We start from the raw sequence: 144,179 nt of genomic DNA, 5'->3' as shown, positions 1-144,179 counted from the left end.
TCAAACTTTCTCTACTTATCAAATACTACTTCTCCACTCAAAGCCCCTTCTTCCAGTCCTGGACCTTTCCACCCTAGGCTTCTGATCATCCTTCCCCAACCCTTCAGATCCCTCAGAGTCTCCCTTCAACCCTTCTGATCACTCGATTCTCCATTCCCCTCCAGGTCCCCAGAACCCATCTCCTTATGTCCCTCCTCCGACTGCTCCGCTGATTCACACTCAACCTCCAGCCCCCATCCTTGCCCTCTCAGAGATGGCCAGGATACACATCTCATTTCCCATGTCCGGCCTCGCACAGATTGAGAGGCGTCTCAGGTCTTTTTCCACCGACCCGACCCCCTTTACTAAGGAATTTGATTACCTGCCCTGGGAAGGGACTATCAGGTCAATTCTCCAGGGCACGGGCTCCAGAGCCATATGATCATCTGTCTTATTGCTGGACTTTAAAAGGCTGCCCATAAGGCAGTCGACGATGACAAACTTAATGAAATCACTCAGGGCCCTGATGAAAACCCAGCTCTCTTCCTCTCCCTCCTCATGGAGGCCTTACAGAAATTTACCACCTTGGACCCCACCTCCCCAGAGGTAACCCTTCTTCTGAAGACCTATTTTATATCCCAGTCAGCCCCCGACATACACAGCAAACTTTGAAAATTAGACACAGATCCACAAACCCCTCAAAAACACCTCGTTAACCTGACCTTTGAGGTCTTTAGTAATAGAGACCAGGAGACCCAAATCCAAAAACAAAGGCGAGATCAGGCCAAGGCTAAAGCCCAAACGGAGGCCTTCCAGCTCCTAGCCCCCACTCTCACGGACCCCAAACAGAGTGCCTGTCCTCCAACCAAGGGTAAGTCAGGGGCTCAGCCTCCTCCGGGCCCTGCTTCAAATGCAGCAAGGAAAGACACTGAGCCAAGTCCTGCCCAAACCCGAGACCCCGCCTGGGCTCTGCCCCCGGTGTGGAAGGAAGGCCACTGGAAATCAGACTGCAGTCTGGCCCTCCAGTTCAGACCTCAGCCAGTCCAGCATGGCCGCCTTTAGATCTGGTTTGGAGCTCCCAGACCCCCTGGGACTGGCCACCAAAGACTGAAGCTGCCCAGGCCCTGACAGGGCCCCACAGACTTACATCACCAGGACAGAGCCTCAGGTAACGATTGTGGTGGCAGGTAAGCCGATCTCCTTTTTAATTGACACTGGGGCCACTTATTCTGCACTCCCCAAATTCGCTGGGACCCTTGATCCCTCCTCAGTCTCTATTATGGGGGTTGACAGACTAGTCTCACAGCCATTAGCCACCTCATCTCTCCACTGCTTTTTAAAAAAAAAATTTCTTTATTGATTAAGGTGTTACATATGTGTCCTTATTCCCCCATTACCCCCTTTATCTACCCCCAACTCATGCCTCACCCCCCTTTTGTCTGTGTCCATTGGTTAGGTTTATATGCATGCATACACGTCCTTTGGTTGATCTCTCCCTTACCCCCACCCTCCCCCACCTTCCCTCTGAGGTTTGATGGTCTGACTGATGTTTCTCTGTCTCTGGATCTGTTTCTGGCCCCAGTGTCGATTAAAAAGGAGATCGGCTTACCTGCCACCACAATCGTTACCTGAGGCTCTGTCCTGGTGATGTAAGTCTGTGGGGCCTTGTCAGGGCCTGGGCAGCTTCAGTCTTTGGTGGCCAGTCCCAGGGGGTCTGGGAGCTCCAAATCAGATCCAGAGGCGGCCATGCTGGACTGGCTGAGGTCTGAACTGGAGGGCCAGACTGCAGTCTGATTTCCAGTGGCCTTCCTTCCACAGTTTATATTGTTCATTATATTCCATAAATGAGTGAGATCATGTGATATTTATCTTTCTCTGACTGGCTTATTTCGCTTAGCATAATGCTCTCCAGTTCCATCCATGATATTGCAAATGGTAAGAATTCCTTCTTTTTTTACCGCAGCATAGTATTCCATTGTGTAGATGTACCACAGTTTTTTAATCCACTCATCTGCTGATGGGCACTTAGGCTGTTTCCAAATCTTAGCTATGGAGAATTGTGCTGCTATGAACATAGGGGTGCATACATCCTTTCTGATTGGTGTTTCTAGTTTCTTGGGCTATATTTCTAGAAGTGGGATCACTGGGTCAAATGGGAGTTCCATTTTTAGTTTTTTGAGGAAACTCCATACTGTTCTCCACAGTGGCTGCACCAGTCTGCATTCCCACCAGCAGTGCACGAGGGTTCCTTTTTCTCTGCATCCTCGCCAGCACTTGTCGTTTGTTGATCTCCACCGCTTCTTACTAGACACCCCTTAATCCACTCTTTTCTCTTTCTACCTCGGGGCCTGACTGGACCTACTGCCCATCCTCTCATAAAGCCCAGTTGTCGTGAACCACAGTCACCTACTTTAGTTTCACTCTCACCCCACAGAGCCGAGCCATTACCTGTACTATAAATGCCTTCTCTCCTCCATGACTGTCCTCTCCTCTAGACAAGAAATATTCACCTTTCTCAGGCTCACTGGGTACTTTTGCCTCTGGGTTCCCAACTTTAGTCTTCTCACAAAGCACCTCTATGACACGGCAAAGGGAGCCCGCACTGAGACTTTAGATTCCAAGGCCAGCATTTTCACTCCTTTAACGCTATGAAAACTGCTCTCACCTCAACACCTTCTCACCCCCTCACCACCCGCCCCCAAGAGAACAGCTTCCTTTACTGTAAAACTGCAAATGTTTTCTTAATAGTCCTGCTACTATCAGAAGCTGAACTCATTATCACCCAAACCTTAGCATGTTATATCTAATGAGAAATGTGGCAGTTTTAAAGTCAAGCAGCTGGAGGCCTAGAAACTGCAGTCCTAGAACAGGCTGTAGGGCTTCCCTACCCCACCCTCTACCCCCCTCCCTCGCCCTCTGCTCCCCTTTCAGCCTTTTCTCCAGCCTCATATGCCTATACATAATTTTCCAAAATCTTCTTTGGCAACTTAAAAGCTTTGGAGCATTGCTGGGTTAAATAACAAACATCTAAATATTTCAATAAGTGTTAAGTTCATTTGATTTTAGCTTTTGTTACAGAAAATCTATAAAGTAGATTTTGAACTGTTAATGTAATAAAATGTCTTTGTTGAAGATGTGTTTCTTAAAAGTAAGAGTGTTCAGAAATGTCAATCTAAGAAATGCTGGCTGTTTACTTTTTGGTTATCATTGAAAAATTAAGGTTTCTAAGAGTTAAGAATTCTAATTAAATTGGAAAGAAATTGTATGGTTTTGATAACAGAAGGCATGAAGCATGGACATGCATTTTGAAAGGAAAAGAAAGTGAGTTAAAGTTGTAAGAATGTTTGTGAAAGTTGTAAGAAGGTTTGTGAAAGTTATAGAAGGTCTGTAGGGAGAAATGTTAAAAGGAAGTTATATAAATGACAAAGGCCAGTAAGCCAGGACAAGCAGAATAAGGATACTGAGATCGTTAAACAGCAGTTTGCAACCATTTGGGAAACCCTATCTTCCCTAAACCAAGGACACTTAAGAGTAAATGATTTTAGAATAAACCTTTTTTTTTTTTTTTGGTACATGAGACAACAACCCTCCAAACTAATGTCTCTTTCCCTCCACCATATCATTTTGTCATAATTCGTGCTGTTCTAGCTTTTGCCCCAATAATACTAAAATGTATAAAACAGTTTATCTCTACCAGGTGACAAGCCCTACTTGTACATGGGAAATACCACCCCTAGACACGACACCATCACAACCTCCTTTTGTGCCCAGACCTCATTGTCCCTCTGGCCCTCAGAGCAAGGAGATGGTCCAGGTACAGGTATAGAAACTCACTGGGCCAGAAAGCTCTGGATGCTAGCAAGGGGCAAAACTGGGAAAACAAGAACCATGCCCCCAGGGTAACCTACTCTCCCCTTCATATCACTAGTTAGGCAGTTTAGACCCCTGATCTTTTCCTCCCTAAACATAACATCTAGGCCTCAGTTGTATTTCAGCTCCAGGCCCAGAAAAGCAGCAAAACCAGACAAGTGACACCATGGCAGCCTCAGGACCAGTTTTTACCACGCAAGTCACTTAACAGGACTGCTTTCAAGTCTTCACCAACCAGTCTTTTGGGGAAATCATACTGCTGTGACCCCTTATCCAGCCCACTACTATCAAAGTCCATCCCCCTGTGATCTTGACATCCCCCCTCAGCAGGAAGCAAATACAGGCTGCATGACCTTCATCCCTATTCCAGAAAACAAAAAGGCTGGAATGTTAGGTCTGATCAAATAATTGAATGGACACCCCCTCCCCTGGGAACTGACCTTTAGACCACTTTACATCAGACATTCCTTTTGCTTAGCACTTGCTAAGACCATTATCTTTCCCCTCAGGACCTGCCCAGAGAATTATTCATATAGAGAAAGCCCACCTAGAGTCCTTTAAAATCTCTGACTCTCTGTCCGAGGGTGCTGGCGCCATTTTAGGGCTCAGCCCATCTGGGTTTAGATGACCTAATAAATTCATAATTCTTTACCCCTTTTGGCCTTGTGCATTCCTCCTTCGGTGACCCTAACACACACTTTACCCCTTCAAATGAAGGCTCATGGAGCTGCCTGCTGACATCACTTTTTCATTATGTAAAAGGCCCGGTGCACGAATTCATGCATGGGTGAGGTCCCTCGGCCTGGCCAGCAATCGAGGTCTATCAGGGGGCCAGCTGGCCGGGGGAGCGACCTGAGAGGTTGGCTGGCTGGTTGCAGGGAGGAGCCTGGGGGAGGGGCCATGGGAGGTTGGCGGCCTGTGCAAAACCTTTTTAGTTCTATATAGTCCCATTTGTTTATTTTTTCTTTTGTTTCTTTTGCCCAAGGAGATATATCAGAAAAAATATTGCCATTAGAAATGTCCAAGATTTTATTGCCTATGTTTTTCTTCTAGGATTTTTATGGTTTTTAGTATAACATTTAAGCCTTTAATCCATTTTGAGTTTATCCTCTCTAATAAAATGGTAATATGCAAATTAACCATCACTCTGCTACATAAGCCACACCCACCAGCCAATCAGGGCGAGTATGCAAATTAACCCCATCCAAGATGGCTACAGCCACAGAGAGCAAGGTTTCCCAGGTAACAGAGGAAGCCAAGCTTTCCAATAGCCGTTGCAGGCCTAAGCCTCCACTCAAGCTACAAAGTTTCAATTATAGAAGGTAAACAAATTCAAACAAATGGCGGCAGAATGGAGCTTGAGAGAGCAGGCCAGGGTTGCCAGCGGCAACAGGGGAAGCAAAGCTTTCCGTACACCCTGGCCGGGCTCACCCGCTTAAGGCTACAAAGTTTCAATTATAACCCCAACACAAATGGCTTCGGGCCTCGGAGGGAGCCCTAGGCTTGGCTCCGCTCCAGGCTACAAAGTTTCAATTGTAGAAGGAAAATAAATTCCAGATACTAGGGCCTCCGCTTGGGTTGCCAGGGGGCGTGGCCGGCCTGCAAACCACCACAGGCCCCTCGCTCAGGCTGCCCCACACCCCAAAGGAACCCCCACCTGATCCGGGACATCCTTCAGGGCAAACCAGCTGGCCCCCAACCCTGTACCAGGCCTCTATCCTATCTAATAAAAGAGTAATATGCAGATTGATCATCACTGCAACACACAATATAGCTGCCCCCATGTGGTCAAAGATCCTGCCCCCATGTGAACACAAGATGGCCACTACAAGATGGCCAGCAGGAGAGGGCAGTTGGGAGGCACCCGGCCTGCAAGGGAGGGCAGTTGTGAGGGACCAGGCCTGCAAGGGAGGGCAGTTGAGAGGGACCAGGCTTGCAAGGGAGGGCAGTTGGAAGTGATCTACCCTGCATGCGAGGGCATTTAGGGGTGACCAGGCCAGCAGAGGAGGGAAGTTGGGGGCAAACAGGCTGGCAGCAGAGTGGTTAGGGGGTGATCAGGCTGGCAGGCAGAAGTGGTTAGGGGCAATCAGGAAGGCAGGCAGGCAAGCAGTTGGGAGCCAGAAGTCCTGGATTGTGAGAGGGCAGTCGGACATCCCTCCAGGAGTCCCAGATTGGAGAGGGTACAGGCTGGGCTGAGGGACAACCCCCTGCCGTGCACAAATTTTGTGCACTGGGCTTCTAGTTCTTGTATAAGATATAAGGAGGTGGTCTACTGTATATAAAGAACCCTAAGGACTCCACCAAAATACTACTAGAACTGATAAATGAATTCAGTAAAGTAGCAGGATACAAAATTAATATTCAGAAATCAGTTGCATTTTTATATACCAATATTGAAATACCAGAAAGGGAAAGTAAGAAAACAATCCCATCTACAATTGTGCCATGCACCCTCCCCTCCCCCCACAAAACAAACAATCACCTAAGAATAAACTTAACCAAGGAGGTAAAAGAACTGTACTTGGGAAACTATAAGGCACTAAAGAAAGAAATCAAAGAAGATACAAATAAATAGAAACATATACTGTGTTCATGGGTAGGAAGAATTAACATCATTAAAATATCTATACTACCTAAAGCAATGTAGATTCAACACAATTCCTGTCAAAATACCAATGGTGTATTTCACAGAACTAGAACAAATAATGCAAAAATTTACAAGGAGCCACAAAAAAAACCCAAAAAAACAAAACAAAAAACAAAACAACTAACAAAAAACAAATAGCCTCAGCAATATTGAGAAAGAAGAACAAAGTTGGGGGTATCACACTACCTGATATCAAACTATACTACAAGGCCATGGTAATTAAAACAGTGTGATACTGACATAAAAACAGACATATAGATCAATGGAACAGAATAGAGAGCCCAGAAATAAACCCATGTCTATATGGTCAATTAATATTTAACAAAGGAAACAAAAACATACAATCAGGTAAAGACAGTCTATGCAATAAATGGAGCTGGGAAAATCGGACAGATAACGTGCAAACAAATGACATCACTTTTTCTATCCTCATCTTGTGGGGAGAAGTGGGACTGACCAAGCAGCGACGTGTGCGGTAATGTCAGCGGTAATGGTGAAGCACAGGGCCACCTTCTAGCGAAGGGAGGGCCTAGCCCAGGTGCCAGGCGGGGTTTGGGAGTCAGCAGTAGGATACAACCACTTGGTTTCTACACAGTGAGGAGCAGAAGCCTTTAAGGAGCAAACACAACACCCAGTTTCTCAAGGCAGCCTGGGCACCTTCCCTGCAGCACCAGTGACCCACAGCCCTCCCTGCGCAGAATGGAAAAGCGCTGGCAGAGCTCATGGGGTTTCTGACAACACTCGCCATGACCTGGTGTGTCAGGTGCCTGCTAATTGCTTTAAAAGACTACCAGGCATTGGAGGGCAGAGAAGCAGGCTAGGCCACATGGAAAGAGGAATGTTTGGCTAGTGGATAGAGTGTTGGCCTGCGGACTAAAGGGTTCGATTCCGATCAAGGGCACGTGCCCGGGTTACAGGCTTGATCCCCAGTAGGGGGCGTGCAGGACGCAGCTGATCAATGATTCTCTCTCATCATTGATGTTTTTATCTCTCTCTCCCTCTCCCTTCCTCTCTGAAATCAATAAAAAATATATATATTTTTAAAAAAGACATCAGGTCAGAGCAAACCCATGACATGGCCATAACATCTTTCCTTCAGCCTGTAACTACTCACTAGTGGTTTGTCAGTGTTGGGCTTAAAGGACCCCTAACATAACAGGCGCACAGCTCAAGCACAGTCTTCCCGCGAATGGGGGCTGCTCCTCTGCTCCTCCACTCTCTGCCCACCAGACCACTGGAGCTGAACGAAGCCCAGAAGATTACGTTTTAATATCGTTTTGTGTGCTAAAAAACACTTTGTTTTAAAAGTGTTATACATCTGCTTAATTATAAACTTAGCCAAAGCCTCTTAGAAGACTGTTTCAGCCATAGCCCAGGATTTGAAAACCAGCAAAATTGGTAAGTGGAACAGTTTATATTTATTAGTATTTCATTTTAAGTATCTGATGAGAGAAAGAAATTTAAGATAATTCGATAGAAAGTGACTATTGTAAAAAGTCATTGTCGCCAAGTGTTTCTTTTTTGCTCATTCATTTAAAGCGTAACTTAATGAATACCACCCCTGTGCCAGTCATTGCGTTGTGTTGCCAACAAGGACGGGAGATAAAGGGAGTTGTGGGTAGGGCCGCCTGGTCACTAATGACCTGTCCTAGTTGGTTACCGCTGAGATGCGCATCGCCGAGGACAGCGGGCCGGCCAGGCCTCGGCAGTGCTGGGTCCAGCTGGGGAACGCCCTCTTCCTGAGAGTGCTTGGGCCTCTGGCATTTCCCCTCAGGGGGCGGCCACCGCCCAGCAGCACTACTCCTGCTCCCCCTCTTCCCAGCCGGAGGGACTCTTTCTCTAGTCCAGGGAGCAAGGAAAGCCCAGTCCTCACTACATTCCAACTCCCACAAAGATCTTTTTATTCCCAAATCCTCTCCCCATTATAAATATGCAACATATATGCTTCTGACTATAACATTTTATCTCTGTATAGACTCTTCTAAAGGGTTTCAATGCACTAAGCTTTTGCAATACGAAGCCAAGAGACTGTGTCTATCTCTGCCTTCTGTCCTGTTGAGGCAGATGCTCTTAGCTGGCTCACCAAACACCCATTCCACCTCCTTCTCACAGGGCTCTGCTGTCAGAACACAATGGGAAGCCACTCAACTGCTTTTATGTGCCTGTGACGCGATCACCTGTGTATTTCCAGATGGTCATTTTGGCTAACAGTGTGATCACCTAGTCAGGAAGTTACCGTGAGCGGGGGACAAGCAATGGCCTCTGGGAGATTCTAGGTGAGCCAGAAAGGTGAGTTCTATTCACCCATCCGGGGGAAACCAGGTCTAGGCAAAGAAAATACAGATCGTAGTTGAAATATATGTCAAATTATTTGTGAGTGTTTTGTTCTATTAACTCAAAGTAAAAAATAGCTTTAAGGGACGTATAAAAATACCGATGATTGACCACAGATGACGTTGTTTGTCTGAAAAAGTGACTTCAGATAGAAAGGATGCCCCTCCTTTGGCTCTTGGTCACCAAGGCTGACTGAGGCCACCCTGGCCGGGCAGCGTCTTAGCTGCCATTTCCCTGGCCTTACTTACCATTTACTCAAAGGACTAGTTTAGGGGGATGCCAGGGAAGTGAGTAGTAGAGTCAAAACTCAGATCTCTACATTGATGGCCAATACTAGGCCCCTCTCCGCATTTTATCTCCCGGGTAACGCCGGGCAGGTGGGTGCTCCTCTCTGGCACTACCTGAGCCTAAGCCTTGTCCCTGAATGGCGCCCTTCCAGAAGCAGTGGAGACAGATACACGTGGCTGTGGAATGAAATCTCAAAGTGGCGCAAGTGGCATCCCATTTGAACTATTTAAAGAATTCCTTGTTGCTACGGCAACACTTTTAAACATCCTGCAGAGAGAAGAAGAGACAAAATGGAAAGAAATTTTATGATGAACGAGAACTGAATTGCAAGATCACGTAGCAATAATTCTCACCGTCAAATCAGCCACTCCACCCGAGATTTTTCTTTAACAAAATTATTTCCCTTTTTACCACTCCAGGTTGTCATTTGCCATTAAACACAGGCTGGGCAGGAGGTTCTGTCTTTTACCATTTATCACTCACATCAAGCTGCATTTCACAGTGTCTTTTGGAGGTTTGCATGATGACATGATAACACCAATTTAGGACAAGTCTCCAAGCCAATTTTGGGCTAAAGATACTGTTTATCTTTGATAATTTAAACAAATGAACTTTTTAGAGCAGTTATAAGTTCACAGCAAAGTTGAGCAGGAAGTACACAGAATTCCCATAAGCTCCCTGCCCCCGACACACACAGCCTCCCACTATCAATGTCCTGCACAGACTGGTGCTTTTGTGACAACTGGTGAACCTACATTTACAGGGTTGTTATCAACCAAAGCCCATACTTTACATTAGGGTTCACTCTTGCTGTTGTACATTCTATGGGACTTAAATGTTTAATGACATATATCCAGTATCATAGTATCATACACTGAAAAGGGGTGGCTCCTTAATATAAAAAATATCTCATGAAGAGGCCAAAATTTCTGAAGACTGACTCCAAACCATAGGACCCATCTCACCACTTAATCAGCATTCACTATTTTCAATTATTTTCGTTATTAAAAATGTCAAAAGTACAGCATATTTGTTCTTCCTCTATCTAGATTCAACTGTTGTTAGCTTTTTGTTATATTTGCTTTATCTTTCTTTCTTAAAAAAATGTATTTTATTGATTTCAGAGAGGAAGGGAGAGAGGAGAGAGAGAGGAACATCAATGATGAGAGAGAATCATCGACCGGCTGCCTCCTGCACACCCCCTAGTAGGAATTGAGCCTGCAACCCAGGCATGTGCCCTGATCAGGAATCGAGCCGTGACCTCCTGGTTCATAGGTCGATGCTCAACCACTGAGCCACGCCAGACAAGCTGCTTTATCTTTCTCCATATTCATAGTTTTTTTTTTTCAAGGCAGAGAAGTTATTTTAATAAGTTCATATATATATATATGCTTACATGTACATTAGTGCTTATATATATTTAAAACAATGTTACCTATTGGGAAAAGGGGGAACAGAGTATAGGAATTAAGTTACAGACATCATGACACTTCCCTCTCAAATATTTCAGCAGGCATCTTCTTACAATAAGAACATTATCCTACATAACCATAAGAAAAACTTAAAAATTCCTCAATATGATCTAATATCCAGTCCATGTTTAAATTCTCCCAGTTATCCCCAAGATGCCTTTTTTATTTTTTAAATACATTTTATTGATTTTTTTACAGAGAGGAAGGGAGAGGGATAGAGAGTTAGAAACATTGATGAGAGAGAAACATCGATCAGCTGCCTCCTGCACACCCCCCACTGGGGATGTGCCCACAACCAAGGTACATGCCCTTGACCAGAATCGAACCTGGGACCCTTCAGTCAGCAGGCTGACACTCTATCCACTGAGCCAAACCGGTTTGGGCAAGAGGTCTTTTTTTTTTTTTTTTTTTTTTTTTTAATATATTTTATTGATTTTTTACAGAGAGGAAGAGAGAGGGATAGAGAGTTAGAAACATCGATGAGAGAGAAACATCGATTCAGCTGCCTCTTGCACACCCCCCACTGGGGGTGTGCCCGCAACCAAGGTACATGCCCTTGACCGGAATCGAACCTGGGACCCTTCAGTCCGCAGGCCGACGCTCTATCCACTGAGCCAAACCGGTTTGGGCAAGATGTCTTTTTTAGTTGATCATTTTTTTCAAGCCCAGATCTCACCAAGTTTCTCTCATTACATCTGGTTATAATAGCTCTTTAGTCTATTTAAATATGAACCAGTTGAGTGTGTGTGTGACACTTTTTTGTGTGACACTGGTATTTTGTTTTAAAAATCAACCGTATTGAGATGTAATTTAAATATATTAAAATGTAGTCATTTTAACTGTACTGTTCACAAGTTTTGATGAATATATATACCTATGTAACCATCGCCCCAATCTAGATAAACATTTCTGTCACCCTGAAAGCTTCTTTGTGCCCCTCTGCAGTCACCCCCTCTGCTCCTGGCCAGGCTGCCCTTGATCTGCTTTCCATTATTGTGTTGATTTTCTGAAGAGACGAGGCTAGTTTGTTCTGTAGAATGTCCAGCATGTCTGACTGTTTCCTTGTAGTGTCACTGCCGTGATACCATGCCTATTGGATGTCCTGTGCACTAAAAGCTGGGTGTAAAGCAGGGTGGGGAACGTCTGGCTCATATAAGGCCCAAGAAATCACTTGGTCTGGCCCTGCCAAGGCATTAGGGGTGAGTTAATTAAATGTTTGACCAAATATAGTAGGCTAATTTTTAAGTGGATAATTTTGTATGGCCTGAGAATCCTACCTAATAATAGAGTAATATGCAAATTGACCATACCTTCGCTACACCCACAAGCCACGCCCACCAGGAAACCTTTGCAGGGACGCTGGGGTGCGGCCGAGCCGGAGGCTTTCTGGGCCTTGGGCACCAGCGGGGAGCCTGCACGGATCGCAGGCAACCACTGGGGGTCGGCTCCTGCGGTCGGTAGCAGGGACGCTGGGTGTGGCCGAGCCCAAGGCCGCCGCCCAGGGCCAAGCCCCGACCCTGAAAGAAGGCAGAAGGCGGTGGCCACAGCCAAGGCCTGGGTCCCTGATGCTGGCAGAAAACTGGTGCAGGCAGCCAGGTGAATGAAGGTCTATTGCACGAATCTTTGTGCAATGGGCTTCTAGTGATGTTATAAATATCCAAATGGCCCTTAGCAGAAAAATGGTTCCCCACCCCTGGTCTAAAGGCTTGGTTAAATACAGGATGAACTTATCAGGAAAAAATATTTGGTGATACTGAATGCTTCCTGTTGGATGACATCAGGAAGTCTACCCCCAGGGTGTGCCATTGTTAGGGCTACTAAGTCTACTCCTTTGTTGCTCTGTTGACCACCTGGGCTCCCTTTGTAAAAGCAGAGCCTTCTCTTAAAACGGGCAAATCACTTGTGGGGCGAGACTTTGGTAGTGACTACGAGATCCTATCGTCCCACAGTTTTGTACTTGGTGGTGGTAGCATTCATCGACGATTCTTGCTTGAATTAGCTATTTCACAGGGAGTTGAAAAGCCAGAGAAGGAGAGCAGTGGAGGGAGAGAAAGGAGGGGCGGGCGGCCGTACACAGACAGTGGCTTCTAGAAAGACAGCCCCTGAAAGAAGCAGGGAGGGAAAGCAAAGACTTGTGCTTAACACAAACTTCTATGCAAGAAACCATACTAACCATGAATGAAATATCAAATAAATGAATAAAGTGGGGCATATGTGCATGAGTTAATGTAGTTTTTCTCCCAAATACTGGGATTTAAAACCATTATTTCTCTTTGTTTGGAATTGTAAGCTCCCAACATGTATGTACTCCTAAATGATGTAAAGGTGATTACTCCTCCAAATAATTGGGGAATTTTTTGATTTAAAAATACATAATTTCAAAAATATATATATATAGTATCACTTGTTTTAGAGGTTTAGTAAGTGATACAAAATCTGTTGTGATGCTATGGCCTGACTATTTTTAAGAAAGCAACAGCATCCTAAAATTTGAAAATTGAATAATTGTTGCTAATGTCCTGGAACAATTAAAGACACAGGTACACCTGAGAATATTTTTTCCATTGATTTTTTTTTTTTTTTTTTTAGAGAGAGAGTGGAAGGAAGGGGGAGAGACAGAGAGAGAGGAACATCGATGTGAGAGAGTCACATAGATTGGTTGCCTCCTGCACGCACCTCGACCAGGGCTGGGGATCGATTGAGCCTGCTATGGAGGTACATGCCCTTGACCAGAATTGAACCCACGACCCTTCAGTCTGTGGGCTGATGCTCTAACTACTTAGCAAACTGGCTAGGGCTTACAGATTATTTTTATTTTTGTATTTATTTATTTTTTATTTAAAAATATTTTTTATTGATTTTTTACAGAGAGGAAGGGAGAGGGATAGAGAGTTAGAAACATCGATGAGAGAGAAACATCGATCAGCTGCCTCCTGAACACCCCCTACTGGGGATGTGCCCGCAACCAAGGTACATGCCCTTGACCGGAATCGAACCCGGGACCCTTCAGTCCACAGGCCAACGCTCTATCCACTGAGCCAAACCAGTCAGGGCTACAGATTATTTTTAAAGCAACTTATTAATAATTACAGAGATCTTTATTATGAAACTAGAGGCCCAGTGCACGAAATTTGTGCATGGGAAGGGTCCCTATGCCTGGCCAGTGATCAGGGCTGATCAGGTTCCTCACCTCTCCAACTCCCACCTCTTCCTTCCCTCACCACCTGCGCACCACCACCACATGGTTCCCCGCCTCCCGGCCTCCCCATCTCCTCCTTCCCTCACTCCCTCAGCACACCACCGCCACTGGTCACCCGCCATGTTCACGCCGCCCCCTGGTGGTCAGTGCATGTCATAGCAAGCAATCGAACTTCTGGTCTCCCAGTCGAACTCCCGAGGGGACAATTTGCATATTAGCCTTTTATTATATAGGATTATAATTTACTCATACAATAGATATTCTGCCTCTGAAATCTTGTCATCAAGAAATTGACAGCTAGACTATTACGATAACCACATGGGCTGCTCAGAGGGCCACATCAAGCATTGGTAATTTCAGCTTTGCTGCCCAATAAAAATGGACCCTCTGCCCTCAGCATTTCAAATTTTCAAAGTTCTCTTTTCATGAGGGGTTGTTAATGAGTTCCAAAGAAAGGCCAGTTTCTATTGAAAAAATCCTCAGGGTGGCCTTCTGCTCAGCAGTGATTGAGAAATTCATTTTACAGTCTTCGTGTGAACATCAACAAGGGCACAACTGGTTGAGGGATTTCACTTTCCTCAACACTAAAAAATTCTCGGGGGTAGAGGACGAACTCAGTGTGTGTGTGTGTGTGTGTGTGTGTGTGTACCCAAAAAGATGCATGTCCAAGAGTCAACTGGCCCTAAAGACATCAGCAGGAGGTGATACTGTCTGTTGGGTACTGTGAATCTGTGTACTTTTTTGGACAGTTCTAACACATTCAATTTCTGCGGTTTTTCCTCCCTCTGTATAGAAGAAAGGTTAAAACATGGAATCATTTGGGAGTCTGGAATGAATTAATTCAATTTACATTATTTATAATGGGAAAAACTGATTCAGTTTTTGAACAAATCACTTCTCGAACAGCCTCCTGGAACAAATTAAGTTCGAGAAACGAGGTTTCACTGTATTAACGAAAGTCACTAATTTAAGATCTTTGAGGGCAAAAAGACAAACCAGACACAGACCTTACCATGGAGGGGGTTAGAGACTAGAGCAGTGGTCCTTGATATTGCGGGAGCCAGCCTCCCCGAAGAGATCTGACTTCCCTGGTCCCACACGTGGCCGCGGCATTGAAATGTGAGAGTTCCCCAGCGAGTCTAATGTGCATCCCAGGTTGAGAACATTGCAGCGAGGGAAGACAAGCCTTCTGGAGTCCATAAGCTAAAGAGGAAGAGCCATTCTCAGCCTCTCTGAGTGAGACTACTACCATACGAGCTTTCTGGAAGAGATATACAATTTGGAATTAATCTTCTCTTTTATATACATACTTATTCACTTGTGGATGTATGTGTACACATATGTCTTACAAAGTAACACAGTTTTGTAATAGATCCAGAAACATAGAAGTAATCAAAGTGGAACTGACTGTCCTTCATTCCTCCTCCCTGTACCAGCTACACCACTGTCAGCGGCTCCCCATGCCAGGCCTCATCCTCTTCCCATGCATTTTACGGTAAATACACGTACATATACACGGACCTATCTATACTAATAATAGCCTAGGGCCATCACGACCGTTCAGACGACCCAACAGTGGGCCCCGGGCGCTGGGGCATGGTGGTAAGAACGACCACTCCACCTCTCGGTCCCTTCCCTAGCCGGCAGCTCCCATCCCCAATGGCGAATGGGGAACCATGGGTGGGTGGCAGGGGACCCGGGCCATGCCAGGCCAAGGCCTCCGCCCTGCCAGTCCCCCCACACACAGAGGGGACCCTCGGTTGGGGTGGGCTGGGGAGTGGGTGGGAACGGCGGACCCCTCGGACCTCTCAGTCCCTCCCCGATGGCGAATGGGGAACTGGAGGAACCAGGGTGGGTGGTGGGGCATGCAACGGCACCAGGCCAAGGTCCCACCCTGCATCACCCCACACACAGCGCCAAGGGCAAGGCCGGCGAGTGGGAGATGGGGGGAGGGAATGGCCGACCTCTTGGTCCCTCCCTTCCTCCTCCCGCACCACCCCCAAGCTCTGATCACCTATGGCATACCAGGTTCCATTAGTGGGAAGAAGATGCAATAGAACAGCCTGTATCGGCAAGTCTTTTCCCTTATTGATTCTTTGTCGCTGGGCTCTAGAGAAATAACCGCCAGGTCCCCTGCTGGGTCCCTCGGAGCCCCATCTCTCCTCTGCTCAGCCCTGCTGATCATCGGGTGTCCCAGAGCAAGAGGGAGAGAAAAGCTGGACTTAGCAACGCCACCCACCCGAGGGTTGGGGGTAGCAGAGGGACGTGGTGACTTTGGAGTCACACAGACTCTGCCAGTTAGACCTGTGTAACCTCTCTGAGCCTCGGTTTCTTCACCTATAAAATGGGTATGATAATAGTACCAGCCTCAATGGAATGTTACAGAGTGTGCAGAAGATCATGCACTAAGGCTCTCAGCCCGGTGCTCGACAGGTACTCAGCGCTCACTGTGGCCACTGTGAAGATCTGCCCTCTGCCCTCACTGGGCTTACGACCCCAGTGTTTAACTGGCAACTGGGCAGGTGTGGAAATTGCCTGCTCCGTGCCCTGGGGGCCCCTGGGAGAACGCGGATTCCTGATTCCGGGTTCCTGAGCAAGATGGCTCTGCATTATGAAACCCCTGAGGATCAGGAGTCCAGCCGGGTCCCAGCATGTGCTCCCTGTGTCTCCGGGGCAATACCCGCTGCCTTCCCTCTCTTCCCGGCACTGTCCTGTCCTGCCTCAGTTGTCACTCAAGCCGGGAATCTCTGCGTCATCTGTGTGCACATCTGTCCCCCAGCAGCCCCCACTCCGTGTGCCTCCCAGCTCTGCCCTGCGCTTGGGCAAATCACTTAACCACTCTGCGCCTTTGTTTTCTCATCTGAAAGCTGGGAATAATGGTGCCGGCCTCCTGGGGTTGTTGATCAAACCAGGTCACCAGGTGAAGCTTGGAAGAGTGCTGGGCCTGTTTTAAGTGGCCGTTCAGTGTCAGCTGTTCTGTATTACTGTTGAAAGGAGAGTCTGCTAGGAGTAGGGGTTCTGCGAGGTGCCCCTGTCCTGTGAAAACCCTGAATGAGAATCTTCAGCCTCTTTCAGAAACTATGAGCTCATTAGCATAATAAACCACTTGTGAAGGACCTTTTGACTCCTATAAGCATTAACAACAGAGTGAAAAGCCTGAGGCCTGGGCCTGGATGTCTGTCCTGTATACCAATAGGTTGCTGGTCAGGGCACATGCCCCGATTGTGGGCTCAATGTTTCTCTCTTTCTTCTCTCTCTCTCTCAAATAAATGAAAACATATTTAAAAAAATAAAGTTAGAGGTGAAGCCATTATGGTCCCATGGCTGCAAACTAGAAGAAAATCTAGCTCAATAAGAATAAGAGACTCTTAAAAAAAAAGAAATTATAACAATACAAATAACATAGAATTCCAATGAGGAAGAAAACGGGCATCTAAAGGAATCCACGTGGCTACAGGGGAAATCGCTAATGAGCCTAGATTTTAAAAGTCAAACTGGGAAAAATGTATTTGCAGCAAATATTCGATAAATACTTAGTATCTTTAACATATAAGAGCTTACACAAATCCTATATAATAAAAGCCTAATATGCAAATCAACCGAACTGCGGAAGGACCAGCAGAACGACTGGTCGCTATGACGCGTACTGACCACCGAGGGGCAGACGCTCAACACAAGAGCTGTCTCCTGGTGGTCAGTGCGCTCCCACAGGGGGGAGCGCTGCTCAGCCAGGAGCCGGGCTCACAGCTGGCTAGCGCAGCGGCGGTGGCAGGAGCCTCTCCCGCCGCTGTGGCAGGGCTAAGGAGCAGTGAGCTGAGAGGTAAGGAGCAGCAAGCAGGCGGGTGGTAAGGAGCGAGGGGTCCTGGACTGCAAGAGGGATCCCGGACTGCGAGAGGGCACAGGCCAGGCTGAGGGACTCTCCCTCACCCCACCCCCACCCCCAGTGCACGAATTTCGTGCACGGGGCCTCTAGTATACCTATAAAAGCGAGAGCAGGTTACCTAGATTGATTTTTTTTTTTTTTTTAATTAACAATGTCCATGGCTACACTTTTTAGTGGCTCTTCGGTGCTAATGGCTATTTGGTACAGCTGTTCTCTGGTTTACTTCGCCTCACTCCTGTACCGACTCAGCAGCCTCTGGTTACTCCTGTTTTAATGGATGTAACAGAAAAACACCACTAGTTAAAAAAGCAAAATTAAAACTGTCTCAGAATCTCCTCAAGATTTAGTGAAAAACAGCCTTTGGTGTCCATGAAAACCAGAAACCTTTATTTTTAAACCTAGAACCACCTCTGACGTCATTAAATGCTCAGGCTTTTGGGCAAAAAAATGGAGAAATGTTGTTTTAGAAAATAAGTATGGTTTCTGCCGGAAACTATGAAAGGAACATGAGTGTGCACATTTTGAGTGGGAGGAAAAGAATTGTAGCAACTCATTAGACTGGAGAGAAAAGAAGCCAGAATAGAAGCAGACACCACCACAATGCATGCCAGTTTTCTTCGTTCTTTTATTTTCGATGAGGGTGGTTACGCATGAGTTAATCACTGGGGGTGACTAAGCAGAAGGTGGGGTGGGAGGCAACAATTGTCTCTCCACTGTCACAGTGCTATGAGCAAGCGATGTTTAAGTGAATATCAAATCAGGAGGCATGTTTTCAAGGTATCGCCACTGCTATTGTGCAAAGTGTCACCTGTTTTTGAGAACTCCGGGCTTGTGGTGAAACCAGCAGGTAGATTTTCCAGGATGGAATGCAATTGTGTACGTGTTCGATTAGGTGTTCACTGGACCTGAAATAAAAACCACAGCGTGCCCGCCCTAGCACACACTCCACCAGCTGCCTCTAGCAGACTGGGGGAGGGATTGGTTTAAGACCCGAAGAAACGCTGAGCTACCCTCCAGGTAACAGCAAACACAACACAGCAGATGTGATTCAAGAGGTCCCGAGAGAAATCCTCTGATATCTGAGCCCGGCAGTTCATCCAGCACTAGCTAGCTGGAGTTTAATGCCATCATTTCTCAGGCTTGGTGTGCAGGTTGTGGGTGTTCTGAAACATAGCTGTTCCAGGTTTAGTAATGGCTTCTTTTTTCTTTTTTTTTAAGATTTTCTCCCCCTAAGGAACAAATAGAGGAAAGAAAAAACTATCAGGATTCCTCTTCAGGCACTTTGTTTACCTCAGTACTTTTTCTCTTCTAGTAAGTAATTGTGTCATGACGTCTTAGGGGATATTTCTGGGGGTACACCAAATGGACAGTATGCCAGTATAATACATATTCCTAATTGAGTCGGGACTCCCCAAGGCTTCTGCCAGGACACTGTCCCGACTGCCCCATGCTGCACTCACAGAGGGCTGTGGCCAAAGGCAACAGCTGGAAAAACATGGCTCGTTAGCATCAAGAGTCCATTCCAAACCTTCATGTTAAGCAAGTTTTAAGTTTCATCTTTTTCTAAACACTTCATAGGAGTGCCCATAGAAAGTAAAAATTTCCCCTTCCTCCCTTCTAGAAAACATGCAAGGCAGCAGTGGCAAGGTCAAAAGGTGGATAGAGCCTGGCCGGTGAGCTCAGTGGTTAGAGTGTTGGCCTGCGGACCGAATGGTCTTGGGTTTGATTCCTGGTCAAGGGCACGTACCTGGGTTGCAGGTACAATCTGATCTCTGGCCCTGGTCAGGGTATGTGCAGGAGACAACCAATTGATGTCTCCCATTGATATTTCCCTCTCTCTCTCTCTCTCTCTCCCTTCTCCCTCCCTCCTTCCCTTCCCCCCTCCCTTCTACTTTATCTAAAAATCAATGGGAAAAATATCCTCGGGTCAGGATTAACAAAAACAACAGCAATAACAAAACAAAGAAGTTGGATAGAAGGGAGACAAGGCTGAGAGGCAAACAGCTATGTGGGTAACCTGTCAATTACCTGCCTCGTAAGCATCACTGCCTTGTTTCATCCTGTGTCACCTATTTGACTTTCACCCTGTCTCTGCTGGATGATGCCAGGCTAAGGGGTTAGAGCGACAGCAAGATGGTCATGACCTACCCACGTCAGTAGCTGGAGGAGGTGAGGGCTCAGTGGTGTGCAGAAAGTCCAGCCCTTATTTGACCATTCATGGTCATCGTATCAAGGGCTTCATTAAGATGAGAATTTCATTATTTTCATTTTATTCGTTATTTCATTATTACTCTCTTGTTATTTCATTAAGTCTGGGAATTAACTCTGACTCATTGCTGAAGGCCTGTGAGTGGGCATCTGGCCAGTTTACTAGAACCCCAGTGGACTTCCTGTGTTAATATGAGTGTTCTGAGTCAGGCCAGCCTTGGAATGAGCAATCCCCGGCCCAGAAGTAGCCCAGCATCCATAGTTACCTAACCATTTGCTACCCTCTGGACCACATACCTCTCAACCTCATCCTGGTAAGCAGGCTAGTGTCCCAACAGGAGGGCAGAGTAGAACCCGGGGAGGGGGCAGCGAGGAGCTAGTAGGAGCTCAGTCTCGGGAACGGGGCACCTGATCGTTATAGAATGTAAACTCCCTGAGGACAGGCACCGGGTGGACTGTGCTCACAGCTAGATCCTCAATGCGTAGCATGTTAGAGGTGCTCAGTGACTGTTGGTTGATTGAATGAAGAGGTTAGAGAAGGACAAGGAAACTTCTGGGACAGCAAGATGAGTAGGAAGAACAGCTGATATTCTCACAAAAGAGACGTTGTGATCGAGGGCTGCTCCAAATATCCATCTAAAGCCCCCTTCCAAGAGAAGAGTGGAGAGATGCTTAGCCTAGGGGCATCTGGGTAAGCACATTTAACAACATGCAACTGATAGTCTGGCTTCTGACAGATAGCTGTCACTTGTGTGTCCTGAGCTCCTCCCCATGGACACCTCCTGGCCTAGTGCCTTGACTGCCTCCATGAGACAGAGGCCTTTTATAACTCCTTTTATAACTTTTAGTAAGTTTGGATCCTTTGAGGTCTATCCCTGAGGGATCATAGACCTGAGAACCAGAGTTGCCTTCTGTCCTTCATCCTTCTTCCTTCCGGTCAGAGGTCTTGGGATCGTCTCTTCTCGCCAGTGGAGATGTTGACGTCCTACCTCAGAGGCATGGCCCTTCCCTCTGGCAGCGACAGGAGGGACACCAGCACAGCGAGTCCAACGAGGGTACCAGGGATGCCCAAGGACGATGGAAGGGGTTGCCAGGGGATGCCAGATGTGGAAGCTAAGACAACATGGGGAAGAATTTCTTTTCTTTCTTTTTTTAAAAAAACACATTTTTTATTTATTTTATTTTATTTTTTTTTATATTTTATTGATTTTTTACAGAGAGGAAGGGAGAGGGATAGAGAGTTAGAAACATCGATGAGAGAGAAACATCGATTCAGCTTCCTCCTGCACACCCCCTACTGGGGATGTGCCCACAACCAAGGTACATGCCCTTGACTGGAATCGAACCCGGGACCCTTGAATCCACAGGCCGACGCTCTATCCACTGAGCCAAACCAGCCAGGGCGGGGAAGAATTTCTTAACAAGCTGTTGACTATCACAGTAAACTAACAACAGTGTGAAGTCTGCTCAGAAGCACTGTAAAACGAGAACAGCCCTCCTCTGTGCAGACTATACAGACGTGCTGGTCTGAAGGTAGGGGGATGAAGAGCGACCTTGTGAGTCTCCCGAGACAGCATGATTCCACAGCCCCTTGTTTATATAGCATCTTTCAGAATGTTATTGTGGCCCAATTTCCAACAAGCCATTGGATATTCTTATTTTATGGCTGAGGAATCTAGGCCATGGCATGTTGGACCATTTGCCCAAAGTTAAACTGAAAGCTAATCTTGTCAATATTTTGCTATTCTCTGAGGAGATTCCAAAATTGGTGATGTTCTGGTTTCGGGCTTATAATTAGCCTCCAGAAAATGACGGCAGATCATCCAGCTACATTGAGGACAATCTCTCGTTCCCAGGAACCTGGTACTAAGTCCCTATACCAGCAGTCCACGGCCCAGGTCATTTTTCTCATGTTCCTGAGGCTCTGGGCTGCGAGAAGAGCCAGCTGTACCAGATACCTGGAGCTCCTGCCCTTGTGCCTCTCTAAGGAACAGTGTCTGCGGGGGGTGGGGAGAGGCCTCGTTTGGCAGAAGTGCACAGACTCAGCTCACTGAACCGCAGCTGGCCTCCCTGAATTGTGATGGAGCTTAGAATTCACACTGGGGAGAGGTAGTGGCTGCAAGGGCCTTAGAGAACCTTGGGTAGATGGGTCAATTTAGGGGCTTCTGATGATTTCTCCCTTTGTTGGGTGCTCTTTCTCATTTCACAGAATTGAAGGCCATCTGACTGGACCTGGGTTTTCTGGGGTGACCCTTGGCTTGCTCAGATCCTGAATGCTAGACCTTTGAGAATCTAATCTGTGGCACAATTACCTTTGGTTTTCTTAAAGCTTTGGCTTTGATTTAGTCTAAAAAGAGAAACCAAAATGTAGATGCCATCAGGAGCATTGTAAAACCTAGTCAGAATAGGCTAGGTTTTGCTGTGGTAAGAAATAGCCTGAACAAATGTTCATTTCTTGCTCTTATTACATGTCTGTTGCAAATTGACAGGGAGCTCTACTTACTGAGGCCACTCAGGCACCCAGGCTGTCAGAGCAGCTTCCATCTTGCCTGTTGCCAGTTGCTAAAGAGGGAAAAAGAGATCTCTGAGGGTTCATACTAGCAATTAAATGCTTACCCACAAGATACATAATTTCTACCTACTACTCAATTGCTAGAACTAATCACCTGGCCCTACCCACTCAAACACATTCAGACATACACTCCTATCCTGTGCCCGGAGTGGGGAAAAGTATTGGGGAACAGCACTAGTCTTGCCTACTGAGGCATTTGCTGACACACTCATCCGTAAAATAGGCTGTTAGCAAGCAGGTAGCTGGAACTCATCCCCAAGGAAGAGTAGCAATGAAGGCAGCAAGTCTACAGAAAATGTATGTGGAACCAGTTCCCTGATTTGTAAGGAGAAAATCCTTTTCCAAACAACAAAAACAGCAATGTCAGTACCAAGAGACCCTCAATGAAGCAGTCATGAATTTACTTTAGGCAGAAGGAAAGTGGTCTCGGATGGAAGGTCTGAGCCCTGGCCGGTTTGGCTCAGTGGATAGAGTATTGCCCTATGGACGGAAGGGTCCCAGGTTCGATTCTGGTCAAGGGCATGTACCCCAGTTGCAGACTCCTCCCTGTACCGGGCCCTGGTTGGGGCTTGAACAGGAGGCAACCAATTGATGTGTCTCTCTCACATCGATATTTTGCTCTGTCTTTCCCTCTCTCTTCCACTCTCTCTAAAAATCAATGGGAAAAAATATCCTTGGGTGAGGATTAAAAAAAAAAAAAAAAGGAAGCTCTGAGAAACCAGAGATGTCGGGCATGTGGGGTGCATTGGGTCCCGGTTGCTGCGTAACTAAGTACTATAAATATGCTGGCTTGAAACAACAAGAATTTACTCTCTCACAGTTCTGGAGGCCAGAAGTACAGAATTTGTTTTATTGGGCTAAAGTCAAGGTGTGGGCAGGGCTGGTTCCTCTGGGAGCTCTGAAGGAAGAACCCGATTCCTTGTCTTTTTCAGCTTTCAGGGGCCACCTGCATTCCTTAGTCACGGCCCTCCCTCCACTCAGAGAGCACCACTCCAATCTCTGCTGCCATCACCACATCACCTTCTCCTCTGATTCCCCCTTATTCTACCATCGGACTACACTGGGACTCGCCAGATAATCCAGGATAATCTCCCAGCTCAAAATCCTGAACTGCATCACACCTGCTAGCTCCCTTTCACACGTAGAATATCATATTCACAGGTTCCAGGGATTAGGACATAGAAATCTTTGTGTGCATGCAGGGGCGGGGTGTATTCTGCCTACCACACCAGATAAATATTCACCAAAATAAGATGGTGCAGCTATATCAGACTAAATAAACATTAGGGCAGAAAGCACCCCTAGAGATAAAGAGGGGCACCGATCACCAGGAAGATGCAGTCATTTGTAACACGTGTGGCCCATTATGTAGCTTGTCAACATCCTCCCGCCAAGACAACTAGAAACACACTTGTTCTTAAACATTGGGTGCAGCCAGGCGATTTCATTTAAAGTCAAGGAAATATGGCCCAAGGGTAAGGCCCTTGGGCATGGTGAGTGCTCCGTTAGGTCCGACCATTGAAGACACTGTCAGTCAGCAGTATTCCCAGGCCATTGCTCTGTGGGAAGGTCCTTCCCTGCTTTGTCCGAATGATAATGCCTTGTGTAAGCTCTGGCCCCTCCTTGTGGAGAAGGGTGGCTGGACCTCAAGGCCCTGCCTCTTGTCCGTGGAATTTTACCTTTGTTGTCACTGTGGAGGGCCAAGAGTTGAATTCATTGAGGGCACTGGCTTGGTCTATCCCTTCTCCCTGATTGGCAGGTCAGCGCTGTGTCTCAGCCTATAGGCCTGGATGACAGTGAAGTCCCCTCTAGCCCATGCTCCAGGACCCAAACCTGCCCCGCTGAAGCCTTCCTACATCCAGAACCAAAGTCACATCTTCCAGGTGATGCCACTCTTTGTCCCGCCATACCTGACTCAAAGTCTCTCTGAGTTGTCTGCCTGTCTGTCCCTCAGCCTTCTTTCCTGCTGTTCACACTTCTCGGACGAGAGTCACAGAGTCTTGTCCCAGCACCTCTGGCACTTCACCTGTCCTTCAGCACGTATACTTACTTATTCATTCATTTATAAATCCTCTAGGAAGTGAGAAATGCTATGAAAACGAAGCCAGAAAAAGGGACAGAGAGTGGCAGCATTGGAGGAGTAGGGGCAGTCAGGAAAGGCCCTGTGGACTGGGAGGAGAGCATTTATGCAGCAAGAACTGCAAATGCAAAGGCTCTGTGGAAGCCCGCTTGGCCCGTCTGGGGAATTGCTAAGTCAGTGCTGAGAGCAGAGGGAGCCGGAGGGAAGGTGGGGGCTGAGCTCAGACCTGTGGCCTCTGCCAGTGGAAAGGAGCTGGGATTTTAGTGTAAGTATGAGAGGGTTTCAGCAGGTAACGCATGAAAATTTGTCTCTGGCACTAAATTTGGGGTGAGCAGTGTAATTGGGCTTGAAGAAGAACCGAAAGAAATAGGTTTGGAATTTTCAGTGTGGCTAGAAAAATGGAGCAATCACACACGCGTGGATGTGTGCACGGGCGCGTGCCTGCACACACGGCTCAGCAATACTCACAGAGCATCCCGGCACAAGTGTATATTCCCATTATTCAAACTCAGTGTGCAAGTATGAAGAGTGTAATTTGTCAATTTCTAAACGCACTCCTTTCTTATCGTTATTAGAAATGGTCACTTGCAGAGAACTCCCTGCGGGAACAGAGCTGGAGTAGTGCCGGGGCCAGCAGAAGCTCTATCCTCACGCTGACCCCAGTGGCCTGGGCCACCAGTGAAGACCACCCCCCCTTGGTAAGGTCAGCCTAGAGCAAACAATTATTCAAGGCTTGAGTCCAGAGTGAGGGCTTCTGGGACATCTACAGATGCAGCTTCTCACTTTCCTGCAGGCTCCTTTGGCCTCCGGCCAGGTGGTCTCTGTCACGTTTCCCCATTCCAAAGGAGATGCTGTCACAAAGACTCCACACCTGCTCCTTCTCCACCCATGCCCCAGAAGGCGTTGGGTGCCTGCACTCAGCACCGAGGCCACCAACAGCCCAGACAAGAGGCAAACCAGCAGGCAGGGGAGGGCAGGCCAGAAGCCCTCCCCCGGGTCAGAGCTCTCCCCACAGGTCGGCAAGGGCACGGCTCTGACCTTCAGCTGAGAACGAGCAGAGGGCTCCTGGGGGCCAGGGAGCAGCTTTCCTGTCCTTTTATGATTCGCCCAAATTAAAAGGACCCCTGGACAACAGCTTTGAAAGCACCCTCACTGGCTAGGATATGTTTCCCTTTTGGAAAAGAAACTAGATAATCAGTTGCAATGCAATTACAAAGCGCTATCCCAGGGAGCTCGGAGAGCTGATGTGGGCCCGGGGAACAAACACTACAGTTTTCAAGGGTTAACATACCTCCAGAGCTATTGTTAGAATGTCCTTGAACTCTTGTTAAAATGAGCTGTCATCTAAGTTGCTTTGGTCAGAGTGCCAGGGGGCCCACACCCCACCCAACGTAATCAGAGGCCTGACACGTTAGAGACTGTGCATTTGATGTGGCTCCTGGCACAGAGGGGCATGCTTATCAGTCCCTGATGTCCTGTGACAGCGACCGATTAAGGGATGAGTGTAGAGCCAATCACCTCTCCACAAATGTTTTCTCAACAGGGAGATATTTTCAGCTAGAAAAATGTGTTTCCTTCTTGGGGCAGTCAGGTTCCTCTGGAAACTCACCCATTCCCTGCAGGCACTTTTCTGAGGGCCCAGTCTCACCTGCCTGCTCCTCCCACCTGGTTTCTGTTTCCCATTTCTGTAGCAGCAGCCGTGTGGCTCTGGGACTTCACCGCCTGCAGTCAGGCCCCTGTGGGCCGCGCCTGGGATCTGCTAGCACCACCTCCTTGCCCGGGCTCCTGCGGGCTGGTCACATCCCCTCCTGTTGATCATTTAGGTGGCTTTAATGTCCCCACTCGGTTTCTTAGCTCTTTCATAACCTGTATTGAATTCCTTCTCTAAGCCATAGGGTGGGGGTTCTGCTTTCATGGTTGGATGCTAAATTGTACACCTAGAGATTTCTCCACATTCCGTTGTCCAGTGAAGTCCCAGAATGGGCCAAATAGTCTGACTGAAAAGGCAAATGGAAGGAAAAGACTCAGAGACAAGTCAGGAACAGCTCCCATGGGAGGCTGGGTAGAGCCAGGGGAAGCCAGAGCGGGAAGGGGAGGAGGCCCAGCAGAGATGTGCCCTCCGGCAGAAGTCCGCTGCCGCCTGGCCTGGCCTCGCCCTACTCCTGCGAAAGTTCCCCACCGAGTCACCTGGGCAGAAGCTCTGGAGCAGGATGTTCAGAGTGCTGGCCCAACAGTCACCAGGTCACGAGGTGGGAGGCTGGGTGAGCTCCCAGGATACTAAGTGGCTCCAGTGGCCTAGGAGCAGAAGTGCAGACAGACAGAGAGTCCAGGGTGAAAACACACCACAGGGGTGGGTTGCTCAGATGAAGAGTAAAAGGAGACCTGAGGGATATGTCTGAGGCGAGCAGGTGGAGAAGGTGTGGCACCATGATGGACTCAGAGGAGAAATCTCTATGAATTGGCAGAGAAATAATTCTAACTACCATCAGGCTGTAAGGAGACCCCTTGAGAGCAGGCCCATGTGCCCGGACCTAGCCCAGTGTAGAAGGCAGAGGGCTCAGAAAATCCCCGTTGCACCTTGGAGATTATTGTTTCCTCTCATGGAGCTCCCTTCCTGCCTGTGGGATCCCTTCCCCTCCCATGGGACCCTCTTCCCTCCCATGGGACCCCCCTTGGCAGGTCAAAGGCTGTCTAACTTCTCAGTTACACCAGGGACAGATACTCCTTTAGTTGGTACGTCTCTTCAGCCTCCTTTAATCTGAAACATTTCCACAGCCTCTTGTCTTTTAAGACATCAACATTTTAAAAGAATCCAATCCCTTGATTTACAGAATTGCAAGTTCTTACCTTTTTAATAGAATGTCACTCATTTTGTGTTTGTTTGATGTTTCCTCGTGATTAGACTGAGACTGATGCAGCATAAGCGACTTTGAGTCCTTCTCAAAGCCTCACATCTGAAGGTCCATGATGTCCATCTGCCCCTCAGTGGGGATGGCAGTGTTGTGCCTCTGGACACGGTGTTAACTAAGTTATCTACTGCAATATGACTAGCTTTATTTATTTATTTATTTTTTAACTGCATTTTTGAAATGTATTCAAAGCCATTTCAAACGTAGGATTTCACTCTACTTCTCATCCACTCTATAATCCAGTTACCAAAGTTTTGGTTAATACTTCAGTAACAACATTTTACATTGAACTGAAATGTCGGACATTTTATTTAATTTAGTATACATTTAACTTATTTTGTAAAGAATTTTAAGCCATTACTACACAAATAAAATCTAAGTAGAAATTAAGAACATGTATACATAAAAAATACAGATCATAAAGGTCAGTTTAGATGTTCACCTCTCAGCTTCTAAGGAGTGAAAGTAAAAAAATAAAGAGAAATCATTTATACATTTTACAATTTTACAAAATATAAAAAAGTATCAGGCAATATAAAAAACATTTTCTATTATTGAATCCTAAGAATATTATTCATATTAGTGGGCTTGGCATTTAATATGATTGAGCATGACTCAGTGAAAATTATTTTTCAATGAATTAAGATAATATAGTCCACGTACTTAAGTTTTGAGTGGTTCAGCTCAATCCATCAGGAGGAATGAATAGACAGCACAGCCTTGAAATGATCTTCTGGGATAATACTTCTTTTGGTCAATATTGTGAGAAATGTGGGAAAAGGGCAATTCTGGATCCTACTCTCTCACAAGAATTTTAAAAGAGTTGACACTAAAACGTTTTCTGAGATGGCTACCAAGCCAAACTGCCTCCTGAGGCTACTTCTATTTTGCCAAAGTAACAGTATGTTATCAGTATCCTATATAATAAAAGGGTAATATGCAAATCGACCAAACAGTGGAACGACCGGTTGCTATGATGCGCACTGACCACCAGAGGGCAGGTGCTCAACACAGAAACTGCCCCCTGGGGGTCAGTGAGCTCCCACAGGGGGAGTGCCGCTCAGCCAGAAGCCGGCTGACAGCTGACAAGTGCAGTGGTGGTAGCTTAGGCCCATGGGGAACGGGCCTAAGCCATCAGTCGGACATCCCCCAAGGGCTCCCGGACTGCAAAAGGGTGCAGGCCAGGCTGAGGGACCCTCCCCTACCTCAAGTGTACGAATGTCGTGCACCAGGCCTCTAGTATTGAAAATAATTAGGCAAGGAAATATATACATAGTTCATTAAAATTGTTAGGCCCACATTAAAAAGAATCCAGAGTACAGTCTTGTTTTGCACTTTTCAAAATGGATATTTATCTGCCAAGATGCCTGATATCTGTACAAAATTTAAAAGGCAGGTTTTGTAGGAACATCTATGAAACATGTTAACTTTATATGACTGATATCTTAACCAGAGTTATCTGCTGCACAATGACTACTTTCAAATACAGTGTCTTTTTGAATGCTCATATATATGTGGTGTAATGAGTAGCTTTCCAAATTACACACACACACACACACACACACACACACACACACACACTACTGCATACATAATTTCTTTTTCCCTTAAAGTTTCTCTTTGCAATGCTACACACATATGAGCTTTGAGGTCTTCAAATCCTGCATGGTCAGGGCTGACTTGCAGAGTCAGAGTCCTCTCCGATGAGTTTCAGCAGAAACATGTTTCGTAAAGGATATTAAATTGCTTAAAGAATCTCTGCAACATTTGAGGCAATGGGTTATCAGTTGAGTCACAGCGTAAGACTCAACTTCTTGTCTTCTATGAACAGACAGCCGCAGAATCATATACCCAGGTTACAATCAAGGGGTTGCCATGAACTACGGCTGGTTCCTGAGTCATAATGCACCTGCCACATCCACATCATCAAAATCGCTGCCCAGGGCCCTCCCTCCAGACACCTACAAGGCTGGGGGATGCACACTGGGGGTGGGGCAGCCTCTGCTCAAGCTGGTGCAGGAAGCCCACCGCCCCCCCCCCCCCCCCAGCCTGCTTGCTCACAGGCAGAAGTATGGCCTCTGCCTCACTCTCTCCACACAGTCTGTCCAAACTGAAGCCACGTTCACAACCTTGGCTGTGAAGCGTCTGGGAGCCTCCGTGTTGGGTTCCAGCCTCTGCTGTCTCAGAGGCACGTTGGAAGGAGGCTGGAATGGGTGTTGAGTGCTGACCCATTGCATCCACCTGCCTTCCTTGGCTTCCTAAGCTGATTAAGCAGCAGCCCTTCTAAGAATTCAGATACGTCTCAGTCCCATGTTCTTCCCCTCCTTGAGGAAAGGCCTTCCCTTTTGGAGTGAAAGGTACAAGTATCAGAAGGGACCTGAGGGGCGTCTTTATTACATGTGTTACTTTTGATTCTGTACTTCTGGGAAAGTAAAGCTAATAGGAAAAGCAATTTCCGGGGTTGGTATGACTAGCCGGTAAAGATTTAAGTTACAGTGTAAATCAAAGGGAGGGTCCAGGAGGGTGAAGGCATTTGGCTCTGTGTCAAAGGCTGGGTTGGGGCTGGATCACGGTTGCAGAGGTCTTTCTGGGGCTCTGGAATACCCTGCTCGAGTGCAGGGGGTGGAGAATCGATGGACCAGGCAGGAGTGGGCACTGAGGCCATTGCTGGTGGATTATTCAAGGGCCAGTTGCTCCCATTTCGGAATTCTTCTGTTCTCCCTGTCCCTCATCATCTCTCATCCACCCTTCTTTCACTGTCCAGAGAGCCCTCTGTCAGTGAGAAAGGGATTCACCCTGGCCTGTAGCTGTCCACTGTCCACCGTCCACTGTTCACAATTTCATTGTGGCACAGCCCTCAAGACTCTCCATTTTCAAGAACCAAGATGGCGGCATAGAAAAATGCCTGTACTTGCTGCCTCCCACAACCACATCAAAATTACAACTGAAATACAGAACAACTATCATCCAGAACTGCCGGAAAGCTGGCTGAATGGAAGTCCTACAGCTAGAGAGGTAAAGGAGAAAGCACACTGAGACTGGTAGGAGGCGCGGAGGCGCGTAACGGGCTGGTGTGGCACCCATGTGTGCTGGCTTTTTTAATCTGCAGAGGCCGCCTGGAGGAGCAAGGAGTCCCAGTCCCACACCAGACCCTCAGCCCAGGGTCCCAGAGCTGGGGAAAGAAGTGCCTACGGGCCGGGTCGTAAGAACTACGGACTCTACAAACCAGTGCGGATTGGGGCTGAGTGACACACAGGCTGCTGGAGACCCAGCTGCTCCTCTTAAAAGGCCGGCACCATGAACTGAATTTACAAGCTCCTGTTTCCTCTGAGCTCCAGTGCCGGGCGAGGCTCTGGAGGACCCAGACACATATGGGGAGAAACTGGACTGTCTGGCATTGGGGCAGGAATGCAGGGTGGCTTTCTTCCAGATGGAGGTGCTCGCAGGGGTCATTGTTCCCCTGCTGGGACCTCCCTAGTGCAGGGCTGACTGGCAGCCTTTCCTGTTTGCTCCGCCCTGGAGATTCCCTGAGACCCTGCCCTGCCCAATTTACAACCCCACCCAAGCTGTGCCCAGCGGCTTTTGCATATGAATGGCCTGTCCTTTCTCCTCCTAAAACCTGTCAAACAAGCTGCAGCTGGGTCAGGGAGCCCCAAAGCTATCAAAGAAGGCCCAAGGCCACACCAGCACCAGCCTGCCTTGATTCACAGCTGGGCCTCACCTGGGCACTTCCAAACCCCATACAAAGAGGAGGAATCTGCAGATCTCTCTGTAGCTCCTGCTGGGTGCCCCAGGCAGTGGCTGACTTTGCACCTCCCTGGAGACCCAAGAGCCAGTGTACCCAGTGGTCCGTGTGAGACTATACCAGATTACAACTCTTCACATCCATAAGCGACACACTCAAGAGGCAGACTCAGTGAGCACCAAAGCCCCACTAAAGCAAGTCCTGCCCCATAAGGGTATCTCCTGCACAGCAGCTCTCCCACTGTAGTGGCAGCTGGTCCCCACAGCCAATTGGCCTGGAGGTCAATTCCCCCACAGTGACACCAACAACAATCAAGACTCAACTACAACAAAACTATGCACACAGCTCACAAAGGGGTGCACCAAGAGTGTCCACCTCAGGTGATTGGGGATGCTGAGCCACTGGGCCCTATAGGACACCTACCACACAAGGCCATTCTATGAACTCAAGGAGACTTAGCAGCTACCCAATACATAGAAACAAACACAGGGAAGCAGCCAAAATGCGGAAACAAAGAAACATGTCACAAATGAAAGAAACGGAAGAAAAGCAAACTACTGGATATAGTGTTCAAAAGCACAGTTAAAAGGTTACTCAAGAATCTTCTAGAAACCTCCAAGGAACTTAGTGAGACCTTCAAGAATCTTAGTGAGAATGCCAAAAAAAAAAAAAGGAAAAGGACTAGTCAGAAATTAAGCATACACTGACTGAAATGAATAATAATATATAGGGGTTCAACAGCAGACTAGAGGATCCTGAGAATCAAATCAATGATTTGAAATACGAGGAAGCAAAAAACACTCAACCAGAAGAGCAAAAAGAAAAAAAGAATCCAAAAGTATGAAGATAGTGTAAGGAGCCTCTGGGACAACTTGAAGCGTACCAACATCCAAATTATGGGGGTGCCAGAAGAAGAGAGAGAGCAAGATATTGAAAACCTATTTGAAGAAATAATGACAGAAAACTTCCCCTACCTGGTGAAAGAAATAGACAAGTCCAGGAAGCTCAGATAACCCCAAACAAGAGGAACCTAAAGAGGCCCACACCAAGACACATCATAATTAAAATGCCAAGGCAAAAGACAAAGAGAGAACCTTAAAAGCAGCAAGAGAAAAACAGTTACCTACAAGGGAGTGCCCAAATGACTGTCAGCTGATTTCTCAACAGAAACTCTGCAGGCCAGAAAGGAGTGGCAAGAAATATTCAAAGTGATGAATAGCAAGAACCTACAACCAAGATTACTCTACGCAGCAAAGCTATCATTTAGAATTGAAGGTCATATAAAGAGCTTCACAGACAAGAAAAAGCTAAAGGAGTTCATCACAACCAAACCAGTATTATATGAAATGCTGAAGGGTATTCTTTAGGAAGAGGAAGAAGAAGAAAAAGGTAAAGATAAAAAATATGAACAACAAAGTGACAACAAATATATATATATCAACAATTGAATCTAAAAATCAAATGAATAAAAAATCCAATGATAGAATAAACTGGTGAATGGAATAGAATCAGGGGCATGGAAATGGAACCAACTGATGATTCTCAGAGGGAAGGGGGTGTGGGGGGGTGGGGGAAGAGACTAGACAAAGATCTTATATGCATGTTTACGTTACGTATGGACACAGACAATAGTGTGGCGAGGGCCTGGGGTGGGGTGGGGACCGGGTGGAGGGGAGCTATGGGGGGGAAAAAGAGGGACATCTGTAATAATCTTAACAATAAAGATTAATAAAAAAATTACAGTATATAAATCATAAAAAAAACTACACACACAAGACTCACCGTTTTCATGGACACATTTCCATGATGAGTGATACTTTTCCGCTGAGTGGCTTTGACTTTCCTGCAGGCGGCCAACACGAATGTTTGAGGCACACTGCTGCACGTCACCTGGCCCTTGCTGGCCTTCCCTTATAAGCTGCAGCCACACACATCTACCTCCTGTCTTCCTTTCCGGAGTGTGAGCAGGCCCTCCACCTCCTACCCGCATTGTGCTGGAAGCCACACAGACAATAGAATAGTCTACGTACCCTGGACTAGTCTTCCCATTCTCAGGATGGGAACAGACAGGCTAAGTGGAACCGGCGCAGGGGTGGTCCTTCCACTCTACACTGCAGTGGTTGGAGGTGGGGAGTGGTTTGCCCTGAGCAACGAGGGAAAGGGGCAGCCAGGGAGCTCTCAGTGGCCAGGGAGGCTTCCAGTGGGGAAGGTTCTAGCTTAGCTGTAGTTGGAAAGAGTGAGAGTGTGGCGACTAAGAGATGTCAGGGAGAAATGCCCAGGAAGCAATGGCACAGGCCTGAATTAGAGACAGCGATTGGGAGTCATCAGCATTAAGGTTCTAGTTACTAAAAGTGAAGTGATCATAATGTTACATGGCAACAGCAGGTGGGGCTCCGTTTTGAGGGCTGGGTGTGGGGCAGGCAAGTCTGTGACTTCATTTGATGGCAGGTTGGGAGCTGCCTGCTAGGGAAGCTACTGTTAATCTAATCTTGTTTTTGCCCCTGAATCAAGTCTTAACTTCACAACCTGTAGGTGTGTGTGGAACCGAATCTTAAACTGCATATATGAGACCGGAACTTTTCATAGCTCTATGTAACAGCAACGGTACTGGAAGTGGGTAATAAATATCAAACATAAAAACAATATGAAGTGACAACATGCGTGTGGAGGAACAATACTGAGTGTGCCACTGCGGTCCTTTCTGCTGTGGGAATGGCCACACTGGGAACATGAGGGCAAAACTCAACACAGAAGATTCTGCCAGAGAGACGAGTGTCCGCTCAGTCCCACCGCCACGGTGGTCTCAGGGGGAAGGACCCCTGCAGTCGCTATTTTCATGATGGGGAAGAGGAGAAGGAAGTGAATAATTAGGAGGAATTGAAAAGATGAAAATTTCTCAAAGCTGGTGGATCAAGATGGCTCTTTCTGAGAGAAGTTTCATTCCATTTAATTTGCTTTATTTTCAAGTGAGTGCAGTAAGGAGAGGCGTTGGGGACAGGAAAACAAAGAGACAAAGGAGAGAGATAAAAGGAAAAGAGAAAAAAAATTTTTTTTCTTTATACAAAGTACCCAAGTTTTTTAATCCACTCATCTGCTGATGGGCACTTAGGCTGTTTCCAAATCTTAGCTATTGTAAATTGTGCTGCTATGAACATAGGGGTGCATATATCCTTTCTGATTGGTGTTTCTGTTTTCTTGGGATATATTCCTAGAAGTGGGATTACTGGGTCAAATGAAAGTTCCATTTTTAATTTTTTGGGGAAACTTCATACTGTTCTCCACAGTGGCTGCACTAGTCTGCATTCCCACCAGCAGTGCACGAGGGTTCCTTTTTCTCCGCATCCTCTCCAGCACTTGTCGTTTGTTGATTTGTTGATGATAGCCATTGTGACAGGTGTGAGATAGTAACTCATTATTGTTTTGATTTGCATCTCTCAGATGATTAGTGACTTTGAGCATGTTTTCCTTTCATATGTCTCTCAGCCTTCTGTATGTTCTCTTTCAAAAAGTGTCTATTTAGGTCCTTTGCCCATTTTTTTTATTGGATTGTTTATCTTCCTTTTGTTAAGTTGTATGAGTTCCCTATACATTTTGGAGATTAAACCCTTATCAGAGAGAAATATGTTCTCCCATGCAGTGGGCTCTCTTATTGTTTTGTTGATGGTTTCTTTTGCTGTGCAGAAGCTTTTTATTTTGATGTAGTCCCACTTGTTTATTTTCTCCTTAGTTTCCATTGCCCTAGGAGCTGTATCAGTAAAGATATTGCTACAACAAATGTCTGCTATTTTGCTGCCTATGGCTTCTTCTAGAATTTTTATGGTTTCCTGTCTTACATTTAAGTCCTTTATCCATTTTGAGTTTATTTTTGTGTATGGTGTAAGTTGGTGATCTAGTTTCATTTTTTTGCATGTATCTATCCAATTTTCCCAACACCATTTATGTAAGAGACTGTCTTGACTCCATTGTATGTTCTTGCTTCCTTTGTCAAATATTAATTGAACATAATGGCTTGGGTTGAACCCTGGGTTCTCTGTTCTGTTCCATTGGTCTATATGTCTGTTTTTGTGCCAGTACCAGGCAGTTTTGAGAACAGTGGCTTTGTAGTATAGTTTGATATCTGGTATTGTGATCCCTCCAACTTCTTTCTTCTTTCTCAAGATTGCTGCAGCTATTTGGGGTCTTTTTTTTATTCCAGATGAATTTTTGGAGAATTTGTTCTAGGTCTTTGAAGTACGCCATTGGTATTTTAATGGGGATTGCATTGAATCTATAGATTGCTTTGGGTAGTATGGACATTTTAATGATGTTTATTCTACCAATCCATGAACACGATATATTCTTCCATTTGTTTACGTCTTCCTCTATCTCTTTCTTCAGCGTCCTGTAATTTTCTGAGTACAGGTCCTTTACCTCCTTGGTTAAATTTATTCCTAGGTATCTTAATTTTTTTGTTGCAATGGTAAATGGAATTGTTCTTTTAGTTTCTCTTTCTATGAGTTTATTATTGGTGTATAAAAAAGTCATAGATTTCTGGGTGTTAATTTTGTATCCTGCTACATTGCCAAATTCATTTATTAGTTCTAGTAGTTTTTTGATAGTTTTTTGGGTTTTCTATGTACAATATCATGTCATCTGCGAATAATGACAGTTTTACTTCTTCTTTTCCAGTTTGGATGCCTTTTATTTCTTCTTCTTTTCTGATCACTATGGCTAGTACTTCCAGTACTATGTTGAACAGGAGTGGTGAAAGTGGGCATTCCTGTCTTGTTCCTGTTCTTAGGGGAAATGGTTTTAGTTTTTGCCCACTGAGTATGATGTTGGCTGTGGGTTTGTCATATAAGGCTTTTCAGCCACCCACCCTACCTCCCCCCTCCCCCTTTCTATAGAAAAGGAAAGTTACTGCAATTCTTTCAGAAAAATAAAACAGGAAGAAATTACCACAGAAGAATAAGGGTTCATAATCCATGATGGGAACCTCGTGGCCACAAAGGAATTATGTCCCCGTGGCTTCTCCCGCTCTACCTTTGCCCCCCACCTCTCCCGATTGTAAGACTGTTTAACAAAACTGCAGTCTAATTGTACAAGCCCCTTATCTTTGACTAAAAGCCCATAAGTAAAACAAGTTCATTTCCCCCTTTTACTGACGTGCTCCGGGTCAGGCTCTGTGCTGGGCACTTTGCACATGTGAGTCTGGCTTCCTGGCTCCAGCCTCCAGGATGGAGGGCTCCGGGCTTGCCTATAGGACTGAGGAGCACCCTGAAAGGGGTCTGTCTGGGGGGCCTCTAGGGAAAGCTGTCCTTAGAGGAAGCAAGCTGCTGCTCAAGTTTGGTGCCAGGGCAGTGAGCCGCTGGGAAGGCTTCCCTGACTTAGGGGGTGTCTGTTACCCTAAGACATAACAACCTGACTCCCTGTCAAAGCACCGACCTCACTAACCTGTGAGCTCCCCGAGGCCAAGGACTGCCCTTATTTTGTTCACTATTGTACCCCCAGTGCAGAGCACAATAGCAGGTGCTGAAGACACACTGGTTAGATATGTGAATTAATGGCCAGGGCTGGGAGAGAAGGAGAGCACTTTAAGAAGCACCGAGGCCTGTCACCTGTCACCTTTCTGCTCACCCTGCACGCCCCCTCGGTGGAGGCGGGCACAGTAAAGGAGCCGGTGGAAATGAAGAGGTGCCCCCTACAGCCTGGAAGACGGCTTCAACACACCCCATGGGCGTCAGCCACTTCCACAGCCACAGGGATGGCACCTGTGTCCTTGACAGCGTTGCGTCTTTGGGTTTCTTCCACGGCTGCACTTTTGAGGGTCTTCAAGGCTTTGAGGAAAGCATCAATGGCCTCATTTCCTCCTCCCCAAGTCAGAGAGGAGGGCACGGCCAACACCACGCCATAGTTGGTCATGAGGACACGGGGTCCCAGAGCCAACTGGAAAAGAATGTGGTGGAGGGGAAGGCACCTAGACCATGCTTTGGAAATGCCCAGGGTTACTGTTCTGAAGGTCTTAGAGTAAGGCCTAGTTGGTATGGCCTGAACAAACCCAGGTCTAGCATAACTAGCTCTGACTCGTCTACCATCCACCCATACTTGGAGGTAGACTCTATCATCCTCGCTTTGCTGACGAGGAAATGGAGGCGGAGAGGCCGGGTGGCTTGCTCTAGGCCACAAGGCTGTGCCTGACTCAGAGCCCATGCTGTTCCCCCGCCGGCTGCCTCTCAGTCATGCTGGTGCACCTGTCTGGGTTCCACTTGACCTTGTGGCCCCAAAAGAAGACTTGGTGTGAGGGAGACGTGGGAAGAGGAACAGCCGCCCACGAGAAGGAGCACTCGCCTCGCCAGGGGTGGGATGAGTTCTGACAAAGCAGACACGCGGGTGGCCCGGCACTGGGTGAAGTCTTGGTCAGAGGGGAGAATTTTGCAGCCAGGAAGGCAGGACAGGCGCCCCTGTCACAGGCCAAGGACGGTGTGTGCCTGGCTCCTCCCCTGCACGGAAACAAGGAGCGAAGGAATGATTTGAGTAAGAAGCACATGGCTTCAATTATTACAAGCAGAAGCGATAAAATAGACACTCAGCTGAGTTATCAAGAGACAAAGAGGCAAAAACCCAATTTAGGAGATGACGCCAAACGGAATAAACGTGAAGTAATCGGAAGGCTGAGTATGAGCCATCATACAGGGAAACCGTAACTTACCTTGGTTAAAAAATGAACGGAAGGTAAACAGAGGCTGCTTACTGGCCGGGGAGATGGAATGGTTTCCCAGCGGTGTCTTCAGTCAGGGACTGTGGCTTCAGCGTCACGCATTCAGTATTTACCGAGAGCCCTTGGCGCTGCGTGTCCCGGTGCTCGAGCGCCAGTGGCCTGCGGTGCGTGCCTTAGACCCCGGCGCCGCTGGGCTGGCTGACAGCCAGTCTTGCCTCCAGGGAGGCTTAGAAGGAGGCGTGGGCAAGGCATCTCCAACAGGAAGATGTGAATGTGGGAGGCAGGGCCCCAACCGTTTGAGGACAGTGTCACAAAGGTGTCCCGTGGCCCCGTGGGACCCCGGGGTGAACGGAGGAAAGCGCCAACGCCATGAGAGCTTCCCAAACACGGGGGTTTGTGCGGCCGGGATCCCGGAGACCGCAGTGCAGATCCGCCTAAAAGCCCACGGTGCTCCACGTCCGAGGGCGTGTTCTGGGTTGAGGGGGGGGGGGGGGGTTTGTGATGCACAGTTCTCTTCACTCCTCAGTCTGCAGCCTCCGAGAGAGCTAGCTGTGCGCCGGGGCAGGGCTGGAAAGCTGGTTCCCAGGGAGAAGCGCCGTCTGGAGTGCTTTACGCACACGGTCTCTGCGGGCGTTCAGTACCTTAGTCTCACAGGGGACAATGCCGGGGCCAAGCATCGCACCTCTTTCCCCCTCCCCTCCTGCAAGCCTCCCGTTAGGAGCGGGAAGGGCTGATTTCCAGGCTCCCGATCCTCCTCCCTCCTTGTCCTGGGGAGAAACTGGCGAAGTGACCGGGCGCTGGGGCTGTGGAGGGAGGAGGGGCACCACAGGACACAAGACAGCGTGAAAAGGAAATAAAAGTTTCATGTTCTTTGAAAAGAAAAGGCAAAAGCCTGTTTCAGAAGCTTCCTTTCCCTCCAGGAAAAGGAGTGAAGGGTTCCTGACTCCATTCCTGCCGCGTTGGGACCCAGCCCCACTTTTTGAGTCTACAGCGCCCCCTGGTGGCATCACTCACACCCAGTCATTCGCGTTGCCGCAGCCCACATGACCACTAGGTGCTCTCTTTAACCGGAATCTGACCATAATTCTAAACTAAACACAGTATCTAATGCACTCCCGCCATAGTAAACCACTCCCCACCCTGGCAAAATTATGCTCATTTCTGTCCTAATAAAACTTTCATCTTGAACAAAGCATTCTCTTCTGAGGGGGAAGTTCCGTTACAACAAAGTGAATTCGAGACACACGCTCTCCTGTCTGGTAGGGAAGTGCCTATTTCTCAATCGAAAAAAGTCGTCCTCCAGGCTGACACCTGCACAAGCAGCCGGCTGCTCTCAACGCACCCTGCCTCCTGCTGTTCCCGATCCAGGGCCAGCCTGCTCTCCCTCCACGTCCTGCCTTTGGTCTGCCTCCCGCCAGGCCCTCCCCAGAATAGTCTCCCCCTTGCTGGCTGGCTCCCCATAGTCCCTGCAAGCTGCACCTAAACGCCACCAATCTAAGGGCAGCCTCCCCACAGAGTCCTCTCCATGATGAAATCACCACGACACACGTTTCATCCTCCTTATGACAGACAGACTCGTCAGAGAGTATCTTTGTCCACTCGTTTGTTGTCTGCCTCTTTCCAACCACAATGTCAGCATCAGTTACAACGCACATTGACAGGACTGCTGTATGGGCGGCACAGGGTGCCTGAGCCGTGGAGGCACGCATGACCGTTTGTTGAATGAATCAGTTAGTCTTACCTTTTAAAAGGGGCTCCTTCCTCTGCCAGCTCAGCAGCCCACCTGGCCTGTGCTGGACCAAGGGAATGAGAGGAGAGACAAGGGTGCGTGTGCTCTTCTTTCAACAGCGAGTTTGCAGGGAGCATGAGATCACGGCCTGTGTGGATGGCATGTCTCCGAAAAGATCGGTCTTTATTATGAACTCGCTGAGCAGATCGCCCTGCACCGGCGAGGTGAGGTCTCGGCTCTGTTGGGAAGATCATTTATTTTTCAACCGCCCTGTCCGAGTGTACCAGCCATCGCTGTCCTTTGATATGGACACTTCTTAGAAAATGTTTGCTGCTCAGGAGAATAAAAGTGCCCACAGGAGGGTGGAAAGGTGCGGGTAAGAGCCTCCCTGCGGTGTTTATACTGTTCTCATACAGAACTTTTAACTAAGGAGGAAGGTCATTCAATTTCTGAGAAGTGGCTTTTATTAACAGCAGCTGCCAGCAGATGTCACCATTGCACAGGACACGCTGCACCAGTCCCGTCACATGAGCACCCGTGCCCCCTCCCTCTGTCCTCGGAGCTGCTGCAGGTCCCCTGACTCACTCAGGTTGGCAAGCAAATGCTGGTGATATGATACTCGACTCCTGGACCCAGGCGCTCGTCCCAGCGGAGACAAAGATCTCACGCTTTGGTGCCACCCCTCTGGGCCATTCATCTCTGCTTCAAGAAATTTAACCTTTTCAAAACTTCAGAAATCAATCTGAATGGAGCCGGCTCTATCCAGGGGATTATTAATGGCCCTCGGGGTGACTCATCGTATTTGCACAACCTTTCAATAAACAGCTTCCACAACAAGTCAGGTGGAAAAGGAAGGACACGCCACATCCAACCAGGACCAACTTGAAGTATTGATTTCACCTCCCCTTCCCCATCCCCCCACTTTTGAAACACACTTAGCGTATCACACCAGGGAGGTTGATCATTGTCAAACGCCCAGGTCACCAGGTCCTGGCTAGGTTTTGCTGGACTGGTGCATGGTCTCCTTGAGCTACAATAACTCCTCTGAGGTTTCCCGAGGCCGGGGATATAAACAGCTGAATCCTGGGGACGGCAGAAATGGAAGGGACATCTGCCTGGGCCCAGGCGCTCCAGGCGGCTCTCCCTGATGGGTCACGTGCGGGCTCCTTGGGAAGGGGCTGCCGTAAACCTCTGCAGGAGCCGCCGGTCCCCAAAGAGCCCTGGGAACAAGAGGCGTCCCTGCACAGGAGGGTGCCGAGCAGCCGAGAGCCTCTCCGGGTGGCAAGGCTTCCCTCTCTCGTGGATGCTGTCCCGTCAGTGGGACACGGCCAGGAGGCCCACGGGAGCAATTCAGAGGACCTTGTCTCACCAGCCTGCACCCTGGGGTGGTGCTCTGCTGGCTTGTCCTTAGCCACTGTGACAGAAGCACGGACGGCTTGGTGACCTACAGACGTGAATTTCCTCCTCTCTCTTAACTATGCCAAATTTCACGTGTTAACAGACATTAACTGGCCAATTGCACAACACCCTCTCCTCCCCCTCACTTCCATCTGCTTCGATGGTGAAGAAAATCTGCTTTGCTTATTCTTTTCCTCTTCCGGGTGTTTTATCTCCTACCTGACCACACTGTCACCCCAGTGCTTGGGACTGAGGGTAAGGTCTGTGTGACACCTTCCAAAAAATGACAAAAGGTTCATTAGAGAAGCTGGAGTATAGATGTTGTAGATAGATGGATACACATTCCTTTGTTCCTTCAGCACACTGTTCATGGAGGGCCTGCTAAATGTCAGGCATTGTGTGCTGAGGATCAGCGGTGCCGCGCACCCAGGCTCAGCCACGGGAGAGTTGGCAGCAGTTCCCTCAGGCCCCTGAGCCACGGCCGCCTCCCCCCTAACCACGCAGGGATGGCGCCTCTGGGTCTCCCTGGGGGGTGGGAGGGATGATGTCAAACGGCTGGCGTTCGGCAGTGCTCAATAATTTTTCTTTTCTTTTTTCCTCTGGATCAAACCCAAGGGAGTGAGTTTTGGAGTCAAGCATGATCCATGAAACCTCACTTTGTTAGTCAAATGAACCTGGCGGAGACACAGCCACTCTCCTGTACTTATCACTGTGTAAAAAGGAGGGCCTCTGACCCCACTCCCTATCTTTAAAAAGTTTACTTTACCTGTACAAACACTGGGTATCAAAGAAACAAATAAGAGAAACACAAAAGTTCAGTTATTCCAGGTGGGAGTTAATTAGACTTAACCAGTCATCAAATGGCGTCTGGGCTGTCGGGTTATAGGATAACACAGAGGGAGTGATCTTGGATTAGGAACCAGAGGCCCAGTTCTGACCCCAGCCAGGATCACTGTTTATCTAACTGAAGCGTGTGACTTTGGACTTAACCTCTCTGTCTTGGGCCAAATGTCCCTTTATCAGAGCAAGGCGATAGGCGCTGGATGGTGGAGAGGGCCCTCCCTCCCGGCCCCGGGCCCCTGAGTCAGGCCCTGCTGGTGGCGGGGCGCTGGGGTCAGGAAGGAACACCGTGTCCTGGGTGTCCTTTCCGTCTGGTCGTAGCCAAGGAGGCTCCCGCAGGGCCAGGGGTGCTCTGTGAATTCTGAGAACCGGTGTCAGTGTTTTCTGTTGTTAGTGACTGCCCTTCTGTGCTCAGTGCTCGTGCAGAAAGGCGGACAGGAGAGAGGTCAGCTGCTCACAGAGGCTTCCGGGGAAGGTGAGTGGCGGACGCAGTGGGCTCCCGGACGCCAAGGCCAAGGCCGCCGCAGCCGAGGGAGGGGGCGCCTCATACACCCACGTGCCCCGGTTACTGGGTGAGCTTCTCACCCGCTTTCTGGTACTAAATGATGTGTTAAAAAATGTCTCAGATAACTTGTTAGTCTTTTACAGTAGGACACAACATCACTCAATGCTCTGAGTTTAGACAATATCCTTATTCCTTTTTGTATTGTGGTAAAATACACATAGCCTGCAATTTACCATTTTCACTACTTTTAAGTGTACAGCTCAGTGGCATCACACACACGCGCATTGTTGTGTAGCCATCACCGCCATCCCCTTCCAGAACTTCTCACCCTGCCAAAGCGAAGCTGCCTCCACTAAGCAATAACTCCCCGCCCCTCTGCCTGGGCTCCTGGCACCCACCTTTCTGCTCTGTCCCCATGGATTTGACCGCTCTAGGCACCGCCTGTAGGTGGAGTCAGTCACACAGTGTTTCTGTGACAACAGCCTTATTCTTCCTGCTGCGGGTGGGAAGGAGAGCACAGGGTCACCCCAGACAAACCCATTCTGGCGTGGAGGTCACCACACCTACATTATCCTGACAGAATGATCCCTAAGGATAGCCTCGGGGAGTGAGGCTGTGTCCTCAGGGTGATTCTGCCCAGGCTCTCCTCTGCCATCCCTGGAAGGGAAGGATTGTGGGTAACTTTGGAACTGGCAAATCTCTCTCTGGCCACTGGCCTCTTGAGGGGGCCTCTTCAAGTCCTCAAACCCACCCCGCCCTGTCTGAGCCACGACAGTGGTTTCTGTTCACGCAGCACACGCTTCAGCACAGCTGATGAAGAGGGAGACGCCACAGCCGCCATTCAGTGAAACTCTGCTTTCACTTGCGCAGCTCTGTCTCCACGGCACCTCATGGAGCTGGTCCCGCTGCACAGGTGACAGGACAGGTGTCCGGCAGAGCTGGGTGCCTGGCCGAGATGCGCAGCTAGGACTCGGCAATTTGAGATGCAAACCTCGGTTTATTTGCCTGTGTTCCAGGTGCTGTGCATCACAGTGAAGTCTGAGGAACACTGGGCTGGACAGCGGGCCCTCAGGCCTCTCTCTCTCTCTCTCTCTCCTCTCTCTCTCTCTCTCTCTCTCTCTCTCTCGCTTTCTCGCTCTCTCTGTCTTTCCCTCTCCTAAATTGTTATTTGTGTTGTTTCCTTTCAGCAGCTTACTTCTGTGAGATTTGGGCCTGTGCTAACCTGCAGGGTTGCTAACTGGTGAAGACATTTAAACACCGTGATTGAAGGCCGCCTCTGCCCAGGGCCTTCACCCCCCTCAGCAGCACCGTCTCCATGAACACCACGGTGTCAAATGGCTCCAGGCTGAGTCCCTTCCAGTCCCAGCGTGGAGTCCTTGACCCACCTGGTGAACTCAGGGTGCGGAGGGAAGACCCCTCGCATTCCTGGGCCACTCCCCTGTTTCCTGACTCCGGCCACAGGGGCATCCCGGTCAGCACGCCCTCGCAGCTTTCTCTCTCATAGGTCCCAGGCCACTGCAGTATTTGTCCAAATTAGAGTCTGTTTACTTTGCAAACCACACTCGAGCTTTCCTAGACACTGAGCAGCTGCTGCCTGTGTCCCCACCAGAGCCCTGTTTGCACGGCAGGTTGTCAGCAAACAGACCGCCCTGGACAAGCCACGGAGGGCGCTTCCTGGCGGGACGGAGCAGCAGGCACGTGGAAGACTCTCCTGGCTGTTCCTTGACAGACGGCTCCCTCAGGTTCATTACTGCAAAAGAAATACAGCATTTATACAAAAGTGTCCAAAGGGGTCTCTGTAGACTAGTGTCTACAATAACATACCCACCACTTGGTAGCCATTTGGCCTTTGCTCCTCTTTCTTGGTAAGGAGGTTAGCCCAGTGGTTATTTGTAGGAAGCGGTTATAGGGTTAAGCCTCAGACTGACCTGCTGGCAAAGTCACAAACAAGTCCCAGCTTGGAGGGCACAGTCCACTAAGCATAATTAAGCCTGATCCTGTAACTGATCCCTAGATCCTTCCCGGGTAGCTGGTGGACTGTGGGAGGGGCAGCAAGTGCTGCCAAAACAAGTGAAACTTACAAGAACATTGTCAATTGCCTTGTTTGTCCCTGATTATAAATAAAGCCTCAGCTTTGCAGTCTGGATCTGTTCTGTGGCCTCAGCCAGGCACAGAGAGATCCACCCAGCCCCAGCTTTCAAATCTATCTCTCCTCTCTTTATTTCTAATGTTTCTCAATCCCTGGCCGCCTCCACTTAGAACCGGTTCGTTCATCTCTCTTTCTGCGCGGGACGCGGAAAAGGGAGATCCCCGCCATGTCTGGCCCCCGCCGCATCAGGCCCCCGCAGTTATTAAAGCAGCAGTGCCTGGATGTTTACCCTGAAAGTGACATAACCTCTCCACAGCTCTGTGTTCTCACCTGTAAAATGGGGCTCAGAATCCTGTTGGGAGGATTAAATAAGCTGATAATATAAGGTACTCAGAACAGGGTCTAGTATACAAGAAATTCTTACTAAATCTTAGCAAGTCCTTGTCTTTCTGCTAGCTAAGGGCACTGTATGATGAAGTCAGTGTTGTGTTATCTCCAGCATCGAGGATCCTCTCTGGCAGGAGGTGGCAGTGCGAAATGCCTGTTGGTGCCTCTACTTAGCAGACAGAGCAGACTTTTTTGGAACAGGTCTCGACACCAAGGGGCTTGCTAATAATGACGACTGGATGTCCAGAAATCTGGTTCAGGTCTCATTTCTGCTGACGATGAGTATCCAACATCACCCACCCCATCCATCCCTCACCTCAGGACCCTTCTGTGTTCTCTTCTGAGTAGAATCGTTGTGGGAACACAGTATTTTCTGGCGCGGTAAAGACGATGTTTGTCTGCATAGCCCACTGTTCCTGCATTCATGTCGCTCTTTGGGGCTCACAAAGGGTTTCTTCAGACATTATTTTTTCCCTCTTGAAAGTACCAGGCAGATATTTTGTGCTAACTTGAGTCTCCTTGGGACCTCCATGTGGTCTTGCATCTAAACAGCAGGCAATCCTATATAATAAAAGCATAGTATGCAAACTGTCCCCTAAATGGGCGTTGTCCGGGAGTTCGACCAGGGGGTGGGGCTGACCGGGGGAAGGGAGGGAGACCATGGCGGGCAGCTGGCAGCTGCTAGGGACCCCACAAATTTTGTGCACTGGGCCTCTAGTGTAATTATAGAAGGCAATGTCTTCTATAATTACATTTCTTTAATCAGCAGCAGAATAAAATGGAATCCTATATAATAAAAGCCCAGCGACTGAACAGTGGAACGACCAGAATGACAGGTCGACCAGTTGCTATGATGTGCACTGACCACCAGGGGGCAAACGTTCAATGCAGGAGCTGTTCCCTGGAGGTCAGTGTGCTACCACAGTGGGAGCGCTGCTTGGCTGACCGGGATGAGTGGCTGCTCCCACTGCGAACCCCAGGCCAAAGGGCAGGAACCTGGGCTGTGATCGTGGCGGCCTCACCCCAGGCTCCTCCTCCTCATTCCCTGCTGCCTCCTCCGGATGCCCGCAGGCTGCACAGCGCCGCCGCCGAGCTCACAGAGCTGATCCCAGAGACTGGGAGGTGGGTTTGTGGCTGCCGCAGGACTGAGGCCTACTCTGCAGCCTCTCAGTGTGATTGTCCCTGAGCCCGGCCCCGACCGGGTCCCCTGGAGAGGCAAGTGCTCCGGCTCCACGGAAGATGCCAGACCAGGGAGCAGCCGCTCAGAGGGTGAGTGGGTCCACAGCCGCTTGGCAGACCAGGAGGAGCAGCACTCCCACAGCGGGCCGATCCCCGCAGGCCACACCCCCACCAGTGCACGGATCCTGTGCACTGGGCCTCTAGTTCATAAACTAAGGCCACAGGAAGGATGAGCTCCTAGACTTGCATTGCTGGCAGTGCCAATGAGCTGCTCCAGTAGGCTGCTCCTCAGAGCAAGCCACCCACTTCCCCTTGGCCACGCAGGTCTTCTATGAGCGGCTGCACCTGTGGTGAGGCGTACCCTGCCCAGTCCTGACTTGGCAACGAGGGCCATGCAAGGGAGGGGACTTTGGAAAGGAGTGGAGGCAAGGGATCTGTCAGTGAATATAGAGTTGTCACACCCCAGTTCCTAAGCCTAGCCCTAGACAGTCTGGTGCCTAGAAGTGTCATTTCCTGGCAAAGGTGAAGAGAGGGTTAGTTTCTACCTGCTGTTCCTGATTCAATCAGCTTTTGGCCCAGTGAGCAAACACAGGCCAACCGCCCCCGCAACAATTAGAGTGTTCTCCCTGACTCTCCCTAGTCCAGACCTGCTCTGGTGGAGTTAGTATCTGCCATGAGCCTCCCATTTTATTTGATGGCTTCCATTTGGTAGGTATTTATAGACACAGCCAATCCCTGGAGGTATTATTATGCTCATAAGGTGCAGAAAAAAAATAATACAGCCTCACCCAGTTCCCTCTTCCCTGAGGCTCAGGCATCAGCATGTTCTTGTGCTTACTTGGCTCTGGGCTTTCTGTATTTCTCTAGTGACCAGGAGGGGGCACTGTGTAGCCACAAAACATTGCCAAAAGTCTCCCGAGGGCTTCCCGGGTACTGGTTTCCCAGGTCCTCTTTGACCTGGCCGTTTCTACCTGCAGAGGGTGCCAGGTTGTATGGACTCTGGAAATCTAATCTGCCTCTTACCTAGACCAGAACACCTGAGTGAAACTGCTATGTAACCAGGTCAGGGCGGTATATTTTGCAGGATCTTTTCTGGCTGAAATGATAGATGACTAATTTCATGGTGAAGTGACAATGAATTTATTTATTTGAGCTGAAATCACTAAATTATATTGACACCAACTCTTTATACTCCTGCATTTCCTCAATTAATTTGAAAATTTGTCTGCTTTCCCCAAATAACAAGTTTAGAACATAAAGCTTTAATTACATGTGTATTTTTAGATACTGTTAAGAATAAAAAGGAAAGCTTTGTGTAAAACAAAATATATCATGAGTATTTTTAAAAACCCCAAATTACTGGAGGAAAACAATTAGGAGTTTTGTGTCTAGTTTTTACATCAACTTAACCTGGAATAGGAGAATTTTGGTATGAATAACAATTAAGATGTTGGTACCAACAACAAAACAAAAAAAGCTGCCGGGGATAACTGACACACCAGGTGATGTACAAAGCAAATGCTAGCAGGAATGAAATAAAACTAGGTATGTGGGAAAGGGCTTTGCACACTTCAGACTGCCATAGTAGAGCCAGGAGAGGGGAGAATACAGGATAGCCCTGAATAATCACCTCTCTGATTTTCCAGGTAAGGGCCAATGGGCCTTGTCCACCTGACAGCCCCTCCCCTTCTCCCCACCAGGGGGCTCTACTCCTCTTTTCTGCTTCTATTCTTTTTCCCAGAACCCCCTTCCTTCCTTTCACCTATAGGTGCCCACCACCCCCCCCAGTTATCCTCTCACAAAAGGGTTTCCTCTCCTTGTTCCCAGTCTATGATCTAGCCATTAAGGCTTTGGGGTTTGGGAAGCAAAAAGGTGAAATAAAGCACAGCTCACTGACCCCACTTTATTAACACTATTTCTGTGTCTGTTGCCCCATTAAGGAGAAAGTCTGTGACTTGTTTATTCCGAATGTCTAGCACAATGTGGTTACTTGGAGGCATTCAACAAATATTGTGAGTCTTAACTAAACTTGGACCTCTAAAAAAATGTGATCAAGTTTGCATGGAAGCAATACAGAGAATCCACTGCTGATGGATTTGGATAATTTTTAAAAATCACACAAGACGGGGCTTAGACATCAGTGTTGTTGTTTTTAACAATTTTTATTTTTCAATTGCAGTTGGCATACAATATTATATTAGTTTCATGTGTACAACATAGTGATTAGACATTCATATAACTTATGAAGTGATCTCCCCAATAATTCTACTATCTACCTGGCACCATACATAGTTATTACAATATTATTGACTATATTCTGTACTTTACATCCCTATGACTATTTTGTAACTTCCAGTTTATACTTCTTAACCCCTTCACCTTTTTCATTCAGCCCCCCAACCCTCCTGCCATCTGGCAATCTGAACTCTGTTTCTATGAGTCTGTTTCTATTTTGTTTATTTTGTTTTTTAGATTCCACATATAAGTGAAATCAAATGGTATTTGTCTTTCTCTGTCAGACATCAGTTTTGACAGCAGATTTTTTCTTTTACTTTTATTTTATAGTTCTCATTTCCCTTTATCATGATATAAAAGAGTGCCTGGCAATAAGTCATGTCTCTCAAAATATTTAAATTTATTTTCATGTATTTCACATAATATGTGTTATTTATTATATTTATTTATATATTAACACATCTTATTAACTCTATAAGATATATTATTGGTACGATTTTCAAAAAAGGAAACTAAATTTTACATAAATAATAAATGACATTGGAAACCATGAGGTATGGAAGTGAATATTTATTTATTTATATTTTTAAAAATATATTTTATTGATTTTTTACAGAGAGGAAGGGAGAGGGAGAGAGAGTTAGAAACATCGATGAGAGAGAAACATCAGTCAGCTGCCTCCTGCACACCCCCTACTGGGGATATGCCGGCAACCAAGGTACATGCCCTTGACCAGGAATCGAACCTGGGACCCTTGAGTCTGCAGGCTGATGCTCTATCCACTGAGCCAAACCGGTTAGGGCTGAATATTTATTTAGAATAAGAAAATAGATCACAAAATTTTAAAAGGTGACAAATACCATAAACACCACAAAATCTAGGAAGATGACATAATACTTAAATTAATTAACTACCTGATACACCTTTATAAGACTCTTTTCTTCATTAAAAAAAAAATTTAGTAAGAGCCCTGGCCCTTGTGGTTCGGGGCACATATAGGAGGCAAACCATAAATGTTTCTCACTTGACTTCTCTCTCTCTCTCTCTCTCTCTCTCTCTCTCTCTCTCTCTCTCTCTTCTCTCTAAAATCTGTAAAACATATCCTTGAGTGAGGATTAAAAAATAAAAAGAAAATAATTGTAATAAGATATACATAAGAAATAATTTATCATTTTAACTATTTTAAGTGTAGTTCTGTGGCATTAAGTATTTTCACATTGTGTGCAAACAAAACCACCATCCATTTAAAGAACTTTTTCACTTTCTTTCTTTTTTTTAATTAAATATATTTTTATTGATTTCAGAGAGGAAGGGAAGGGAGAGGGAGAGAGAGATAGCAACATCAGTGATGGGAGAGAATCATTGATCAGCTGCCTTCTGCACACCCCTGACGGGGGATCGAGCCTGCAACCTGAGGAACTGTGCCCTTGACCAGGAATCGAACCATTACCTCCTGATTCATAGGTTGACGCTCAAGCACTGAGCCACTCTGGCCAGGCAAGAATTTGTTCATTTTCCCAAACTGAAACTCTTTCCCTATTAAACAACTCCCCATTTCCCCTCCCCACTCTCTGGCACTCATCATTCTACTTTGTGTGTCTTTGAATTTGACCACTCTAGGCACCTGATGTAAGTGAAACATACAATATGTGTTCTTTTGTGACTTATTTTGCTTAGCATAAGCATAAGGTTTATCCATATTGTAGCATGTGCCAGAATTTCCTTTCTTTTTAAGTTTGAATATGATTCCACTGTTTGATGTTTATCCATTCATCCATTGATGGACACTTGGGTTGCTTCTACCTTTGACTGTTGTGAATACTGTTGTATGAACTTGGGTGTACAAATATCTGTTCAAGTCCTGCTGTTACTTCTTTTAGGTACCCACCCCAAGGTGTGATTGTTGGATCATATGATAAGTCTATGGTTAATTTTTGGAAGAATTGCCAAACCATTTTCCATAGTGGCTGCACCATTTTACATTCCCACCAGCAATGCACAAGGTTCCCAGTTTTTCCACATCCTCACCAATACTTGCTGTTTTGTTTTTGTTTTTGTATAATAGCCATCCTAATGGATGTGCAATGGTTCCTACATTTTTGACTTTATAGTTCTTGTTCTCCTTTTCATATGTCAATGATTTTGTATTATTACTTTCTTAAAAAGATAACTTAGTCTTTTCTCTAGCATGGTGGGTGGGATTCATAAAATATGTGACTTCACACAGACACAGCCACTGTGCAAATGCTGCTACAGACTTGTGTCCTACAAACACAGCAATCAGTCCTGACAAACACTTGATTTTCATGAAAAACAAAAACCCACACCTCACATTTGATGCATTTAATTTATAGTCTGTATTGAATATATTCCTGAGAGTAGAGCACTTGTGTGAACTCAGTGTCATTTAGAACCACCTTTGCCATTAAAAATTGCACATACCTAGAAATTAGAAGGATGCTTCACCTTTGTGTCCTGATGCTGGCACATCTGTGCAGTGGGAAGTGAGCACATTCCTAGGAGCCATTCTTACACCAAGACAGCTAGCAATACCTTAACTGTGCAAAGATAGGGCTGTGAGCCACACAGATGCATCTGGTCAACCCAAATTAAAAGTGTCCCTACTCAACTTCTCCTTAGCAGGATCCCCTAAACATCTTTCCTATCCCGATGGCACCTGACTCTAGGGGCAACAAGAATGATCTGTCATTTTCTTATTGATCTGTGGGTGTTCTTTATATATCACAGATACAAGTCATTCATCTGTTAATGCTTACAAATATTGTCATGTTCTCTTAACTTGCTTGCCTTTTAACTCTCAGAATTATGTTTTTGATGAACAGACGTTCTTGATGTTGATGTAGTTCAACTTATCTGTTTCCTTTATGATTAACTAGAGGCCCAGTGCACAGATTGGTGCACTGGGGAGGGGATCGGCCTGCTGTGGGAGCTCTGCTCATCCCAGTCAGCCGAGCAGCACTCCCCCTGTGGGAGTGCACTGACCACCAGGGGGCAGCTCCTGCATTGAGCGTCTGCCCCCTGGTGGTCAGTGTGCATCATAGCGACTGGTCGACCGGTCGTTCTGGTCATTCTGCCATTCGGTCACTGGGCTTTTATTATATAGGATGTTTTTGGTGTCCTGTTTAAGAAAAGTTTTCCCTAGTGCATGGGCAGGAAGATATTTTTCTGTTTTCTTCTAGAAACATTGTTTTATCTTTCACATTTAGATCATCAATCAATCTGGAACTGATATTTTTGTGTATGGTATGAGATGGGGACCAAGGTTTGTTTTTGTGGTTTTTAAAAATATGGATATCCAGCCATAGCCTGTTTTTCTCAGTGGTTAGAGCATCAGCCCTTGGATTCAAGGGTCTCAGATTCGATTCCTGTCAAGGACACGTACCTCAGTTGCAGGCTTGATCCCTGGCCCCAGTTGGGGTGCAGGTGGGAAGCAACCTATTGATGTGTCTCTGTCACATTGATCTTTCTCTTTGTCCCTCCCCTCCTTTCTACTTTCTCTAAAAACGTCAATGGAAAAAATATCCTTGGTTGAAGATTAATAACAACAAAAATATATATGTGGGTATCTAATTGCCCTAACAATGATTATTGAGAGGACCATTCTCTCCACTCCTCTGTGTCTGAGTGTGTGTGGATTTGTTTCTGGATTCTTTATTCTGTTCCATTGGCTATTTTACTATATTTGCATCAATGCCACATTGTATTAATTGCTGCGTTTTATAATGTGTTAATATCTGTAGTGTAGAAACTCCAATTTTGTTCTCTACAATTGTCTCAGCCACTTTGGAGACTTTATATTTCCAGATAAATTTTGGAAGCAGATTGTCAGTTTCTAAAAACAAAATAAACTGCTGGTATTTTAATTTGAATTGTATTGATCTATAGATCAGTTTGTGGAGTAAGTCATTTAACTTTTCTATATCCTAGATCCCTCTTCTAAAACAAAACAAAACAAAACAAAGCAAAAAGACTCACTGAGCCATCATGAGCATTACATGAGATAACGTATTTGCAAACTGAAAAAAAAAAAACACCCACTAAGAAATGCTGAATTTCTATTATAAAATGAGAAGGAGCATGAGCAAGAACTGCGGCAAGATCTGACTACACAGGGTTTGGAAAGGTTTGGAGCAGCTCTGGAAGTGGCTGCTGTCACTCTCCCTCCTTCATCCTGGCTCCCGACTCAGAGGCTGGAGTTCGGGGGGAAGGGCCGAAGGGGCCGCTGAGGTTTGCCTGCACCTGCGCCCCACCACATCCCCAGCGGTCACCACAGCCTCATGACCATTGTGTCTGTTTGCCTTCTCACACCTTTTACTTCGTAGCCTGGGAACTGCAGAGAGAACCACGCTATGTTTCGTTTCCTAGACATGCCCGCTGTGCGTCAGGTCTAGCTCGGGTCGCGCCGCCCTTCCCCGTGTTCAGTGCAGAATGTCACATGGGGAGAGGCGACACCGGCACCGCGAGGGGGGAAGGACTCTTCCCACAGGACCGTCGTCTCCGTTTCCCTAGAGCGTGTTCTGCGTTGAGCTAAGGCCACGTGTGTGTGTTTGTGTGACCAGGGCGTGAGTTGGAGGCAATCTGCTTTCTCTTCGTGGCTGCCTCTTTGGAAAAACGAGGGTCTGACACCTCCTCCCCACATGCACCCTGAGCCCTAGCCCTTCTTCGGAAGGTTTTCTTTGGAATCTCTTGAGCAAATACCTTTGTCAAAGAGGAAGCCCCAGGCTGAAACAAAGGGAGTCAGTGGGACCCTACCACATTCCCCTCTCGTGGGTCACTCTCTCTCCTCTGTCTGAGTCTTCAGGAGACCCCCCCCCCCCCCCAGCGTGGCCACCTCCCCGGAGTGGGCAGTGTCCAGCAGGGCCGCTAATGTTGCCCGGCGCAGCCTCAGTCCGCACGCCCAAAGCCTGTGTGAACCCCGGGGAATGTTCATGTTCTCAGGCCCCTCAGGGCTTCTGTTCTTTCCAGCTCTCGGAGAGGAGCCCCAGGAGAGGGAATGGGCACTGCAGCCAGCCAACCAGGATGCCCGCTTGCAGCCAGTTTTCAGCTCACTCAGGGGACCCTGCCTGGGAACGTGACCTGCTGTGGATGTCCCCACAATGAACAGGGCCTGGGTGGCTTTGAGGAGCCCTATCTCTTCCACTGTCCCCGGTGGGGCTGGGGTGTCTTTATAATTCCTCTGAGGGTGCAGAGATGCGGGCCAGGTGACCCCCCGAGGCCATCCCCGGAGGGAAGAAGGGGGGTGGGGGGGTGGAGGGCATGCCACAGCAGACCTGGGAGCATTCGGATGCCTGGTCCTGCCATTCCCGCCTCCTGTCAGAGTAGCCAGCCTGCAGCTGAGGAAAAGCAGACAGGAGCGCTGGAGCCTGCGCCCTCTTGCCCAGCAGCTGGCGGGAGGCCTCCCTTGGAGGACTGGGTACCGGGTGGGGGCGGGGAGGAAGGAGGACAGTGGGAGAAAACTGGACAAAGGAAGACCACCATAAAGCCAGCAGCATGCCTGTAATCACAGGAGCCCTTTGTTTAGAGCGGGTTTAAACAAGTTGTGATCCTTTGGAAGGAGAGGTCATAAACTGAAGCAAAAATAAAAGTGTTTACAACAAGGGATTCCTTTGGCCGGGACAGTGGGGGAGTCGGGGTTGGGGGGGCCTGGCCTGTGCTCAAAGGGGCTCCCTCTTGGTGCTGGGCTCTTCCAAACATCACAGATTCACCACAGATGAAGGGGAAGGAGCTGGCGTGGGGGAGGGGTGCCCCTCCACCTCCCCTTGGGGTGGCCCAGGGACAATCCCACATTCCATCCTGGGGAGGAGAGAGGAAGAAGGGAGCCAGATCTTGTGACATCTAGAGACTCATCTCCGGAGGCGGCGGAGATCTTAGAGTCAGCTTTCCACTCCTCTGCAAATTCCTTTATAATGGTCTTGAGGGGTTACACTAATAAGAGGGCTTGAGGACAGTCCTTTCTCAAAGAAATGCCTCTTAGGCCCAATTTACCGGCCTGGAAGGTGTAGGAGGGAAGTTTCCCCCGAGGGGAGAACATTCCTCAGGGAAGCATCACACAGGCTGCGTGAGGGCGGTGAGGAGGAAGCAGATGTTGAGAAGGTGAGGCAGAGGTTTTTATGCTTAAAATGTCCAAAGACGGTGGCCCGAGCAGGCTGTGCATTCCTTCTGCCACGCTCTGTCCTCTGCCGCGTAGGGTGGAGCACAAACATCTCATAGTCAGTCAGTCAGTCAGTCACCCACTCAGCCAACATAACGTACTGAAGGCCAGGCCACCAGGGCAGGGCCTGTCCAGGTGTAGGACACAGTCCCTGCCCTAATGTGATCATCGTAGACGCATACATGCTCCTGTTTGAAAAGAGTCCTTCTCCCCAAGAATACATGGGTCCCGGGAAAGTGCCACTCTCGGAGGTGGCAGAGCCTGATGCCATAGGGTGTAATCTGTTGTCTGTGCTCAGAGGGCAAGACTGCTGGCCTTTTTTGCAAAAAAAAATCACACTAAGCTCACGTTCATCCTACCAAGGAGAATGGGTCACCGGAGGCGCCTCAGGTCCGCATTCCCGTCATAACACAGGTTGTGGCTGTTCTGCCAGCAGCCCTTGAAGTGCCACAATGAAGCCGGGTCCTCCCTCCCGCAGGCGAAGGCCCAGCCGCACGTCTCCGGATTCACCCACTTTCCCTGGATTCTTGGACCAGCCCGGCCAGGTACAGCGTGACCTCTGTTCTGTAACGCCCACATGCTTTCCTCGTCAGGAGAGCAGGCCAGGAATCAGCAAGGAAGTTGGTCTGTCTTTCAAATGCCTTTATTCCCTAGAACCCGGTCATCCTCAGGACTGTTTCCTCATCCGGGAAATGGGCTAGTGGATGATCTAAGTTCCCTTCTAGCCAACAACAAAACAAAACAAGTACGATTCAAAGGAACAGACCGCCTGTCTGTTGTCACTGGGAGGAACCTCGTTATGCCCACTTTTAGGATAGGAAGCACTTCACACGCTGCAGGCCTTTGGTCATTAATTCGTAGCCTTTTCTGTCTGGGGTCCTAATGGAAGAGGCATTGGCCTGCGAGTCTTTCTCAGCCCTTGATGCAAACTGCTGTTTCCCAAGCTCAGCTGCCTGGGGCAGAGGCGGGAGCTGTGAGGTCCACAGGGTGGCGGCAGCTTCTTACCCTGAAGGTTTGGCTGAGAGCAGCCACCACCCCATTGCTATCATGAGCAGGAGCTCTTGTCCCTCACGCACGAGGCCGCGCCACTGGTGTTTCTGGTGGAAGGTGCACAGGGGCCAGCAGCCCCAGGCGGCTCTCAGATAGACAGTGACCTGCGGGGAGGACACCACCATGGAGACAAGCGGGCGGAGGTCAGCTCGCCGGCTCAGGAGAACTTCAGAGAAGCGAGTCCATGGGGGTCAGTCCCCTCAGTCCTGAAATCCCGGGGCTTTGTGAGAGGAGAACACACAGTGCAGGGGAGGGCTTGGGCTTTGAAACCAGCCGTTTTGGGTCCCATTTGATCTCCTCAACCCAGCAATTGGACAGGTCACTTAACATCCGCCCCCGTTTTCTCATCTGTAAGATGAGGACAATGATCTTGTACATGAGCTGTTGTAGGGAAAGCTCCTGCTATGGTGCCTTCCCTTCCTCCCTCCTTCCCTCCCTCCCTCCCTCCCTCCCTCCCTCCCTCCTTCCGGTAACGCAAGGTTGAGTATCACTCCCCACAAATTCTGAAAAATAAAAAATTCTGGTAACTGAAATACCAAACACAATAGATGAGCTTGTCTTGTTTGTTTATGAAACGTTTCCAATTCCTTCATCCATGATATGGGCAAGTTCACTGTCAAGCACACCCTGGATGGAATTGGTTTAGGACTTCCCGTTTATTCACATAGTGCCTGCCGTGCGCGAAGCCCAGGGTAGACAGTGGGGCTACACAAGTGGATGGCGTGGTCCCTGGCCATGGACAAATGACCACAGAAGCAGGTGCCATGGAAGGACTGGGGGGAACAAGGCTGAGGGCCGCTTGGCCTTGCTCACGCAGTGTGGAGAGGATGGGACTCCTTTTAGGTAAAGCTTCTGGAGAAAGTCTACAGAAAACAAACCTTTCCAATTTCAAGGTATTTCAATGGAATATTAACCAAAGTAATTTAGAAACCATTAGTGGTTGATTCAATAGGAATTATTTCAACACTAAGGTCTCTTGATAAACATTGATGGAGTGTCTACTTGCAAAAGAGTACAGATGTGGAGAAGCATAAAAATGAATAAGAATGACTCCTTTCGCAATGACTTCTAATAAACAAGTAACACAGAGACAGTAATCAAAGGAGCTGGCCAAGCAGATGACGAGAATGCACGGCTTTTCAGGCGTAAAGCTCCTGGCTTCTCGTCACCGGCACCGGCACCACCCGCAGGGCCCGACCGCAGGGCCCACGCTTCCTGGCAGGTCAGCATCCCGGCCTGGTCCTCCCGGAGGCACTCAGGGCGCAGGGGGTTCTTCAGGAGGCAGCCATGGCATTCTCCTTGGAAGGACTTTTACTGGGGCTTCTCAGAGAATCGAGGTGCCTCAGAGAATTCCCCCGGCAGCGGGGCCTGCTGAGCAGTTTGGGGAGAACTTTGAATATTCTGAAGGAGATCCCAGACCCACAGGAGTCTCCTCAGGTTGTCCAACTTTCTACCACATGTTGCAAGGTGATCTCTCTTCTCCAGCCTCCTCTGAGGGTGCCTGAGAGATGAGCTCCAGAGGGGAAGAGGGAAATGAAGAGATTCAGTATTTTTTTAAACATATTTTTATTGATTTCAGAGAGGAAGGGAGAGGGAGGAGAGAGAGAAACATCAATGATGAGAGTCATCGATGGATTGGCTGCCTCCTGCACACCACACACTGGGGATTGAGCCCGCAACCCGGGCATGTGCTCTTGACTGGAACCGAACCTGGGACCCTTCAGTCCGCAGCCGACGCTCTATCCACTGAGCCAAACCAGCTGGGGCGGGATTCAGTCTTTAGAGAGCATCTCCTGGGAGACAGGCACCATTCCACTAACACTCACAGGGACCTGGGTTATGATGATTGCGATGGGTGTGGTCTCTCTTACCACTGGGGAAGCTGGGGCTTCGAGAAAGTGCTCGCCAAGACCCAGAGAGTGAGGGGCAGCCCAGGAGGCAAGCCCGATGCCGCTGCACACTCTGCACTCTGCACAGGCCTGTGTCTCCTAAGCTGGCCCTCCCTGCTCCCCAGGGTATGTGCTTGGTGGCTGCTGTGCCGGGGACCCAGAAACCAGCGGGCAGATGATGCATAAATTTCAGTCGAAGACTTTTTTTTAAATTTAAGTTCATATTTTATTCAAATTTCCTTAGTTTTTACTTATAATCCTTTCTTCCTAGCCCAGGATCCCATATATTTAGTTATCATGTCTTCTTTTTTTTTAGTCGAAGACTTTTTAAATCAGGTTTCAATTCTCTTTTTATTCTGACACATCCTATACCAAACACAAATATAGTATGGATTAGAATGCAACATGTACATGGGTATTAAAAATAAAACATGATCTTCAAAGACGTATTACGTTTGCCCTTTCCTGCACCCAAGACACGGTCTGGTCGCTTTTCTGGGGCCTCCTGGGCCGTCAGCCCATCTGCCTAACATCACAGGACACGCATCATCAGGGATCAAACAGGGAACGTGACTGAGCCAAGTGCCGAATGCCGTGTTCCGCATTAGAAATGCAGAGAGCAGGAGACGGGGCAGGTCGGCAAACCACAAGGCCCCTCTAGGAGGAGCGGGGTGAATGGGCAGAGAGGAGGGTGGACATTCTGGGTGGGAGGCGCAGTCCCGCGTGCAGGAGGGACAGTGAAGACGCAGGCTGGACTTGGGAAGGACTGTTGGGACTGGCGAGAGATGAACAGCTAATGGTGAGATCGGAAAGCTGGGCATGGAGCCTGGATGTGATGAGGGAGGTGGTGGGAAGTTATGACTGGCCACAGGCATAGCATTCTGAGGTATGGGGGGTTAGGACTTTAATGTGAGGGGCGGGGGTGGCTGTAACTGAAGTTCTGCTGGTTACACCCACCGGTGTGTGAAGATCTGACAGCCTCGGGGAGGAGAGAGGGCAGAGAGAAGTGCACTGGGGTTATTTCCCAGCTCCTGTTCCCTCTGCCTGGCGTGGTCGCCCTCCCCTTTTGTGGGCAGTGGTGCGTGGCAGGCCGCAGTGGCACATCCTCAGGCCACACTCCCTCTGAGTCCACGCAGCTCCAGTCGAGAGACTTTTCTGAATCTGCTTTTCTGAAAATGTGTACCGTGCACACCAAATTGCAGAACACCAGCAGCTTTTTAAAAAGAAAAGGGAGAAAAGGAAAAAGAGAAGGAGATGTGTGCTCCGGTTTCCTTGGAGATAGAGCTCCAGTGTTTTACATCTAAGATGAATTTGCTGACAGACGCTGGAGCTGTGGCGTGGCTGAGTGTGGCAGACCTCATCAGATCACACCTGGACAGGAGAAAGGTCCTTTCTTTTCATTTTGGGCTCTCAGTGAAATGTTCTAAGGAGGAACAGAGCCACAGTGAGGCAAAGGCAGAGGAACAAAGCAGAAACCATGCAGACCCCAGGTTTGTGGAAGAGAGCAACACTTTGCCCAGCCCCGCCCTGCACAGATCCTGGAGGGGGCAAGGAGCATGGAATGTGCCCCCCCCCCCCCCCCACTGTTGCAGGGTGCGGATAAAGAAAAGGGGGCAGGGCCACAGAAAGACCCCAATCTCTGATAGCGAAAGTGGGGAAAGGGAGTGGGAGGGGGCAAGGGAGAGAGGATGGAGGCGAGGAGAAGGGGGTGAGAGGCCCAGCAGAGAGCAGAGAGAGAGAAGGGGCAGATAAAAAAGGAAACCAAGTTTTTGTCATCTCTTTATTCTTTTTCTTTTTTTAATCCTCACCTGAGGCTATTTTTAAAAATTGAATTTTAGAGAGAGAGGAAGGGAATGAGAAAGAAAAGGATTGATGTGAGAAAGAAACATGATTTGGTTTATGGGTTGCCTTCCTTAAGCGCGCCCCCCCTTCCCCCCACATCACCGGTACCACAGCCTTTTGGTGCATGGGATGATGCTCCAATCAACTGAGCCACCGGGCCTACTGTGCCTTCATCTGTATGTAATCTGTTCCGGTATCTCAATAATGCATCTCAGCACTGAGCTAGGATTGCTATGCAGGTATTTAGGATCTGTTATCTTCTGACCAGAAGATGCTAAATGGGTCCCTTCTGCACCTAACAGTACGTGGGCATTCCTTTGTTCAATATGTGTTCATGGTGTATGTATGGGCCAGGCTCTGTGCTAGGCCCCAGATGCCATACTCAGTAGCCAAGAGGCTCCCTTTTCCATCCCAAAGGGAAGTACACAGACCATCCTGTTCTGACTAGACTCCTTCAGGGAACTAGTGCTCCTGTCTGCCTTGCTTATGTTATTGAGAGTACTGAGTAGGAGGGCAGACTGAGTCTTCATTGAGCAAACTAGAATATTCTTTACTTTTTAAATAGCTCTTTTTCTTTTATTTATTTATCGTTGACAATATCGCAGATGTCCCCCAATCCTCCCTCCTTTGCCACATCCACCCAGCCTCTGCCCCACCCCAAGCCTTCACCACACTAATGTCTGTGCCCAAGGGCTATGCATATCTATAATAATAAAAGCCTAAGTGATCATCGCAACCGAACGGACAACCGAACAGGCTGCTTGGGGAGACCAGGCCGGCAGGGGGCTTAGTGAGGAGTGACCAAACGACTGAGCAGCAGGCTGCGTGGGGCGACCAGGCCAGCAGGAGGGGCAGTAAGGGGTGACCAGGCCTGCGGGGGGCAGTTAGGGTGACCAGGCCAGCTGAGTGGGGCAGTTGGGGGCGACCAGGCTGGCAGGGGGTGCAGTAAGGGGTGACCAGGCTGGCGGGGAAGGCAGTTGGGGGCAACTAGGTCAGCAAGGGGGGCAGTTAGGGGTGATCAGGCAGGCAGGCAGGTGAGCAGTTAGGAGCCAGTGGTCCCGGATTGTGAGAGAGATGTCCGACTGCCGGTTTAGGCCCGATCCCTAGGGGTCCCAGATTGGAGAGGGTGCAGGCTGGGCTGAGGGGACCCCCCACCCATGCATGAATTTCATGCACTGGGCCTCTAGTATGCATATAAGTTCTTTGATTAATTTCTTCCCATTCCTCCACCCCCTCCCCTCTGAGGTCTGTCAGTCTGTTCCATGCATCCATGCCTCTGGACCTATTTTGTTCGTCAGTTTATTTTATTCATTAAATTCCACATGTAAGTGAGATCATGTGGTATTTGTCTTTCTCTCTGCCTTATTTTGCTTAGCATAATAATCTCCAGGGCCTTTAGAATATTCTTAAACAGAGGGAATAGTGTAAGGACTCCCATCCCCTCCTCTCCCAGCTTCCACAAGGCTAAGCTTAGTTCATCTTCTCTGACACCCCTGCCCACACCATCCTGGTTATTTTGAAGCAAATCCTAGGTAGCTATTATTTGTAAATATTAAAATAAATATTTCTAAATGATAAAGACTTAAAAAATATAATCACGATAAACCGCACCTAAAAAATAAGCAATTATATCCTCAGTTTCATTTAAATATCCAGTCAATGTTCACATTTCTCTAATTGCATACCTTTTTGTTACATTTTGCTTGTTTATTTTGGGTTCCATATAAGGTCCTTGCATTGGGATATGTCTCTTGAGTATTTTTTAATCTATAGGTTTCCCTCCCTCCCCAACCCATCAGAAACCGATTGCTTCTCCTTTAGAGTTTCCTACAGGCTGAGTTTTGCTGATGAAATTTTTTATGGCATCCTTTAACATGTTCTTCTGTTCCTTGTATTTTCAGATCTAGAGGCTTGGTTATGGGTGTGCGTGCACTCGTGTGAGACTGCTTTATAGGTGGTGTGTATTTCCATTAGCAAGTATATAGTGTCTGTTTTCTCTCTTTACTAAGCATTGATGATCATTGTCTAGATTTATTAGTTTATTCAGAGTTGCAAAATGGTGATATTCTAATTCTATCATACCTCTTCATGTATTGGCTGGAATACCATAAAGTAAGACCTCCCTCTTTGGTTACTCTGAGGTCCAGATCATATGAGAAATGAGGACAGATGCTGTAGTTTTCACCTTGATTTACGAGTTCAAAAGTGAATAAAGGAGTTGGTTCTTCACATCATCCAAAGGTAAACAAATGAGCTGTTATTGTTTGGGTGGGTTTTGTATCACTGTGACCTCTCAGATGTAAACATATTTGACCTATTTGGCCCACTGCACTTTTCATCCTTATTAAAAATGTTTACATTGTCCTATCTTGGCCAATGAGAGTCTTTTCAGGCTCGGTTCCGAGTCTTAGCATGCCAGCCAACCAGACTTCCTGGTACAAGGAAATATGGTACATCTTCTGATCCAAACCTGCAATGGACCATTTCTCCAAGGGTTCCTGATTGCTTTTAGTGGAAAATGCCATATAGTGATCACAATCTGAGGTCTGGGAGTATAATTAGCACCACATGGGCCATGGTTTCCAGGCTTTTCCAGGAAAAGAGCTAGAAAATATGTACTCTTTATTGAATATTAAATCAATTATAAGGTGATACTCTGAGCCTTCAATTTAAACCCAGGATTACAGGAATTTTACTTAACTTCATAAATCTTACATCGTATCTCCTTTCAACCACAGTGAAAAGTTCTCGAAGACACCAGCATAATTACTCCTTTGATTTGTCCCATGATACACAGACACCAGTCTCAAAATACCAATACTAACATGCTCATCAGCAACATGATTACTGAGAGCCATTCAGGATTTGTTTCCACTTGTTTTTGTCCTTCAGGTATATCCCACTGCGAATGTACAAAGTCCTTTAAAGTCATTTGCATAGTTCCTGTTTGTGCTGGTACACACTTTGGTACATTTGTTTCCTTTTCATTTCCATTTTTAGCTATTGCTTTTTAATGTAATTTTGTTCTTTCAAATTATATAAAACTAGAGGCCCGGTGCATGAACTCATGCACAGGTGCAGTCCAGCTGGCCCGCCCCGATGGGGGCTGATTGGGGCTGTGCCAGTGTCAGGGAGGGGACAAAGGAGGTTGGCCGGCCCTGCCCCTGTTGGGGGGGGGGCAATTGGGGACTGGGCTGGCCAACCACCTGTGGCCCCTTTCCCTGGCCAGCCCCGCCCCCAATTGGGGTGGGGGGCCAATCGGATGCTGGGCTGGCTGAGGGGAGGGGCCGTAAGAGGTTGGGGAGACAGGGAGCGATTGGGCCCCGATCGGGCTGGTTGGCCGCCGCACTGCACGTCATAGCAACTGGTCGTTCTGGTCGTTTCATTGTTCCAGTCGCTTGGCTTTTATGTATATATAGATATTTACTGGTTCCAAAATAAGTTCTATAGCCTCTCCATTCCCTTCCTCTGTTAGTAAGCATTTAAAAAATGATGGCTTGTTCATTCATTTTTAAATGCTTATATAAGTTTTTAATAGCTGTATTGAGATATAATTTAAATATAAAAATTCATCCTTTATAAATGAATGTCTTCTTTTCTTAGATAAATAGTGGCATATAATAAACACTTTTCTCTACCTTGCTTTTTGCATTAACAGTATTCCCTACAGATCCTTCCATGGCAGTATACAGAGATCATCCTCATTCACTTGCACGGCTGCATTGCTTAAAGCCGTGGTCAGCAAACTGCGGGTCGCGAGCCACATGCGGCTCTTTGGCCCCTTGAGTGTGGCTCTTCCACAAAATACCACAGCCTGGGCGAGTCTATTTTGAAGAAGTGGCGTTAGAAGAAGTTTAAGTTTAAAAAATTTGGCTCTCAAAAGAAATTTCAATCGTTGTACTGTTGATATTTGGCTCTGTTGACTAATGAGTTTGCAGACCACTGGCTTAAAGTACCATAATTTATTCCACCAGTTTCTTATTGTGGATATTTGGTCATTTTTATATTTTTCCTATTACAAATAGTGCATATATTTTTTCATATTTTGACCAGTATACTTTTTTGGCCTCTCCCTGTGTAGAAGGGAAATTGCTGGGTCAAAGGGTAAAGGCACATATAATTTTTCTAGACATTGCCCAATTCTCATACCACCAGAAATATGTTTAAGGCTTGTTCCCTCACAGCTTTGCTAACATTGTATATGGTCAAATCCCTGCATGGCTGTTAACCTGCCAGCAGAGAAACTGAGTATCAGTTTCTCTGCTGGCATCATTTGTCTCAGCATCATTTTATTTTGGATTTCTCTCCATACGAGTGAGGTTGAGGGTCTTTTCACATGATTGAGAGCCACCTGTAATTCTGTTCTTGTGAACCATATTCTAATTTCTCATACATTTCCCCCCCAGAGTTTTGTTGGCCTCTGAAATCCTCTGTCATATGAGGTCAAATGTTTTTTGTAATTGGTCTTTTGTCTTTGTAGTAGAGTCTATGCTGTGTGAAAGTATTGTGGTGGTGTTGCTTCATATAAGCAAATTCATCAATCCCTTCTTACTTCTGGTCTTGAGACATGGAGAACTTTCCTTGTGTCTGGTTTATGGATTTGAGCTGTCTCCTTTGCAATAGACTGACTTCTCCTGTACAATGGGGTCAGTTTCTGGATTTTCTTTTCTGCCTGTCTATCTTGGGCCAAAGTTACACTGTTTTCATTACAGACGCTTTATAATGCACTCTGATTTGTGGTGAGGTCAACCTTTCTTCTCCCCATTGTTGCTCGTTCCCAGGGTTTTCCTAGTTGCTCTTGCCTGTGTATAAACCATATTTTTAAAATTTTAAGGTAGATTTACAGAATTACCATGCATAACTATTTGTTTAGATCCTCATTCAAACAAACAAATATACTATATATAAAGGTGTTTTTTTGGGGGTGGTGGTGAACACATGATATAATACACACATGATGTATTATAGAATTGTACATCTGAAACTTATATAATTTTATTAACCAATGTCACTCCAATAAATTCAATTAAAATATTTGTATCAAAACCAATAAAATTTCTATAGGATGTCTTTGATGAAATTAAGGAATTATTGTCAACTTGTGTGTGTTTGATAATGGTATTCAGGGTTCTTTTTAAAGCCTCCATCCTTTAGAGATGTATGGAGAAGTGATCACAGATTAAACCATAATTTACATTTGCTTCTGAATAGTCCTGGGGGTGGGGGGAGATATAGATGAAACGAAATGGCCATAAATTGATAATTATTGAAGCTGGATGATGGGTCCTTGGGACTCAGTTTACTGCTCTATTTACTTTTTTATATGTTGAAAATTCTCATATTACAAGGTTTTATAAAAAGAAAGGGGTTTCAAGTTCTAAAGGTTTTTGAAATGTGGAGCAAGACAGGACTTTAAAAAATCAGATTTTGCTGAAACCGGTTTGGCTCAGTGGATAGAGCGTTGGTCTGCGGACTGAAAGGTCCCAGGTTCGATTCCGGTCAAGGGCATGTACATTGGTTGCGGGCACATCCCCGGTGGAGGGTGTGCAGGAGGCAGCTGATCGATGTTTCTCTCTCATCGATGTTTCTAGCTCTCTGTCCCTCTCCCTTCCTCTCTGTGGAAAATCAATAAAATATATATTTTTAAAAAATCAGATTTAGCAAAGACTGGGAGCTTTGAACAAGGAAACTTGCAGTCAGAAGTGGGTATTGCAGGAATCAGAAAGGGGCAAGCAGTGGTTACAGAGTACTGACCTGGTTCAGGGCCAGGTGCATTTGCTAAGCATTTTCTCCATTAAACTTTTACCTGTCACTGAAGTATAATCTTTTCTGGTACTTAAAGGTCCAATAGAGATGTGCCTAATTCACACACCAGAGGAGTTCCACAAAAGTTGGGTTTAAATTTTATATTTTGTAACTGTTAGCCTAGCATGCTGCTCAGAGTTTGTTTTAGGAGGTCCTTGAAATTCTTAAATGTTTCAAAAGGACCAAATAAGTAAGATGGCATAAATATCACTTTTTTTGGTGATCCTTATATTTTTAAGCAATGTGGGTTTTTTAGAAACAAATAATCATTATAACACCTGAAACAAATATAAAATGTCAACTGTAATTCAAAAATAAATAAAATAGCCTAGAAAAAAATTAAGTAAAATAGACTGGAAATAAAAAAAAGAGGAACCAGTATAGATTGCAGACCATAGGCCCCCTAATATGCCCTTCCCACACTTCAGTACTTAGTAAGGTGAATTTTGTAAGCACTCAATCCTGCAATTTGATACCCTCTGTCACCTGCTTAGTCTAAAGAGTGGGAGTCTGAGTTCTTTGATCACCAGGAAGTAGTACTTCAAAATGTAAGGGATGGGGGTGAGGAAGAAGGGAAACAAATATATATCCTTGGTTCCTTTAAAATGCAGCACTGGCTACGTATATTACCTGTTAAACATTAATAGACATAACTACTTTGAAAGCCAGCTCTGCATGACTGAAGATAAAGATATATAAATGCTAGAACCCGGAAACTCAGCTCCTAAAATATCCGTCAGAGAAATGCATGCACATGTCCACTTGCTAAGATTGTTCACAACAGCCAAATGCTACTGGAAACAAAACAAATGTTCACCAGCAGCTCAGGATAAATGTGGACGGAATAATCATACCACAATGAGGATAAATGAATCATGTCTACATTAAGTAACATGGTTGAATATTGCAAAAGTACTATATCCATCACACCTAATGGTGAAGAAAGCAAGACAAACAAGAATACATACATATTATTTATCAAATATTTTGCTAAAGGATGCATACATAAATGTTAAACTAAAACATTCCAATAATTGAAATAGTAAGAACTATCAATGAGTTAAACTCTACAGTTAGCTATGAAGAGTTGGATCATCATAGAAGGCAAAACAGTGGCTACCTTGGCGAGAGTGGGAAATCAATGAGAAGGGAAGGGTTACATAGAAACATCTGGGGTTCTGGAAATGTTCCATTTATCAGACTGGTTGGTGAGTACACAGGTAAACTGTGTAAAATTATTTATTAAACTGAACATTTATTTATATACACTTTCCTGGATATGATTTACATTTCTTGATTAAAAAGGTTAAATTTTTTTACAAAAAGTTAAAGGACTTTAAACATTTTATGGGAAACCTAACTTCCTTTGTATTGTCTATGAATAAAACTATATGACTTGTAAAATAGTCATTGTGGACACAATTGTCTGTAAAGTCATTAAATTGCTGAATCATGTAACTCATGTAAAGGACATTGAAGAAACTAGAGAGATAGAATGAAATAAAACATCCAAATGTGTCAAGATCAGGCTTTCTGCTGAATTAACAGTTTGGAAATAACAGTGAGTTCAGGTTAAATAATGAGTAGTAAAGGGAAAACAAAATGGAGACCATAGTAGTTAGTGCATAGGGGGCAATGAGATGGTTTAAAATGAAACAAACTTGCTTGGCTGGTATGGTTCAGTGGTTGAGCATTGACCCATGAACCAGGAGGTCACGGTTCGATCCTGGTCAAGGCATATGCCCGGGTTGCTTGTAGGGGGCGTGCAGGAAGCAGCTGATCAATGATTCTCTCTCATCATTGATGTTTCTTTCTATATTTCTTTTTTTTTCCCTTCCTCTCTCTAAAAATCAATTAAAGGAAACCCCAAACAAATTTGAAATATATTGCCTTTTTTTTTTTTTTTTGCACTTAGAATAAAACTCCTCTTTTACACTTCAGTGTATGTATGTAGGTAAGGAAGAGTGGACCTTTTTGAGTAAATGGGAAATGACTTCACCATTATTTTAAGTGCAGCTTCAGGAGGCCCTCATAGATTTGTCATTCTATAGGCATCCAGCAGAGCCCTTTCAAGAATCAGATAATCACAACTATCAGTCAGTCAGAAACTCAGTGTAGGATGCATTCTTTAGATTTTAACTTTGATTAATATAGTACCTCCATAGTCGCTGCATTATGGATTATTACCAAAGAGCTTGTATTACTTCACATGGTCTGAGAACAAGTTACAGAAATACAATGGACAGGGGCACATACTATCAGCATGAGTAACAGAATCACTCTGAGCAAAGAGAAGCTGGGATGGGAGTGTTGAAACCTTATTGCAGGCCTGGTGCTGTGCTAGTCGCTTTTATATATGATCTTGTACAATCTCACTGGCAGTACCTCCTGTAAAGTATGTGCAAACTCCAAAGGATGGATTGCTCTCCCACATTTTCCAGGTGAGGAAACAGATTCAGCACAGCAAACTAACCCACACAAAGTAAATGGCAGAACCTGAGAAAAGTGTGAATTTCCATAGAAAACATAAATTGTGATAATAGACAAGATGTCAAGAAAATGTAGATGCTTTAACTAATATCTCCTATATAATAAAGAGGTAATATGCAAATTGACTGTCACTCCAACACACAATATGGCTGCCCCCATGTGGTCAAAGATGGCCGCCACAAGATGGCTGGCAGGGGAGGGAAGTTGGGGGTGACCGGGCTGGCAGAGGAGGGCAGTTGGGAGCAACCAGGCCTGCAGGGGAGGGCAGTTAGGGGTGACTGGGCTGGTAGAGGAGGGCAGTTGGGGGTGACCAGGCCTGCAGGGAGGGCAGTTGGGGGGGACCAGGCCTGTAGGGGAGATCAGTTGGGAGTGACCAGGCTGGCAAGGGAGAGCAGTTAGGGGTGACTGGGCTAGCAGGGGAGGGCAGTTAGGGGCATCCAGGCCTGCAGGGGAGGACAGTTAGGGGCAACCAGGCTGACAGGGAAGGAAAGTTAGGGGCAATTAAGCCAGCAGGGGAGCAGTTAGGCGTCGATCAGGCTGGCAGGGGAGTGGTTAGGGGGTGATCAGGCTAGCAGGCAGGCGAGTGGTTGGGAGCCAGCAGTCCTGGATTGTGAGAGGGATGTTTGACTGCCCGTTTAGGCCCGATCCCACCGGGGTTGAGCCTAAACGGGCAGTTGGACATCCTTCAAGGGATCCCAGATTGGAGAGGGTGTAGGCTGGGCTGAGGGACACACAACCCCATGCACAAATTTCGTGCACCGGGCCTCTAGTATTTATTATAAATGAAGACTAAGCACTCAGTTCAAATAAATATTCAATATACTAGAGGCCCGGTGCATGAAATTCATGCACAGGTAGGGTCCCTAGGCCTGGCTGGTGATCAGGGCATTCCAGCTGCTGGCTGGGGCCTTCCTTCATTCCGTGCCACCCCCTGGTGGTCACTGCATGTCATAGCGAGGAATCGAACTCCCGGTCTCCCGGTTGAACTCCTGAGGGGACACTTCGCATATTAGCCTTTTATATATATAGATAATCTATTGCAGTTTTCCTGCTTTCAAGACTTATGTATAACTACAGTAATTAAGAGTGTGTGTTATTGGTGGAGGGGTATACAGCTAGATCAATGACACTGCATAGAGAACCCAGAAATAGACTATACAAATACACACAACTAACTTTTGATAAATGTGTTAAAACAATTCAGTAGAGGGAGAATAGCCTTTTCAACAATGGTGCTAGGACATCTAGACATCCATAAAGACAAGATAAAACAAAACAAACAAACAAACAAAAGCCCTTGACTTGATTCTCATACTTTATACAAAATTAATTTCAAATGGATAATGGACTTAAATGTAAAAGTAAAATCATTAAACTTTAAGAGAAAATCTTTAAGACCTAGGACTAGACAAAAAGTTCTTAGATTTGACACCAAGACCATGAGCCATAAAAGAGAAAATTGATAAATTTCACTTGAAAATTTAAAACTTTTGCTCAGTGTAAGACCCTGTTAAGAATGATAAAAAGATAAGCTACAGACCAGGGGAAAATATTTACAAACCACATATCCAACAAAGGACTACTATCTAGAATACATTTTATTTATTAGTTTGTTTGTTTGTTTGTTTATGTTAATCTTCATCTGAGGATATTTTCCATTGATTTTTAGAGAGAGTGGAGGGGAGAGACACAGAGAGAGAAACAGCAATGTGAGAGAGACACATTGATTGGTTGCCTCCCACACAGTGATCGAGCCTGCAACTGGGATACATGCCCTTGACCTGAATCGAACCTGGGACTCCTTCAGTCCATGGGCCAAAGCTCTATCCACTGAGCCAAACCAGCTAGGGCTCTAGAATACATTTTAAAAATAACCCGAAAACTCAATGGTTAAAAAAGCAAACAATCTAATTAAAATATGGGCAAAGGCCATTTCCCTGAAGTAGATATACAGATGGAAAATAAGTTCATGAGAAGATGTTCAACATCAAATTCAATGAGATCCTACTACACACTTATTAGAATGGCTAAAATAAAATGAAAAAAACAAACGAACAGTGACACCACTAAATGCTGACAAGGTTGCAGAGAAACTGAATCACTCAGGCCTTGATGGTGGGAATGTAAAATGGTACCACCACCTGGAAAAAGTTTGGAAGTTTCATAAAATTAAACATGAAACTACCATATGACCCAGGAATTGCACTGCTGGACATTTATCCAATCGCAGTGAAGATTTATGCTGATGCAAAACCCTGTGCACAGGTGTTTATTTGTAATAGCCAAAATTGCAACCAACTTAGATGCCCTTCAGTAAGTGAATAGTTTAACTGTGGTACGTTCAGACCATGGAATACTACTCAGCAATCAAAAGGAACTAACTGCTGATATGCACAACTTGGATGGCTGTCTAGAGAGTCATCATTTTTGGTAAATGACTTATACGACCCCTTTGTCCTTTTCCTGATTTTGCTAAATTTCTACAGTTCTTCATTCTTTGTATATCACATGTCTTTGCTCAAAGACTAATGTAAGGCTTTGGCATTAGAGAACCCAGTGAGCAGTTCGAAGAAAATCCCAATTGTTGTCCAAAGGTTTGTCAGTCCACAGTCTTCAAAATTAAGGTTTAGAGCAATGAGCGTGTTACAACTGGATGTTTTTATGTCTTTTTAGTGCAGCAGTTCTGAAACTTTTGATCTCAGGATCTCTTTACATTCCTAAAAGTTATTGAGGACGCCAAAGAGCTTTTATGTGTGGGTTATATCTACACATATCTGCCATATTAGAAACAAAAACTGAGAAATTTTTTAAAAATGTGAATTCACTTAAAAATAACTAATAAATCCCTTATACATTAATATAAATAGCATTTTTGATTTAAAAAATTTAGAAACAGCAAAACATTTAGTGAAAAGAGTAGCATTGCTTCCCATCTTTGCAAATCTCTTATTTTTTAAAATTTATCTTTATTGTTGATAGTATTACAGATGTCTCCTTTGGTTTTTTTCCCATTGATCCACTCCATCCAGCACCCACCCCTCCCAGGCCCTTACCACATTATTGTCTGTGTCCATGGGCTATCCATATATGCATATAAGTTTCCCTGTTAATCTCTCCCGACCCACTTCCCCACCCCTGCCTTCCCTCTGAAATTTGTCAGTCTGTTTCATGCTTCTAGGTCTCTGGATCTATTTTGTTCATCAGTTTATTTTGTTCATTAAATTGCACATATGAGTGAGATTGTGTGATACTTATCTTTCTCTGACTGGCTTAATTTGCTTAGCATAATGCTCTCCAGGTCCATCCATGCACTTGCAAATGGTAAGAGTTCCTTCTCTCTCTCTTTTTTTTTTTTATTGCCACATAGTATTACATTTTGTAAATGTACTACAGCTTTTTTATCCACTCATCTGCTGATAGATACTTGGGCTGTTTCCAAATCTCAGATACTGTAAATTGTGCCACTGCTATGAACTTAGGGGTACATATTTATGATTGGTGTTTTGGGTTTCTTAGAATATATTACTAGACGTGGGATCACTGGGTCAAATGGGAGTTCTATTTTTAATTTTTTGAGGAACTCAATACTGTTTTCCACAGTGGCTGCACCAGTCTGCATTCCCACCAGCAGTGTACTAGAGTTCCTTTCTCTCCACATCCTCGCCAACACTTACCATTTGTTGATTTGTTAATGGTAGCCATTCTGATAGGTGTGAGGTGATACCTCATTATCATTTTAATTTGCATCTCTCTGATGGTCAGTGACCTTGAGCATTTTTTTCATATGTCTCTTGGCCTTCTGTATGTCCACTTTGTAGAAGTGTCTATTTAGGTCCTTTGCTCATTTTTTAATTAGATTGTTTGTCTTCCTTTTGTTAAGTTGTATGAGTTCCCTAAATATCTTGGAAATTAACCTCTTAACAGATGTATCATTGGCAAATACATTCTCCCATGCAGTGAGCTCTCTTTTCACTTTGTTGATGGTTTCTTTTGCTGTGCAGAAGCTTTTTATTTTGATGTAGTTGCATTTGTTTATTTTCTCCTTAGTTTCCTTTGCCCTAGGTGATGTATTGGTAAACATATTGCTATGAGATATGTCTGAGATTTTGCTGCCTATGGTTTCTTCTAGGCTTTTTATGGTTTCATGACTTACATTTTTTAGGTCTTTTATCCATTTTGAGTTTATTCTTACCTAATTTGGTGGTCTATTTTCACTTTTTTTGCATGTACCTGTCCAATTTTCCCAACACCATTTATTGAAGGGACTCTCGTGACTCCATTGTATGCTCTTGCCTCCTTTGTCAGATATTAATTGAGCATAGTGCTTGGGTCTATTTCTGTGGTCACTGTTTTGTTCCATTGATCTATGTACCTGTTTTTGTGCCAGTCCCAGGCTGTTTTGATTATCTGGCTTCGTAGTATAACTTGATATCTGGTATCATGATCTCTACAACTTTGTTCTTTCTCGAGATTGCTGCAGCTATTTGGGGTCTTTTGTGGTTCCATATAAATTTTTGGAGTGTTTGTTTTAGATCTATGAAATCTGCTGTTGGTATTTTAATAGGATTGCATTGAATCTATAGATTGCTTTGGGTAATTATGGACATTTTAATGATGTTGATTTTACCAATCCATGAACACAGTATATTTTTCCACTTGTTTATATCTTCCTCTATCTCTTTTTTCAACATCCTGTAGTTTTCTGAATACAGATATTTTACCCCCTTGGTTAAGTTTATTCCTACCCGGTAAGTATCTTAATTTTTTAAAAAAAACATATTTTATTGATTTTCCACAGAGAGGAAGGAAGAGGGATAGAGAGCTAGAAACATCGATGAGAGAGAAACGTCGACCAGCTGCCTCCCGCACACCCACTACCGGGGATGTGCCCGCAACCAATGTACATGCCCTTGACTGGAATCGAACCTGGGACCTTTCAGTCCGCAGACCGACGCTCTATCCACTGAGCCAAACCGGTTTCGGCAGTATCTTAATTTTTTGTTGCAATGGTAAGTGGGATTGTTTTTTCAGTTTCTCTTTCTAAGAGTTCATTATTGGTGTATATAAATGCCATAGATTTCTGGGTGTTGATTTTGTATCCTGCTATGTTGCCAAATTCATTTATTAAATCTAGTAGTTTTTTGGTGGAGTCTTTAAAGTTTTCTATGTACAATATCATGTCATCTGCAAATAATGAGAGTTTTACTTCCTCCTTTTCAATTTGGATGCCTTTTATGTTTTCTTCTTGTCTTATTGCTGGGCTAGGACTTCTAGTACTATGTTGAATAAAGCGGACATTCGTGTTTTATTCCTGTTCTTAGGGGAAATGGTTTTAGCTTTTGCCCATTGAGTATGATGTTGGCTCTAGGTTGGTCATATATGGCCTTTATTATGCTGTGAGTTTTTATCAAAAAAAGAGCATTGGATTTTGTCAAATGCTTTTTCTACATCAATTGATATGATCATGTGATTTTTGTCTTCCAATTTGTTTATGTGATGTATCAGATTTATTGATTTGCAAATATTGCATCAGCCTTGCATCCCTGGAATAAATCCCACTTGGTCCAGGTGTATGATCTTTTTAATATACTGCTGGATTCCATTTGCTAGTATTTTGTTGAGGATTTTAGCATCTATGTTCATCAGGGATATTGGCCTGTGATTCTCTTTCTTTGTAGTGTCTTTATCTGGTTTTGGAATTAGGCTAATGCTAGCCTCATAAAAAGAGGTTGGAAGTGTTCCTTTCTCTTGGACTTTTTTGAATAGTTTAAGGAGTATAGGTGTTAGTTCTTGTTTGAATGCTTGGTAAAACTCCCCTGTGAAACCATCTGGACCAGGGCTTTTGTTTGCTGGGAGTTTTTATTATTATTATTATTACTGCTTCAATTTCATCAGAAGTTATCGGTCTATTCAGGTTTTCTGATTCTTCCTGATTGAGTTTTGGAAGATTGTATTTTTCTAGGAATATGTCCATTTCATTCATTTCAGATTGTCCAGCTTGTTGGAATATAGTTGTTCATAGTATATTTTTATGAACCTCTGTATTTCAGTGGGGGCAGTTGTTACTTTGCCTCTTTCGTTTGTGATTTTATTTATTTGGGTCCTCTCTCTTTGTTTCTTGATGAGTCTGGCTAAAGGTTCATCAATCTTGTTTATCTTTTCAAAGAACCAGCTCTTGGTTTTATTGAACTTTTGTATTTTTTTTTTTTTTTTTTTAGTCTCTATGTCATTTATTTCATTCTGATCTTTATTATTTTCTTCCTTCTTCTGACTCTGGGCTTTATTGTTGTTTTCTTCCTAATTCTTTAAGTTGTAGGGTTAGATAGTTTAGAATTTTTTCTTGTTTTTTGAGGTAGGCCTGAAGTGCTATGAACTTCTCTCTTAAGACGGCTTTCACTGTGTTTCATAGATTTTAGGTTATTGTGTCTTCATTTTCATTTGTTTCTAGGAAGTTTTTTTATTTCTTTCTTGATCTCTTTAGTAACCCATTCATTGTTTAATAACATGCTATTTAGCTTCCATGTGTTTGAATGTTTCTGATTGTTCTTATTGTAGTTGATTTCTAACTTCATGCCATTGTGATCTGAGAAGATGCCTGATATGATTTCAATCTTCTTGAACTTGTAGAGACTTAGTTTGTGTCCTAACATGTGGTCTATTTTTGAAAATGTCCCATGTGTACTTGAGAAAAATGTATATTTGGTAGCTTTGGGGTGAAATGTTCTGTAAATATCAATTAATTTCATCTGATCTAGTGTGTCAATTAGGATCAGTGTTTCCTTATTCATTTTTTTGTCTAGCTCTACCCAGTGATATCAGTGGTGTGTCAAGTCCTCTACTGTGATTGTATTGCTGTCCATCTCTCCCTTAAAGTCCTCCAGAAGTTTTTTATGTATTTGGATGCTCCTGCATTGAGTGCATATATATAAATCTCTTTAATGTCTTGCTTTGTAGTTTGTAAATCTCTTTAACAGCTGAATTCTTATGTCTGCTTCAGTCTGTTGTGATCTGTTGGTTGAGCTGAAGCTTGTAAGAAAGCCCACCTCACACAGATATGCCGTTGGAAAGGAGAGAACCTGGAGGAGCCCCTGAAAGTATCTCAGGTCCCCCAGGGATCCATGGACCACACTTTGAGAACCACTGACCTAGTGTGTTTCCTAAGATTTCGTTTTAGTTCTTCTTTCCTCAAAGTTACAGAGGACATGAGAAGCTTGACTTTTTGTTTAAGACTTTGAAGGACTTAGTGCTGTTAGACAATTTAGGGAATTGTAAACAGAAAATAAGATAATGAGGAACACAATCCCCAGAAGGCTTTTTTTGGGGGTGGGGAGGTGATGTCTGTTTTCTCTTTAAAAAAAATACTCTGAAGACAAGGTCTGAACAGCTCACCAGGCCCCTGCATTTGGCAGGATAGAACAATACTCCTGAACCAGCCTGAGCCCTAAGGATGCACAGGTGACCCAGTCCTGGGAAAGCTGGGCGTTTTAAGCAGCTAAGTAAAAGCAGCGTCTATCTTAGCTTTCCTTTTAATGAGATTAGTCTTGCTTTTCCCCTTCTCTTTATTTCACTGTCTGCAGGCCACCTCTTGGCTCTCATGGTAATGTGATTAGCTGGCCTGTGGCCCACACCGAGGCCACTGTCACAAAGATCTCTGCTTACTTGAGTGCACCTCTTTCCTGAATGTGTTTATAGTCACAAGGGTATTGTTAACTCTTGGATCCCAATAGAATGGGATATTTATGACACCCTCCAACCTCCCCCACCCCCATAAAAGTTGATTCAGGGAGACACTTAAGGGAGAAATAGACAAGACAGATGTGTTTCCTTCCCCAGATGCTGAGGGGCCTCAATTGTTCTGCATATGTAATGACTTTTTATGGCTCCTTGCAAATGTCTCTTTTGACTTTTAAAAAGGTGCCAAAGTCAAATATAGGTAGTTACTGAAAACACTTTAGTAATCTCACAGGACACTCCAGCTGGCTAGAAATCCTCTATCAGAGGATGTATGATAAGCCTACATCCCCTTCCCATTTTATGATTATAACTGATTTCTTTGTGTTTATATTTAAGACTGCAACTGCAGATGAAAAGCAACAATGTCTTATTTGAACAACAAATGTCTTTCATAAACATTTAATGGTTCAATAATTGTTTTAAAGGCAGTTTATGTAATTACAGCAAGAAGAAATTGAAATTCATGGAGAAAGTGGCCCCCTGCTTTTTTTATTTTAATGCAAATCAATAAATCCGGTCATTTTTGAAGGACAAGTTTGATTTTAGTGATCTTGATGATTTAGGTTAAGCTGAACAGGAACATGTCAGGATTTTCTGTCTGAAACACTGCATTTTTAGCAGCATTTTGCAACTCTCACTTTAAAGACAGTCTGTGAGTTTTCCCCACTTTATTTGATCCCAGCACACAGGGACTTCTGACTTGATGGCAGAGGGATGTGTAGGAGAGTCCCGGGTGCTCCGCAGACCTGCCCCCACTCTCATTTCCCCTTCAGGGCCTGGAGCAAATCCACGGTGGATAGAAAAGGGGCAAGAGAAAGCAGGGTCCATGAGCGGATGCTTCCTAAACACAGATATTCTTCCATCTACTTTCCTTCCAGGTCAATTATCTCCTGTCTGTGAAAGCCCTGATGCCCTGCCCCGTCCCATCCAAACACACTCTTCTCTGGGTTCTCACCATAGTGAGGTGTGCTCAGTGGTGTGCTGGTAGATGCTTAACAACCAGCTCTTGGGCGGGAAATGAGCCTTGATTTGTCATGTTTGTGATTTCTGTGGTTTACACTCCTCCCTGGCTGACTCCATGCCACCAGTGAGGTCACTGACCCAGAGTTGGGAAGACATGCCCCTGCTGGGCTCCTGCCCACCCGTGTCCTAGCTCCAGCTTGCACTCCCACTTCTTCCTGCTTAAATTAGTGGGAGACCCACCAGGGAGATTATAACGGTGGTGAAGGCAAAGAGAGTGTTCTATATGCCATCTATAGTGCCTGGCACAGTGTCCCACATAAAAAGTCCCCCATGAATTGTCACTGAATTGCATAATTATTACTACTTTTATCATTGCTGTTGTTATTTAGTTAATATTTATTGAATTTAAATGTACTCTTATAAGACCTTCACTTGTATTATCTCATTTGCTGATGAATATAAGATTGTATTACAGATATGGAAAACGGTATGGTGGTTCCTCAAAGAATTTAGAGTAATGAACACTACTGGCCTGTATACTTAGAAGTTAAGATGATCAATTTTATGTTACTAGAGGCCCGGTGCATGAAAATTCATGCACTGGAGTGGGGGGCCATCCCTCAGCCCGGCCTGCCCCCTCTCACAGTCTGGGAGCCCTCAGGGGCGGGAGGTGACCTGGCGATCAGGGGAAGGCAATGCCCCCATTACACCTCTGCTGCTGCCACTGCCGGCAGTGCAAGCCTTGGCCAGCCCTGGTTACCTGAGCCTCAGGTGGCCCTGGGCGGCTGGGCAGCCACCATCTGAGGCTTGCCTGTGCCTCAGGCTGGCCCTTGGCGGCGCGGGGGGGGGGGGGGTGGAAGGGGGGAGGCTGAGGGGACTGGGGGACTCTGGAGGCAGGCAAGTGAAGCAGCTGGACCTGTCTGGGGGTGGGCCTGGCTGTACCATGTGTCTGCCACCCCGGCGGGGCTGAGGGGACTGGGCACCACCATCTTGTGGCTATGGGTGCCACCATCTTTGAGGGTGTGGCAGTCAATTAGCATATTCCCTCCTTATTGGCTGTGGGTGCCGCCATATTTATGAGTGCGAGACAGTCAATTAGCATATTCCCTCTTTATTAGATAGGATGTGAGGTTGTTTTAAACCACAAGTAAGAAAAATAGAATTGCTATATGATCCAGAAATTCTACGTTTGGGTATATATACCCACAAGAATTGAAAACAAGGATTGTATGCATATTTATGCACTGTTGTTCATAGCAACATTATTCATAAGAGCCAAAAGGTGGAAGCAACCCATGTCCATTGACAGATGAATGGATAAACAAAATGTGGTATATATACAACAATATTTTTATTATTCAGCCTTAAAAGAATTTTGGCAAATGGTACAACATGGATGAACCTTGAGGACATTATGCTAAGTAAAATAAGCCAGACAAATGAGTACAAATATTATATGTTTCCACTGACTTAAAGTACCTATAGTGGTCAATTCCATAAAGACAAACAGTAAAATGGTGGTTTCCAGGGCTGGTGGGAGGTGGGAATGGGGACTATTTTTTTACTCCTCACCCAAGGATATATTTCCATTGATTTTTAGAGAGAGGGAAAGACAGAGAAACATCTATGAGAGAGAAACACATCGATTGGTTGCCTCCTGCACGTGCCCCGACTAGGGCCTAGGCCAGGGAGGAGCCTGCAACGTAGGTATGTGCCCTTGACGTCCACAGGCCGATGCTCTATCCACTGAGCAAAACCGGCTAGGGCTCTGTCTTGTTATATTTTTAAGTAAACAGACCCTTTTAGAAAGACATTAAGATTTGTTGTCATTAAGAGTTAGATACCATGAAAAATAAAACTTAAAAATTCCACCGACCAATCAAAGGACTAACACAGTTATACAGAGTAAAAAATACCATTTTTAGTGATTTGATAAAGCATTACAAGATGTTTAAATCATACCTACCTATCCTTGGACATGCCATTTGATACTAGAATCTGAGTTTAAGATCTGCCTGTAATTAAAGTTTTGGGTTTAGTTTTTAAAGAAGAGAAAATTGAGCACTTTAAAAGCCAACACCTTGTTTCTCAAGATGTAACCCCAGGCAGATTTTTATGGCGGCACTAGGCCTTCAGTCACCGGCTGGCACTCTCTTCCTAATTCTCAAACTGCTCCTAGCACTTCCTCTTTATGGTGGGGGCTGTGCTCCCTGCGGGGCCACAAGCGGGGACCTGCCCGGCCCACCTCCCTGCAGACAGGCTGTGTAGCCACTGCTCAGTCCCAGGGGGTGGACACAGGGCCCAGGGCTGTGGCAAAGGACTGGGCTAACACTGAGGCCGGGATCAGATGTTGGCCAAATTATAAACCGAGGGAAGTTGGAATGGGAAACCCAACCACTGCGTCTGAAAGCATAATTGGCCTTTGTTAAATGACAGCTATCTTCGCTGTCACACACTCAATGGTGTGCCTGGCCAGCTGGTGCAGTCTCACGAGGATCTTCAGGAATGTTCCAAGTCAGTTATTAAACATAGCCATTATTAGTAACGAAATTATGTAAGAAACAAAGCTGGCAATACTCAAAGCTGATCACTTCCTGTTTGTTTCTTGCTGCATTTTACTATTCTCCATGTTCTTGGGGTTCCTGGGTATGGCAGCATGTGGTGGGAATATTACATAAGGGTCATCCCTGGGCATCTCTTCTCAGCCCCACACTCAGTGACGTCATGTCAGCAGATTGAAATTGACCCCACGCAATGCAAGTGTTTTTTGCACCATAGAAATTGACAAAATGCTACAAACGAGGACTTGGTTTATTGTTCTGTTGATTGTCTAGTGGTCGGCAAACTCATTAGTCAACAGAGTGGCAAACCATGGCTCGCAAGCCACATGCGGCTCGCGAGCCGCGGTTTGCCGACCACTGGTCTAGACCTATGAAAGTGGTGGAGAAAATGTTAATAATCCATATTAAACTTGTGTATGTGGATAGCTATTAAATTGTGAATAGCCAAGAAACTAAAAATGTTATCTGATTTAGCAAAGAATTCACATATATCATTAATAAATAACTGAAGTTTAGACATAGTCTTTGTTGTTTTACTTTTGTCTAACTCTTAAACAAAGATGTCAACTAACATTTATGTAGGAACTACCCTTGTTTATCAGTTGCAATATAGTACACTAATTCAACAAGAATCAACTAGAAGATTCTGTGAGAATCAATTGGCTATGTGGAATTTATAATCATGAGTATTGAATTTTTTATTTTATTTATAAACTGTGTGTCACACATCTACCTCAGGAAAATTTATAATAAACTTATATGTTAAACACATTACACACACACACACACACACACACACACTCACACTTTTACCCCTGGGAGCTGGTTGCTAATATCTACTAGCATATAATATCTACTAGCATACTTCTGCACACACTGGTACAGTGTAATTCCAGACTTCTAGGACAGTGGCCTGCAAAACTTTTTTGAGAGCAACCCACTTTGACAAGCTAAAAACCTCCTGGCCCACCTACCTCAATCAGTTTTCATATGGCATAGAAAAAGAGCTCCTCAAATACATTCAGCAGAATTATGCACATTTCTAATTTAGCTATAAGGGTGTGGTGGTTCAACTTTGAACCTCAATGCATTTATGCGTTAACCTGTAGTTACTGGGAACGTGCAGACAGATGCTGCACCGATCTAACAACACACAACCAACTGAATTGACAGTAAAGGCGCTGAACCAACAGTAAGTTATAATTTAAAAGCAAGAATTGCAGCAATTGTAAAAGGCATGACCACCTCAAGACAGCACGAATAACAGTGTTCCCCCCAACTGCAGGAACCCCAGCTCTGCCGGCTGTGCCACAGAGCCAAGCCGTGCTCAGCAGCCAGACTCCTGGGAACTGAAGTGGAACCCTCAGTATATTTTAGTCCTGTGCTAATTTTAGTTCATAAATAATAAATTGTACCAACTCCTGAGGACTCACTTCTTAGGTCACAAATAATTAGGCATTAGTCATCAATAAAAACAAAAGTGTCTGGAATACCTGTCCTGTTTCCATGTCTAAAAGGAAGGCAGGGTTCAGCACAAGTGGCCTGTGCATCCAGGTAAGCGCAGGCAACACCGGATTCCGGGGAATTCCGTGGCCTCCCTAACATCTCACATGTAAATGCTCTTTCCACCCAGCTTGGCTCAGACTTTGGAGTCATTGTGCTAAATGAAGCCCTCTCCGGTAGGTAGGACAGGTATGGCATCTTTGTGGAGGCACAGGTTCTTCAGGTTCCATCAGTGAGTTGGTGCCAGGGCCAAGTCCATCACAGAATTTCTGCAGTTAGCACGAGGCCACACTTTCTCCAGGCCTTGGAAGGGCTTCCCTTAGGTTGGTCTCTACAGAGGCCTAGCAACCAGTTATCTCTGCTTGGGAAGTTCTCGATCTGCTTCGCGTGCATTGTAAGAGCTTATCTTTCTGTTTATTTGTTTCTCCTGATCGAAACAGCATTGGCCCGGTGACAGACCGGCACCCGGAATGGCCCCCGCAGCCGGACCTCCTCAGCTTCAGTTTAGAGCTGACTTGGGGGTTAAAGGTTGTACTTTTTGAAAGGTAGTAAAACATTAATGATGGGTAAAGTTCCTTCCCTCTCACCCGTAAGGTACCTGGGTGATCCTGTTTGCTCTCTAGAGTGAACTGTATTTGCTGAGGGTAATCTGAACTCAGCAGCGGAGACATCCTCCTGCCGGTGGGCCGCCGTGTGGAGGTGAGCATTACAAGGAGTAAACAGGCAGCCGGAAATAGCCTTGTCATGGCCAAGCCCCATCCTTAAGCAGGTCCCGCAGTGGGACAAATGCTGCACATTTTGTGAGAATTGCTGCATTGGAGCCTGGATTCCTAAGATGTTGGGAGCTGCACAGATTCTGAGCCGGAACCTCGTCTGCAGACGTGCTACCCAGTGCAGGACATCAGTGTGCCCTGGAGCACAGTAGACTTGGAAGCTGGGAAGTCTGGCTGACGCTCATCACTGAAGACTCTGATTTTACTCCCATCTTTGGCCCCGAGATTCCTGGGTGACCTTGGACCATGCTTCAAGTTCTACATCTAGAATGTGATGTAGTTCTTTGTTCATTGTCTGCCTTCCATTGGAATGGAAACTCCACGAGAACAGGGTCTTGGCCTGTCTGGTTATTGCTGTCTTCCCAGGGCTTCGAGCAGTGACTGGCCCAGAGCAGGCCCTCAGTATTTGTTAAACAAACAAATGAATCCTGTTTTATACTTGTTGCCCATTGCCTTCGTGGCACTTACTATCTCCCTGGGGAGATGTGGGGGGGTGTTACATGGCACAGGTGGAACAATGAGATGACAGGGTGAGACCGGTAGAGCCAGGAGCTGAACCATGGGCCCAGGGGCTGAGGTTGGACAGGCGCCTCTGCGTCTGCTGGGCAAAGGTCAGGCCAGTGTGGAGGAACAGGAAGCATTCTAGGTTGTCTTAAGGACACGGGGAAAACTACTTGTTTCAAAAATCTAACTGAATTCTGTCTTAGCTGACATCAAAAGCATGACCAAGGCCATTTGTAGCAGATTCTCCCCAGGTCTGGCTTAGAGGCGTTCCTCGGTGTCTGGAAATGTTGAACTATGTCTCATTGTTCATGGCCTAAACACAGCCCAGGGGCCGCCTCCTCCCAGCTTGGGCAGGTGACTTAGAAGTGGCCCAAATCAGAGGAAGCCTCTGGAGCCTTGTGACTACTCTCTGGGTAGTGAGAAAAGCCCTCATCAGTCATCACATTAAGTCTCTTGTAATAGGTGTCCAGGACAGGAGGGTGTAATAGGTGTCCAGGACAGGAGGTGTCCAGGCCCCTGAGCTCGGGTGAGAGGTGACTTGCTTACTTGAGAGCTGAAGTCAGTGGGCAGAAATGCACAGGTGCATCGCCAGCCACATGATGGAGCCCTTCGGCACTGTCCAGGCTGCTTCATCACTGCCCTGCCGACCAGGTGACGACGGCGCTTGGATCAGCAGGTGTTTGGGCAGAGGCTGCTTGGCAGTCGCCAGTTAGGTCTGTCGCCTGTGCCCCAGGTGGGGGTAGGGGCCCGTTCAATGTGCCCCATAGACTGCAGTGTGTGTGGCTGCTGTTTGCAATACAAGAAAAGGCTCACGTGACTGAAGCTTCCAAGAGACACAGGTATCCTTCAAGCATCCAGATGGGTACTCCAGGCCTGTGTCCTCTCTGACGAATGGGGTCTATGCCTCCGAGAATGCAGCTGCACAGCATCTGGCAGCAACCAAGAGCCATCTGACCAATCTCTTATTTTCTAACAAACAAAAATCCAAACCACACAATTGAGGCAAACACTCAATCTTTCAAGATCTATGATTCCCCAATTTAGCTGTTTACTTTAATCAAATCACAAATGGATGACCAAATTTGGATTTGATTATGTGCCTAATAAAGATAACCAAGGAGGCAACATAACTCACTCTGTCAAACTCTTTTCAGACAATGGCTGGCATTACAACACGCCCATTACATTTTTATCAGGCAGTTAAGTTAATTACCTGTGGTAAATGTGTTCGTGGGACAAGTGGAGATGGCTGTCAACATTTGCTGACCGCTTTAAAACGCTGCCTGGGGTATGGGAGGAATCAAGGAACAGTAGTATGCAGAGGTATTACACATTTGGTGTCATACAAAAGCCCGTAGAGTTTTCAGGCTGAAACCGGTGCCTTTTTCCCACCACAAGATGGCTCTGCATGGTTTCTTCTCAGAAGCAACATGGGCTCCAGGGTAAACTCCTCTTTGTGAAGGACCAGAGCCCTGAGCAGGCGGCGAAGCTGTGACTTCAGCCTCCCTTTCTGGGGAGTGAAACCTTCTCCTCTGCCCCCCACAGGCACCCAGTGCCCTTGGCTGCCCTCCGTGCCAGGTAACAGCAGCATCTGGTGCCTGCACCCTGGCAGGGCCTGGGCCTGTTTTGTTCATCGGTCGGCTTCCCAGTGCTAAGAGCAGTGCCTGCACCACCTTGGAAAATTCTGGGTCTGCTCCAGTCACTGAGAGTGTCATGGAAAACCACAGGCCGAATCAGTGTAGGTTGCATGCTGTGTCAGCCTCCAAATGAGGGTGCCCGCCCTGCCTTAAATTCTCCCCCATATGCAACGGTGGCAAATCTTCATATAATTTCTAATATATGACTTAGCTGACACAGAACGTGTCAAGGACACGAGGCTTCCTGACCTGTGTGAAGGAATAATAATGTCTTCCTTAAAAATTTAGCGGGAGGATTGAATGAGGATTAAACAAGTACTTTGTATAGAAATTGGCCAAAAATTAACCTAAAATAATTGAGAAGAAAAGGGTGTGTGTGGGGGTGGGTGGGAGGCGGGGAGGGAGGTTTTCAAAGTCAATTTACAGAATACAGGAAACTTGTGAAGCATGAGAGAAAATTTAAAACATCATTGGAATTCCAGAAAGCGATCACTAAGTCTTTTGTTTAAGCCCAAAATTAATGTTTCATGTGGACCAGCAAATGTTTGACTAAGGGAAATTCCTTACAAACTCCCACTGTTATTTCTGCTGCTCCATAGCAGTGGTAGGAAAGGTATTGATTTAGTCAAGAAATATTTATTGGCGCCTGCCCTGTGCCCGGCTCTGTCCTAGGTGCTGGGGAACCAGAGGTGACGAGGAGACGTGGATCCCACCCTCCAGAGCTTGCAAAGAGCTGCTGGGGGAGGTCAGTTAGACAAGTGTGCAGAGCGCTGTGAGGAGGGAGGTGCAGAGTCCGGTGGGGTATGGAGTAGGCCTCTTGGCCAGCTGGAGCATGTCTGTCAATGCCAAGCTCTTTGGAGGAATTGACCCCCAAGCTGCCACCTGATAGTTGACATTTGCTGCTTGTGAGAGACAGCAGGGTGCAAGAAGGATAGAGTGATACAAGCCAGGTGAGGAGGATGTGGGAAGTCTGAGGGAAGTGAGAGATGGCAGGTGTGAGCAGTGAAGGGCGCTCAGAGGGCTTGGATGGATGGAAGTGAGAAAGGAGGCTGGGAGGTAATGCTGGCTTCTCTGACGCCTTGCGAGGCACCTGCAGGTGGAGCTTTATCCCAAAGGCTATGGGACACCCCTGAAATCCCTGATTCTGGGAAGGATCCCTTACACCATAGTGCGGAGAAAAATATTTGGGAAGGTGAGTCTGGTTGTGGGATGCACCTAGAGATCAGGTGAGATGATGGCACACTGGGCGGAGATGGTGGCAGTGGAGCTGAAGAGGCATGGATGTATTCTACCCCTAAAGTAAACCAAGAACCCACGATGAGTGGACAACCACAAACCAAAATGGTTGTGGGTCTAAGCACTGGATGATTCCAAAGGCCCATGTGGGGACATTCAAAGAACAGACGCAGATGCTGAGAGGGTGAGAAATCTTCTCACAATACACCTGGGAGCAAGGACAGAGATACAGGTGACAGCCTGAGGGACCTCTCCTAATTGGGCAATTAGATAATCAGTAACTCCTGGAGGCTCACTGAGGGATGTTGGTGGGGATTTTGTTGAGAAACTAGAGGCCCAGTGCACGAAATTCATGCACAGGGGGGGTGTCCCTCAGCCCAGCCTGCACCCTCTCCAATCTGGGACCCCTAGGGTGATGTCCGACTGCTGGTTTAGGTCGGATCCCACCACAGGACAATGGCCTTATATAAACTGGCAGTCGGACATCCCTCTCGCAATCCAGGACCACTGGCTCCTAACCACTCACCTGCCTGCCTGCCTAATGCCCCCAACTGCCCTCCCCTGCTGGCCTGGTCACCCCCAACAGCCCTCCCCTGCTGGCCTGGTTGCCCCCAATGGCCCTCCCCTGCAGGCCTGATCTCGCCCCTAACTGCTCTCCCCTGCAGTCCTGATCACCCCTAACTGCCTCTGCCTTGGCCCCCACCACCATGGCTTTGTCTGGAAGGAAGTCAGATGTCCGGAAGATGGCCAGTCGACCCAGTCTAATTGCATATTACCCTTTTATTAGTATAGATAGTGCCCCAGTGCACAGATTTGTGCACATTGAAAGGAAATTAATTAGAAGGTGGCCAGTGGGGTGGGACTGGGCGAGATGGGTTGGACATATCCTGGGGCCAACTTCCCACAATCCCTCCCTGGCTGGCCGGCCACACCTGGGGTGGCACTGCGTCTCGAAGGTTGTCTGCGGAGTGAGCAGGGTCCCTCCGGCAGGTGGGGTCCCTCGGCCTGGCCTGCGGGGATTGGGCTGAAACCGGCTCTCTGACATGCCCTGAGGGGTTCCCAATATCCCCGTAAGGGTCCTGGATTGCAAGGGGGCAGTTCTCAGGTGACACACACCAGAATCAGGCTCCCTCCTCTCTGGTTCCAGGTGCGTCCCTGAGAACTGCAGCTGTCAAGTCACCACAGCTCAGCAACTCCTGTGTTGCACATCTGCCCCCTGGTGGTCATCGCACATTATAGCTACCGGCCGGTCGGCCAGTAAGGTGGAATCTCTCTTGCTCAATCTTGAGGCAAAGTGGAGGGAACTTTTCTTAACTGTTGTCTTCTAGCTCATTTGGGGCTGACCTTGACCAATGTCATAGAGCTAATTCATTCACTCTTTGTTTGAGCCAATATTTTGAGAACTTAGTGTCAGTAACAATTTACAGATAGATGTACAGCACTTCATGGCTGACAAAGGTGTCCACACAGATCATAGTAACAATGGTGACGAAAGCTGACATCCACTGAGCAATTCCTCTGAGTCACCCATTTTTCTATGTGCTTTACATGTTTTCTTTTTTTAAGATTTTTTATTGATTTTTAGACAGAGAGGAAGGGAAAAGTAGAATGAGAAACATCGATGTGAGAACCCAACATCAATTGGCTGCCTTCTGCATGCCCCCTACTGGGGATCGAGCCCACAATGCAGGCATGTGCCCTGATTAGGTGGGACTCGAACCTGCAAACTTTCAGTGCATGGGGATGAGGCCCAACCAACTGAGCCACACCAGCCAGGGCTACATGTATTTTCTTGTTTAATCCTCACAACCTGCGAGGTAGGTACTATTGTCCTCAGTTGACTGATGAAGAAACTGAGGCACAGAGAAGTTAACTGCTGAGTTCTTATGTAGCAACTCTGTGAGGGAGGTAGGAGGGGTCTCCTCTGTTTTATAGATGAGGCAAAGCCGGTTGGGGAGAGCTGCCCAAAGTCATACTCAGGTAGTTAGTGGCAACTGGGACCCAATCGAAAGGTCTTCCTACTGCACGCCTGTAAAAGAAGAGCATGTGGTTCTGCTTAAGTTACAGGCGTGTTTCATGGATGATGTCTAGGTTCCTTGCCAAGCACAAGGACAATGGCCTTATATAAATAACCACCTTGGCTGTGCTGGACCCATCTGGGAGAAGTAAACATTCAGAGATTAGAGTAAAATTGAAGTTGAACGAACTATACATTGAGATCTGCCAGGGAAGTCCACACTTGAGCTATTATGTGTCCAGTTATCACCATAACTACGCTCATTTGGTCTTAACACGAATCTGTTTTGTTGTTTTTTTTTATTAGAAAGAAGCTTATATAATGGCTGGATGCTGAGTCAGAGGCCCTCTCGTCAGAACCCTCTTTGTTCAGATGCTCTCTCTTTAGTGTGAGTTCAGGACCACCAGGTCAGGAGTTATTTTATGTAATAAAAGACTTTGACTTTATGTATTGGTTATACTACATAACAAATTACCAAACTTAGTGGCTTAAACCAACATGCATTTAATATCTTAGAGTAATATCAGGGGTCAGGAATATGGGCATAGCTTAACTGGGTTCCCTGCTTCAGGGTCTCTCCCAGGCTGCAATGAAGGAGATGGCCAGCCAGGGCTGGGATCTGACCTGAAGGCTCCACTGAAGAAAAATCTGCTTCTAAGCCACATGGCCGTTGGCAGGATTCAGTTCCTATTCAGTCCTGCTGGACTGAGGACCTCAGTTCCTAGGTGGCTGTTGGACTGAGGCCACCCTCAATTCTTTGTCTGGTGGGCTTCGCCAATATGGTAGCTCATTCCATCAAAGTACACAAGCCAAGAAGATAATGGAGGAGAGTCTACTAGGAAAATGGAAGTCCCAATATTCCATATTCTAGCATATCCCATCACTTTTGCCATATTCTATTAGTTAGAAGCAGTTTACAAGGTCCAGTCCATACCCAAGGAGAGGGGTAATTACACAAGGACATGGATATCAGGAAACAGTGATTATTGGGGCTATCCTGGAAGTCTGTCAGTCACAACTCTAGTTTAGGAATGAAAGGCATAAGCCAGAAGCAAGTGTGTGTGTGTGGGGGGGGGGGGGGGGGGAATAAAGGCCACTATTTTAAATTATTTATTATGTGCTATGCATCTCACATGAATTAATTGTCTCATATAATTCTCAAAACAACCCTGTGGCATAGGTATCACCCCCATTACACAGACTAAGTTTAGAGGGACTAAATAATTGTTTCCTTGTCAAAAGTAAATGGTAGAGCCAGGATTCAAAGTAGATCTGCAAAACTATAGAGCCCATGCTTCTAATTACTGCCATCATCACTGAATTACCTTTTTACCCGTGCAGATGAATGTCTCCTATCTGCCTCCTTTTCTGGTCTCATGGTCATCCTCTCGAGCCCAGACCTCCCATTCTACTGACAACAATGGTCTCGTAGTCTGCCTTCCTGACTCCAGGGCTCTCCCTTCTAATTATACTATACTAGAGGCCTGGACAACGAAATTCGTGCATGGGGGTGTGTGTCCCTCAGCCCAGCCTGCACCCTCTCCAATCTGGGACCCCTCGAGGGATGTTCGACTGCCCATTTAGGCCTGATCTTGGTGGGCTGGCTCCCAACTGCTCGCCTGCCTGCCTTCCTGATTGCCCCTAATCGCTTCTGCCTGCCAGCCTGATCGCCCCCTAACCATTCCCCTGCCAGCCTGATCGATGCCTAACTGCTCCCCTGCCAGCCCAATTGCCCCTAACTGCCCTCCTCTGCCAGCCTGGTCACCCCTAACTGCCCTCCCTTTCCAGCCTGGTCGCCCCCAACTGCCCTCCTCTGCCGGCCAGGTCACCCCTAACTGCCCTCCCTTGCAGGCCCAATCACCCCCAACTGCCCTCCCTTGCAGGCCTGGTCCCTCCCAACTGCCCTCCCCTGCTGGCCTGATTGCCCACAACTGCCCTCCCCTGCCGGCCATCTTGTGGGGGATATCTTGTGTCCACATGGGGGCAGCCATCTTTTACCACATGGGGGAGGCCATCTTGTGTGTTGGAATGAGGGTCAACTTGCATATTACTCTTTTATTAGATAGGATAACTTTTTCTCTTAAATACTATGTTGGTTATTGTTAGAAGCTCTGGGGGAGAACTGGGAGCTCTGGAACAGTTTGGGGAAGGATGGCCTCTGAGCAGAATTCTCTGCATGGTTGGGGAGTAGACTGATGTGATCCCAGACACCCCTTTTCTGATGGGTTCACAGCCAACATGGAAACTTGAAGGTTCCGGGTCCTGCTTGGGTGTGACTGAAGCTGGGGAGGTAAAACCAACAGTGATGGGCATTTTATTAATGCAGGGGGTGAGAGGAGAACACAGCCATGGGCTCTGTAAGCTGGGTGGACACTGAACACGCTCATTGGAAAAAGAAGGTTTTGGTGAAGGGGGAGGGGAAGAGGAGAGCAGTTTCAAATATGCTGAGTTTGAGGGTCTCTAGGTATTAGATGGCTTTAAGGAAGGATGGTTTATTTTATTGGGTGTGAGAATAGAAAATGAAGATACTATAATACATAATATATATAGGGTGGGGCAAAAGAAGGTTTACAGTTGTTCATATGGAAAATAATACAATGACAAATAGTAATGCAAGAATAAACTGTTTGCCTGGCCAAAGTAAGTCACACAGTTGAGCTTAGAGTTAAGGAGAGAGAAAATATCTCCAGTTTCCTTTATGGGAGGAACAAAGTTACATGGAAAAGGGCAGGTGCAAAGCTGAGGCAAGTGGACACAATCTTCTAGCTAGAACAGGTATGCCAGAGTTATGTCTAGGTTAACCCACAAGAACCACAGTCTTATCACTTCCAGGCTGAAGCTGTTTGCGTTGTTTGGGAAAGAGCCTGAGCCCCAGGTGGGCTGAAGACTCTTTCCCGAGTCATTAGCCAGGGGGTGTTAAGGAGCCAGATTATGTCAGGTCCAGGCTGCATGGGTTGACCCAAACCCTCGGCAAACTCTGTGTCTTATAGAAGAAGCTGATCTGGAGAGAAAGGCAGGGATGATCAGACTGTGAGGGCCTGAAGCCTGAAGAGAGAGGGGAAGGGGAGGAGAGGGAGAGATAAGAAGTAGGGGGTAGAGTGGGATGGAGAGAGAGAGAGAGAGAGAGAGAGAGAGAGAGAGAGATAGCCAGTTGGACAGTTGGAGATGGTGAGATTGACTTACAAATTATGTGGTGTTTGAGGTCACTGCATGATGTGCAAATAAAAATAAAACTCTACTCATCATTGAGAAATGTGGGACACTGAGAAAACACACTGAGGAGTAAACTGCAGAGAGGAAAGAGGTAGAGCAATGGATCAGTTCACAGGAAAGAAAAAGAGGGAAAAAATGCCTGGCCTGGATCCTATAAGCGGCTTTACAAGCATCGTTGTTGGGAAAACTAAAAGTTGGTGGTAAAAGTGCCAGCACAGGGGGTGGAGATGAAATATAATCTCATTCATTCAAAAAATGACTGTAACAGGTGGGTATTAACAGTCCAGTATAAAGGTGAGAAAAGATTCAACACAAGGGAAACTATTTAAGACTTCCAGAGCTGTAGGGGGAATGTGTGTGGACCTGTACCCTGGAGAGGGGCTGGAGTGGCCAATGAGGAGAGCAACAAGTGGGCGCATGTCCCAGACACCCTCTCAGTCCTCGTGTGACAGGTGTTATTAGCATCATCTCCACTTTAAAGATGTGAAGACTGAAGCTCAGGAGTGAGTTTAATGGAAGAGTCCAGGTCAGGGCTGACTGCTGGACACTGACTTGGTCTCTGTTGGAACCTGTTCATCAGACTCGGACAAGGGCTTGCGTAATGATTTGGAATGATGCAGGCTGTGAAAAATACAGACCTGGAGGAACATCAGGCCACCCATCACATTATTCTCACCTAAGGACAGCCTTTAAACACGTGGTCTTCATAAATCAAGATACACAACATCCTTCAAGCCTCTAGTGCTTTTCAAATTTTAATGTCGTCAAATCACCCCGAGTCTCTCTGATTCAAATGGATCTGAGGTGATTTCTAATGAGGCTGAGGATCCACAGATCCCACTTTGAGCAGCAAGACCTTAGGAAGTGGTTCCCAAACCTTTCTGCAGTGGAGTCACCCAGGGAGTTTCTCAAGCGCTGGTTCTGGTTTCCCACTACCAGAAATTGTAATTTAATCGGCCCGGGGTTAGGAGTTTTAAAAGGTCTCCCTGTGATTCTAATCTGCAGCCAAGTTTAGGAAGCACTGCTGTGGGGCTTACAGAGGAAGCATGTTGATTGCAGGCCAGGAAACGAATCCATAAAGAAGACAAACGGACAACGTGGTAAGAACAGGATAGTTTACATTTTGCAAGGTTAGTACTTTGAACAGGGTGGTGGCGGCGGGGAAACACGTCACACTGAATCCGTGCCTCGCAATCTGTTGAGGCCCAAGTGCCTTCTGCTGTGGAGGAGGAAGCCTAGGAGCTGGAGGGACGCTGCCCACGAGGGGCTTTCCTGAGCACGCGCGAACGGGGCGCCCGCGGGGGCGGAGCCTGCTGCCTGCGCGCCTGCGCCCTGGGAAGGCGCCGCAGTCCCGGAAGTGCGCCGAGTCCGGCGTAGGTTCTCCGAGAGCCGCGGGCGCTGGGCCGGGCGTGGGCCGCGCCCTCCGGGTCCCGCACGTTCCTCGGCACGTGGCTGAGCGCCAGGCCCTGGGCGCCCTGGAGCCGCCGGCGTCCGTCGCTGCGGCGGTGTTATCCCTGACCATCGCCGACGCGTTCGTCAGGGCCGGCGAGAGCCCCGCCCCGCCGCTCCCCGCGCTTCCTAGCAGGTTCATCTGCTCCTTCCCCAACTGCAGCGCCAGTTACAACAAGGCCTGGAAGTTAGACGCGCACCTGTGCAAGCACACGGGGGAGGTAAAGGGTCCGAAGGCGGGGACCGAGGGACCGGGCGTCCAGGCCCAGGGACTGGTGACAGGGCCCGCCAGGTGGGGTCCGCTCGCGTGGGTGCGCTGGGTCGCTGGCCTGGCTTTGCAAGAAGCGTTCAGCTTTGGCACGTGGACCACAGAGGCATCAGCCACGCCTTCCGTTAGGGCAGCGGCGGAGGAGGTAGACAAGACGTTCTAGCACCGAGGTACCCTTGCCTTGGGCCCCGGGGCTGACAGAGCAAACTTTTCCCCTTCTTTCATCTTGAGTTTTGGCCAATCACTACCTCCTGGTAATCTGCAAATACTGCACGACTCATCCCATAGACACCTGCCTTCAGCACCTCTCTCCCAGAACTTGTGTGGAGGATAATTCCCTGGAGGTTTAGCAAGCGGCATTCAGACATTCTTTCAAAACACAGTACCATCCTAGCCTTGGAGAGAGAGAGCAGTGGACAGGCAAGGCTTCCGTGGTCACGGGCCTTATGCTTTAAGCAGGACAGGTAAAGGAATCGGTAGGAGACGCGGTAAATTGAGGGCTGCTGGAAGGTGCTTAGGAAAGGCCTCTTGTTCTGACTGAGAAGGAAAGGATCCAGCTATGCAGCCATTTAAGGGGAAAACAGCCTGGACCAAGAAAACTGCAGGGAGAGGCTGTAGTGCTGGGGATCGGGGGGGCAGGCCAGTGTTATTGGGGGGACCGTACAAGAGAAGCCCTGAGAACCAGGCTTGGTGGGATCATGTGTAGGCCAGGGTACAGATGGTTTGGAGTGTGTGTTTTACTTGGAGGGCAATGGAAATATTTTGGAGGAATACAGTTGATGGAAGTGGGACTCATGGAGGCCAAGGAATCTGCCCAGTTTTCCAGTCTTTGGCAGAGCCTGGCTTCTCCCTGCCTCAGCTAAAGGCCCTGAATTTCTTAAGTTAGAGGCCTTGCAGTCCTTGCCTTTGCTCCCAGCACCTACCGAACTTAGGGGACACTCCTCTAATGACACCCATTCTCCTTACCAACTCCAGCATAAAGGCTGACCATTTCCTTCTTGGGACCTTCTCCTCCAGTTCTCTTCCTCTTCCTCTGACCCTTTTCACTGGCTTACCTTCTGCCTCTACTGTTCTCTCGGCAGGCGTGCCCAGTGACTGGGTTCACTCATGACATGCATGATCCTTTGCCTCCTGATCTTCCTCTTACCCATCCTATCCCTCCAGATCTGAGCTGCACAGCCAGTATGTCCAAATTAGACTTTACCTTTAATTTTAGACATGTGTGTCATATTTTGGCTATTGGCACTTCCTTCCTACAGGAAAAATTGAAGTCTTTGTTGCCCCATATCTCACATGTTAATTCGACAAATACTGATTGAGTCTAATCCGTGACAGGAGTTTTGCAAAGTTCTGTGGATCTGTTCCTTAGCACAGGCACTGGTCTTGTCCAGAATTAGGCAGCACCTGCATTCTTCTCCCCTAGCCTTTGGATGGGTATACCCATGCTGTGGTGGAGATCTGTGTACACAGGCCATGCTAATAGGCAAGTAATCTTAAGAGGGGGTTGCACTTAAAGCCAGGTGTCAGGTTAGGAGCAGAATAACCAACTGTGAAGGCTGCCCGCTTATTGCATATGCTATTCACGGAGCAAGGTCTGCTGCAGTGACTTTGTTGAGAAGTTGTGACATGGATGTGTAACTGCATGCAGGACAACCTTGTCTGGCCTTAGTGTAGCAGCTGCTCGATACTTAGTGAAAACCATCTGTGGAGACAGAGTCCATGGCCTTGCCGACTAGACATTTGAGGCCTTTAGATAATACTAGAGTTACTAATGTGGGCAGAATTGACACATTTTTCTTCTTTCCTTCCTGCTAGAGACCATTTGTTTGTGACCATGAAGGGTGTGGCAAAGCCTTTGTCAGGGACTACCACCTGAGCCGCCATGCCCTGCTTCACACTGGAGAAAAGCCTTTTGTGTAAGTAGAGAACTGGGTTGAAGCTTTGAAATGGTTGTGTGGTACATTGACCTGGTAAGAAAACTGATTGATTGTTACCTCAAGATCAAGAGAATGTGAAGCTTCATTCGCATCTCCTGACGTAAGAGGAGACCAGGTTTTAAATGTGTGGAATGAGTAAAGGTCTTGTGGGTAATTTGTGTTAATAACTCCAGGAAGAAGTTAATCTGAAGTTCTCTTGCATTTGCATCCTCTCATCTCCTTTAAAGTGTCCACTGAATGGGAATCAAACATGAAACATACACAGTTTAGACCAGATGGAAAATGATTGCTTGGCAGGTTATTGACTCTGCATTGTCAGGGTTTTTCTGAATTGATACACTGCTGGGATAAGAGGTAAAAGCTTAAAGAAGTCGAGCTTTTCAGAGTTGGAAAATAGGGCTGGAATATGGTCTTTGTTCTAGAAATTTCACTTTGGGGATTTTATTCTACAAATACACTTGTTCCTGTGTTAAAGGCATGTACACCGTCATGTGCAACATTATTAATAGTAGCAAAGCATTGGAATCAAACAGTGTGCCCATCAGGGGGGTTAACCTTTTGCACTCGGATGTCGAGTGTGACTCGACACGGTTAGCATTAGAACAAAGGAATCGAGAAAAAAAGCGAGTGCAAAGGGTTTAAAGTGTATCACCATAGTGGAATGCTATACAGCTAGAAAAATTAATGCAGATGATCTCTATGAAACTAGGGAAATCCTCCTCACTTTTCTCATTCATCCTGCGTATCTACCCAGACCCACTTTTTTCTTTCATTATATGTAACAGTGTACAGTAACTTTGTTCAGAAAAGCATAAAAAGGGACTCGGGTACATAATGTTTCCTTCCACCCCTGCTCCTACCCACCCAATATTCCCCATGGACTCCCAAGGCAAGTGACAACATTTTTAGTTTTATGTAACTTTTAGCGTTTCTCATACATATACAAGCAAATATAACTATAGGTTCTTCCTGTCTATACCACTCCCTTTTTATACACAAAAAAGGTAGCCCTTTATTTGCTTGGCTTTTCACTTAACATGCCCATTGTACAAAGGAGTCTGATGCCGTGTGCCTTATTTCAGAAGCCTCGCATGAAGTTCATCTTGTTACATGGTGTCACATCAAAACAGAGAGGTCTACATGATGTGGTTTACACTTTGGAATTTGTTAAAGACTATTTTATATGATACTTTGGAATAATTAGCTTTTATGAAATCTTAAAATTTTCTTCCCTTCGTTTGTTAATATTTGGGTTTATAATTTCTCACAGTTGTGCAGCTAGTGGCTGTGACCAAAAATTCAACACAAAATCAAACTTGAAGAAACATTTTGAACACAAACATGAAAACCAACAAAAACAATATGTGGTAAGTAAGAATGATATTCTATGCTTAAATTCTCTGAATATTTTTATGCTTATTGTCTCTTTCTAAAAGTTTCATCAACCAAATTTTGTCTGTCAAATATCTGGATTTAGCCTGGTACATGCTATCATAATAATTGTTTTATTTTGAAAGCAAACATTATTGTGCTAATTAAAGTATGTTATTGGTAGATTACCCCAAATGAAAAATATCTGTCTTCAAAGTTTCTTGACAAAGAATTTTACCGTAACTAAATGGGTGAAAGTCGCAAGTTTATAATCTCCACATTATTTTTATCTTGAGTATTGTTATGAACTGTTCTTTGATGTTTTTCAAGACTAACAAACCTTTACTGAACAGTGCACTTTTGAAGGCTGTAAGAAGACCTTTAGGAAACATCAGCAGCTGAAAACCCATCAGTGCCAGCATACCAATGAACCACTGTTCAAGTAGGTACTCTCCCGGGTGAAATCCACATCGCACATTTCAGGGGGGAGTAAACTGAAATGCAAAGGTTGGGTACAAATGTTCTGAAACAGTTTATTAATCAGTATTTTTCTGTTACCATGTATAGTGTACGCCCCTTTATATTTTGGACTATTCCAAAAGTTCAATTTTGCTTGTTTCTCTAAAAGAAATATTTAATATGATTCAGAATACTTTGTAAGATTAGTACAATTGTGGTTAAGCTTGAAGGGAAGATTAATAAATGACTTAACTATTCAAATAGAGCCTGATCAATAATATGACATGTCATTATGAAGACCCTAGCTATTCTTTACCTAAAAAACAAAAGCAGTGTTGCTTAGCCTGCATTACAGAGGGTTTCTTGAGGAACAGGAAAGGGTGACAGGAAACATTAGAATAGATGTGCCAAGGGCATTGAGGAATCCCGACTGCCTGCACTGATGGTCACTCTTGAAGAGCATGGACTCTGGGCCTGCTGTGCTGGCGGAGCCTTCCTCCGCTCACACAGGCTGCCCTTTGCCTGGGAGCTGCTGCTTCCGGGGCTGCGGGTGGCAGTAACGCCGAAATGGCATGTCCTTCTCACTGCTCACCAGAGGCTGTGAAGCTACTGCTGTGTTTTCTTTTCATACCATTCCCATGCAGCATTGTTGGAAAAACTAGATAGAAACGATTTAGAAAGGTTTAAATGTTGACCTAAGCCCGTGGTCGGCAAACTGCGGCTCGCGAGCCACATGCGGCTCTTTGAGTGTGGCTCTTCCACAAAATACCACGGCCTGGGCGAGTCTGTTTTGAAGAAGTGGCGTTAGAAGAAGTTTAAGTTTAAAAAATTTGGCTCTCAAAAGAAATTTCAATCGTTATACTATTGATATTTGGCTCTGTTGACGAATGAATTTGCTGACCACTGACCTAAGTCATCTTTTTTGTAACCATGAAAACATGGAGTATATTTTCAGAAGTGTAAAGATAAAAGTGTTTAATTTGAGCCCTAGCCGGTTTGGCTTAGTGCAGTGATGGGCAACATTTTGAGCTTAGTGTGTCAAACTTTACCAAAAAACTGAGCATAACTCGGGTAGTGTGTCACTTTGAGGAAAAAACTAACTCCAAGACTCTAGTCGCAAATGTTTCATCCTCAGGAGCAGCAAATGTTTCATCCTTGGCATGTGGCCGCGTGTCATCAGAAATGGCTATGTGTGTCAGTGAGCTTAGTGGATGAAGCATCGGCCTGTGGACTGAAGGGTCCCGGGTTCGATTCTGGTCAAGGGCCCATGCCCGGGTTGCAGGCTCGATCCCCAGTAAGGGGCGTGCAGGAGGCAGCCAATCAATGATTCTCATCATTGATGTTTCTAGCTCTCCCTCTCCCTTCCTCACTAAAATCAATAAAATAAAATAAAAAAAAAACATTTAAAAAAAGTGTTTAATTTGATCACATAAGCTAAAAAATGTAGAGTGACATTTTTCTCTGTTTTGCTCCAAGTATGGTCAGGTAATTTGAATTTTAACTATGATGAGGTCTCATATTTATATGACTGGTTTGGTTGTGGGGAGAGGAGACTTTGGTTGGAGAAATAAGACAAAGTACTATTTACTCTAAGTGTAGTTCTCCGTGAAAACGGACTGGCTGATGCTTCATGTCTTGCTAACCCAGGTGCACCCACGAAGGCTGCGGGAAACACTTTGCTTCACCCAGCAGGCTGAAGCGACACGGGAAGGTCCATGAGGGTGCGTACGTCGTCCTTTGTAGTGTTCACTTTACTAACACACCAGCCACACGGTGTATGTGTGTGTCTTTGAGTACTTGCTGCTTTCTACTCTATTCCATGATCATACTGAGCAGCTTGGAACTAGGCGGGGCACCATTCTGCTTGTTCAGGTTTTACACTCTTGACCAAAGAGGTGCTGTGTGCTGTGTCCATCCTTCCACTCCGCTGTCACTGTTCAAAGTCCATATTGTGTTGTTCAGAACAAGTGCCTGCGTGTGCTGTGTCTTGTGATATGCAGGTGCTCCAGCCAAGGCGTTGCTTCTTCATAGTAGTTTTAACCCCTTCTACTTACTTCCTGTGTCACGCTTCTCCTAGGAGCGCTCAAAGGGTTTAGAAAATAGTTTGGAGTTTTCGGAGCAATCAGATTGAAACTTTAAGACTTTATTAAACGGACTACTTGACTCTTACGTTTCCATATAGGAATTTTGATATCTATATTCCAACTTCCCAAGCCCTAGACTTTATGGGATTTTTTTTTTTTTTTTTTAAAACAAGAGACTAGTAGCTAAGAGTGATAGGCAGCCTTATTCTTTGTTTCTATCTGGTATTTAGTTGGGTAAAACTCAGGCTGGCTGTTACATTGACTGATTAATCTAATTCTAGTGCTTTACGAAATGTCAGTTTTTATTCATAGTCTTTGTCTCTGGTTATTCTAGTTTATTTTCTTCCTTAGCTGTACCCTGCTTCTTTTTTGCCATATGAAACTTACAAGATGGTAAGACTAGAGGAAGCCAGGGGTGGGCATATAACTGCTGAGCTCTAAGGTTGGTGTTTTGCCAAGGACAAAGGACCACCTTTTTTTCTGAGGAAAAAGAGAGGCTAGCATAAGGCAGGGAGGGTGGAGGGGCCATGAGCCATGGAGGTGGGGGGAACTAAAGCAGCTGGGCATCCATGTGCAGTATGGTCAGCTTAGAACAGCAGGAAAGAGAAAGAGGCCGCCTTAGGAAGTCTGCTAAGCTCATATCCTACATGAAGTACCCTGATATGCAACTGTTTGGTTTCACTGTAAAATACCACCTCAGTTTTTTTACTGTCACCTCTTGAGACTAACAGAATAGAATACTATTGGGAGGTAGAAGAAACATTACATATACATGTAGGTTTCCTTTTAAATTATGATTGTTGTTTACATTGAATATTCATAAAAGGCAACACACCTATCTATTTTTTTAATAGGCTATAAATGTCAAAAAGAATGTTCCTTTGTGGCAAAAACATGGACAGAGCTTCTGAAACATGTGAGAGAAACCCATAAAGGTAAGGCATCCTGTCTGGTGTGGCTCAGCAGTTGAGCATCACCCTATGAACCAGGAGGTCACTGGTTCGATTCCCAGTCAGGGCACATGCCCAGGTTGCGAAGCAAGCTCAATCCCCAAGACAGGGCATGCAGGAGGCAGCTGATTGATATGTCTCTCTCGTTGATGTTTCTATGTCTTTATCCCTCTTCCTTCCTCTCTCTCTAAAAATCAATAAAGGAAAAATAAAAGGGGTAAGGTACACATGAATGGCTTGGTATAACCATTTACCCCCGTAGAACTGATTTAGTGCTTTTAAAGAGAGAAATACTAAATATGCACTTAAAAATAATAGATGTTTTGTGCGGAGCTATGCTCTTCAGCTGTTTGACAAATGAGAATAGAGACCTATGGTCCCAGGTTTGGAAGAGCTATTCTGGGTCTCTTTGAGCTACTCTGCAGACTTAGCATTTTAAAGGCTGTGGCAAGTAAAGAAGCTGGGGAGGTCCTGGTGTTCTGTGGGACAGTTTGGGGAAGAATGCCCTGTGTACTGAGGACAAGGAAGGAAACTGGTCTATTTAATTTTCTCCCTTTGCCCACAGCTACCTTGCTGAGACCCTTGCTCCTTGGCAAGAGTGACTTTATGGCCCTAACTGGTTTGGCTCAGTGGATAGAGAGTCAGCCTGCGGACTGAAGGGTCCCAGGTTCGATTCCGGTCAAGGGCATGTACCTTGGTTGGGGGCACATTCCCAGTAGGAGGTGTGCAGGAGGCAGCTGATCGATGTGTCTAGCTCTCTATCCCTCTCCCCTCCTTTCTGTAAAAAAATCAATAAAAATAAAAAAAGAGTGACTTTATGTAATATAAGAACTTGGGAGACTTGAGATAAATATTCAAGCAATAAAAACTGGAGTTAGTTTCCTCTGAAATTTCTGACTTAAGTAAGGTCATAAGGTTTTAAGTACTGAATATGTTATATAATTAGATATTGTTTTCTATGTGATAATACCTGGGAAAATTAAAATTTTTTGTCTACTTCGCCAGAGAAAATAATATGTGAAGTATGCCAGAAAACATTTAAACGCAAAGATTATCTGAAGCAACATATGAAAACACATAACCCAGAAAGGGATGTGTGTCGATGTCCAAGAGAAGGCTGTGGTAGAACCTACACAACTGTGTTCAATCTCCAGAGCCATATTCTCTCTTTTCATGAGGAAAGGCGTCCGTTTGTGTGTGAACACGCTGGCTGTGGCAAAACTTTTGCCATGAAAGTAAGTACTCACCCTCACAGGTGCAGTCCTTCCAGGGTGAGGCTTCTCGCCGGGTTCCTAGGAGCCCTGGGTTCCAGGATGGTGCCCCAGGGCCTGCGGTGGGAAAGGGCACCATCCATTCTTGCTTAACTGGAGTGGCTCTGAACTAAAGCCTCCTATACAGCCAGATCTGCCTGTGCCAAGTGGTTCTCAAAGTGTGGCCCTGGCCTAGGAGTACTAACGTCACCTGGGAACTTGCAAAAAATGCCTATCCACATGCCCTACTCTAGACCTGCTGAATCAGAAACTTGGGGGTCAGGGGCCCAGGAATGCTTTTTAACAAACCCTCTAGGTCAGCAGTCGCCAACCAACGTGGTGGTCCGTGAGGTCCGAAGGACTGGCAACCGCTGATCTAGGTGATTCTCATGTGGGCTGTATTTGAGAACCAGTGGCTTATGGTACCAAATGCTTATTCAAGAGTATGCTGATATTTTAGGTATCCTTTTAGGCTGCTATCACCTAGGAGCCACCTTTTTAGACCACACTCATGTAGGGATTGAGAAGGGAAGTGGGCAAAAGGATGTGAGGGACTATAGAACTTGGGAATCTATCTAGTGTACATCTTGGTATGACTTTAGTAGGTTGGGAACATGACACTAAATGGTATAACCATTTACCCCCGTAGAACTGATTTAGTGCTTTTAAAGAGAGAAATACTAAATATGCACTTAAAAATAATAGATGTTTTGTGCAGTTTTGCAGACTCTCACTCTGGTTGCTGCACTTACAAGCACTTAAACTGTAAATTACAATGAAGACTGAAGCGAGAAATGAGGCTGGTTCAGCATAGGTCTGAACCATTAGAACACAACTTGGAGCTGCTGGTGGTCGGCATTATCAAGGACAGCAAGACTTTGGCCATATATTCCATTGGTTTGGGGATGCTGTGGACATAGCTTCAGTGAAATGAACCTCCTTTGGTTTGGAATAGTTCATTCAGAACTAGTTTTTCCCAACCTCTTACTTTATGAAAGAGCTAAGAAGCCACAGGAGATCAAGATTATAAATTCCTAACCTGGGTTGTTAGAAGAGGCAGTGATCTCAGTCTAGGATTTGAGGAAGAATCCTCTCGTGGAATCCTTGTAGGTAGAGGCCACACCCCTCAACAGAACATAACAGAAAGAAGGCTGTTTATTTAAATAAATACAAGGAGTTTTCATGTTAATAGATACCAAATGGCCATGTTTTAAAAATAGAACTTTTTCTTTCTTTCCTTGCAGCAGAGTCTCACTAGGCATGCCGTTGTGCATGACCCTGACAAAAAGAAAATGAAGCTCAAAGTAAGTTGAGACGCCATAGACAAGCTGTTTTTAAAACGAATTGCTGATTGAAGCCAGATACAATCTATTTAGAATTATTACTGTGTGAGTCTGCACCACTATTGAAAGCAATTGGATGTATTTATTTTCTTATAAAGGAGTATTGTGTACCTATCAGGGTGTACAACTATTGTAAAATTAGTTCAGGTAATTTTTATTTTGAATTCTAATTATTTTCCTTTTTCCAAAGGTAAAACAAGCTCGTGGAAAACGGAGTTTGTCCTCCCGTCTCAGTGGATACATTCCTCCTAAAGGGAAACAAGGACACGGCTTATCTTTGCCTAAAACTGGAGAGTTGCTGAACTGCACTGAGGACAAAGTGCTCTCGACAGTTGCAGTACTTACCCTCAGCTAAATATTCAGTTGTTCTCCACAGACCAGCCAGCTCAGTTCCAGACCACTGCATTAAAACATGTAGTGCACTAAAGCAAGTTGAAATGCTTTTGCTTGTGGAGGAGGGTCTTGCCTTTGATTTTGGGGGAAAAAATGCAACATCTGTAAAACACCGTAAAGTGAAGCACAATAAAATGAGGTATTCCTGTATTTACTCTCAGAAGCACATTTTTCTTTAATCACTGATGCAGAATATCTGATTTTTTTTTTTTGTCGTTTTTATTTTTCTTTGTTTAAAGGGTTTCCTTCCTGAGTCTCTTGAGTTTGTCTATATGCAATTTCTTCCTTTTCGCTCAAATGACGAAGAACGCACATTACAGCTTTTCCTCCTCTAACAGGTTGTGGCCTGGATGAGAAGGTAGCTATTCCAGGCATAGTCTGGAGGATTTGATTAAATAGCTCCTCCTAAGAAGGAAAAACAGCCAAAGATTAGCTTAAAACCAGTGTTTTTGAGTCTCTAATACCCAATTCTTGAATTGCTATTTAAGTGATTAGCTAAATCATGTCCAGTTAAGCTGATTGAAACCTGTACAGTAACCAGGAAGTTATACAAACTCCAGGTAACTAAACTAAGGCACTAAAGAAATCCCTACTCTGTCACTGCTCTGGGGCTACATTTGGCCCCAAGCTATCTCTTCTTGCAAAAACAAGTATAAAGCATTGGGTTTGGGTATTGGCAGAGTATCAACCTATCCCCAGTGCAGTTTCCAACACTCACAGTCACTTGGGGTATTAGAAAAATACACCGGTTTAGAGATTCTGGGTCAGTTGGTCGGGACCTGGCTTAAGTGATTCTAACGTGGAACTAGGGTTGACCACCACTGGGCTGATGCTGCCTTTTAGCTGATAAGTTAACTAACTCTAAAAGCGAAATAGAGCCCTAGCCAATTTGGCTCAGTGGCTAGAGCATCGGCCTGTGGACCAAAGGGTCCCGGGTTTGATTCCAGGCTCGTGCAGGAGGCAACCAATCAATGTGTTTCTTTCACATCGATGTGTCTCTTCCACTCTCCCTAAAAAATCAATGGAAAAATATCCCTGGGTGAGGATTAACTAAAAAATAAAGCAAAATAGATATGCCATAAACTTACCCTGGGATTGTAAACAGATACACACTTTCTTGAAGACAATTTGCCTTTAAATATGATGCTTCTTACAGGCATTTATAAAGAGGAAACAAACTTTAAAAAATGAATCTATCAAGTTTCTAGTTTTTCTATTTAAATGTTAGATATTCTACAATTTGTAAAATAGGGTAGTACACCCTTTAAATTATGTAGAATGTTTTCACATGGCAAAATCTTTATGCTACAATGGAAAATGTAACGTATATACAGTATGCTTGCGTTTTGAAAAACAAATTGGAAAGCTATTATCACTAATGGAATGACTGTTACTTTGCTTTTACATTTAGATCAGCAAACAAAAAACAGTTACTACTGTTTTTACTTACCATTTTATTTTCTGGCTCTTCTGCATTCTTTGCTTTCTTTATAGTAACTTGAACTTTATACTTTTTCTCAATCCACTGCTGAATCTGTTTACTCTTTGTGTCCAAATCATGTTGTCCGATATTTGAAGAAAAAATTAGTTCCTTTGTCAGAGCAGGCCCTAGTTTGAAACAGTGAGACTTGGTGCTGGGACTATTGACTACCATGTTTATTAGACTAACCTCACCACATATACTTCAGAAAATCTTAGGTTGCCACAGGGGCCCTAACGGTCCTCTCACCTGACTAGTTTCACAGACCATTAAACACTTTTTTAAAATAGGAGACACATACAGGTACCATTTTGTTTCGCCTGTCAAGGACATTTAAATATAAAATGTCTCCACTTACTGTTGCCATCATTTGATGAAAGAACACAAAAAGAATGGTCCTTCAAAGGGAACAAGTTTAGCTTTATAGTAAACTTACTGTTTTTCTTTTGGGTGTGGATCTGTCTGGGAAGTACTATTCTCATCAGTGATGCCCTCCTAGCTACAGTGGAGTCATCCAGACTGCATCCTGCATTTATTCATTCACTCTACTTTGCATATCCCAATTATTAGAAAACTAGAGGCCCGGTGCACAAAATTCATGCACGGGTAGGGTCTCTAGGCCTGGCCAGTGATCAGGGCCCATTGGGGCCTTCCAGCTGCCGGCCAGGGCCTCCCTTCCCCAGCAGCCAGCCAGGGCCTTCCTTAGTTCCTCACCGCCCCCTGGTGGTCAGTGCATGTCATAGCGAGTGATTGAACTCCAGGTCGAACTCCCGAGGGGACAATTTGCATGTAAGGCTGTTATATATATAGATTATTTTTTTATTTTAGGGAAGGAACAGACTACTCATTAAAGGCATTGTGACAATTGAGAGTTTTCATATGGGAAGAAAAGTTAGGTTTTAACCCATACAAAAATCTCCCCATATGTACTATCTTAATGTGGTAAAAAAAAAACAACAACAAAAAAGCCACTTTAATACAAATAGAAGATAAGAATGGATATGTTTATGACCTCGACAAAGGAAAAACAAAAGCGAAAAATCTAACTAGGATAAGGCTTTTGCTTCATACAGAACAGAGAATCCTATAAATCAGGAAGAAAAATAAACCATCAAAGTAAGAAAAAAGGAATATGAATAGGTAATTTGTAGAAGAGGAAACTCAAATGGTAAAAGGAACTACAAATTAAAACAGGATATGGTTTCTCACCCATTTACATGACAAAAATTAGAGTAGTGTGGGTGAGAATGGAGAGAAATGTTCATACACTGCATGCTGATTTGCCCATAGGAACTGAGCATGCACAAGGAGATACTGATACATGCACATACTCATTGTTTGTAATAATGAAAACTAGAAATAAGCCCAGTGGCGAAGGAAAGGGACTAACAAAGCGATAGTACATGCTTATAATGAAATGTCACTTGGTAACTATATTTAGCTATAGCTAATTTATAAACATCTTGAAAACAACAGTGTGCCCTTTATAATTTTATGTATACAAAATTATTCTATATACTGTTTGTGACTGTATCTGTCTGTAATGAGTTTAGCAACATGGACTGGATCTACACCCTGAGTCCATGAGAGTGAGGGGGGGCCTTTGGGGAAGAAGGATGGAATAGGAGAAGGAAGCAAAGGACTTCAACTTTTCTGTAATGTTTTGTTTAAGAAATCTGAAGTATGACAATGTTAATGTTTATTTTGTGTGGTAAGAGTTGTTTATTTTTCTGCTTCTAATTTCCAAAATAAGGGTAATTCTAAAAAAGAGTTCTTTTATTAATACCATCTTGCTTCCTTAAAGCTACAATCAGTTGTAGTTTCCTATCAGGACAAAGTCATGCCTTTGACAATCTCTGAACACAGCGAGGTGTCTTCTCCAGTCTGTCAATTTTTTTTTTTCCATAGACATAGTTTGATGACCTTATCCCCTAGTTGGCCTCTTCTGAGAATTTTTTGTTTTCCAGTCAGCATCCTTGTTAAACATTGCGGATGGATCACAAGAATTCTCATGTTTTCTGTTCTAAGGTTTGTGGCCAATCATGAGAATTCTTAAAAAAGATTTTAGTTTGTAAGAACGTGTTATAAACAACTTCAAAATGCAATGGGTATTTAATTTTAAAGTGTGCCTTTAACATTTATGTAAAGTGATTTTTGTACTTGTTCAATAGAAACTTATCTGGCCACTGGGTACAGCTAGCAATAAAACTACTGGTCTGCAGTGTGTTAAGTGTGGTGTTACAAACTGAGCCACAGACCACGTGTGACTTACTCAAGACACACAACCTCACTGGGACTAGTCCTCTGACCCCCACTCCAGTGCCTTTTCCACTGAACAGTCTTTCATAATGATCAGTAATAATTAAAAACCATGAAAAACCAACATTTTCACTTATCCAATTAATGGCTTTTATAAGGTTTAAATGACAAATGCCTTGTAAGGTGATTGGCAAAATATGTAAACAAGTGTTACTACCAGTATCATAACAAAATACTCAGGCATAGATGCTCTATGAATCACTTCCGAGTTTAAAAAGTGCCTCTGTGGAATTAGCCAAAAACTCCCACTTTGAGATGAGATTTTTAAATTTATTTATTTTTTTTAGAGTAGGGTAAATGAGTGGCTCAGGACAGGAATAGAAACTTGAACCCATCTCTTCTGAGTCTCATTACATTATACCCATCAGTTACTCTGCCTGCCTGGGCATTAGGAAACAAAGCTAAGGGAAAAGATTTCCTATTATTTTGGTGTTTACCTTGTTTTTCCTCATTTTACATAGGTTTAAAAAAAGGTGATCGACACAGGATACAAGGAAAATTAAAAAAGGAACAGAAATGAGGGATGAAAAAAGCATTGGAAATAGTGGTGAAATAGTGAATTTTCGTTTTTCAACCCATTGTCACAGGCATCGTACAAATGCCCAATTTAAACTGCTGATTTATAGTCTTAAGGAATTCAAGGGGCAAAGAACAAACTACCTACCAGTTTTAGGTCTAGCCTTTTCCCTCTCTCTCAGTCTCAGCCGCTCTTCGTGAATCTGTGTGCCTGTCATGAGCTGGTACTCGGGAGGGTCTGTGCTGGGCTTCCTTTTCACAAGTCGCAGGTCTCGCTCGTCCATAAGTCGAATCACATCTGCTCGGTGCATGTTCCCCAAATCATTGCCCTTCTCATCAAATAAATGAATGATTCGCTCACTAATTTTTCTTCCAATGTTACTAAAATCAGTTTCATTATTTTTTCTCTTTTTTCTTTCATGCTGGGAGTCTTCAACAGTACTAAAAGCTTTTGCATGAATTAGATAGGACATTCTTGGGACAGAAGCAGGAAGGGGCAACTGTGCTAGTGCCATCTTTTGCACGATGTATTTACACAAACATCTTCTAAGACAGTTATTTTCAGTCTTTATGGTTTGTAATATTATTGACCTTAGAAAAATAGCAGCCATCCTAAAAAGTAGGGAGAACAGTTGATTAAAATTAAATCATTTGTTCTTGTGGTTTGATATTGTGGTATAAGGAGGGTGTGTGAGGGTGGAGGGTGAGGCTGTGGAAACTGTCATCTGTGAATGTTCTGGATCTGTGTATAGAAAATTTACACAAATAACATGGACCATCAGGTGAGCATGTTTACACTCATGGTAGTACTGTCCCCAATATGTTATTGTTAGAATAAATCATACTGCACAGTGCACTTTTCTTCACCAAACAGTATTTCATTTGATTCTATTTCCCATGGATCTTGTAGTGCCAACTTCAAAAGCAAAATCTGAAGGGTTTAGTTGGGAGGATGCAGCATATAAAATATTTGGTGATTCATAAACACCAAGTCATAATCATTTTTCTTTTTTTAAAAATATATTTTTATTGATTTCAGAAAGGGAGAGGGTGAGATATAAACATCAATGCTGAGAGAGAATCATTAATCAGCTGCCTCCCGCATGCCCAGTACTGGAGATGGAACCTATAACCTGGGCATGAGCCCTGACCAGTTATCGAACCGTCACCTCTTGGTTCATAGGTCAATGCTCAACACAGAGTCACAACAGCCAGGCCAATTCATAAACTTTTAATACATTTAACAATTTGTCAATGTATTTGATGGTACACAAAATATAAGAGCACTATTATGGGAAAGTGGACTCTCTATGAGGAAAGCTGACCCACTGGAAGAACTAGTTAAGACTATCAGAAAGGAAATACCCTGATATTAATCAAAGTGTTATATTAACAAAGTATCAAGACCACTCACAAGGCAAGTAAGACATTACTTCTGAAAGTTAACTAAGCATCAGGCGCACACGGTGATAGCGGTTTCATGGTTGTAAGTGCTGCACTTATGAATGGCATTTTGATTTTTTAGTTGCTCCTCTGCCACAATAAGTATCTCTCTCCTTCTACTCATGTTAGGTAAAGCTTAGAAGTGCAGGCTGAAGGAGGGATGAGAGGACCCATTCATCTTTTCATCTAAGGTTTGCTGAGAAACACCAGAGAATCAAGAACTAGGAAAGGTATGCCTTGTCAAAGATGAAAAAGGAAAGGATGAGGTGTCTTACATATAGTGCTTCTCAAGGAATGGTTCCAGGGTAACCTGCACAAGACTCACCTGAGCTGTTAAGACTGGAAATTCTCTCTGGTTTCTAGCTTTGATCCCACCTGCCAACCCACTGTTCTTACCCACCAATACTTCTCATACCCCTTATGACAAGTGTTATGGGGGAAAAAGGCTCAGCAAATTTTTAAAAATATATTTTAAAATTGATGTCAGAGAGCAAGGGAGAGAGAGAAATGTCAATGATGAGAGAGAATCATTGATCAGCTGCCTCCTGCTCACCCCTACTGGGGACTGAGTCTGCAACCTGGGCATGTGCCCTGACCAGGAATTGAACTGTGATCTCCTGGTTCATAGGTCAACATTCAACCACTGAGCCAAGCCAACTGGGCAAAACTCAGCAAATGGAATAGAAAGTGCATATAATGTGCATATCCTTACCTCCCTCCTTACCTAGCTTGATAACATTGAACTTCATAGCTCTGGCTCCCACTTCTTCCCTGAATTCCAAATGTGTGGAGTTAACTGCCCCTCCCCAACTTCTCCACTTGATACCCAACAGTCACCTTACAGTGAGCATGTCCAAGACTGAATTCACCTTCCACCCCACACTTGCTCTTCCCTCAGTCTTCCTGATCTCCTAGGGTGACAACACATCCTTCCGGTTGCTCAGGCCAAAAAGGCCAAGTTATCCTTGGCTCTTCTTTTCCTCTCAGTAATTCATCAGCAAATCCCATTGTTCAACTGCTAAAATATATCCAGGGTCCAACCACTTCTCTGTCTACACTACTATCACCTTGCCCCCAAATGCCACTATAATCTCTCCCCTGGATTACAGTAATAGCCTCCTGACTGGTCTCCCTGCTCTGTCCTTTCCCCCCTGTAATTTAGCACCCACAAGGCACATAGAGTGATCCTTTAAAAATGCCTCCTGTGGTCCAGCTGGCGTGGCTTAGTGGCTGAGCATTGACCTATGAACCAAGAGGCCACGGTTTGATTCCTGGTCAGGGCATATGCTCGGGTTGTGGGCTTGATCCTCAGTGGGGGGTGTGCAGGAGGCAGCTGATCAATGATTCTCTCTCATCACTAATGTTTCTATCTCTCTCTCCCTCTCCCTTCCCCTCTGAAATTATACACACACACACACACACACACACACACATATATATATATATATATACACACACACACACACACTAGAGGCCCGGTGCACAAAATTCGTGCACGGAGGAGGGTTGTCCCTCAGTCCAGCCTGTACCCTCTCCAATATGGGACATCCCTCTCACAATCCAGGACTGCTGGCTCCCAACTGCTTGCCTCCCTGCCTTCCTGATTGCCCCTAACTGCTTCTGCCTGCCAGCCTGATCACCCCCTAACCACTCTGCTGCCAGCCTGTTTGCCCCCAACTTCCCTCCTCTGTCAGTCTGGTTACCCCTAACTGCCCTCTCCTGCAGGGTTGATCACCTCCAAATGCCCTCCCTTGCAGGCTTGGTCCCTCTCAACTGCCCTCCCTTGCAGGCTGGGTGCCTCCCAACTGCCCTCTCCTGCTAGCCATCTTGTGGTGGCCATCTTGTGTCCACATGGGGGCAGCTATATTGTGTGTTGCAGTGATGAACAATCTGCATATTACTCTTTTATTAGATAGGCTAGAGGCCTGGTACAGGGGTGAGGGCCAGCTGGTTTGCCCTGAAGGGCGTCCCGGATCAGGTGGGGGTTCCCTTGGGGTGTGGGGCAGCCTGAGCGAGGGGCCTGTGGTGGTTTGCAGGCCGGCCACGGCCCCTGGCAACGCAAGCAGAGGCCCTGTTATCTGGAATTTATTTTCCTTCTACAATTGAAACTTTGTAGCCTGGAGCGGAGCCAAGCCTGGGGCTCCCTCCGAGGCCAGCAGCCATTTCTGTTGGGGTTATAATTGAAAGTTCGTTGCCTTAAGCAGGTGGGCCCGGCCAGGGTGTGAGGAAAGCTTTGCTTCCCCTGTTGCCGGCGGCAACCCTGGCCTGCTCTCTCAAGCTCCATTCTGCAGCCATTTGTTTGAATTTGTTTACTTTCTATAATTGAAACTTTGTAGCTTGAGTGGAGGCTTAGGCCTGGCAAGGGCACGTGGAAAGCTTGGCTTCCTCTGTTACCTAGGAAACCTTGCTCTCTGTGGCTGTAGCCATCTTGGTTTGGGTTAATTTGCATACTTGCTCTGATTGGATGGTGGGTGTGGCTTGTGGGTGTGTCAGAGGTATGGTCAATTTGCATATTTGTCTATTATTAGATAGGATATATATATATTAAAATGCCTCCTGTGCTCACAACCCTCCATTTGCTCCCATCTCAGAGAAAAAGCCAAGCCAAGGTTGGAGTTTACGATGCCCTCCGTAACCTGGCCTCTACCTCCTCTGCCCACAGTGCTGACCCCACTTCCTCCAGCTCACTCTGATCCAACCTTGCTGGCCTCCTTGCTGTTCCTTGTAACACTAGACCTGCCCCTCTTCCGGGTCCTGGCACCCAGGCACTCCCTTCCTTCAGACAGCTGCATGGCTCATTTACTTCAGGTCTCTGTTCAAATGTTACCCCCAATGAGGCCTTCCCTGTCCACTCCTTATAAAATTGCACATCCCATCACTTTCAAACCCATTGAAAAAAAATCCATTGCCTGACATATTATACACTGAGTGGCCAGATTATTATGACCACTCCATCAGTACTTTGTTGGGCCACCTTTTGCCTTCAATACTGCGGTGATTCTTCTTGGCATTGACTCCACGAGATGTTGAAAGGTGATGCGAGGAATCTGACACCATGCCTGATGAATAGCACTGTCTAGTTCTGTGAGATTTGATGGTTGTGGAACCAGCTGCCTGATGGCTCTTTTAACTTCGTTCCACAAATGCTCAATTGGATTGGGATCTGGTGATTGTGGGGGCCACCTAAGCAAGGTAAAGTCTCCCTCATGTTCTTGAAACCACTCCTGCACAATATGAGCACCGTCGCATGGCGCATTGTCTTGTTGGAAGAAGCCATCTCCATTGGGATATGCCATCAACATGATAGGATGAACTTGATCAGCAACGATACTTAGGTATGTTGTGCTATTCAGACGTTGTTCCACACGAATTAAAGGGCCCACATCATGCCAGGAAAACATGCTCCAAACCATAACACTGCCCCCACCAGCTTGAAGGGTTGTACTCATGCATGTGGGGTGCATGCTTTCATGCTGTTTCCACGAAATTCTCACTCTGCCATCTGCATGATACAACTGGAAACATGATTCATCAGACCACATGACTTTTTTCCAATGCTCGACTGTCCAATCCCTGTGTTCCTGTGTGAAGTGGAGACATTTTATCTTGGTAACTGCAGACAGCAAAGGTGTTCGACCAGGCCTTCGGCTTCCATATCCCATACGATGCAGTGTACGGCTAATTTGCCTACAAACGTCAGGTGGTCATAATAATCTGGTCACTCAGTGTGTATTTATTAGAGGCCCGGTGCATGGATTCATACACTCGGCCTGGCCTGCACCCTCTTGCAATCTGGGACCCCTCAGGGATGTCGGAGAGCTGGTTTCAGCCTGATACCTGCAGGCATAGGTACCCTACCCATGCACGAATTTTGTGCATTGGGCCTCTAGTGTTTAATTTAAAAAGTCAGATATTTGTTGGTGGAGGAAGGCCCAAAAACTAAAAGCAGAAGAGTCTGATGAGACCAGAGAAGATATTCTTCCATTTATTATCAGAAAAGTAGCAGCAGGATCAAGTCCCAGATTTCACTCTGAGTTACAATAAAAGCTAATGTGCATTGTGAAATGAATCATCAACGCATTAAATGGAAAATATTTCAAAATGTATGACTTTTAAGAACAAGAAAGGAAATAAACTAGACATAGAAAAGGATAAAATTTATAAAAACCCTGTTATTTGAGGTTGAAAATATAGTGATTTACCCCTACTCTTCCTAAATAATTATTTCTCAACATTTTTTATAAGGAGAAAATATTTTTATACTAGTAAATAAGTTATACTTATTTATAAAATAAAGACTATTTCAGAAAAATGAGGTAGAATATTTTAAAGTTTAAAAACACTTTCCAGGAAGAGAAAAAGGTAAAGTGTAGAAGTACTATAACTTTTTTTAAAAGTCCTTTACCATTACTTAAATTTTAAAAAGTTTTAAAATTTTTTTACTTATACAGCAATTAAGTTTCAATACTAGTTAATTTTTTACTTTAGATCAGCAAAGTTGAAGATATACACACTCCTTTAAAATAAGCTTTTAATAGATAAAATTATAAATACAAAGTAAAGAAAAATGTGTTACTAAATTTGAACTGCAAATATCCACAGAAACTCAAATAATTACAAAAGCTCTTATTAGGAAAATTTTGAAGCATTTACAGAAAGAATAGTATAATAAGACCTAAGCACCCATCATTATCAGTATGTGGCCAAGCTTGTTTCATCTTTACCCTCAACTATTCCTGCCCCCACCCATCCATGAACTATTTCAAAGTAAATCTTATCTCATCAGTACATACTTCAGTTTGTCATCTCTAAGAGATAAGGTCTTTTGTACTTTTTAAAATCACCACAATAACATTATCCCAACTAATGAACATCCCTTTATATCATTAGACATCCAGTTTTCAGATTTCCCTGATAGTATTATAATTCTGCTTGTATACATGTCATTTACAGTTTGGTAACATGAAGAGCCTCCCACTGGCCACATGTGTTATAATTTAAACACTAATGACTAAAATTCATTTCAACAAATTAAATATGCAAAACCCTACTTTAAAAAAAGATCATTTGCCATAACTATGTGACTATTACCCTGACTTCTGACTTTGAAAATTGGTAAAGAACTAAGCATGTATCCTACCTTTTTAGGAAAAACTAGAAATATCTCCAGCTGATGAAGAAAAGCTCTTCTTCAGAAGAGAATGCCAGCTAATAAATGGAGAAGTAGAAATAATTTGAAAACCACCATTTTGTCACCGCCAATCAAATCTCTGATTCAGAAAAATCATCAGGTAAGAAGCTGGTGAGGAAGTAAGGAACACAAGTGGTGCCCAAGGGTGACCCCAAGATGACCTCTAAATTGAAATGGGGAAAACACACTCTGGCTGCCACCCTGATAACCAAAGGTCAAACTCAGCATCCTGGCAGAGGAACAACCTGATATCCTAGCACACAGCTCCAGGTGTGACTTGGCTCCTGTAGGCGCCGTCTGTGAGTCAGTCCTGCCAAAGGCTAACCTGAACCCAGCCCAACCTCCAGACTTAGTTTTCAGTTTCCAGGGAATCCCAGGGCCACACTCAGAGCAGAACAAATTAGACCACAGGAAGCAATCAGACAAATCCAGAGTGTGAGGCATGACAGCTGGCATGGTGTCTTAAAAAAAGTTAGTGTCTTTGGGAAAGAAAAGGGTTGGGGGAGGCTATTCTTGAATGAAAGGACTAAGGAGACATAATTGTAAAATGCAGTGTGTTTGAACAACAGCAACTAAAAAGACATTGGAATAAAGGGAAAATCTGAATATAGCCTAGATTCATGATGGATTATACTCTCAGGAAAGTATTGTTAATACTTAGGTGTGAAAATGGCATTCTTAGGAAAGGAATGCTGGAGTATTTAGGGTGGTCTCATGACTTTACCATTTACTTTGAAATGGTTCAGCAGGAAATATAGTAATTATAGCAACAGTTGCTGAATCTAGTTTATGGGTATATAGGTATTTAGTTATTAGTCTTTCCACTTTCTGTATGTTTTTCATAAAAAGTTTCTTAAAAAAAGGAATCAACAGCCTATGGAGTGGAAAAAATTCACTAGTCATGCCAACAGTTAAAAGTTAACATGTCTAGTTTAGAGCAGAAACAGGAAATCTACCAGCATCACCTGGGGATGCTTTTTCACAACACGAGATGTTTCCTCCCTCCTCTAGTGTTAAGAACTACTGGGTTAGGCTTCCCACTAAAAAAATATGACATAAGAAAGTGAGTAAAGGAAGAAAAAAAAGAAAGTAATAAATATTGTAATTAAGTGGGTTCAAGTACTTTAAGCTAGAACGTCTGGGATTACCCTTAACCTTTCAAGGTTGATAAAAATTAGACACCAGGATCTCTGATGAAATGTCTTTGATACCTCTGTCCAATAAATAAGCTGAATGAACCAGTTGTCTAAGTCAAAATAAAAATTCTTATATTTTTATAATATTGGCGAGTTCAATGACTCTTCCAGAAATATCCTTTGAGACATCCCAAAATATTTTAACAGCTAATTATCCTTTTGTTTTTACTGTTTTAACTATTACAGTTGTCGCCCATTTTTCTCCCCAATTACCACCCTCCACCTGGTTCCTGCCCCACTCCAGACCTTTATCACCCTATTGTCTGTGCCCATAGGTAATACATATCTATCTATATATAAAAGCCTAAGCGACGGTTCCAACTGAACAACCGGAACGACGAATGACCGGTTGCTATGACACGCAGGGACCACCAGGGGGCAGACACTCCTGGTGGTAAGTGCGCTCCCACAGGGGGAGCCGCTCAGCCAGAAGCCAGGCTCACGGCTGGCAAGCACAGCTACGGCAGCAGGAACCTCTCCCAACTCCACGGCAGTGCTACCAAACAGCGGCACCAGGTGCAGCAGCCAGGATGAGTGTAAGTGGTGTGGTGCCCAGCCCAGCTGGGGCTCCTCCCTGGCTGCCTGCCGCTTGGTGCACTGCTACATCCCCTGGGGGATGTCCGACTGCTGGTTTAGGCCTGATCCTCGCAGGCCAGGCCAGGTGGGGATTGGGCCTAAACCGGCAGTCGGACATCCCCCGAGGGGTCCCGGATTACGAGAGGGCACAGGCCAGGCTGAGGAACACCCCACCCCCAGCCCTGTGCACGAATCTGTGCACTGGGCCTCTAGTATGCATATAAGATCTCTGGTTAATCTCTTCCCACACTTTCCTTTCCCCTCCTCTCTGAGATTCATCTCTGTTCCATGTTTCCATGCCTCTATTCTATTTCATTCATCAGTTTATCTTGTTCATTAGATTTCTTGTTTATTTTGATTTTTAGATTCAATTGTTGATAGATGTGTTTTTATTGCCATTTCATTGTTCATATTTTTTAATTCCCCCCCCCCCCTTCTTCTTCTTCCTCTTCTTAAAGAATACCCTTCAACATTTCATGTAATTCCAGTTTGGTGGTGATGAACTCCTTTAGCTTTTCTTGTTGGTGAAGTTCTTTATCTGACCTTCAATTCTAAATGATAGCTTTGCTGGGTAGAGTCATCTTGGTTGTAGGTCCTTGCTATTCATCTCTGAATATTTCTTGCCACTTCCTTCTGCCCTGCAAAATTTCTGTTGTGAAATCAGCTGACAATTGTATAGACACTCCCTTGTAGGTACTCTCTTGCTGCTTTTAAGATTCTCTTTGTCTTTCTTGGTGTGGACATCTTTGGGTTCCTCCTGCTTGGGACTCTCTGTGCTTCCTGGACTTTAGGTCTATTTCTTTCACCAGATAGGGGAAGTTTTCTGTAATTATTTCCTCAAATAAGTTTTCAATATCTTGCTCTCTCTCTCCTCTCCTTCAGGCACCCACATAATGGGAACGTTCAGGCACCCCCACAACTTGAAGTTGTCCCAGATGCTCCTTACATTATCTTCATATTTTTGGATCATTTTTTCTTTTTACTCTTCTGCTTGGTGTTTTTTGCTTCCACATATTCCAAATCGTTGATTTGATTTTCGAAATCCTCTACTCTATTGTTGAATCCCTGTAAATTATTCTTTATTTCAGTTAGTGTAAGATTAATTTCTGACTGGTCCTTTTTTATGTCCTTGACATTCTCACTAAGATCCTTGAAAGTCTCACTAAGTCTCCTGAAGCTCCCATTAAGATCCTTGAGCAACCTTATAACCATTGTTTTGAATTCTGTATCCAGTTGTTTGCTTGCTTCAGTTTCTTTCATTTGTGACATGTTTTTTTGTCTCCGCATTTTGGGTGCTTCCCTGGGTTTGTTTCTATATATTAGGTAGAGCTACTATGTCTCCTGGAATTGGTAGAGTAGCCTTGTGTTATAGGGCCAAGCAGCTCAGCCTCCCGTTACCTGAGCTGGGCACTCTAGGTGCACCCGTGTAGGCTGTGTGCACTGTCTTGTTGTAGTTGAGCATTGATTGTTGTTGACATCACTGGGAGGAATTGACCTCTAGGCCAACTGGCTGTAAGCACCAGCTGCAACTGCAGTGGAAGAGCTGCTATGCAGGCAACATCCCTATGAAGTAGGACTTGCTTCAGCAGAGCTTTGGTGCTGAGTCTGTCCTTGAGTGTGTCGCTTGTGAGTGTAGAGTTGTAATCTGGTATGGTCTGAAGCTGTCCACTGGGTGCACTGGCTCTAGGGCCCCCTGGGAGAAACAAAGTCAGCCACTTCCTGGGGCTACCCAGCAGGAGCTACAGAGAGATCTGCAGATGGCTGCTACTTGTATTGGGCTTGGAAGTGCCCTGGCAAGGCCCAACTGTGAAGCAAGGTAGGCTGGTGCTAGTGCTGTGTCTTGGGCCTTTTATTGATAGGTTTGGGGCACACTGATGCCACCTGCTACTTGTTTGAGTCATTTTAGCAAAGTCTGAAGCCTGTGACGGGACAGGCCATTCATATGGAAAAGCTGCCTCAAACAGCTTGCTTGGGGCTGCAAATTGGATGGGATGGGGTCTCAGGAAATCATCAGGACAGACCGAACAGTGTGGTCCACGCTGATGAAACTCAGATATGGCTGCCAGTCTGCTCTGTACTGGGGGAGGTCCCAGACAGGAACAATGACCCCTGCAAGCACCCGTCCTGGAGAAAGCCTCCCTAATTACTGCCCTGATGCCAGACAATCCAGCTCCTCCTATGTCCCTGGATCCTCCAAAGCCGACGCCTGGTGCTGGAGCTCAGAAGAAGCAGAACCGTGTAAGTTCATGTGCTGGCCCTTTAAGAGGAACTGCATGGGACTCCAATAGCCTCCATGTCACTCAACCATAATCCCCACTGGTTTTTACAGCCTAAAGTTATGGGAACTTTTTTTCCCAGCTCTGGAACCCTGGACTGGGACCCCTGGCTTCTCATGGAAGGCCTCTGAATCAGAAATATCCCTCTCAATTAAAAAAACAAACAAAAACACCATGCATTGGTGTTGCACCAGCCCGTTCCATGCCTCCACCCTTCCTATGAGTCTCAGTGTACTTTCTTCTTTACTTCTCTAGTTGTAGGAGCTCCATGCAGCCAGTTTTCAGCCAGTTCTGAATGATGGTTGTTCTGTATTTTGGTTGTAATTTTGATGTGGTTGTGGGAGGTGGCAAGTACTGGCATTTACCTATTCCACCATCTTTGTTCTCCCCAAAAGCTAATTATCTTAAAATCAGTTACTTAAAGTGCATAAATTTTATAGTATGAGATATCTATGATTTTATGATTATTCAGATCTTACTGAAATCATACTGTGTTACATAATTCTGCATCTGCTGGAGTTTTAAATTCAGCAGCTGACTCCACATTCTAAAAAGACACATATAATTTCCTTCTATTGATTTTTTACTTGAGATCATATCACTGAAAAATTCCACAACCTCCAACCATTGGAGGACAAGATGACAAATGGCCCCTAAGCCCTCTGCACTGTACTCCCTCTCAGTAATTCCTGCTCCTTTCAGACTTCATACCTCTTATTAGTCTCTTCGGCATCATCACTAACTTTCCTAGGACGAGGTAAAAAAAAAGATAAAGAAAAAGAAAAAAAAAGGTCAATTGCATTATTCAAAATGCACAGTACACAGAGTAATTTTAATGTGTGATCCACATACTCTGTAAGTAATTGAAATTATTTCAATATTAAGGCCTAAAGTGGGAAATTTTTTCTTTTGAAATAAATGTGTGGCTATTTCCAACACTATGTATTTCAAGTGAGCTTAAGGCTGTGTTCTTTATATTTTCACATTAGTTTTCAGTTGTTTAAAATGAACAATATTTTTTGGAGGCCTATTTTCCCCAACTTTTATTGTAAAAATATTTAAACATACAGAAAAGTTGAAAGACTGTACAGTGAGCATGCCAATACCCATTCATCTAGATTCTACATGTTGCTTTCCTTGCTTTATCTATCTACCTATTTGTTCCTTTTTCCATTTTATTTTTTAAAAATATATTTTTATTGATTTCAGAGAGAAAGGGAGAGGGAAAGAGATAGAAACATCAATGATGACAGAGAATCATTGATCAGCTGCCTCTTGCACGCCCCCTACTGGGGATCGAGCCCGCAACCCGGGCATGTGCCCTTGACTGGATGGAATCTGGGATCCTTCAGTCCACAGGCCGATGCTTTATCCACTGAACCAGACCGGCTAGGGCTCCATTTTATTTGTTTTGATACATTTCAAAAGTAAGCTGCAGACATTGGTATACCTACCCTCAAATACTTCAGCATGCATATCATTAACTAGAGTTCAGTATTTGTTTATGATTCTTTTTGTTTTCTCCAGAGGCAAAAGTTACATAAAATAAAATGTACAAATCTTAAGCATGTCATTTGATTGAATAGTTTTCGACAAGTACAAACACTTTGGAACCAAAACTTCTATCAACATGTAGACTATTACCATGACCCCAGTAACTTCCTTTATGCTTCTTCCAAGTCAATCTCCATCCCCATCCAGATGCTATGATTATTCTGATTTTTTCCCCCATCATAGTTTCTTCTAAGATTTCATATAAATGGAAATCAAACAATATGTAATCTGGGTAGAGTAAATAAAGGATATTTTTAAGATTCATCCATGTTGCTGCATGTATCATTAGTTTGTTCCTTTTTATTTCTGACAAGTGTACCAGTATATGCATATCACATAATTTTTAAGTCCAGTTTCCTGATGATGAACACTCAGGCTGCTCTCAGTTTTTGGCTATTATAAACTAGAGGCCCGGTGCACGAAATTTGTGCACGGAGGGGGATTGTCCCTCAGCCCAGCCTGTACCCTTGCCAATATGGGACTCCTCAAGGGATGTCCGACTTCCCTAAACGGGCAGTCGGACATCCCTCTCACAATCCAGGACTGTTGGCTCCCAACTGCTTGCCTGCCTGCCTTCCTGATTGCCCCTAACCGCTTCTGCCTGCCAGACTCATCACCCCCTAACCACTCTGCTGCCAGCCTGTTTGCCCCCAACTTCCCTCCTCTGCCGGCCTGGTTACCCCTAACTGCCCTCTCCTGCAGGGTTGATCACCTCCAACTTCCCTCCCTTGCAGGCGTGGTCCTTCTCAACTGCCCTCCCTTGCAGGCCGGGTGCCTCCCAACTGCCCTCTCCTGCTGGCCATCTTGTGGTGGCCATCTTGTGTCCACATGGGGGCAGGATCTTTGACCACATGGGGGCAGCTATATTGTGTGTTGCAGTGATGATCAATCTGCCTATTACTCTTTTATTAGATAGGATAGAGGCCTGGTACAGGGGTGGGGGCCAGCTGGTTTGCCCTGAAGGGTGTCCTGGATCAGGGTGAGGTACCCTGGGGGCGTGGGGTGGCCTGAGCGAGGGGCCTGTGGTGGTTTGCAGGCGGGCCACGCCACCTGGCAATGCAAGCGGAGGCCCTGGTATCTGGAATTTATTTTCCTTCTACAATTGAAACTTTGTAGCCTGGAGTGGAGCCAAGCCTGGGGCTCCCTCCGAGGCCAGCAGCCATTTCTGTTGGGGTTATAATTGAAACTTTGTTGCCTTAAGCGGGTGGGCCCGGCCAGGGTGTGCGGAAAGCTTTGCTTCCCCTGTTGCCGGTGGCAACCCTGGCCTGCTCTCTCAAGCTCCATTCTGCCGCCATTTGTTTGAATTTGTTTACTTTCTATAATTGAAACTTTGTAGGTTGAGTGGAGGCTTAGGCCTAGCAAGGGCAGGGGGAAACTTGGCTTCCTCTGTTACCTAGGAAACCTTGCTCTCTGTGGCTGTAGCCATCTTGGTTTGGGTTAATTTGCATACTCGCTCTGATTGGATGGTGGGCGTGGCTTGTGGGTGTGTAGGAGGTATGGTCAATTTGCATATTTGTCTATTATTAGGTAGGATAAAGCTGCTATAAACATTCTTGTATCTCTACCCCCAACAAAAAAGTGACCAAATGATTTCTGCTCCAAAGGACAGCTGCATTCCCCTTATACATTATTCTGCATTGCCTCTTTCTTCGCAGGTACCCTTTGTGATCTGATATTTTGCATTACCTTTTGCAGTACCTCTTTGGGAGGTACTGATAATGTATTTTTAAGGAAACTTCCTGAAATGCAATTGAAATACATGGTTTAGTAAATATAATCATGAGGAGTCGTGGGGAGTCTGTCCTGTAAGAAATTAAATTGCTTATGTGTATTCTGAAACCAAGTAGACTAAGGAGTGAAAATAACTTTTATTTGTTCACTCACTGCTTTTCTTTCTTATACAGCTGATATTCACAAACTCATATTAACATCTGTTCTTTCCAGGGAGGATGACTGGATCGAAGTGACATAGACTCTAGTGGTTTAAGTATTTGTGAAATTAATTTTGCAATTTCTATGACTTTAAAATTATTTCTCATACCTTCCAAAGGAGTTTCACTAAGTTCTTATTCCTGTCTGAAGACCTGCAAACTGTCCCATCTGCCCTGTTCCAGCCTGGGTTGTGCAGCCTCCATCCCAGAGGACTGCACCATGGTCACCAACCCTTCAGGTCATTTGTCCCCTGGCTCTGGTGTTCTCTTCCATGGGGAGCACAAAGTACTCTTCATACCTAGGTTGACTGTTTAAGAGCTAAAACGATGATTTACAACACTGGAAAAAAAAGCCATCGTATAGTTGGCCAATTTCTCAACTCTTTGTTTTGTTAATCCTCTCCTGAAAATATTTTTCCACTGCTTTCAAGAGAGAGTAGAAGGTAGGGAGGGAGGAGGGGGGGAGAGAGATACTGGTGTGAGAGAAATACATTGACTGACTGGTTGCCTTCTGCACACGCTCCGTGGGCACTCCACCGAGGTGGGGTGGGGGGAGTGGGAGGCAGGGGATGAACCAGCAACCCGGGTATCTGCCCTTGTTCAGGAATCGAACCAGAGACCCTTCGGTCCACTGGCCGATGCTCCAACCACTTTGCCACATGGGCCAGAATCAAATTCTTAACTTTTTAGCTATAAAAAAATATTTCATTGGTTATTTTATTGAAATAATCTAATGACCAACCAAGAAATGTTTTCTAAAAAGCTTTTAAATCCAGAACTATAAGACACAATTTTACCAGTTGGATTTATTCTCATAAATCTTCTAAATGGTCATCTCATCTTCCAGAACTCCATATCCAGAAACAAGCACCCTGGTCCATCCAGAGCCACATGTCATCTTTTCCACTCTGCTCTCCCACTTTCATAGCTAACCCAACACAAAGTCTCATCAGCTTTACATACTAACACCGCTCAGATCCATCCACTTCTCTCCATATCCAGGGCTACTGCCCTAGTTTAAGATACCATCCATCTCTTGTTTGGATTCCCATCAGTCTTCTAACTAGACTCTTACACCACACTTGAATTCTGCAATTAGCGCTCCCCTCTGTACTGCTGTCACCACACCTAGTGCCCTCCCCACCTTAAAACTGCCCCTCATGAGGCCAAAAGGCCCTTCCCACCTCTCCAATCTCATTTCACACCAAACATCCTTTTTGTCTAACCACAGTGGCCTTTCAGATTCTTTAAATCAAGCATGTCAAACTCAAAGGCTAAAACAGGCCAAATAAACAAGGTTTAGTTTGTGTGGGCCGCAAAAAAACAAAAGCTTCAATTTTCACAGAAACGTAGGTTTATTTTGATAGAAACATGCTGAATACAAAGGGCTGAAATAAATGAGTAATCGTTAACATAAAATAATAGATTATAAATAAAATAATTTTAATACAAATATTTTTTCTTGAACATTAACTTACCAGACACTGAATAACTGTACAAATTAATAAGCATAACGCAAATGAATCTATCTTTCTTGTTCTCTGAAAGCGAAATATTTCCTGTTGCGCACACCAAACAAGTCAGTCCAAGACTAATGATGTGGCAATCGGCCGCTAAAATATTCGCTGCTGGTATTAGTGGAGAGAAATGGTGCGCCCGCACGTAAGGCAATGAAAGCAACATGATTACAGTAATCAGTCATTAGCGAACGTTGTAGTTCATTATTAATAATTATGTGTAACAGGATATTGTGAAAATTAAGTTATGAAATTTTTATTGAAACATTTCTCACATACCGTTATATTGGCTGGGCCACAAAAATATTCATTGTGGGCCTCATGCGGCCCGTGGGCTGCGAGTTTGACATGATTGCTTTAAATGTCCTTCCCACCCCTTAGGTCAGGAAACACCAGATCATTGCTCAATGCCATCTTTCTCAACCGCCTCCCTACGGCGTCCCAGCCTCCCCACCCTCAGTTGTTGGTTGAGCTCAACATTAACGCCCACCATGAAATGCTTCCAGGATAGTTTATCTTCCCCATACAGCATCTGTCACAATTATAATTTTGTTATTACCGTATTACTGTTTCCTTCACTAGAAGGTGAATTCTATGAAGCGGGAAAGAATCTGATCCACCATTCGCTGCACTGTGCTGGCACAGTAAATAGTAGTGGATTTTCCGCCACTTTTGGTACTTTCTTAGACTGAGGCCTTTCCTAACATGCACGTGCAACCGCGACTTTTCGGTAAGAAAACTTATTGACTTCTTTCACAAGTCTTCTGCCGGGAGCCTGCAGAACAGGAAGTGGGAGTGAAAAGGCATTCCCGGCAGCTCTGGCTCGGCCAGCCCCTCCCGCCCAGGCGCAGAGCGCTCACACCGGCGGGAGCAGCGCTTCCCAGCGGCGCCGACCGGGTCCCGAGCGTCAGAGGCGACCACGCCCACCCGAGAGGCGTGGGGACGCACGGCGTGCGCGCAGACGTGCACGTACGTGCGCCGATAGGGCCGGGCTGAATGGCTAAGGGGCTGCAGGCCCGGCGCAGGGATGCACGGGCAGCAGCCGGGGCCCGAAGACGGCTGTACCCAACCCCGACCTCGCGGTGGAGCCTGCAAGGCCGCCCCGCCGGCAGCCTGGGTGCACTGACCTTCCGAGGACACGGCCGAGCGCAGGGCCGCCGCCGCCGCCGCAGGGGGGGCCCTGAGGCCACGTCCTTCCGCCTCAGGTCCTCTAGGCTACTCAGCGCCTCGGCCCCTGGCTCTCCCCGCCGGCGTACGAAGGTCGGAAAAAGGCTGCACCTTCGCTTTCCGTAGTGGGCGGGGCTTCGGGGCGGGGCTTTTAAAGGAAAGGTGACCTGGGGAGGAGCGCTTTTCTGGCTCCCCAGATGAATCCCGCCGACAAAAATAATGCCGAGGGCGAGGTTTGAGGGGTGGGGCTGGGGGTGGGGGGCAGTTGCTCCCCACCTGTCTCCTGTGTCTCCAGGGGTTTGGAGGAAACCGGTGTGCTGAGTTTGTGTGGCGATCGGAGCGTTCCTTCTCTAGTTGCATTATGTTGCGCCAGCCTCAGAGAACTTCCATAAACGTCTTTTGTGTTAGGTCTGATCAAAGAATCCATAGCCCCTCCCCTGGGAACTGATCTTTAGGCCACTTCACTGTGGACATTCCACCTGCTAAGACCATTATCTCTCCCCTCCTCTCTGGAGTTCTCCACCCAGAAAAAGCCCTTTAAACATCTCTGACTCCCCATCTTTGGGTGCTGGCGTTATTTTGGGGCTCAGCCCACCTTTCCCCTCAGAACCCGCCCAGAGAATTCTCCATCTGGAAAGAGCTCGCCCAGAGTCCTTTAAAATCTCTGACTCTGTCCTTGCATCTGGGTTTCCAGGTGACCTAATACATTCATAATTCTTTACCCCTTTTGGCCTCGTGCGTTCCTCCTTTGGCGACCCTAACATTTTGTATTTAATAAAGTATTTCATAAACCTCTTTCTAATTATTTTGAGTCAGGGAGCACGGCTGCCGTTTGGCAGGTGGGCAAACAGGCTCGGAAGTAAAAGGCTTCCCTGGGTTCTCAGGTAACACACAGTAGGCCAGCGGATCTGCGCTTGTGGTCGCTGGAGACCTGGCTGGGACGTGTATGGCTCCGGGGAATGTAACTGGGAGAGCTCCCAACTGTTTTACAAAGGGGAGAACTCAGGAGATCGGTTCTCAACCTCTAGGTGGTGCCTGTCTTGGGACCCACCCCTGGTCCCTGAGCCCCTTGGACTTGGTGTCAGCCCCCTGCCCCTCCCATCTCTTCAGTGGGAAACTCCCCGATGGCAGAATGAGAACACAGTTGTGATTTAGTGAAGCCACATAAGTCGAGAATACTTTCATTTATCATATGGGAGGAAGTTACATTTATTGAATGTTTGTAGTCCACCGGAACACATTGCTGTATTCTCATTAAATAATTTCTTGATTTGGGTATTACCTCTTATTACAGATGAAGAAACTAGTTCAACTTGAAATAGCTCTGTGAGCACAAAGACCAACTCTAAGGGTACTCATCAAGTCCCAAGTCTGGCACTGTAAGGCTCTGATATTTGTTGAAATAGTAAAGTGGTAAACCCAGAAACTCAGGTTTGTGACACAAAGTTCAAGGTTAACATTTTCATGGCCATTTCCAAGTTAAACAAGAGAATTAGAGATTCATTTTATTCTGCCAAAATCATTACTTAATACCAAGATAGAAGTTTGGTTAGTGGCAATGTGGAGACAGAGTGACTAGCACTTACCTGGAGAAACGGTAGGTGCTCAGCAATATGGCCCACACTTTTAGCCTTTACCTGTGTGTATGCCAGCCTCTGTTCTGAGCGTGTTATTTCTATCAAGTCATTTCATCCTCGGGACAACCTTATACCCCTTTCACAGACGAGGGAACTGGAAACACCAGCAAAGAAGCAATTTGCCCAAGGTCACACAGCGAATAGAACCAAGAATAAAAAATCCCGGCAGCCTCGTGCTAGAGTTGGTGCTCCTACTGCTGACTGTCTCTCATGCTGATGAACGGAGCAGTGGGCTTACAAATCTGTGAAGACAGTCAGTGGAAAGTATAACATTGATAGGAGAGTTTATACCCAAACTAGGGACTTGACATTCGATAGGATTACCACTTGAATAAGTCCACACCACGTAATCCTTGGTACCCGAGCTACCTGCCAGCAGCCCTTCTGTGGCCCCTCTTTGAAGGGATATGTGTCTAGAGGAGATAAAATGGGAAGTTTTCTTCAGATGTCGCAAGAAGGAGGTGAGCAGGAAAGGGGTGGGGGTAGCAGACGTGTCCTCAGAACTTTTTCTTTTTTTAATCTCTTGAACTCTGCTTTGACCTCTAACTGAAAGCTGGTAGCCTTCTTACTGAATCTCTACTATTTATCCTCGGGCAGAACTGTGATTAATCCATTCCAAACATGTAAACATCCCTACACTTAAAAAGAAAAACAGAAAAAACTCCCATTAAGGTGATTTGCCTTCCATCAGTAACTCAGTCACTATTTGTAAGGACTTAGGGGATCTTTCCCTTTAAGTAACCTAGATTCATCCTTCGGCTATTTCTGCTGCTTCTCCAGAAGAGCTGGAGAACATGTGGCGACCACATCTGTGTTAAAACCCCTCATGTACGCTTAAACTATCCTTAGAGTCAGAATAAATGTCTACATCATGTGTAAGATTTCCCATAACATTAAACTCCTGATTAGGCTCTGGACACAGAGTGATGGCACCAATCATTAAAGTATGATAGTGGCCCTGGCTGTTTTGGCTTAGTGGTTAGAGCATTGGCTCTTGGACTGAAAGGTCTCAGGTTCGATTCCAATCAAGGGCATATACCTTGGTTGCAGGCTTCATCCCTGGCCCTGGTCGGGACACATGCTCGAGGAAACCAATCTATGTGCCTCTCTCCTGTCAATGTTTCTCTCGGTGTGTCTCCCCAACGCCCCCCCACCCCCCCACCTTCCACTCTCTCTGAAATTCAATAGAAAAAAAAATATCCTCGGGTGAGGATTAATAAAAAATAAATAGATAAATAAAGCATGATGCTGGCTGTGAATGAGCAAAATAAATTTGTCCAAAAGGAATGACATACCTTTTTGTTACTGATTTTTTTTTTATAGAGGTAGGAAGGGAAGGGACTGGGGGGAGTGGAGAGAAAGAGAGAGAGAGAGAGAGAGAGAGAGAGAGAGAGAGAGAGAGAGAGAGAGAGACACCTTGATCTGCTACCTCCCGCATGCTCATTACTGGGGATAGAGCCTGAACCTCGAGCATGTGCCCTGGCTGGGAATTGAACCAGTGACCCTCTAGTGCACACACGGGACAACACCCAACCAACTGAGCTGCACCAGCCAGGGCTTTTTTTTAATTTAATTTTTTATAAAGCTTTCATGTCTGCTGAATAAAAGAATATTTATATATGGAAGACCCATTTATCTTATGTGAAGAGTCTCTTGTGCAACTGAATGAAGCAGAAAATAGGTTCAAAAGTTTCCTTTGGAAAAATAATAGAGTCATGTGTTTCCATTTCAAAAGTATTGAGTTTTGGGGGGATTCAGGTAACTTTGGTCATTTTTAAACTCTTAATGCAAATAATTTCCTTTACCATCATAGGATCTCATGCAGAAACAAAGAGCTACTATAGGAAACCTTACAAAACATACAAGGTTTACTACTGTGTAAATCAAAGCAAAACAGAACCGAGTTATTAGTCAGCATTTTACATTTAAAATACAACCAGAGAAAGTTTTAAACACCCATATGAGATCTTTTAGTCACAAGGATATTTAAGGAAGGCAGACGGACAGCAAATATAATGTTAGTGATAAAGCAAATTTGGACTTCCACTGTTTTTCATCTTTGAGGGAAATGGAATTAAAGGCAAATTATTCCATTTTGAAAAGCTCATCAAATGTGCAGTTTTACATGCTTACTGTATAGGGAAGACTTTCCACTGTACGTTTCAGTCATTGTTTGACTGCTTCTCCCCCACCCCCACCGCCAAAGCTGCTGCAAAGATTTTAAAGGCTGTTTTGTTGGCAGCCTAGGATGCATCCGTGACCTTACCAAAGTGGAAGTGAAAGCTCTCAGTTTTTCTTCTTTCTTTTTTTTTGCAACAGTAAATCTACTAATTTTACAGTCAGTTGAACAGCAATGGATCAATTTGTTTAAAGTCTGCATTCACAAAGAAAACCTGAACTTCAGTGGCTTGAATGCTTGAACGGCAGTGTGATGGTTGAAGGGTAGACACTTACAACTTGCTCTGGAAGGAGGCAGGCAGTCCACTGTCACCTGCTCCTCCGCACAGGTGCTGACCCCTCGGTCGATTCCGGGCCTCCTGACGGGGTAGGAGGAAGGCTGGGCCTTTGTGTGCCACAGAGAAGGCTTTTCCAAGGATGGGGCCAGCTCTCTCCAGCAGCCACAGGAAACTGAAGAAAGAAAAGGTTAAGGGCCACGATGAGGGTCAGAATGGGTTAAAGTTAGTTAACATCAGAGGTTATAGCTTTTAACAAGAGCTTCACGAAAACTTCAATTTGTTTCTTCTTTGTCAACCATTATTATTTTTTTACCCTATTGATAGTGACAGCTTAACAAAGTTTTTATATGCTGGCGGTTTTCATCCTTTAGAGAATAAAAGATCGTGCTCCTAAAAAGATGTGCAGGTGGAGGACTTTATAAAGCTTCCAAGATTTTTAAATTGGGAGTTTTAAAATAGACTCCATGCTTGGCTAAGTCAAAAATAATCTCTGAGGGATGTCGAAAAAAAAAAAAAAAATCCCCATGTTGAGGCTCAAATTTCTAGAAGCTTCTTTGTGTAGTTCACTTTCAACCATTCTAGCAAAGTTTTCTCATTCATTATTCAAAATTACCAAAGAGGCCTCCTCTTAGTTTCCATGCATGCATTTCTTTACATTTAGAGCATAATACTGGTCATAACCAGTTGTGTATTACATTTCTATGTAAGCAAAAGATGTGGCCACAGGTTTCTGTATATGTCTTTCATGCTCTTATCATGGCGTTACCCCACATTTTCTGTTCAAGGACTAAACTGTTACAGAAATGGTTCTTTCAAGAGTCATGTAAACTCTAGCCTTTCAGTTGGAAACGCAAACCTTTCAGTAAGTATGATTACCTGGGACTGATGTCAAGTGTTCCACATCATACGAAGGCCTCGGTATTATTTAGTTACATTTTTATGATAAATAAGAGGCTTGACTTTTTTTTTTGAATAAGTTTTATACATTCGTTTAGCTGAGGTATTAGGATGCTGAAGTTGGGTTTCCAGAGCTGTGTTTTTGTCCGATGGTCCGCGAGGTGAATGTAATCCACACATTTCAGTGCTCACTATAGTGTGCCTTTCACAACAGGTTTGCTTCCGGGGTGGTGAGGACTCATCATTATTTGGAAAATAAGATGTTTTGTATAAGAGAATCTTCTAGATACCTAAGCTTATCTTTCAAATGAACACAAAATGTTTTACCATTTTTAATAAAAGTGTTTTCTATAGTGTGTGAAAAACTTTATTGCTTTCTGAAACACAGTATAATGAATATTTTTAAAAGGAAGGGAGTATCATTATGAGTACACATTATAATATAGTGATATGTAATACAGTTGCATCTGTAGTAAATGCCACTATACTGCGTGGCCCAAACTGTTGTGGTTTTTGTATTTGTAACTCGGTTGTTTATAGGTTTTCTTACTCTTCTCTTGCTATTATACTGTCAGCTACCTCTTCTTGTTGCTATAATTGCCTACCTGGCTTAAGAAATTTCCCCATTTCGAAAGTTCTGCTCAACGTCTTAGTTCAATCCCACCTGGCCTAATACATTAGCTTTTAGCTTTTCATTTCACCTTATTCCAAATCAGCCCACATGTGCAGGCAAGTTAACCTTGTTGAACTGGATGTCCATTCACACCATTTCCTTGCTAAAAAAAAACTTCTAGTGACTTCCATGGCCTGCCCGCTGCATTGGTTGTAATTTTCCACTCTAGTGATTATCGCCCTCTGTAGCTGTCTATAGCCTATTGTATTTGACAAGTCAGTCCATTTGCCTGCTCTGCCCCGGCCCCTTTCTCAGTCTCTGGTCCTGTCAGTGGGTCCTGAAAGGGGAGCTCTACAATCCCAAAGTCCTGCCCCCATACACTCTTCCTGTTCACAGCTGATTGGAACAGGGTAGAAGCCTGACCTACAGGAAACCAGTCCACAGGCTGTAACAAGTTGCAAATTCAAACTAGGAGATTTGCTGCGTGTCAAAGGCTATTGTGGCAGAGATACTAATTGGCTACCCATTCTTCTCTTTGCCAGGTTTTAGCTGGGCACATAGCTGCCCAGAATACAGATACTATGTGCAGCCTCCCTTACAGATAAGTGTGGCCATATGACCAAGGTCTGGCCAATGGAATATATGTCTGGGAAAATCCTAGTTTATACCTATTATTCTGGTATAATTATTAATAGCATCCTCTTTCACTCTCACAAGGGTTCCAGTTTAGATGGCGTATTACAATCACCCTAAATAAGCAGATATATGCAACTTTCAAAAAGTCCTCTTAGAAGGAGAGTGTGCTCTTCTCTCCTTCCTCTACTCAGCTGGCTGAAAGGTAGACATGATAGCTGGGGCTGGGATGGCGACCTGGAGCATGAGGAGATCATGGGATGGAAACTATGCCTGTAGAGCAATGAGGTAGAAGGAGCCTGGGTCCTGGCACCATGGCCCACCATGCCTGAATTTCTTGACTGTGAAAGAAAAAAGTTTTTATTTTGCAGCTGAATCTATTCCCAACCAACACAGTACTCACTAAAAAGCCTTATAAAGTTGTTTATTTCATTATGTAAGCCAATGCTATGTGCACACTGGATTTTACTCCACACAGGTGAATTGGTCTGCAGAAAGGAAAATGAAATAGATATGCAGAAAGACAAGAGACTGTGGGGCACTGTGCGAAATGGGGTAGGAGCCTTCATTTCTGATTTTCTCTTCTAGTCCCCATGGGTCCATGGTCTTCATTTCCTGTCTTCAGATCACTCTTGGGTAGATTTCTTTACAGTTACTTTCTGTCATTGCAACCACCAATTTTTACAGCTTCAACCCTCTTTCCACCCACTACTGCTGAGCAGACAAATGACTACTTGCTGATCCCTAACCATATTTTGTGCTTCTCTGCCTTTGTGCCTTTTTGTGCCCTAAGTTCTGCCTGGAATCCAGAGCCATCTTCAAGCCCAGGCTCAAGTACCACCTCTTCCATGAAGCCTTCCCTTTGTCTAACTGGGTGAATTTTTCTCTTCTTTGGACCTTTGTCATTTTACATATGCTTATTCTGTGGCATTTCTTTTTCTCTGTCTCCTAATATAAAGTTACTTGGATATTTGGCATATCCTGCCCTCTCCACTGTCAGCTCCTTAAAGGCAGGACTGCACCTTTGCTCTTGTTGTGTCTTGTGTCATTGGCTACAGCAGCCAGCCTAAAGCCGGCATCTCTAGTGTGCATTAAGTTGGAACAGTTGTGGGCTGTAAAATGCACAACTAAGCCTTTGAAAAATGGTTACTGAAATAAGAGAAGGCAGCCTTTCTTTGAATAAAGTGTGAGCTTTGGTGTAGGACTTCATGTCTTTTAGAGGTTTTCCTTTCCTAGCTTTGAGCTGAGAGACCACTAGGTATTTCGTTACCGTTTTCGGAGAAACCTTTCTAAGTCACTGGGAAGCACTGCTGACGTTGGCATCTTTTGTTGAAACAAACTTCTATGCTAAGGAGCATGTTTACTACTATAGTAATTTATAATTACTGAATTAGAAGCACAGGAAGTCTAAATGATTTATGAAAAAAATCACAGGGAAAGTCTCTGTTTCATAAATGAGTAATGATGAAGTCTTGGATTTCCTTGGATTAATTATTACATATGGATTCTCTAATTGCAAACTGCATCCATCCCCTGTAATCATCATCATTGTCAGAAGGATTAGTAAGTGAGCACATGTGTAACATTGGGTTGACCTTGCTGCCTCTAAGACAGAAAGCTCTCACACAACACAGCAGAAACCCAGTCCAACCACTTCTCTCATTTTCTGTACGTAATTGATGGATTTTATGACTAATCTGGTCAACTATTTTGGTAATAATACTTATTGTAAAAAATAGTCACCATAAAATGTAAAATGGATATCTGCATATAATTGAAGTTATATCTGCAATTATAACTGCAACTTTAAATTATTACTATGAGAGCATGTAACAGAATAATGTGGGCTAATGGTGGAAAAGTATGTGTGTCTTATGCTATGATGCATTACTTATAGACTATAATTGGTAGTCTTTGGAAATTTATAGTGCCCCCTTTTATACTCAATCATCATGTGACACACTTGTATGAATAAGTTTTTATATTAATAATTTAAGTCATAAAAGTTGCCACTGATTTTACTTCTTTAATTTTATTTGTTACAAAGTAGAATGGATTTGAAGTTATTATTATTTTTTTATATAATCGGCCTCTACCTCACTTGCTTTCTTGAATGGGGGGCAAGCTGCTGAGTTATAGCTAGTATAACAGGGGATGCATTTTACCCAAAACCCGGTTAGGCCAGGCCATTGCCTGCTTCCTGGACACCACAGTGTGACCAGAGGGCCTGCCTATAAACTTCATCACACAAGTGTGGAGCTGCCTGTTGTGGAGTGGATGTGAGTGAATGACCACTGGAGCCCAGACCAAATTAAAATTTAGGGAGCCTTTATTAGTCGGGCGGCCGGGTGACTAGCCGGGCGACTGCTCTGCCATTCTCCACACAGGGAGACCAGAGAGCAGCAGCGACCCTTTGTGTAGGACCGCTTTTAAGCACATTAACCACATCCAGTTTTTCCAGAACAAGTAACCCAAGACAAAACAGTTTTTCCCAAGCAACGTCAGGATTATGCCAATGACGACCATGTTATTCACAGGGTCATCCTGTTCTTCAGAAAGCTGACAGTGTTCTATGAAAGAAGGCCTACGTGCTGGGAAGGGGCCATGAGACCATATCTCAAGGCCTGGCCTGGTGTCAGCACTGACAACTCTATCTGGGGCACAGTCCACGGCCTCTCTGGAAGCATGCTCAAAAATTCCCACTCTCCAACACTGCCCCCAAAGGGTGATAACTGCCATCCTAGGCAAAGGCAATGGCATGGATGAAAATACAAAACTGGGGCTGAGAAACTCATTTCACTATTGATGTAACAAAGTCAGAGAAGGAAACATAGGACAAGGAAGAGTTCTACATTTGGGAGAGGTCTGGAGAGCCACATGGCTGACTGATTAGCAATGGGCATACAGACCTGGAGCCAGTGGCGGTTCAGCTGGCTTGGCCCCTGTGTTTCTTTGGTGAAGTTACTCTCTGTAAACCTTTGTTTCATCATCTGTTACATGGGGATAACAAAAGTTTATTCCACATGGACTTGATAGCATTTAAAAAATACACAGACACCCAAACACACTCAATTCCTGGAGCATAGAAGTGCTTGACAAATATTAGCTCTTAAAGTAATCAACAGAAGACATATCTATGAAAAGTAAGTGTGCCATCCACAGAAAAGTCACGGACAAGCCTTGTAGGAACAACAGTAGATTAGATTATACCGGCTGAATTTTCCCTCATTCAAAACCAATCCTTTTCTATCACCTTCTTATTTCCTTATTTATAATGTGATTTGAAATTGGATTATAAACATAATCTTCCTTATTTTCTGTCATTTTAATTCATTTTTCATAACACCTTTAGCCTGTTTTAAGATGGTTTAATTTTCCTAGGCTTTTTTGATGAAGTGAATCTTTTGTTTACAAGTAGCCTATGGACATGTATACTTTTTGTAGTTGCTGCCTTTTCAAGAAACTGAATAGTTGAATTTAAAATGGAAGTGCGAGAATCCAAGAGGGCAGCAGAGTAGGTGGAAGGTACACTCACCACCTCCTATGACTAAACTGGAATTACAGCTAAATTATAGAATAATTATCCTACATAACCATCTGAAGATTAGCTGGAGAGAAGTTTTATGACCAAGGATTTACAGAAGAAGCCACATTGAGACTGGTAGGAAGAGCAGAGATGAAAAAGGGCTGGCCCCACTCCCACAGACAGAGGCGACTAAGGTTCTGGAGGAACATTTCAGCTGCGGAGGTTCCTCCTAAGGAGCATGGGGTTCCAACCCCAAGCTGGGCTCCCTATACCAGAGCACCAGAGCTGGTAAGAGGTGCCCACATAACATCTGGCTGTGAAAAGCAGCAATGTTTCTGTCCACCAAGGGGAGACTGGAGTCTGCTAGAGACACTGGTGCCCTCTTAAAGGGCCAACACACAAAATTTCATTCGCAGAGAACAAAGATTAATTGGGGAAAAGATTAGGAGAGAACCAAGATGGCAGAGTAGGTAAACATTGGTACTCACTGCCTCCCACAACCACATCAAAATTCAACGAAATTGCTGGCGGGGGGGGGGGGAGGGCAGTTGGGGGCAAGCAGGCCGGTGGGGGGGAAGTTGGGGGCGAGCAGGCCAGCAGGGGGGGCAGTTGGGGGCAAACAGGCTGACAGGGGGATGCATTTGGGGGTGAGCAGGCCAGCAAGGGGGACAGTTGGGACGAGCAGGCTGGGGGGGAATTTGGGGGCAATCAGGCTGGCAGGCAGAGTGGTTAGGGGCGAATAGGCAGGCAGGCAGGTAGGTGAGCAGTTAGGAGCCAGTGGTCCCAGATTGTGAGAGGGATGTCCGACTGCCGTTTTAGGCCCGAGGGGCCCCAGACTGGAGAGGGTGCAGCTGGGCTGAGGGACATCCCCCCCCCCCCCCCGTGCATGAATTTTGTGCACTGGGCCACTAGTATAGTCATAAAAGGAGATTTTAACACCCCATTGACATCAATGGATAGATCTTCCAGACAGAAAATCAACAAGAAATCAGCAGCCTTAAAAGACACACAGATAGATTTAATTGATATCATCTGAGTATTTCACCTCAAAGCAGCAGAATATACATTCTTTTCAGGTGTATATTCTAGGGTAGACCACATGTTAGGACCCAAAACAAGTCCCAATAAATTTGAGAAGAATTAAATCATATCAAGCATCTTCTCTGACCATATGGTCTGAAACTGGAAATAAATCACAAGAAAAAAAATCACTGAAAAACACACAAAGACATGGAGGCTAAATAACATGTTACAAAACATTGAATCAGTTAACAATGAGATCAAGAAAGAAATAAAAAAATATCTTGAAACAAATGAAAATGAGAATACAACAACCCAAAATTTATGACACACAGCAGCAGCAGTCCTAAGAGGGAAATTGATAGCATTACCCACCTACCTCAAGAAACAAGAAAAGTCTCAAATAAACAACCCAACTTTATATTTAAAGGAACTAGAAAAGTAACAACAAACAAAGCCCAAAGTGAGTAGAAGAAAGAAAATAATAAAGATCAGAGCAGAAATAAATGAAATAAAGTCTAAAAAATAATACAAAAGATCAATGAAGCCAAGAGCTGATTCCTTGAAAAGATAAACAAGATTGACAAACCTTTAACCAGTCTCATCAAGAAAAAAAGAAAGGACCCTAATAAATAAAATCAGAAATGAAAGAGGAGAAGTAACAACTAGCACTAAAGAAATACAAATGATTGTAAGAAAATATTACATACAACTATATGTCAACAAATTGGACAATCTGGATGAAATGGATAAATTCCTAGAAATATACAATCATCCAAAGCTGAATCAGGAAGAAGCACAGAATTTAAATAGAGAGATTATAACTAGTGAAAATGAAGCATTGATAGAAAAACTCCCAACAAACAAAAACCCTGGACCGATGGCTAAACAGGTGAATTTTATCAAACATTCAAAGAGAACAAACACCCATCCTTCTCAAACTATTCCAAAAAATTCAAGAGGAGGAAAGACTTCCAAGCTCATTTTGGGAGGCCAGCATTATCCTAATTCCAAAACCAGATAAAGACACTACAAAGAATGAAAATTATAGGCCAATATATTTGGATGAGCATAGATGCTAAAATCCTAAAAAAACAAAACAAAACAAAACAAAAATTAAAAACAACCCTCAAACGTTAGAAAACTGAACCCAATAATACATTAAAAAATCATACACCAGGATCAAGTGGTATTTATTCTTGGAATGCAAGGTTAGTACAATATCTGCAAATCAATAAACATGATACACCACATAAACAAAATGAAGAATAAAAATCACATGATCATATCAATAGAAGCAAAAAAAAAAAAAAAGAAATTTCTAAAATCCAGCATTCATTTTTGATAAAACTCAGCAAAGAGAGATTAAAGGGAACATATCTCAACATAATAAAGGTCATATATGACAAACCCACAACCAAAATTATACTCAATGGGCAAAAACTACAAGCATTCCCCTTAAGATCAGAAACAAGACAGGGATATCTGCTTTCACCACTCTTACTCAATACTAGAGGCCCAGTGCACGAATTCGTGCACAAGTGGGGTCCAGCTGGCCCACCCCGATCAGGCCGGCCAGCTGAGGGGGCCGGGCTGTGGGCAGTTAGCTGACTGGCCCTGACCCCTGGTTGAACTCCTGGTTGAACTACTGGTTGAGGGGACAATTTGCAGCCTTTTATTATATAGGTTAGTACAGATAGTCCTAGCCATAGCAATCAGACAAAAAGAAGAAATAAAAAGCCTCCAAATTGGAAAGGAAGAGTACAACTATAATTATTTGCATATGACATGATACTGTATATAGAGAAACCTAATGATTCCACTAAAAATCTACTGGAACTGATAAATGAATTCAGTAAAGTAGCAAGATACAAAATAAATATCTAGAAATCAGTTGCATTTTTATATATCAACTAGAGGCCCAGTGCACAAAATTCATACACGGGAGGGGTCCCCTCAGCCCAGCCTGCCCCCTCTTTAATCTGAGACCCCTCAGGAAATGTCTGACTGCCAGTTTAGGCCCGATCCTGTGGACATTCCTCTCACTATCCTGGACCACTGGCTCCTAACCATTCACCTGCCTGCCTGCCTGATCACCCCTAACTGCCCCCCCTGCCAGCCTGATCACCCCTAACCACCTCTGCCTGACAGCCTGTTTGCCCCTAACTGACCCCCCTGCCAGCCTGGTCACCCCTAACTGCTCCCCCTAACTGCCCCCTCCGGCTGGCCTGGTCACCCCTCACTGCTCCCACTGCTGGCCTGGTTGCCCCTAACTGCCCCCCCAATGGCCTGGTTGCCCCTTACTGCCCCTTTGCCGGCCTGGTCACCCCTAACTCCCCCCCCCCCCTTTAATGGCCTGGTTGCCCCTCACTGCCTCCCTCTGTCGGCCTGGTCTCCCCATGCAGCCTGCTGTTCAGTTGTTTGGTCACCCCTCAATGCCCCCCCCTGCCAGCCTGGTTGCCCATGCAGCCTGCTGTTCAGTTGTTTGGTTGTCCCTCACTGCCCCCCTTGCTGGCCTGGTTGCCCCATGCAGCCTGCTGTTCAGTTGACTGGGTGTTTCGGTCATCACGGTCACTGCCTTTTTATATAGAGAGAGATATAGAGATATATATAGATAATGAACTATCAGAAAGGGAAAGTAAGAAAATAATTCCATTTGCTATTCCATAAAATAAAATAAAATAAAATAAAATAAAATAAAATAAATAAAATAAATTTAAAATAAAATAAAATAAAATACATAGGAATAAATTTAACCCAAGTATGTAAAATACTTGTACATAGGAAATTTTAAGACACTGAAGAAAGAAATTGAAAAAAAAAACAACATAATTAAAATGTCCATACTATCCCAAAAAATCTATAAATTCAACACAATTCCTGTCAAGATACCAATGGCGTATTTCACAGAACTAGAACAAATATTCCAAAAATTTGTATGAAACCACAATAGACCCCAAATAGCCACAGCAATCTTGAGAAAGATGAACAAAGTTGGTATCATGCTACCTGATATCAACCCCTCAATGCCCCCTCTGCCAGCCTGGTCGCCCCACGCAGCCTGCCTACCTGATCACCCCTAACTGCCCTCCCCTACCGGCCTGGTCTCCCCCAACTGCCCCTCCCCCCCCGCCAGCCTGGTCGCCCCACGCAGCCTGCTGTTCGGTTGTTTGGTCGTCCCTCACTAACCCCCCTGCTGGCCTGGTTGCTCCATGCAGCCTGCTGTTCAGTCGTTTGGTCGTCCCTCGCTAATTTGCATTTCTTGTAGTATTAAAACCATACTACAAGGCAATAGTGATCAAAACAGCATGGTACTGGCATAAAACTAGACATGTAGATCAATGGAACAGAAAAGAGAGTTCAGATATTAACCTACATCATTATGGTCAATTAATATTTGTCAAAGGAGGCAAAAACAAACAATTGGGTAAATATAATCTATTCAATAAATGGTATTGGGAAAATTGGATAGATATTTGCAAAAAAGTGAAACTAGACCACCTTCTTACACCACACACAAGAATAAACTCAAAATAGATTAAAGACTTAAATATTAGACTTGAAACCATAAAACTCCTAGTAGAAAACATGGGCAGTAAAATCACTGTCATTTCTTGCAGCAATATTTTTCATATATGTCACCTCAGGCAAGGGAAACAAAAGAAAAATAAGCACATGGAACTACATCAAACAAAAAGTTTTTGCACAGCAAAGGAAACAATCAACAAAATAAAAAGACAATCTACTGAATGGGAGAACATATCCTGTATAATCTTATATAATAAAAGGCTAATATGCAAATTATCCCCTTGACCAGGAGTTTGACTGGGAGTTCAACCAGGGGGTGGGGCCAGCCGGCCAACCACCTGCAGCCCCTTCCCCTGGCCAGCCATGTCCCCAATCAGCCCCTCCCACCCCAATTGGGGGCAGGGCCAGCCCGCCAACCACCCTCAGCCCCTCCCCCCTGCTGGCTTCACCCATGATCAATCCCACCACCCCATTAGGGGCAGGACCGGCCAGCCAACTGCCCACGGCCCCTCCCCACCCATGCATGAATTCGTGCACCGGGCCTCTAGTTCATCAATAATACATCTGATAAGGGATAATATCCAAAATTTATAAAGAAATTATAAAACTCAATACCAAAACCCCCCAAACAATCCAATTGAAAAATAGGCAAAGGACCTGAATAGAAACTTCTCTAAAGAGGACATACAGATGGCCAACAGACATAAGAAAAGGTGCTCAATGTCACTAATCAGAGAAATGCAAATTAAAACCACAATGAGATATCACTGCACATCTGTCAGAATGACTGTCATCAATAAGTCAACAAACAACAAGTGTTGGCAAGGATTTTTAGAATTGGTTCCCAACTAAATTGATGATGGAATATAAAATGGCTCAATTATTTTGAAAAACACTTTGGCAGTTTCTTTAAAATTAAACATACACTTACCATATGACCCAGAAATTTCATTCTCAGGTATCTAAGCAAAAGAAATGAAAACACATGTATACACAAAAACTTGTACATGGATACTCATAGTAGCTTAATTTGTAATAGCCCCAAAATGCAAGTAACCAAACGTCCATGAACTGATGAACAGATAAACATAATGTGGCATATCCCTACAATGGAACACTGTTGGGCCATTCAAAGGAATGAAGCACTGATAGAGATGTGCCTCAGAAACATGGTCAGTGAAAGAAGTCAGTCACAAAAGAACATTTATTGTTTTTCCATTTATATATGAAATACTCAAAAGTGGCAAATATATAGAGAAAAACTGTGGATTCATGTTTGCCTAGAACAGAGAGTGGGAATGGGGAATGATTACAAATAGCAAAGAGTTTTTTTCAGGGTAATGGAAGTGTTCTAAAATTAGATTGTAGTGATGGTTGCACAGCTCTATAAATTTACAAAAACACTAAATTGTACACTTAAAATAAGTTGATTTCATGGCATATAATTTTGAAAGTATGTATTGATATTACATATCAATAGGCTTTTTAAAAACAAAACAAAGGAAACATCCTAATATATAAAAAGCAAGGGGCTGTCACAACCGAAACAACCAGACAGGTGACCGAACACAGGCTGCATGGGGTGACAAGGCTGGCAGAGGGCTTAGTGAAGGATGACCAAATGACTGAACAGCAGGCTGCGTGGGGTGACCAGGCTGGCGGGGGTGGGGGGGGCAGTTGGGGGAGACCAGGCCAGTAGGGTGGGCAGTTAGGGGTGATCAGGTAGGCAGGCAGACAGGTGAGTGGTTAGGAGCCAGCAGTCTCAGATTGTGAGAGGGATGTCCCAGGGATCAGGCCTAAACCAGCAGTCGGACATCCCCTGAGGGGTCTCAGATTGGAGAGGATACAGGCTGGGCTGGGGGACCCCCCCCCCTCCCATGCACGATTTTGTGCACCTGGCCTCTAGTGATTTTAATAAGAAAGTAAAACATTTCTGGGAAAATCTTATTGTATAATAAGATTGCCATTTTACCAAATTTCTATTTTTAGCATTGTGTCTATTTTTTATCTTAGTGACCTGTAAAATGGTCATTGGGATGTTACATATAAATAGCATTTTTATTTTCCTAAAATTATTATTATGCATAAAAGCAGTTGGTATTTATTTCAATTTGTGAGCTATTAGATTAGAATATATTCATTTCATCAGTGAATCAGTATCTTGTGGAATTGAAGGTGCTCAGATCTTATATGTTTGCCTTAGCAATTTAAAAATATAGGTATAGCAAAATTTTCATGGAGTTTGTGCTTGAAACTTTTCATAATTTTTAAAATATGTTTTTATTGACTTCAGAGAGAGGAAGGGACGGGAGAGACAGATCGAAACTTCAATTATAAGAGAATCATCGACCACCTGCCCTGGCATGTGCCCTGACCAGGAATGGAACTGTGACTTCCTGGTTCATGGGTTGACACTCAACCACTGAGCCACACCAGCTGGGCGAAAATTGTCATAATTTTAAAGTATCACTTGGTTGCTATTGTTAGGATATTATATAAAATTAAAATTAAAAACACAGCTAAATTTTGCATTAGGTTGTGTGGAATAATAAACAGAGTAGTTTATTATTCCACAAGAGTACATATTTCTTCTTTTGTTCAATAATTGTCTAAAATATTTTCATGAGAGGGGGCTGGATTAGAGCTGACCCTTCATATTCAAAGTGTTTGTGTGTCTTGTGCTGGATCAAGAAATTATTCCTACAGATTCCATGAGAATATCGATTCTGTCGTTAGACTCTTTAGTGAGGAAAGTCTTGTCTCCCGGCTTAAAGGCTGCCATGACAATGTTACCACTGAATCATTCTTACCTGCCCTGAAAATACTGAACTGAACAGGAGTCAGGCTTCTGAGGAAAGGAACTCAGTGGTTTAATGAATTTTGTCCCTAAATCCATGACAAAGGACCCACGAGTTTCCTGAGGGGGGCAGCACACACAGCCGTTAGGAAAGCTACAGACCTGGCAGGAGAGGCATTGACAACAGAAGGGATTTATGAGCCAAGCACCAGCAGGTAGAAAAAAACAACCCCAGGACCAAGCGACACACAGGAGCCACACAACCCTGGGAAGGAACTCCCCAAAGCCCCGCCCCTACAGTTGCTGCATGCCCGCCTCAGACCTGGGGTGCCCTCGGTGGCAGCATTGGGCCTGTGCTGCAGTTACCTGCTGTCTAATTTTTAGCTTTAGTACCTTTTTGGAAATGATACTTTTATTTAGCCACAAACCTGGACGATCCAGCCATGTGTACGTATCAGGGAGGGGCATGAGTGGCAGCAAATCGTGGTGCTCACTAGCAAGAACTGCTGGCCATTTCCCAGCCTGGCTGTCCCTTCTTTCTGGCTGTCCCAGAGCTGCTCCCCGTACCAGTCTCCAGGCTTTGTCTGCCCTCAAGACAAGCGCTGTGTCCGAGTTGCTCTGCGAATTCAACCCTGACCTTCCTTTTCAAGAACACCTGTGCTCTGGTCTCTCCGATAGAGAGATTTTTACAATATATATATTTTTTATTGATTTCAGAGAGGAAGGGAGGGGAGAGAGAAACATCAATGATGAGAGAGAATCATTTCTTGAAGAGACTGCCTTGACTCCATTGTATGCTCTTGCCTCCTATGTCAAATATTAAAAGAGTATAATGGCTTGGGTTGATTTCTGGGTTCTCTGTTCTGTTCCATTGGTCTACATGTCTGTTCTTGTGTCAGTACCAGGGAGTTTTGAGAACAGTGGCTTTGTAATATAGCTTGATATCTGGTATTGTGATCCCTCCAACTTTGTTCTTCTGAGAATATATCTTTCTTAATGAACTCCTTTTCATTCTTCAAGATTCTGTTGAAATGCCTCCTGGAAGAGCCCACTGCCTATGGAAAGTAGTCTAACTCCTGTGGCACACAGCTGCCCACCTACGTTTTCAGTTACATCCCAACCTTTCCTCCCACTTATAGTCCATTCCCCTGAACTGCTTTGTCCGGCCTTCATGCTGTTGTACCCACTGGGCTCTCTGCCTGTGAGTCTTTCTTCTCCGCCTCCATTCATCCTCCAAGAGTACTCAGATGACACCTTTGCCCACCCTCCCACAGGGTAAGTCACTTACTGATGCCCTCGGCACTTTGCATACATCTACTATGCACCTGTCAGGCTGTGCGGTAAAATGTTTTGTCTGGTTTCCCCCTTAAACTAGAAGCTTACATTTTTAATTTCTATATCTTTAGCGCTTGCTATTCAGTAGGGGCTCCTGAACATTCACTGATGGAAGACAGGAATGAAGTGAGGAAGAGAGGGAAGGAGGGAGCAAAGGAAGGCAGGTAAATAAATTCTCATAAAATGTCGCAGTGGGCTAACATTGACTTTTTTTTTTTTTCTTTGCAAGGCATCAGCTCTAGTCGTCTGTTGTCTTTTGGGGGAAGGGACTTTTAAAAGCGTGACTATTGAAATGATCTGTAGTAACTATTTAGTTTGTACCTTCCTACATGTGTTAAAGGCAATAAACTGCCCCACCCTCAGGCAACCCCCAATCTAGCAGAGGGAAAGACACCAACTCTTAGCTACTCTAAGTGATGGTGACCACTGCTTTACCAGGGGGGCAAGACTCTGAGAGACACTGTGCAATGGAGGGATGGGGGCAGGGAGCGCAGTGGCCCAGAAGAGGGCAGCAGAACTTGGTGGTGAAGGAAAGGGCTCAGAGAAGGGTAGCTCCTCTTTATTCCTGGTCACAAAGGATTTCCACCCAGCCCTCCTGAGAAGAGAAATCAAAAGTAAAGCAAAGCTCCTGCCACTGTGGTTTGTTGTGTATTGTTCTATTGGAGCAGACAGTACAGTAAACAGTATACACTTCTCATCCACAGTGTAGATTCAGTCATGCTCAACCAATCCTTTTGTTATCCTAGTAACTGTGAGGGCCAAGGCCCCTGCAGCGAGAGTATCAGTAATGGTTGATTATTGAAATTGATGTCCTGACTCTGGTGATGGCTGTCCAGAATCTGGGTCACAGAGATAGGAAAATAAGGTAAGCAACACTCCTTTTGGAATATTATATTCAAGAGAGCTAAGCTTTGACAATGGGCTCCATGTGACACCTACTTGCACTGTCTACTAACTTGTCTGCCTCTGTCCCCTGGGAACATGGAGAGGGAACAGTCATGGCATTCTGAAAGGGGGCACTGAGCAGTTCTCCTGAATTGGCCTTCCTTTGGTAAGTTTCCCACACAGAGGCCACCTGGCAAAGTGAAAAAGGCTTTGCTAGTGAATGAAACTGGGTTTAAACCCTGACCTTGCCATTTGTTAGCTATGACCTTGGGCAGACTGTTAAATTTCTCTGTTTTTGCTTACTCCTCTAACAAATGAGGATAGTGATTTTAATATGTGGCTGTAATGTCTCATAAATATTAGACAACAAGATTCTACAGATCCAATGTAATCCATATCAAAATTGCAGTGGTATTTAAAAATAATAGTAAAACAAAATAAGAGAGAGAGAGACAGAGAGAGAGAGAGAGAGAGAGAGAGAGAGAGAGAGAGAGAATAGCAAAAGCAATCCTGAGAAGGCAGGATGACAAAACTGGAGGCATCATGTTCCCTGATTTCAAATTATATTACAAATCCATAGTAATTAAAATCGTATGGTGTTGGCATAAGAACAAACAGATAGACCAATGGAATAGAATAGAGAGTGCAGAAATAAACCCACAGTTAATTAACTTATGGCAAAGGAGCCAGACTATATAATGGGGACAGGACAATCTCTTCAATAAATGCTTTTTTGAAAACCGCACAGCCACATGCAAAAGAATGCAACTGGACCACTATCTTATACCATACACAAAAATCAACTCAAAGTGGGTTAAAGCCTTGAACATAAGACCTGAAATCATACAATTCCTAGAAGAAAATGCAGGCAATAATCTCCTTGACCTAGGTCTTGGCAATTGTTTTTTGAATCTAACACCAAAAGCAAAAGCAACAAAAACTAAAGTAAATAGTTGGGACTACATCAAACTAAAAAGCTCTGCATAGCAAAGGAAGCCATCAGCAAAATGAAAGGACAGCCTACTAAATGGAAGAAATATTTACAAATCATATACCTGATAAGGGACTAGTATCCAAAATATATAAGAAACTCATACAATTCAATAGCAACCCCCCCCCCCAAAAATTACTTAAAATGAGCAGAAGATCTGAATAAACATTTTTCCAAAAAATACATACAGATGACCAACAGGTACATGAAAAGATGCTCAACATCACTAAATATCAGGTAAGTGCAAATCAATACCATGAGATATCACCTCACACCTGTTAGAATGGCTATTATAAAAAAAGACAAGAAATAAGTATTGGAGAGGATGTGGAAGAAAGGGAACCCTTGGTGCACTGATGGTGGGAGAGAAATTGGTGCACCCATTATTAAAAAAAGGATAGAGGTTTGCTGGGGCTGACCAGCAGACCCTGAGCGACAGATGAATGACACACGTTTGCTGTGAAAGAGAGGGCTAAGGGACTGCTTGGATATAGGAACCAAACAGCCCCATTCACCTGCCTCCTCAGGCTTTTATTGTAACAATAGCTTGAACTAAAATTAACTACTAGGTACTGTCAGTCAGGTAAGCTTCCTTGAGAAGACACATGTGTCTGCAGTGTCCTTTAAGCAAGGACATCTAAAAACTAAGCACAAAGCTTCCAGTAAACACCTGGGGGCTTAGACTTGTTGAAAAAGTCAAGGCAGGGGTGATCGCCTTTGGCCAACTCCCCCTGGAGGTTCCAGCGTTTTGGAGTTTCCTCCTTACAAACTTTCCAACCAGGTCCTGTGCTTCTGCACAGAGGTTCCTCAAAAAATTAAAAATAGAACTATTATATGATCTGGCAATTCCACTTCTAGGTATTTATCTGAAGAAAACAAAAATACTAACTCCGAAGACATATGCATCCCCATGTTAATTGCAACATTATTTACAATAGCCAAGATGTGGGAACAACTGAAGTGTACATCCACGGATGGATGGATGAAGAAATTGTGGTATACATATAAAAAGGAATATTATTCAGCCATAAGAAAGAATAAAATCCTGCCATTTGTGACATGGATGGACCTTGAGGGCATCATGCTAAGTAAAATAAGTCAGAGAAAGACACATACCATATGACTTTTTTTTTTTTTTTAATGTGGAAACTTAAAACAAAACAAAAACAAGATCATAAATACAGAGAACAAATTGGTGGTTGCCAGAGGTGGTGAGTGTGAGAAATGGGTGATGGGGGTCAAGGGTACAAAGAAAAAATAAATAATGAATTGTACTGAGCAACAACAAAAGAAACATTTTTTTATGCACAAACCTAAAAGTGGATGGACGTTACCAAATTGTCAATTTCAGTTCAAGTTATTTTCTCCTTTAACCAAAATCTTACAAGAAAGCTTGCATTGAAAAATATACCATATTTAAGGGATGTTCATGCTCACCTTTTTTACTTTAGTAAGCAACTTATATTTGCCTGTTTTCTGCATTTGCACCTGGGAATAAAATATTTCTTTCCAAGACCAGGTCTGAGACAAGTTCAGTCCTTGACACTGTGCTCCTGG

At 45.0% G+C, this 144,179-nt stretch overlaps 2 protein-coding genes across 4 annotated transcripts; one reads left to right on the top strand and one right to left on the bottom strand.

Moving 5' to 3' along the window:
• The first annotated feature begins 37,927 nt into the window (after positions 1-37,927).
• Positions 37,928-101,288, top strand: GTF3A (general transcription factor IIIA). The gene is made up of 10 exons (XM_008153391.3): positions 37,928-38,330; positions 90,865-91,304; positions 93,167-93,267; positions 94,559-94,655; positions 95,013-95,101; positions 96,766-96,839; positions 98,057-98,137; positions 99,158-99,387; positions 100,647-100,706; positions 100,936-101,288. The coding sequence occupies exons 1-10, from the start codon at positions 37,928-37,930 to the stop codon at positions 101,098-101,100; spliced, it is 1,740 nt and encodes a 579-aa protein (XP_008151613.2). The 3' UTR covers positions 101,101-101,288.
• Positions 101,289-101,338: 50 nt separating this feature from the next.
• MTIF3 (mitochondrial translational initiation factor 3) lies at positions 101,339-122,404 on the bottom strand. Of its 3 annotated transcripts, XM_054718740.1 has the most exons (5): positions 122,265-122,404; positions 121,697-121,912; positions 105,602-106,065; positions 102,589-102,746; positions 101,339-101,543 (listed from the first exon to the last, which is right to left on the bottom strand). In XM_054718740.1, the coding sequence occupies exons 3-5, from the start codon at positions 106,062-106,064 to the stop codon at positions 101,358-101,360; spliced, it is 807 nt and encodes a 268-aa protein (XP_054574715.1). In that variant the 5' UTR covers position 106,065; positions 121,697-121,912; positions 122,265-122,404; the 3' UTR covers positions 101,339-101,357. The 3 variants fall into 3 exon arrangements, with proteins under 3 accessions (XP_054574715.1, XP_008151598.2, XP_054574716.1); XM_008153376.3 differs by lacking the exon at positions 121,697-121,912; XM_054718741.1 differs by lacking the exons at positions 121,697-121,912; positions 122,265-122,404 and adding an exon at positions 116,847-116,862.
• Positions 122,405-144,179: the final 21,775 nt, after the last annotated feature.

The sequence above is a fragment of the Eptesicus fuscus genome, chromosome 7, assembly GCF_027574615.1.
Source record: "Eptesicus fuscus isolate TK198812 chromosome 7, DD_ASM_mEF_20220401, whole genome shotgun sequence".
Taxonomy (NCBI): Eukaryota; Metazoa; Chordata; class Mammalia; order Chiroptera; family Vespertilionidae; genus Eptesicus; species Eptesicus fuscus.
Note: the sequence above shows the minus strand (reverse complement) of the source record. Positions and strands in the feature narration are given on the sequence as shown.

Bases quoted from the DNA above. Each gene is read 5' to 3' on its own strand.
- GTF3A (XM_008153391.3), top strand. From the start codon at position 37,928: ATGGAATGGTTTCCCAGCGGTGTCTTCAGTCAGGGACTGTGGCTTCAG. The intron at 91,305-93,166 runs GTAAAGGGTCCG...CCTTCCTGCTAG, and splicing joins TGTGCAAGCACACGGGGGAG to AGACCATTTGTTTGTGACCA. The intron at 100,707-100,935 runs GTAAGTTGAGAC...CTTTTTCCAAAG, and splicing joins AAAAGAAAATGAAGCTCAAA to GTAAAACAAGCTCGTGGAAA.
- MTIF3 (XM_054718740.1), bottom strand. From the start codon at position 106,064: ATGGCTGCTATTTTTCTAAGGTCAATAATATTACAAACCATAAAGACT. The intron at 102,747-105,601 runs GTAGGTAGTTTG...GTTTCAAACTAG, and splicing joins AAAGGCTAGACCTAAAACTG to GGCCTGCTCTGACAAAGGAA. The intron at 101,544-102,588 runs GTAAGTAAAAAC...TTTCCTTCTTAG, and splicing joins AAGAGCCAGAAAATAAAATG to GAGGAGCTATTTAATCAAAT.